We start from the raw sequence: 144,179 nt of genomic DNA, 5'->3' as shown, positions 1-144,179 counted from the left end.
TCTTTCCTTCCCTCGCCTCCTCTTGTTCTTGTCCTTTTTTTTTTTTTTTTTTTTTTTTTTTACCGTCTCGACGCAAACCGACACTTCTTCCGGGAATCCAGTATCCTCGTCGCCAATATGTGATATCGTAGCTTTGCTGATATCTAGAATAACCACTCCAGTATTTCAGGTCACTGTATGTTTATTTGCTTTCAAGTTCTAGTGTACAGGAACCGGCTTGGGTAAACAACATGCTGCCCCGGGAGCAGCCTCACTGCGCATGTCAGAATGCTTTCTAACCAGGGTCACCAGACTTAGTATCTGGTGCCCTCCTCCGGACTGGAGTGATATAACAGGTTACAATTATCACAGGATATCACAGAAACCCTATCATCAGCTTGCCTGGTATCGCTGTGGTGAAAGCAATACTAAAGAACAGGGGAACTGCTGCGCCTTTCTTTGTCCTTTGGTGAAGGTTGACTGCAGGTGCGGTGGTCTCAAAAACATAAATGTAAACTGACAGAAGGAGACTCGCTCACTGCATAGGTTAAGGAAAACTCCTTAGACAAGACTTAAACAAAATATTTGTTCTTTATTTTATGATGCTCATATTGTGCTCGGTGCTCAAAAGTGGATTAAAAAGCAAACGTTTCAGTCCTCCCAGGACCTTCGTCAGTGCTGTGGTGAAAGCAATGCCAGGCATTGTGTGGGTGAAAAGGGCTCTCCCTCCATTTATAACTACTCATACAATCAACTTAAAACTGACTGTACTAGCATGGCTCCTCAGAAATACACCTATACTGACTTTCATTGAATTTAGATAGATTGCTTTATAGCACATGTACTGTACTCCAGGGAACAGTTGATGCTGGACACTAAATAATAAAATGGTAAATGTTGCATTTATAAAGCGCTTTTATCCAAAGCGCTTTACAATGTGCATTACATTCACCCATTCACACACACATTCACACACACATTCACACACACACTCCCCCCCCCTGTTCTTGTACATATAGTTTTTTCCCCCCTTTTTTTTAAATTGTAATTTTTTTGTTGTACATAGTGTTATCTTTTTCTGTATTATTTGTATTGATATTTGAACTGTGGTGCCACTATATATGTCTATGAATTGAATACCAAGGCCCTCATTGGAAACAAGACCACAAGGACTTTCATGAACGGACCTGTTAGACAAAGTATTTTTGCGAACGCGGAAGGAGGCGCCTCCGACCAAGTGGAGCTTACTATGTAACCCTGCTCGGGTTGTGGGTGTGTCTGTGTGTCTGTGTGTCTGTGTGTCTGTCTGTCTGTGTTCATGCAGTACCTATGTAGAGGGCGCCAGAGTGCAGGAATTTAGACAATGCAATGCAAAGCAACACCACACACACACACACACACACACACACACACACACACACACACACACACACACACACACACACACACACACACACACACACACACACACACACACACACACACCATCCCCCATCACAGTGAAATAACACGGATTACAAGTCAATATTTTCGAGCTGCGTTCGCTTCCAGCGTTTGCGCGTCTTACTTGTAAATGTAATTGTGCTGTTTTACATTTTTTGCCTAATAAAATATTCAATCAATCAAAAACAAACACTCTCACACTCACACCGATGGAGGAGGAAACCATGCAAAGCACCAACCTGCTCATCAGGAGCAGTTAGGGGTTCAGTGTCTTGCTCAAGGACACTTCAACACTAACTCTGGGGGAACCCGGGATCGAACTGGGAACCTCACGGCTCCCATCTGGCCGCTCTACCCCTGATCCACTGCCGGGTCATATTCCAGACTTGTTTGACTGTGTTAAATGACAGAATTCCTTCTTGTAATATCCAAACATGCATTATGTTTGTAGATGGTTGGAAAACGGCAGACGACCCCCACAACGCTGCAGCATTCTTCAGGATAGATCTCCTGGAAAAGAAGCAGGACGGGCGGCCACTCAAAGCAAGCTTGGATATCCGTGAGGATCAGCAGTCTCAAACCAGCAGCATCATCATATCCTTTTACAAAGGAATGGCTGTTGACTGGGCCAGTGTAGCCAGTTAGCGCAAGGATAACAGCTTTTAGCAGGGACGCTGGAAGTGGGGTGCTGAGGGTGCTGCAGCAACCCTGGTGGTGGGGAAGAGAAAGAAAAAAATTGTAAATTAAACAAATACATATCATTTTTGAAGTCTATATACACACTTATATATGAAAACAATGATGTATTTAACTTTGGGGAATAAAATATTTGTTGAAAAAGGTGAAACAAATCGTGGGAAAAAAATGTGAAAAAAAATTGCGCACGTGCGGAGTCCACCGCCAAGCCCCACCCCCCTTGGAATAAATGACTTCCAGCTCCTCTGGCTTTTAGTATAGATAGACTAATGGATACATTGACTGCTTTTATACCTAATTTTGACTTAGTTTTAGTCATAGTCTTTTGAATCAAATTCCATGTAGTTTTAGTCATCTGAAATGTTTTAGTTTTTCTCTAGGTTTAGTCGACTAAATATCATAAGATTTTAGTCGACTAAATCTACAGTTGTTTTAGTCGACTAAAACGTATGTTGGCGGTGCCTTGATGGCGTCATAATGGCTGACGGCTTTACACTTGGTTGCATGCTGAAAATAGCAGATCTACAAGCTCACAACGCGTCGCGAGCTTGTAGATCTGCTATTTTCAGAAAGCAACACGCATAATGACTTGTCTTTTAGTTCTACTGGATCTCTTCTCCACTAGATCCCTCACTAACATGTTAGTCTAGTTTTTATTTGTTGACAAAATTGTCAATATATGTAGTCTTAGTTTTAGTCATCATAGCTTAGTTTATATTTAGTGTTTATGTAGTTTTCGTCAGTGAAAGAAGGTAGTCGACCAACATTTTTCGTCATAGTTTTAGTCGATGAAATCAACACAGCTACAGCGTGAGGTAAGAAGTCCTCCTGGCATAATGGCAACAATAGGCTTTGTGCATAACTGTAGTAGGTTTCCAGAAGCAAGCGGACGCTGAACCCCATTAAGACCATTAAGAAAAAAAAAACATAGTTTTATACTTTGGCTATTAAAAAATAGCAGATATACAAGCTCATAGTGCGGCACCGAGTGCCACGCTACGAGCTTGTAGATCTGCTATTTTAGAAAAATCTTGAAAATGTGTGCAAATCTTTGTATATATACCCTTTTCAAGCAAACATTTTTAACTCAAATCTTTGCTTCTGGGGGTCCCGAAAACAACATATTTTGAGATGGGGGTGGGGGGGGGGCCAAATACATATAATTTTGGGGGTCCTTGACAATTATGATTTATTTTTATTTTTAGAGAACTGTTGGGATTTAGAAGACATTTGTAGAATGGGCTTCAGGTCTTGATGGGTACAGTACTACAGTTATCCACTGAATCTCTCACACTAACTATCTATTAAATATTAGTTTTTTTTTTTTATCCCAGATTTTGTAACCCAGCGTCGACAGCATCCCCGGCAGGAATCGAACCCAAGAACCTTCTAGCTGTGAGGTGACGGAGCTACCGACCGCTCCCCCTAATTCATGCATATTAGTAGTATTTCAAAGGCAGATACTAGCCTCTGTAATAGTAATTGTTCCACTAATGACAGATTGTTCTTCAGGTAAGGATAATGTGTCATTTTATGCTGTTTGTGTTGTTCTTAAGGTGATTTGGCGTGGACAGACACGGATCAGACACATCAGGAGAGGCCTTAAAGACACCAAAGTCCTTCAGCTGCTTACAGGGAGACCAGATACAGTTCCACTGCTATTCCCACAGTGCAGATGTTGCACCCAGTGCCCTGGTATGTGCTGAGTTTAGGCAATCATTTGCCTGTTTTGTCTGATTTCCCAGTGATTGAGAGGGTCCACTCTGTTCTTTCGCTGTCTTGCACAAGCAATATGAATGTTAAGTAAATGACTTAAACCCCGGTGTAAACAATGGAATGATCCCACTGACCACTGTTCTGTTTTACTGTATCCATTTATCAAATGTAATTGTGTGATTCTCTGGAACTGTGTTAACCTGTTCCCAATTTACATTTAGATATAAAACCCTGTACTTGGGTCTGCTGTTATGCTAATCCATTTCCCTCAGCAGTGGCATTCTAAGTGACTTTTTGGTTCAGCCAGTAAACATTACAGAGACTTCTAGGCTTTTAAATGACTACTTGATTAACTCTTTGACTGCGGACGACGCGATAACGCGTCAAGTGCTACTTTGTCCAGTTGGCCGTCGACGCGCTCGACGCGCTGGACGCGCGTTCATTGTTTAATCTCTGATTGCGCTATGCTGCTTAATATTCAATGTTATTCTCGAGTTCCACTTACTTCACGGACATCTGCATCCGGTTTCATGACCTGGATTCCGTTTCCGGTTTTTGATTCTTTTCCCCAGTCATTTTCGTCCAAAATAGGTAAATAAACGGTCTTTCACACGGTATGACGGACAAACGGACAGTTTCTCTTCTATAATCTATGGTCTGGGTGACGATCAGTCATCGCCGTCGTATATCACAACGTAATTTTCGCCGATCAAAACAATGGGGGGGACGTCACATCCGTTTTCATGTTTTTCCTTGTCTAATCTATGAAGAAGGGTGAGAGAGACCCAACGACATGATCAAAGCTGTCATGTGCTGCGCCCTAGTGGCGGATTTGTGCTGGGTCTTTACATTATGTGTCCTTAAATTATTTTCATGAGAAAAATTCAAAATATAAAAATAAAAAAACACGAAAATTGCTGGCACTGGGGGAGTACTTTATGAAAATACTCTGGCAGTCAAAGAGTTAACAAAGGCAGCAATTATGACTATTAATACAATGATTATATTGGTAAAATAATCCATCAATACATTTTGCTTGTGTTACTGATTTCTTTGCCAGGAAATCCTCAGCAACATTGTCTGGCCAAGAGGAGCAGGGTTAAGGGCGCGCTCCCACCAAAACATGGTCGGCTGCTGTTAAACGCAGGTTGTGCGCGGCCACAGTTTTTTGCAGCCAGCGGATTCAAAAAAACGGGAGCCTGTCACTCACTTTCAGAACCCTCCCCGTCGCCCGCACCGCCTTCTGCCTTGAGCACCATGGTGCTTCCTGAGTCTTGGGACGGTCCGCCTTCCACTCACCCGATTGGACAGAGGGGGAAAATCAGCTCCTGCCTCCAGCAGTTTTATGCTTCCAATGGACAAGTCGTGTAGAGCAGCTAAACGCACGGTCTGAGCGACAAGCGGAAAGATCCGCTCTTGCGTGAATCCACGCATTTACAATGCATTGGCAGATTCTGCCCCAGAGGTCAAATAAAAGTGCGGTGGGAGCACGCCCTTAAGGGATAGTTCACCCCAAAAAGAAAAAACTTGAATTCATGGATATTCTTTTGTTTTTGTCACATTCCTAAGACAATAACAGCCATGTCACAGAGGTCTGTGTATTGGAGAGGAGGAGGTGGAGAGGGTCTCGAGTTTTAAATTCCTCGGAGTCACCATCACAGAGGACCTGACCTGGAGCCTCAATACCACAAGTTTGGTCAAGAGGGCCCAGAAGCGCCTCTTTTTTCTAAGGATACTAAAACGCAACGGACTTGCACAGAACCTGCTCACTAACTTCTATCGCTCCACTATCGAGAGCATCCTGACCTACGGCTGCACAGTGTGGTATTCGAGCTGCTCCGATGTAGAGAGGAAAGATCTGCAACGTGTGGTTAAGACTGCACAGCGGATTATCGGTGCAGAACTGCCTCATCTGTGTGACGTTCACTCACGCCGTCTCCACAAGCGAGCCTCGAGAATTCTCGAGGACCCCACACACCCCAGCCACCACTTGTTTGAGACCCTGCCCTCGGGCAGACTGAAGGTGGTTAGAACCAGGACAAACAGGCTGTCCAACAGCTTTTTTCCAAGGGCTGTAAAAAGTCTGCTGGATTCTGACTCTCAATCACGCACGCGTACTCGCCGAATATGAACTAATATGAACTAATATGAACTAAAAAAATGAACACACCATGGATCTTGATCATGATGACAGTGCGTTGGTGTGTGCAATATGTGTACACATGATATGTTTTTAATTTATGGGGGCCTCCTTATTCTTTTCTAAATTATTTTATTCCTGTTTTATTTATTTTAAAATGACTGTGGGACTGACTGACCTGACTTGGACTTTGACCAAGTTTTTTTTATTGTTCCTTCAATGTTCAGTGCTCTTCTTTTAATACTGTTGTTGTCTGCAGAGGTACCAAACTATGTTTCGTTGTGTATGCAATGACAATAAAGCTCTTATCTTATCTAATAATTTGATGACCAGCAGTGGTTCCGGTGGGAGACACAAACAAGACTCTTTGTGTCTCCTACTGGAACCGCTGCCGGTCATCAAATTATTGTCTTAGGAATGTGACAAACACAAAATAAGTCTCCATGGGGTGACTAATCTATAGAAAAAAAGTAATTTTGTGGGTGAACTATCCCTTTAAACATTGTTCAGACATTATTCACTTAGAAACATGTGAATATCAACTTAGATGTTTCAAGTTACTACCAGAGGATCAATACCAGAACACAGATGTACATTTTATACCTAAACCTAACCTCCAAACCCTGTCCCCCTGGGCCAAACTCCCCCACCCCACTCTACATGGTTTAAAGTAGTTTAACGTAGTGAAGATGGCAGATCTACAAGCTTACAACGCATCGTGATGATGCGACACCTTGAGCTTGTAGATTGACTAGTTTCACAATGGTAAAACTATGTCTAAATAATATAGGAACGGTTTGAACGTATCCGGCAGCCACCTATTTTTCACTGTTGTTTTATTTCTGACCCTGCATGTGCTAAACTAATTCCCCTCATAGGAATAAAGATTGATCTATTGATTGATCTATCCCTGTGATAACTCATAGGAATAAAGATTGATCTATTGATTGATCTATGCCTGTGATAACTCAGAAAAAGAAGGATAGTATGCTTAACACAGAGTCAGTTGTGAGCTTGTAGATCGGCTATTTTCAAATAGCCTAGGTATAAAATAAGGCTAAAGTGTTTAATGTATGTTTTGTAGGGTGTGGTCGAAATCTTTGAAACTGGTGAAGAAGATGTGTTCTTCCTCCACAAACCTGTTCCTCCACAAACCTGTTCCTCCACATAATAGTATCAACATGGAATGACCTCACTCTGTCACTACCCTCTGACCTGTCTCTCAACCACAGACAGTCGGGGAGGATAGACTACAGTCCCTGGACACAACTCTACAGGAACACAAGTGATTACCATCGTCTGGAGAAAGTAAGTTCTCTCAAAGCTACCATATTTATATTATTTTATATTTATTCTAGATGGAAAGTGGGGTCCATGCACATAGGGTGGATTTATTTTCACCACTTGGTGTTTCTTATTCCTTGAAGTGTGTATTTTAAGATTCTGCCAGGTGACAGGCTGAAATAATGTCCCATGGGGTTCATTTTAACCCTTTATTACACATATGTTGTTATTATTTTATACACATTCGTAGCAGGTCAGTGAAGGGTCCTGGACATCACTATATGCTTCAAAGTGAGGCTCTACTTGCAGCACTGATGGACCAAAGTACTTGAGTCAAAGTATAGATACTCCTGGTGAACATTACTCAATTACAAACGAAAGTCGCTCAGTCAAACTTGTAAAGTTAAAGTATTGGAGTATGGGCTTTTAAAAATGCAAAAAGTATTAAAAAGTACATTTTACTAACTAATAGTGAAGATAGCAGCTCTACAAGCTTAACTGTGATGCGTTGTGAGCTTGTAGATCTTCTATTTTATATATTTTTGTCTCCGCCAGGCCGAAAGGCATGGCGAGAGTATGTTTTCGCCCCTGTCCGTCCGTCCGTCCGTGTGTGTGTCCGTGTGTCCGTCATTCTGTCATTTTGTGTACAGCTAATCTCTGGCACCGTTGGCTTGATCGCAGAGAAACTGTGCACACACACTCCCTGGATGCCAGAGCAGAACCTCTGCCCCAAATTTTTCACATGGGCCTGTTATAGCGCCACCAGGAGGCCGCTTTTTGCAAAACACATTTTTGGACAGTACTCCTACAGATTTTGGCCAAAAATCCCCCAAATCGGTACACAGTATCTCTATAGTCATTAAAAGAAACGGATAATTTCAGATTTTTCATCTTCCATCCTGATTGGCAAAAATTGGCTTTCAAAGTTTGCAGGAGTACTCCGTTTCGAACAAAATGCCTCAAATCATGAACACAGCATGCAATTTCCGTGAAATTTTGCTCACACATTCCCATTAGGCCGAGGAAGAAATGCCATTTGAAAATGTTCAAATCAGCCTCATGGTGGCGCTGTAACAGGCCGATTCGTGTTTTTACCTATAACTGCACCAATCGGTGTAAAACTTTGTATGCACACTCTCTAGAGGTCAAGGAAAAACCTTTGCCCTGCATTTTTCACATTTGCCTTTTATAGCGCCACCAGGAGGCAGACTTATGTAAAACATTTTTTTTAATATTAAGCCTTCAGATTTGATCCAAATTTCACGCAAATAGGTACACATGATCTCTATAGTCATGTGATCAAGACGGATCTGTTTGATTTTTCATATTCCATCCTGATTGGCTAACATTGACATTCATGTTTGCAAGAGTGGCCCGTTTTGAACAAAATGCCGCAAATCATGAACGCAGCGTCCGATTGTGGTGAAACTTTGAATGCACATTTGCACTACGTTGAGGAACAAATGCCACCCTTTTAACATTGGAATGTTATAGCGCCACCAGCAGGTCAAAATTAGCAAAACACATTTTTAGAACAAAATGCCTCAAATCATGCATGCAGTGTCCGATTGCCGTGCACAGCCTAGGAATAAATGGCACCCTTTTCACATTGGTCTATTATAGCGCCACCAGGAGGCCATAATAACCTACCTGACCTGGCGGAGACTTGTGCTCCGAGGAGCACTTTTTCTAGTTTAAATATGGCATAAGTGCCACCAGGAGGCCATAATAACCTACCTGACCTGGCGGAGACTTGTGCTCCGAGGAGCACTTTTTCTAGTTTAAATATGCCAATACTTTCGTACTTTTACTCAGCGCTTTTCGAGTTATGTACCGATAGGCACAGAATCGTAAATATTGTTGTGGGGACTGCTCCGCCTCCAAGTAGGTCAGTAGCTCCTGAATGAATGGTCTGATAAATCGCGGGTAGGTAGTAGGTCGCCTATTTCGCCCATTCAAAGGTCTAATAAACTCGCCTATTTCCCCCTTCAATGCATTGATAGCACTCGAAGCCGGTGGTTTTTTGATGTTTGTGTTTTTGTTGTTTTTAATCATTTGAATGCTTCGTGCTGTGTCTTTATTTGTGTATTTATGTAAAGCACTTTGAGTTCTCTCTGTGAGAAGTGCCGTACAAATACAATGTATATACTTACTTACTTCACCACACTACACGTTCAGACGTTCATAAGAGTTGTTGAACATGTTTCACCGGGCAGGTCATGTCATTTAATGAGGTCAAACGTGTCACTGCACTGGCTTTAACCATATTAGAGACTATGGATGATGATGGTGCTGTTGTGCACGCACGCACGCACGCACGCACGCACGCACGCACGCACGCACGCACGCACGCACGCACGAATGGGGGTGTGATATGAACAATGTATTGTTCTTTTGTGCTGTTTTTGTCCTAATAAAGTCAAGATGAATCTTGAATCTTAATAACCACTTTAATGAATTCCTTGGGTCCAAATTGTAGGGGATTTTTTTGTGTAGATTGTTTCCTTCAAAAGTCATTCCATTTATTTTTTCCATTTTCAGGCTTGGGTTTAGGATGTGTAATAAAGGGTTAAAAATGAACCTCATGGGACATTGTTTCAGCCTGTTACTTGGCAAAATCCTAAAATACACAATTGAAGGATTAAAGGAGTAGTTCAGTAGTAGGGGGGGGGGGGGGGGGTTGGTTTAGCCCAGTCTCCCATTCGCGTGCCCTGCCGTGCAGGCTGGGGACTCCCTCTTTATTTGGTGTTTGGACCAGGTGGGCGTGGTTGCATCCTGAAGCGTGCAACCACCAAAACGGTCGAAGCACCAAGGAAAGAGGGAGTCCCGGGAGGACTCTCTCTTTTTTAGCGTGAACTACTCCTTTAAGAAAAACAAGGTGGCGGGAAAAAATCCACCCTATGCGTGTGGACCCCGCTTTCCATCTAGACTAATTATATCATTGCTGTCAGGCAGAAACTAACTCTGTGCGTGCGCGCGTGCGTGCGTGTGTATGTGTGCGTGTGTGTGCGTGTTCTACAATTATTTGAAAACTTTACTTTCTAGTTACTTTGCAGATTTCAGTAAAGATATAAATTATTATATTATAAAACATACATTAACCACTTCAGCCCTATTTTATACATAGGCTATTTGAAAATAGCAGATCTACAACCTCAGAACGCGTCGCATGGCGAAGCATTGTGAGCTTGTAGATCTGCTGTTTTCAAACATTGTAGTACTTTTACTTTTGGTACTTTAAGTACATTTTGATACCAATACTTTTGTACTTTTACTCAAGTACATTTTGAATTCCGGACTTTTACTTGTACCAGAGTACTTCTACATTGGTTGTGTGTGTGTGTGTGTGTGTGTGTGTGTGTGTGTGTGTGTGTGTGTGTGTGTGTGTGTGCGCATCACGACACGTTGTGAGCTTGTAGATCTGCTATTTTCTAACATTTTAGTACTTCTACTTTTGGTACTTAAAGTGCATTTTGATGCCAATACTTTCGTACTTTTACTCAAGTACATTTTTAATTCCGGACTTTTACTTGTAACAAAGTATTCCTTGAGGGAGTTCCAGGGGGTCCCCAGTCAAATGATTGATAGTTAGGAACCAAATGGACCCTTATGGGTCTTTAACTCTGAGAGTGTACACATGGAACCAAATGGACCCTTATGGGTCTGTAACTCTGAGAGTGTACAAATGGAACCAAATGGACCCTTATGGGTCTGTAACTCTGAGAGTGTACAAATGGAACCAAATGGACCCTTATGGGTCTGTAACTCTGAGAGTGTACAAATGGAACCAAATGGACCTGTTAGGGTCCATTTGGTTCCATTTGTACACTCTCAGAGTTAAATTAACATTGATTTTACAATATAAATTGGGGTCCCAGAGATATACATGTCATTAAAAGGGGGTCCGTAGCCTAATGCATGTCAAACTGGGGGTCCTTTGACATGAAAAATGTTTGAGAACCACTGCTAGAGCCGTAAAAATCTTCTCTCATGGGGGTCCCTGAGGCATATCTTTTCAAATGGGGGTCCGTGGGCTAATAAGTGTCAATTTGGGGGTCCTTTGAGAACCACTGGTTTAGACCATGTTAAACCAATAAAACATCATCTCTGTCATCCTAGGAGGGAGAGAGAAGGAGCGAGGGGCTTGGTGGACATTTGAAACGTCCTTGAATCCACCAGGACAACAGAAACCATCATGAGTCTCCATGAAGAGGAGAGTTCAGTCTGTGTAGAGATGGACCCACTTCTACATGAGAGTGAGGAGGGGCAGCGCCACCATGAGGAGGCAGGAGGCACCAGTGAGGAGGGGCAGCGCCACCATGAGGAGGTAGGAGGCACCAGTGAGGAGGGGCAGCGCCACCATGAGGAGGTAGGAGGCACCAAAACATCTACATCTGAACAGAAGGTGGTTCTTTATGAAGACCTTTAACCAACACACTTTACTGTGTAAATACAAAGTCAATATTTAGAACAAACCAACATTATAAAACCTGCAGTTATATGAATTTCACCATAATTATGCCCAATATGCCCAATACATTTAGATTTGTCAAAACTTGGAGTGTTTGTTTTCTTTGCAAGCTGATGACTTTCACTACATTTCAATTATAAATATTGTACTTTTAACTCCACTACATTTAAATATAAATATTGTACTTTTGACTCCATTACATTTAAATATAAATATTGTACTTTTGACTCCATTACATTTAAATATAAATATTGTACTTTATACTCCACTACATTTAAATATAAATATTGTACTTTATACTCTGGGTGACATAGATTATCATACAGTTCATGGGTGTGAAGCCGGAAGGGCATTGTGTCCTTGTTGCTGTAATAGAGAGTCCTACTAGTCGGGTCACTTGTTTGGCAGACAGGGGAATTTGGTGAGATAGCATGAAACTGGCATGTTAATTAGATGTAGATCGTGTTAATAGCATCCTCAATCTTCATACGCAGATCTACAATTATAAGGATATCCCTTCTCTCTCTTCTTTGTCTTTAAGAAAGCAGACACGGATACAAGATCCCAGACGGGAGGTGAAGGTATGTATCTTAACAGAAGACACTAACTACCATTAGGGCCCGAGCACTGCAGCAGTGTGAAGCCCTATTGAAGTTGCAAAGATTATTAATCAGGGGTAGACATTAAAGGGAAATACCACTCATTTTCAACATTGAACTATGTCTTTAATACACCTTAGAGCTGTTGTGTGGAAATAATAAAAAATCCCCCCCCCCCTCTATGTTGCCTAGAACTGGAGAATTGATTGAGGTCACGCAGGGTGTACTTTTGGCTGAGGGGGCGGAGCCAAAAGTACACCCTGCGTATGTCACTGATCACATGACCTCAATCAATTACCCAATTGAGAGAGAAAGTCCTTGTCCTTCATTGGAGTTACTTAGCCCCACCATGATATGCGTTTAGTAAAATATGGTCCCATATTTTTTAAATTAATGATAAAGTAGGGTATGTATCTAGGGCTTCTACTGGTTCTACCAAGTGAAGAACCGCCCTCTTTGCGGTAAATTACCTACCTGCATGGCCTGGTGGAAACCTGTGCTCCGAGGATCACTTTATCTAGTAATAGACTCAACACTGATACATACTGTACATTTCTCTTGTTTTGTTTGCCAGATGCTTGCATGCAGCACCCTGGAGTGGAGTGTGACGGCTGTAACGGAGATATTTTCGGGATCAGGTATAAGTGTACAGTGTGTCCTGACTATGACCTGTGCTCTGCCTGTCAGTCCACTGGGCTTCATAAGAAACACAGTCTGAGGTCCATCCTGCGCCCCATCCTGAGCTCATATCAGGTCAGAATATAATCATTGTTGTTGGCAGAAACCTCATATCTCTGTATGTAATTGTTATGTTTCCCCTCACCCCTCCTGTAAATTAAAGTCCTACTTCGCCATACTGTCACACAGAGGAAGCACAAATAGCCAACCTGCAAGCTCACAACGCACAGCGTTGCAATGCATTGTGAGCTTGTAGATCTGCTATTTTACGTGTATTTTTATTTTTAATTTACTGAAAAGTAGCGGTTTTGGACATCAAGGTTTACACCCGACAATAAACGTTTTCATCTGAAAACCGTGCAGTTGTAACCTTTAAATACCTCAGGAAATGTAGAAAAGGAACTAATGTTGAAAAGAAAAATGCAGTCACTGCCATTTCATCCTGTAATGTGGATGATGATATATCTGTAGGCTACAGTTGTAACTTGTTTGGTTGCTGATGATATTTATTTATTCACTTTGAAAATGTTTAGATATATATACATAAATATATGTACTGTATGTATTAGAGATGCGCGGATGGGCTTTTTCGTCACCCGAATCCGCGTGTACATGTTCATTATCCATCCGCCATCCAACCACATTGATTTTATCATCCTATTTATAATTCCGCACCAACCGCACCACAGGGATGCACATGGGATTATATTCACCTCTGTAGTGACTGTATACAATACATATCCATGGTAACAGCAAGCCCTCCGTCTCCCATCACTTTCTCACATCACAACTTTTCATAAGACACATCCAGTGATCAACAGGGTTCAGAACTTCACTAAATCACTCCCACACCAAACCTTTATTCCTCCCTTCTTTTTATTATTGTCTCCGTCAGGAGCGAAAGGCATGACCGAGGCTATGTTTTGCACCCTGTCACGCCGTGTGTGTGTGTGCGTGTGTGTGTGTGTGTGTGTGTGTGTGTGTGTGTGTGTGTGTGTGTGTGTGTGTGTGTGTGTGTGTGTGTGTGTGTGTGTGTGTGTGTGTGTGTGTGTCCCCGTCGCCCCCTCCGTCTGTGATCAGCTAATCTCCGGCACTGTTGGCTTGATCGCAACTAAACTGTGCACACACACTCCCTGGATGTCACTTCAGAACCTCTGCCCCAAATGTTTCACATGGGCCTGTTATAGCGCCACCAGGAGGCCGCTTTTTGCAAAACACATTCTTTGACAGTAGCCTACTCCTACAGATTTTATCCAAACATCACACAAATCGGTACACAGTATCTCTACAGTCATTAAACAAAATGAGTCTTTCAGATTTTTCATATTCCATCCTGATTGGCTAAGAATGGCTTCCAAAGTTTGCAGGAGTGCTCCGTTTTGAACAAAATGCCTCAAATCATGAACACAGCGTGCAATTTCTGTGAAATTTTGCACACACATCCTATATATACATATATAGATATGATAACATCCATAATGTGTGTCTATTATGTTTTCAGAGATGGAAACCAGCAGACTTCAAGATAAGAGAGTGTAACACCTTCATAGAAGATTCTTCCAGGTAAACAAAGCTCCATTATTACAACACACTAAACAGAACAGACAAGTTATTGGAAACAAAGTGATCTGATTAGAATAGATAATGTGATGATTGAATGACAGGATGTCTAGTTCAGTTACTCAATCATTTTCATGTCACAGCCCCCATGTGTAGCTGAGGCTGAGGACCCCCATCTGAAAATACATAGCGTCAGGACCTCTGTCATTATGTTACATTATTCAGAAATAGCTGATCTACAAAGTGTTGCGTTGTAGATCAGCTGTTTTTGAATAGCTGAACATTTAATTAGGGTTTAAGGGTTTTTCCTCATTTTGCTGGGGACCCCCTGGACCCCCTCAAGGACCCCTGGGGGTCCCCAGATATTGATGTATTGTCCTGTTGTGTCATCAGTGATGGACGGTGTCAGTGTGGACGTCCCAGAGATCATCCAACACACATCAACACAGCTGTGGACACTGAGTGGACCAGAGAGCAGCACTCCTCTGAACGGCCCACTGATGCTTTTGGAAAGTTGGACATTAAGGGAGTCGGACATTATAACGAAGTAAGTATCTGACTGACAATGTGATGAATGTTCTCTGTGGTTCATGATACTCTGTCTTACATCATCTATTTAACATTATTCACTCAAGAGATGCAACATTAAAGTTTTCCACATACTGTAGTACCGTACATCAGAGTAAAACATATTTAGTTTGATCATAAGGTTGTTGTTGCTTTAAAGGAGTAGTTCACAAAAAATTACTTATTTTTTATCAATCACAAACCCCATGAAGCCTTGAATTCAGGGAGATTATTTAGTTATTGACGCATTCCTGAGACAATAATTTGATGACTGTGTATCCGGTAGGAGACACAAAGAGTCTCCTACCGGGGGTACATTAGCATCTTTCCTCCAGAACTAAAATTATTGTCTCAGGAATGCGTCAAAAACTAAATAATCTCCATGAATTCATGCTTCAAGTCATTTTGGGGGTGAACTACTCCTTTAAGGTCCCTGACACGCACATGCACACACACGTACACACGCACACGCACGCATTCATGCACGCACGCACGCACGCACGCACGCACGCACGCACGCACGCACGCACGCACGCACGCACGCACGCACGCACGCACGCACGCACGCACGCACACACGCACACACGCAAGTACAATTCAAAGCTGTACCCGCAGACACACAACTTAACTAACCCTAACCCTTTAGAATAGACAATAAGGCTATAAATGAGTGTGTAAACCCCGCGTCTCTTGATATGAAAGATGAGAGTGTATTTATGTTGATCATCATCACTGTCATCTTCTGATTTGTCTCTTTGATCACCTAGTTCCTGCATCTGTCATCAGACACTGAACCCTCCCTTATCTACGACCTGATGACAAGGAGGAGAGACCAAGATGATGGGTGGGGTTTGGACCGACCCGACATGGTGGTGTCTGTGGTGGGAGGACAAGGCAGTGCAGAGGTCAACCCCTGGGTTCAGAAGGTCATCAGACAGGGACTGGTCAAAGCCTTGGATAAAGGTGTGTGTGTGTGTGTGTGTGTGTGTGTGTGTGTGTGTGTGTGTGTGTGTGTGTGTGTGTGTGTGTGTGTGTGTGTGTGTGTGTGTGTGTGCGCACATGCGTATGCGTGCGTGTGTGTGCTTGCGCGTATCACAATATAGATCTATTTAACACTGTTACTGAACAAACACTCTATAGCAATGATTACTATCACAATATAGAGCTATTTAACACTGTTACTGAACAAACACTATAGCAATGATTACTATCACAATATAGAGCTATTTAACACTGTTACTGAACAAACACTCTATAGCAATGATTACTATCACAATATAGCGCTATTTAACACTGTTACTGAACAAACACTATAGCAATGATTACTATCACAATATAGAGCTATTTAACACTGTTACTGAACAAACACTCTATAGTAATGATTACTATCACAATATAGAGCTATTTAACACTGTTACTGAACAAACACTCTATAGTAATGATTACTATCACAATATAGAGCTATTTAACACTGTTACTGAACAAACACTCTATAGTAATGATTACTATCACAATATAGAGCTATTTAACACTGTTACTGAACAAACACTCTATAGTAATGATTACTATCACAATATAGAGCTATTTAACACTGTTACTGAACAAACACTATAGTAATGATTACTATCACAATATAGATCTATTTAACACTGTTACTGAACAAACACTATAGTAATGATTACTATCACAATATAGATCTATTTAACACTGTTACTGAACAAACACTCTATAGTAATGATTACTATCACAATATAGATCTATTTAACACTGTTACTGAACAAACACTCTATAGCAATGATTACTATCCCAATATAGAGCTATTTAACTCTTAGTTTAACAAACAATATTGCACCTTTAAATATGTCTGTCAGGATCCATATAGACAGACAGACAGACAGACATGACTAATGACATAAATTGGTATGAAATAGTGAATATTAAATAATGTATTTCACATCATAGTCCAGTTGATGAATGGAGTTATAAGTGTCTGAAGAGGTCAGTAGAATGTTGATGATAATGACTGATACAGAATTCATCCTCATTCCATCTGTCTGTCTGTCTGTCTGTCTGTCTGTCTGTCTGTCTGTCTGTCTGTCTGTCTGTCTGTCTGTCTGTCTGTCTGTCTGTCTGTCTGTCTGTCTGTCTGTCTGTCTGTCTGTCTCTCTCTCTCTCTCTCTCTCTCTCTCTCTCTCTCTCTCTCTCTCTCTCTCTCTCTCTCTCTCTCTCTCTCTCTCTCTCTCTCTCTCTCTCTCTCCCTCTCTCTCTCTGTGTGTCTCCCTCTGCTTCTACCACCAAAACACACTAACGCTCTCCCTCTTTATCTCATTGACTAACATTTTAAATATCACACACACACACACACACACACACACACACACACACACACACACACACACACACACACACACACACACACACACACACACACACACACACACACACACACACACACACACACACACATATCCAGGAGTCTACAGCTGGATACTGACAGAAGGCTTTGATGAAGGCGTGGGGAGATGTGTAGGAGAGGCGGTGAGGGACAGCAGGGTCCATGTCCATGCGGTGGGCATCACTCCTTGGGGATGTGTGAACAACAGAGACCAGTTGGTCTCTCAGGTATTTATACAAACATACAAACACTGTTTACAAAGTGTTTTCCTCCACCTAATTAATCATCTTCATAAAAGTATCATTCTATCAAACTCCACTATCTGTACTGTAACTGTACTGTACCATACTAATACGTACTGATATTAAATGTCCTAAAATGATATATTAGCCTAAGTCAGCTCCTCATGACACTGGCCACCTCTGGTAAATGGTCTCCTTATCTCCTAATTGAAAAGGATCATGCTGTTCCCTCCCCTTATAATGGCCTATCTCCCTAGTGTGACTTAGGCTAAAATAGGCAATATTTTGGGCCTAAGTCACTTGTTTTTGTGTCTTGGGCCAAAATAATTGCAGGTTTAATCCTATTTAAACCTATATAAATCTCTTATGTTACATCATTGACAGACAGTGTGATTTTTATGTTAATAGTCATAATTTGTTATAAACGTTTTGGGTGAAATGATTAAGAAATATCATATAGTATTGTTTTGGATCAGTTTTTAATTTTTCCTGAAAAACAAAAAAAGATGACTTAGGCCATTAGTTTAGCAAGGTGACGACATGGATAACAAGAAAGTGAGATGTAATTCCTGTTTTTTTCCATCTCAGGGCGGAATAGTTAAGTACTCTGTTGAGAACACAACCAGTGACCTCTGTTTCCTGGAGAAGAACCATGATGCCTTCCTGCTGGTGGATGATGGGAGTGAAGGTCACAGAGGAGGAGAGAAGAACTTCAGCGTCAAGTTAGAGGAACACATCTCTACACAACACATCAGAGGTAAGAGATGATGGACGTAAAGGATGTGTTTGTTACTGGAATTAAATTAATCCAGGTATGTTATATTCATGTTATATTCATTCATAATATAACATGGTAAAGTTATATTCATGTTATATTCATTCATATATACATGGTAAAGTTATATTCCATCGATGAAAGTGACAGGAAGCCTTCAGGCTCCAGTGGAAACTAATGTCTCCACAAAGTGAAGATAATATTTAATGTTTCAAGTCAGAACCAGGTTGCACTGTACACTTCCTCTTGATGCCAGATTAACCATTGAGGTCAAATGTACACTTGAGAAATCTAATAAAAATGACAGAAATATAATAATAATAATAAGGGTAATAATAATAATAATAATAATAATAATAATAATAATAATAATAATAATAATATTTTATTTATGATTGATGATATATTGATTTATACAGCACTTTTCTAAGTACCCAAAGTCGCTTTACATAACAAAAAAGAAGGAACCAACTGTCCAAATATCTAATCAATCACACCTTGTATAATCGTAGATTTCCCTTTGGAAAGGTAGTAGCGCCGTGGTCAGTGGATACAACTCAAACAAGTGTCTTTTCTGGTGTTTTATTTCTGTTTCATTCACACACAAACAATCACACTCTTATCTAAACACTATACTGGTTGTTACAACGGTAGTTAGGTTATAAACCTGGAGATAAAAACATAGAACATAACAATTATTACCGACATGAAATACATCTTCACAAGGTATAATATATATGTGAGAAAATACGTTAAGTCGTGTAAAATTAGCTCTCAGATTACATACCAACTGTCCACCGCGGCTCTGCTTTGTTACTGAAGCTTCTATTCTGAAACCCCGGTCCTATAGAAGTTGACGCATGCGCAGTACTTTTGGTCACGCTGGCAGGCATAACAAATAACTAAATACCCCACAGAAAAGTAGATAGTAAATACATAAATTACCCCACTACTAGGACAATACTTTCTACGTGCGGATTAAGCCGCTAATCTACCTAAATCTAATGAAAGTATTATTATTATTCACGTTAGACCGGAAGTGCGTCACTTCTACTACAATTAGCTGAACAAACGGTCATTCACCACTGGATGGAGCTAGAAGGCCACATAAGTAGGTACATGTCATTAACACCCCACCGTCATAATCATAGATTATTCCACACCTCCCACTTGGTCCTCTGGCTTTAAGACCCAAGAGGACCACCACCCACTACCCACTTAAAGTCTTTGCGTTTGAAAGGTCTTTCGGCAAGAAAAAATGGGCACTAGGCCGTCAACATTGTTCGTAAAAAGGCGCAAAACATTGTCTGTAAAAAGCGCAAAAAACGCAAAACATTGTCTGTAAAAGGTGTAAAATACGTTACGAAATGGTAGGTTCCCTCTCGTGGTCCTTGATGCTGCATACAATCCTTTAAGCGCAGCCCTTACAGATGCAACAAAGCACAACTGCCAACTAAACATACGGACAAGGGTCCAAGCCCACTCAGAGGTGGGCTTAGATCCCGGCCATGTCCAGTCACAGCTGTACCAAGTTGCACCGGCATGGAACTGGCTTTACCGAAACACACCGCCAACCTCCAGGGAGGATGGCGGTGGGGAATCTTTTCTTCTTTTACTGCTCTTCCACTGGTAGAAGAACCACCAGCCTCCTAACGTCCCGGTGGAGGATGGTGGATGGGCAACTTGCGACGAGCTGGTCACTCTTGGAAGGGCTGGTGCAGGCAGGAACGCTGTGGCAGGTCCTCACCTTCACGTCTCGGACGACACCTTTCTCATCAGGAAACGCCTCCACGACCCGACCCAGTCTGAAACGGCCCCTGAGTGCGTTCTGGTCAGCGAGCCATACCAGATCTCCGACGGCGACGTCCCTGGCAGGGGTGTGCCACTTCTTCCGGATGAAGAGTCCTGGACCCGCCAGCTGGCTCCACCGCTTCCAGAACTTGTCCACCTCGATCTGGATCGCTCTCAGACGGACGAATGGGTAGACAGTGGATTCGAACCCTCCGGGGTCGCCACTGGGTCCCGCACGCCCCAGCAGGAGGGAGTTGGGGGAGATGACCTCAACGCTCCCGTCTTGCAGCTGGGTCAAAGCGCCGATAGGCCTCTCATTTGCCAGGTTGGCGGCCAGGTACAGAAGGGTTTGGAACTCTAGTGCTGTCATGTTTCCTTCTTCTCCCACGCTGCTCATTGCTCTTTTCATCACATGAACAGCTGCTTCTGCTGCGCCATTCCGGTGTGGCGAGTCAGCTGGGTGGAATACCCAAGTCCAATCTGTCCCACTCTCGGCAGCTCTCTTTTGGACTTTCTCTTTGTCGACACTTGCCAGGAACTTGTAAAGTTCTTCCAGTACTGGCTTAGCTCCAACAAAATTGGTCCCCTGGTCAGACCAGAGCTTCTTAGGATGGCCCCTCAGGGCAGTGAAGCGTTGAAATGCTTTCAGGAAACCTTCTGTTGATAGGTCTTCTACGATGTCGGCATGCACCGCTCTTGATGCCATGCAGCAGTAGACAATGCCCCAGGCTTTCTTGCTAGTCCTCTTCTTCACTGCATCTCTGATGGTGTAAGGGCCGAAGAGATCCAACGTTGTGTATTCAAATGGTGCAGCTGGCGTTGTGCGCTCCGGCGGGAGGTCGCTCATAACTTGCTGACACATCTTTGCCCTGTTCTTCCGGCAGTGAATGCAGGAGTCGATCACTTTCCGAGCAACTCTTGGTCCTTGCACAATCCAAGCCTTCTTCCTCATTCGTAAGAGGGTTCCAGCTACTCCCTCATGGTTGACCCGGTGGGCTTCTTCTGCCAGAAGAATGCTAACCCACTCCCCGTAGGGAATTAAGGGCACGCCGGGCCGTCCTTCCGTCATGGTCTGGACTCGGCCGTGGCACAGTAACAGTTTAGAAGTTTTCTCCTCACGGACTACAAGCCTGTTCAGAGTAGTTTCAGGAAACTTCACTCCTTTTTGAGCTGCCAGGCTTAGTTCTTCGAAAGCGGCTTGACGTTCAATCACTGTCAAGGCCTCCCACTTTACTGGTGTGCAGGTTTTCTTCTTCCGCTGCAACCAGAACTTCACAGCCCTTCTGACGAAGCCGATCACATTGCAGAGTTTGATCAGCGTGCTGTATTTTCTTGGGTCGACTTGGTCCACAAGCGCAGCGCCCCAGAGCTTTTGGGGGACTTTGCTCTCCTCCGAGGGAAAGGCTGTTGTGTCTGAAGATTTTTGTGGCACTCCATCTTCTGTCTTTTTCTTCTCATGACTTACAGGGGGAGCCATCAGCTTGGCCTGTGCTCTTGTAGTTACAGCTGAGAAGGACTTTCTTTGGAGCTTGCTCACGACGTCTCTAGCAGCAGCCACTACTTCGGAGGCGGATTTCATGGGCCATTCTTCTTCAGGATCGGCCAGGAAGTCAGGACCATTTTGCCATACAGAGCTCTCTTTGAGCAGTTCAGGGGTGCAGCCGCTCCTTGTCACTAAGTCAGCGACGTTTAGTGTTCCAGGTATCCACCACCAGTCTTCCACGGGGCCAGCCTTCTGGATCTCCCCGACTCGATTAGCAAAGAACGTCTGGAACCCGTAGCTTTCTCTTTGGATGGCCCCTAGCACCGTCTGGCTATCCACAAAATGGAACCATCTCTCCACTTCCAATCTTCCATGCTTCAGCACGTAGCCCTTTAGACGAGAGGCGAACACAGCTCCACAGATCTCGGCCTTGACCGCGTCGCCCTTCTGGTCAAGAGGGGCTAGTTTTGCCTTTGACTCTACCAGTCGGGTGACTACACCATCAGATGTCCTCCACCTTAGGTACAGGACAGCTCCATAGGACTCACTGCTTCCATCCGAAAACGTGATACCCCATGGCTTTCCCCTCCAGCCGGAGGGCGTGATGCTCCTGTGAAACGTGATGCTGCTCAGTCTTGTATACTCCTTGAATAGCTCCACTGCTTTTCCACGGAGGTCATCAGATAGTGGTTCATCCCAGGTGTCTTTTGTCAGGTTGCCGGCCTCCTGGAAGGCTCTCCTCACAAGAATCACTCCCTTTTGCTTCATTGGGGTTGCGAGACCTAGAGGGTCGTAAAGTCCAGCAACTTGGCTTAGTAGCACCCGACGTGACAATGGGTTTGGCGTCATCTCCACAACTTCCTCTTCGCTCAGGTCTTCTCCAGTCCTCATCTTCCCCTTTCTCCTAGAGAAGTTGATGGATACCATGACAAAGAGCTTGTCGTCACGGACGAGGTAACCAACTCCCAATGCCTTGTTGTCTTCTTCTTTGAGCTGGTTAGGCAGGATCAGTGTCTCAGGCTTGGATTCTGAAGCATCAATCCTCCCACTTTGCCCAGACCGGATCCAGGGCTTTAGGTGGAAGCCACCTGTCGTCAGTATAGTTTTGACCCCCTTCAGGATCTCTTCAAGTCTGCTAGGGTCATTGTGTGATGCAAAGATGTCATCCACGTAGCTGTTCTCCTGAATGACACTTCTTTCATCCGCAAGGTGGGAGAACTGAGGAAGATTAGCAGTCTCCCTCATAGCCACTTGCGCTATGCATCCGGCCGGCTTATCTCCCATGTTCACCCGTACAATGGCATAGTCTTCAATCTTGTCCTGTGGTGAGTCTCTCCACAGGAATCGGTGAAGATGGACTTCTTGCTCTTCCAGCCACACTGAATTGTACATCTTTTTGATGTCGCCGATAGCAGCAAACTCTCCCTCCCGGAATCTGAGTAATACTGCCCGGATGGGGTTTAGCACGTCTGGACCCTTTATCAGGATGTTGTTCAGGCTCACTCCCCTGTATTCTTGGCTGCTGTCCCAGACGATACGCACTGGTGTGGTAACTGAATGGGGATTGGGGGCTGTCAGATGACTCACCCACCACACTGCTCCAGGCCACTCTTCCATCATGGACTTTGTCAACTTCACCGCTGCTCCTCTTTCAATCATTTCGTGGATCTGCCTGGTGTAGGCTTCTTTCCACTTGGGATCTTTTCCGAGGCGCTTCTCTGTTCTTAGGAACGTTGCTTCCACTACTTTGCGGTTGTTGGGGAGTGATGCCGGATCCTCCTTCCAGGGGTACTTTGCATCCCAGTGGGGCTCTCCACTGTGCTCATCCCTCTCTTTGAAGGTCAAGCCTTCTTTGATACGTTCCATCTCCCTTTCTTCAACCAGCGTCATCTCCTTTCCTCCCGGAGAACACTTCCCACAACGACAGCCCCCGCATGCAGGGTCACATGCTGCTCCAATGCTGTCCATCTTCAACCAGCTTATGGCATCGATAGCGCTTGCAGCGGTAGTTGCCTTTCTCACATTGTCCACAGGCTTTGGGACGTTTAAAGGGTGTTCCTTCACATTGTCCACAGGCTTTGGGACGTTTAAAGGGTGTTCCTTCACATTGTCCACAGGCTTTGGGACGTTTAAAAGGCGTTCCTCCACCTTAATGGCTGCCGTCCTCATGGAACGAGCAAAGTGTGTCAATGAATAGCGTGTTGTCACCTCCACCTCTTCAAAGAGGTCCGGATGTACACCACTCACAGTCTTGCCCAGTGGACCATCCCACAGCACTAGATCACCGATTCTATGCAGTCTCTGCGGTGCTAGTCGGCCTTCGCGAGTGCTGATGAGAAGTTCAATCTTCTCGGGACGGGCCAATTCTCCTGGCCTGACCCCTGGGAAGAACTGCTCCAGTTCTTCTGATTCCACCACTCGATCCACTTTGGCGATGTCATCTAAGCCGTAGCAGATCATCTCGTGGGATTTTAAGGTTCCTCTTGGGGTCCATATTTTGATTGCCACGAGATATCTCCTCGTGTCGACCCTTGCCTCCATCTTCCCAACTCCATAAACCACCAGTGTGATTGGTTCTCCAGTCAGTCCGAGTCTCTTAGCGGCTCGGTGCGTGATATAGTTTGTGTCAGAGGCGAGGTCAATCAGGGCTCCGATATAGTCTCCTCCTCTTGTTGTGACATCCACAAGCATCATGAGGACTGGTAGCTCTTTTAAGCCACTTTTTTCCACCAGACTGTTTTTGGAGCATACTTTTGAGGTTGCCTTGTTAGTGAAGGCTTTCTTGAACTTCTCCATCATTTTCGGATCCAACTCGGCTCTGAAAGCTTCCTGTTCCTCTGTCAGGCCACGAGGCCCTCTCTTCTTCTCAAACCTGGTTTCCCTTCTGGGTGATGGCCCTTTCCTTGCTAGGCAGAGGTAGACATGATGGCTTGCAGGAGCGTCGTCCCCTACACACTCTTCCTTTCGGCAGAGGAATTTCTGTGCATCCTGTACACATGCTCCGTCAGCTCCGTGAACGCCCAGGCACCTGAAACACGCATTTACTTTCCTCACATGGGCTTTCCTTGCTGACGGGTTAGCCCTCCGGAAGGCTGGGCAGAAGTAGAGTTGCCCTCCATGTTTCTCATCTCCACACATAGTGCACGCTTCTCGCCGGAACTCCCTCTTAATCTCACTCACTGCTGTCTTGGTGAATGACTGCTTTTCCTGCCGCCTCTCTTTCGGCTTCTCTCGTTGGGATGTCCTCTCATTAGTATAGGTGGTTCCAAGATCCAGCTCTGCTAGCCTTTCGAGGACCGCCTCCTGCTTTTTCAGAAACTCCAAGAGACTATCGAAATGATCCCCTGCGTTGACACCATTCATGGCATCCTGCTCCAGGGTGATCCATCTCTCTTTGATATCCCCGGGAAGCTTCCCTACTATCTTGTTGATCATCAATGGATTCTTCATGTTATCCACCATTCCCAGGTCTTCTAGGTCCACCAGTGCCCTCTCCACTGTCTGGATTAAGGTTATGGCCTTCCTAGGCTGGTGGTTCTTTACCGCAGGCATTTCCTCTAGTTCCCCCAGGATCATCTGAGCAGTTATTCCCTTGTTCCCAAACCGGTTATCCAGGAGTCTAAAGATATCAATTGACGTTCTGCATGTATCTAATCGAAGCTCTGTCTTCAGTGCCCCATCCAGGCTGTCAAGTAGGTGAGCCTTTTTGCACACCTCTAATCCAGAGGGTTCTGCCAACGCCTGGACTTTCTCCCAATTGTCCCGCCAGTACCAATAGCTTCTTCGGTCCCCGGAGAACTTAGGCAGACTCATGGCCCTCAGCTTTACTTTAGGCCTGTACTGGGCGCTGCCATCTCCTCCATATGCCATGCCTGACACGCCGTGGGATTCAGACACTACCTGCGATGCATCAGTGGCGCCACTCTGCTGTGGTGGTATGCCTGTGGTTGGAAATGACAAGCGCGGAGACCCACCCTCTCTTACTGGTGTGGAGGTCGGAGCGGGTGGCCCCATATATCCGCGGCTAGGGAGGGCACTGACACTGGATCTGGCAGGTCGGTCCTTAAAGCTGAGCACTTGCGGGCTGGCTGGGGTTGTGGTATGCCTTAACGGGTCGTCGTGTCCCTCATCTACCACCACTAATAACGATTCCTCTTTCCCAATGACCTCTTGGCCATGGTTCTTTCCTTCATTAACTTCCCTGGCCCAGTCTACCAGTAGCACCTCTATTTGTTCCTTCTGGATCTTGTACCTTCCCTGAATCTCGGCTACGTTGAGCTCAGGGACAATGTACTTCCATTCATTTACTCCTAGAGCATAGTCATCTAGTCTCCTATTTAGTCTATCTCTCTCTCTCTCTCGATCCTCCCTGGATGCTGACTGCAAGCTAAGTAGCTTGACTTTCCCCAAAGCATCCTCGAACTCCCCCCTTAGGTCGTCCATATGCCGTCCTGCAAAGCGGGACCATAGCTTTTCCCGGACCCTCCGATCCGTGTCCAAGGATCTTTCGTTACAGGCTTTCCTCTTCGCCTTGGTGTCGACAATCGCTGTTGCATTTCTAGTCTCATCGTCCTCTTTTAAGGCCCTCACATACTGATTCAGGTACGTAAAGACTCTATCATCCTCACTCAGGAGTGCTCTTCTGTCTCTCTCCAGTTCCCCGGCTGGCTTACGATCAATTGCATCATCTATCCGGTCTGCTATTTCCTCACAGTAGGCCAATGCACCAGTTAGCTTCTTCTTTAACTCCTCAATTGTCTCCATATTGCTTTCCGTCTTATGGCTCCCCTTTACTAGCTTTCAGCGCAGATATAGGGACCCGGAATAGCTTGATTACGGTTTACTAGCTAGCAGCCCGAAGCAAAGAGTTAAATAGCAGCAAAGTCAATAGCATCAGTCAATAGAGAGCTACTGCAGCCTCCTTAGCATACAGCAGTGTGTTGTTGCATCAACACGAGACAATAGAATGATAGCATGTAGCTTTGTAGCATAGCATCCTCAGCATAGCCTTCTAGCAAAGCATCCAATAGACAATCGAGCGCTACTGCAGCCTCCTTAGCATACAGCAGTGTGTTGTTGTATCTCAACAAGAGAAAATAGCACGATAGGGCTCCCTTAGTATGTAGCAGTGTAGCATAGCATCCTCAGCATAGCCTTCTAGCAAAACATCCAAGAGACAATCCTCTCTAGCACGTAGCAGTGTATCGTAGCATCAACAAGAGACAATAGAATGATAGCATGTAGCTTGTAGCATAGCATCCTGTTAGCAACAGTGGCTCAGCAGCTGTTCTTTCAGCAAGCAACAGCTGTTGGTTAGCTTTAGCACGGCTAGCATCAGTGCACAGCGATCCTTCCACAGAAACAGTCACTTTTACTTCTTTTAGCTTACAGCTTTTCTCTTCTTTTGGCCCTCACAGCCTTCTTTACTACTGGTAGTCAATAGGAACACAATTGTACTTCCCTTTAACAGCTTCTCCGCCGTGCAGCGTCGAGTGAAAGTGGTCCGACCGTCGCGTCCTCTTTCCCCTCGTCCGTCTGTTCCACACTTTCGTTCTCCTCCGGAGACGACGAGTGGTTTATAACTGTCCAAATATCTAATCAATCACACCTTGTATAATCGTAGATTTCCCTTTGGAAAGGTAGTAGCGCCGTGGTCAGTGGATACAACTCAAACAAGTGTCTTTTCTGGTGTTTTATTTCTGTTTCATTCACACACAAACAATCACACTCTTATCTAAACACTATACTGGTTGTTACAACGGTAGTTAGGTTATAAACCTGGAGATAAAAACATAGAACATAACAATTATTACCGACATGAAATACATCTTCACAAGGTATAATATATATGTGAGAAAATACGTTAAGTCGTGTAAAATTAGCTCTCAGATTACATACCAACTGTCCACCGCGGCTCTGCTTTGTTACTGAAGCTTCTATTCTGAAACCCCGGTCCTATAGAAGTTGACGCATGCGCAGTACTTTTGGTCACGCTGGCAGGCATAACAAATAACTAAATACCCCACAGAAAAGTAGATAGTAAATACATAAATTACCCCACTACTAGGACAATACTTTCTACGTGCGGATTAAGCCGCTAATCTACCTAAATCTAATGAAAGTATTATTATTATTCACGTTAGACCGGAAGTGCGTCACTTCTACTACAATTAGCTGAACAAACGGTCATTCACCACTGGATGGAGCTAGAAGGCCACATAAGTAGGTACATGTCATTAACACCCCACCGTCATAATCATAGATTATTCCACACCAACTTTATTAAGAGGAAAAACAATAAAAGATAAGTAATAAGCTACATTAAAAAGAAAAAAGGTTAAGCATGGGTTGGAGAGGCATCTTAACCAGACATCAGCTGGGAAAAGCTATCTTGAAGAGGTGGGTTTTGAGTGATGTTTTGGAGGAGATGAGGGAGGGGGCATTTCTGAGGTGGTTGGGGAGTGCATTCCAGAGAGGGGGCGGGGGGGAGCAACAGAGAAAGCCCCGTCCCCCCATGTACGAAACTTGGCCTTGGGAACCTCCAGGAGGTTGCCTTCACTGGACCTGAGGGAACGGGAGGGGACATAAGGTTGGAGGAGATATATGGATATATTCACATATGAGATATGTAGAAATATGATACATCAGTGTGCTATAGCTATAAATGAACTGTACTGTACATAGAGCAATGAGAAAAGAGATCATTTCCCAGTTGAGTTATGATTTAATAAAATTCATATTTTTCTTACAGAGAGCAGCAGCATTAACATTTCTGTCCTCAACATGCTCATATCAGGAGAGCTTTCCATGCTGGAGGTACAATCACTGCTTCTTAATACAATATTCATTCATCCAATATCATTTACATTACAATATAACTTGACGTTTATGAGCCTGGAGCATTATAGGAGTATTGTTTTTTATTATACCTGCTTATTTATTATTATGATCCATCTCTGTCTGTCTGTCTGTCTGTCTGTCTGTCTGTCTGTCTGTCTGTCTGTCTGTCTGTCTGTCTGTCTGTCTGTCTCTCTCTCTCTCTCTCTCTCTCTCTCTCTCTCTCTCTCTCTCTCTCTCTCTCTCTCTCTCTCTCTCTCTCTCTCTCTCTCATATATCTTCATCAGAGGGTGGGCGTGTCTTTCAAGAACTCCACACCCTGGTTGGTGCTGGCAGGTTCAGGAGGTGTGGCTGACCTCTTGAGTGACCTCTTGGAGAACCAATCACCTGCCTCTGATGGTGTTAATGTCACTAGAGTGACAGAATTGATGAGGAAACACTTCCCTTCTGAAGCCCTGACAGATCAACTTGTTGAACAGGTAAGAGCAGTGATTGGTTCACAGTGATGAGGCTGAACCTGTAGCCAATCACAGGGAGATAATTATTTGTAAATCCACTGGGGAGAGTGGAGGCTGGTGGCTTGTCGGGTGAAGCGGGCGTTTTGAAATGGAATCTAGATATTCAGAAGAGAACTATGTTATATAAAACTTGGAAAAGTGAAATTAGTTTGGATTAGTAGAAGGGGGAGGGTCTTAATAGAGTGAAAACAGTGATCAGATGGATAAAGCTCTGGACATTTAGCGGTTTAGAGAATGTCCAGAGAAGGGTCAAAGCAGGAAGGAAGTAATGTGTGTGTGTGTGTGTGTGTGTGTGTGTGTGTGTGTGTGTGTGTGTGTGTGTGTGTGTGTGTGTGTGTGTGTGTGTGTGTGTGTGTGTGTGTGTGTGTGTGTGTGTACTAGGGCTGTCAAACGATAAAAAAATCATCATATTAATCACAGCTTAAACATGAATTAATCATTATTAATCACCATTCTAACTATGTCCAAAATATGCCTTTTTTCCTGTATATTCTGGTTATAACAAATCCACAGTGTGGTATAAATATCAATAATATACACAATAATACAAAGACATTTCATCGTCTCATTGTTATTCCTCTAAACAAGTGGTCCAGGGACCACCAGTGGTCCTTGAGGGGTTCCAGGTGGTCCCCAGCTAAATAATGGAGAGTTGGTAACCAAATGGACCCTTATAGATCTTTAACTCTTGAGTGTAAAATGAAACCAAATGGCAGTGGTGTAAAGTAACTAAGTACATTTACTCAAGTGCTGTACTTAAGTACACTTTTGAGGATGTTTTACTTTACTGGAGTATTTCCCATATTCAGTACTTTTACTTCTTCCCCACTACATCTATTGTACTATTACTCCACTACAATTATTTGACAGCTTTAGTTACTAGTTACTTTGCAGATATAAATTGTGTGTGTGTGTGTGTGTGTGTGTGTGTGTGTGTGTGTGTGTGTGTGTGTGTGTGTGTGTGTGTGTGTGTGTGTGTGTGTTGTATATGTATGTGTGTGTATTATTACACTAAATGCCATCAGAATATCATAAAGTCTTACAAGTTTCTGTTTACAGTTGATGTAATTGCAGACATTTTTAATTTGCCCATGCTGTGACCTTTGACCTTGACCCTCAGGTTCAGAGCATCTACCAGAACAGGAAGCTGATAACATTCTACCATGAAGAGCAGGAGAAACCAGAAGACTTTGATTCAGTCATGATCAAAGCCCTGATGCCAGGTACAATATAGAACAATAATTAACATGATATTTAATAGTCTTTACTTCTGGGAGGTGAAACACTGTGGGTTACAGCACATTTAGTGCAGGAACAAACACTCAAAAAGGGCCTTTGTTTTATAGATACCTCTCCCCACGGTAGGAAAAAAACTAACAATGTTTCCTTTAGTTCTACCCCTGATAGAAGAGTAGTACAAGTAAAACAAGTGCCGCGCTATGAGCTTGTACATCTGCTATTTTTTGAAAAATTTGTGCAACTCTTTCAACATGTATACATTTTAAACTCAAATCTTTGCTTCTGGGGGGTCCCTGGAACAAAATATTTTGAGATGGGGGTCCGTGGTCAAATATATATGAATGAATAGCGAAAGAAATCTAAAATGACACAGATGCGTTCCCGGTTTAAATGGGTTAAAGATATGAAAAAACAATGTCACATTTGTTCTACCCCGGGGAGGGGTAGGGTCAACTAATTATGATGTTCATTTAACAATGTGTGTGTGTGTGTGTGTGTGTGTGTGTGTGTGTGTGTGTGTGTGTGTGTGTGTGTGTGTGTGTGTGTGTGTGTGTGTGTGTGTGTGTGTGTGTGTGTGTGTGTGTGTGTGTGTGTGTGTGTGTGTGTGTGTGTGTGTGCAGCCAGTAAGCTCCGTGCATCAGGTAATACCTTCCCTTACAGTAAGGAGCTGATTCTAACAATGAGATGGAACAGAGTGGACTTTGCCAGCAGTGAGCTCTTCAATGATGACATCAACATCAACTGGAAGGTGAGAAACAACATCACAACATACCTGCAATGGTGTAAAGTAACTAAGTACATTTACTCAAGTACTACTTAAAGGGATACTTCACTTTAGGGCCGGGGACACATTTAAAAAAAATATTAAAAATAAATGAAAAAAGTTATGGAAAATTCATGGCCCCCTCACGCATTAGTAGGACACTCTAATGCGTGAGGGGGCCATGAATTTTCCATAACTATTTTCATTTATTTTTAATATTTTTTTTAAATGTGTCCCCGGCCCGAAAGTGAAGTATCCCTTTAAGTACAATTTTTAGATGCTTTTACTTAACTGGAGTATTTCCAATTGTCAGTACTTTTACTTCTACTCCACTACATCTCAGAGTCAAATATTGTACTTTTACTCCACTACAATTATTTGAAAACTTTAGTTTTGATTATTATTACAAAACATACATTAACCACTTAAGCCCTATATACATTTTGTCCATTTGAAAACAGCAGATGTACAAGCTCACAATGTGTCGCATCGCGACGCATTGTGAGCTTGTAGATCTGCTATTTTTAAAAGATTTTTATACATTTTTATTTTATTTATTCAGCATAATGAGTACTTTCTACTTTTGGTACTTTAAGTACATTTTGATAACAATACTTTTGTACTCTTACTCAAGTACATTTTTTATTCTGGACTTTTACTTGTAACAGAGTATTTCTACATTGCAGTATTGATACTTTTACCTAAGTAAAACAAATTGAGTACTTTTTCCACCACTGAATACCTGAATGTTGAAGTCACACATACAGGTATATTCACTGTATGTGAATACTGCCACCTAGTGGTTCAGACATATTACTACTGTAGATTTGAAATGACTTACTGATAGTCACACACACACACACACACACACACACACACACACACACACACACACACACACACACACACACACACACACACACACACACCCCAGTGGTTCAAAGTAACTAAGTACATTTACTCAAGTACTTTACTTAAGTACACTTTTGAGGATTTTTTACTTTTACTTTTGAGTATTTCCCATTTTCAATACTTTTACTTCCACTACATCTCAGTGGCAAATATTGTACTTTTACTCCACTACAATTATTTGAAAACTTTAGTTACTAGTTACTTTGCAGATATAAATTATTATATTATAAAACATACATTAACCACTTTAGACCTATTGTATACCTAGGCTATTTGAAAATAGCCGATCTACAAGCTCACAACGTGTCGTGAGGCGTTGTGAGTTTGTAGATCTGCTATTTTCAAACATTTTAGTACTTTTACTTTTGGTACTTTAAGTATATTTTGATGCCAATACTTTTGTACTTTTACTCAAGTAACATTTTGAACACAGGCCCTTGCAACAGAGTATTACATTGTGGTATTGATACTTTTACTTAAGTAAAAAATGTCAGTACTTTTTCCACCACTGAGACACATGTCATTATTGTCTACATCTTATTTTCCCTTTTTAGTTTTCTGGTCTACAGCTTAAAAACAGTTAGATAACCTGTCCCTGTTTTACCTCCACTGTGTCCAACAGGATGAAGACATGAAGGAATGCATGACGTTCGCACTGACCAGAGACAGGCCACAGTTTGTACGTCTGTTCATTGAGAAGAAGTTCATCCCGACTTATGGCCTCCTGGAGGAACTCTACAGCAGAGTGAGAAGAGGCACACGGTTGAACCACACACTGGTCTACAAGCTGCTACTGGAACGCCTGAAGGAGCGACTGGGATCCTCAGTTGACTCTCTGGAAGAGATCAGCCTGTTTGAGGTGGGTTTAGGTTTAGACTAATCTATATTATAATCCTTGATCAGTGGTTCTGAGGAGACGACCTTCACTCACTACTTAACCCATTAAGACCGGGAACGCATCTGTGTCACCACTTTAACCATCATTTTATACTTTAACTTTGGCTATTTAAAAATAGCAGATCTACAAGCTCATAGCGCGGCACCGAGTGCCGCGCTATGAGCTTGTAGATCTGCTATTTTTGAAAAATCGTGAAGATTTGTGCAAATCTTTGAATATTTATATATTTTTAAAGCGAATATTTTTAACTTAAATCTTTGCTTCTGGGGGGTCCCTAGAACAACATATTTTGAGATGGAGGTCTGTGGCCAAATACATATAATTTAGGTGGTCTTTGACAACCACTGATATTATGACAACATATGTTATTTCAACAAAAAGAAAAACTGTTAGGATTTAGAAGACATTTGTAGAATTCACAGAAGCAAAGATTTGAGTTAAAAACGTTCACCTTTAAAATCAAAGATTTGCACAATATTTCACGATTAAAAAAAAAAATGCAGATCTGCAAGCTCAAGGCACTCGGTGCCGCGCTTTGAGCTTGTAGATCTGCTATTTTTGACACAGATGCGTTCCTGGTCTTAATGGGTTAATGTTGTAAGTGTGGTGGAGGGGGTATTAAACTATCAACAACAATCTACTTTGAATATAAAGCAAATTTGTAATGTATTGGTGAATAATATAATCTTGATAATTCTGTTGAACATATAATATACTGTATGAATATTTTTTTCTGAAGAAAAAATAAAGAAAGCAATAGTTCAAAGCCACTTTATTTGAGAGAAAATGTGTCCTTTGTGACAGGATTGTCTTATTTCCTCTTCTTTGTCTCTTCTCTGTCTCTCCAGGTGTCAGGTGTCTTGAAGAAGTTAAAGGTTGATGTGAAGCCTTACTACACTGTTCTGGATCTAGAAGACTTCACCTCTGACAAGAAGGCTCTGGAGGTATTCTTCTGAATATATAATACTGTTATGTTCTTTCATCCTCTATTTAAACATGAACACTAGTGTCCCTGTTCTGGGGTTGAACCCTCAGCAGCAGATCTACAAACTCTCAATGTGCAGTGTTGTGACGTGTTGTGAGCTGGTAGATCGGCTATTTTCGGTGAAGATATTTAGTGTAGAGGTAAATAATTAGGGGGCTCTAGTAATGACCCCTGGGGGACTCCGGTAATAGGGTCTGAGGGTTATTAGCAGTTTATTAGTTAGTAACCTCTACTATGCTTTAATATTATAATAATCTGTTACACAGTTTGTTTTATTCAAATAAATGACGTCTTTCTTCAGTTTAAGTCAATGAAGGCCTGATCAGTGATATAAATGTAAACTTTTTTATTTTTTTATTGACTCAGGTCTTGATACAATTTCTAACACTATAGACAACATATAAATGATTTGTAAGCTGTGTGTTCTGTATTCTGTTAATGTTGGTAATGTTTGTAAACATTGGAGTAAAACATACATATATATTGATTCATGATAGGGTTAGATATTTGCAAATAGCATATTTTTCAAATTGCAAATCAAACTGTTTAAGAACATAAGCCTAATATATCTGTTCAAAACAATCCCAGATTGGGCCTTTAACCCATTAAGACTGTGAAGATCTGTGTCACTTTTAGATATGAGCTCAAATTATAAATGATATGCTATTCAAAAAATAGCAGATCTACAAGCTATGAGCTTGTAGATCTGCTATTTTTGAAAAATCGTGAAAATGTGTCAAAATCTTTGAATATATATATTTTTAAAGCGAACATTTGTAACTCAAATCTTTGCTTCTGGGGGTCCCTGGAACAAAATATTTGAGATGGGGGTCCGTGGCCAAATACATATCATTGTGGGGGTCCTTGACATGAAAAGATTGAGCACCACTGATATAGAAAAATGCATTTTTCAGAAAACTGTTGGAATTTAGGAGACATGTAGATTTGGCTTCAGGCCTTAATGGGTTAATGCTCATTTTCCATTTCCTCTTCATAGTTCTGTTCTTCTCTCCTCAGCATGTCAGAAAGCTGCTGAAAGGAGAACCTTCATACAGGAACAAGCCCTGTGAATCCCCCTGGACTCATCTCTTTATCTGGGCTGTCCTACAGAACCACAGTGACTGTGCTGTCTGCTTCTGGGAGCAGGAGGTAAAACACCTGATGCTCACAGAAGGCTGCAAGAGTTTTATACATTATACATATGAGTAAGGAGTCTGTAATCAGCCCTCTGTCTCTGTATCTCTCTGTGTGTCCCTGTCCCCCTGTCTCTCTCTCTCTCTCTCTCTCTCTCTCTCTCTCTCTCTCTCTCTCTCTCTCTCTCTCTCTCTCTGTCTCTCTGTCCCCCTCTCTCTCTCTCTCTCTCTCTCTCTCTCTCTCTCTCTCTCTCTCTCTCTCTCTCTCTTTCTCTCTCTCTCTCTCTCTCTCTCTCTCTCTCTCTGTCTCTGTCCGTCTCTCAGGCAGAGGAGCCAGTGTTGAATGCTCTGAGTGCCTGTAAGATGCTTAGAGAGATGTCAAAGTTGGATATTGAGACGGACACCAAACTTTCCGAGCTGGCAACAAAGTTTGAGGAAAGGGCACGTGGTAAGACATTGAAATCACATTTTTTGACAGAAGTCTTTTTTAGGTTGTTGCTCCTCAACTGATATTCAGTAGTCCGGCACCCCTTGGGGTTGGGTGGGAAATGTGGTATATATTTTTTTATATATTTTTTTGTCCACAATATTGTCTATTTAGACCCCTTATCCCGTCCAGGTCCGCACCAAAAGCACCTGACCGCTCATAAGATGTGATTTAATTCCGGTTTTATCTCGAGTTAACTGGTCTTGCCCTGGTTTTGGCTTAGATATCATGGTTTTTACATGGTATAAAAAACAAACGGAAAGCTCCGGTTATATTTTATTTTCTCTGGAGGACGAACAGTTATCCCCTTTGTGTTTACCAACGGTCTGACACGTGATCATGATATATATAAATGTTCTGTGGCCAGCGGGGGGGGGGGGGGGGGGGGGTTATAGAAATATTATATTCCATTCAGGTGAAGTTGTAGATTTATTAGGAAGATTTCAGCAGAGAGACAACATACAGCAACTTTCAGGCGTCTTTCAAGACTCACTGAAAACGGCTGTAGTCAGGCCGTTACTCAAGAAACACAATCTTGATCCATTGGTGCTGGGTAATTATAGACCAATCTCAAATCTGCCATTTTTGGGCAAGGTCTTAGAAAAAACTATCTTTCATCAACTGTATGTGTTCCTACAGAACAATAAGGTTCATAACAAATTCCAATCTGGCTTCAGGAAAGGTCATAGTACAGAAACAGCACTTGTAAAAGTAATTAATGATCTTAGGGTGTCCGCTGACGACAAAAATGTATCTGTTCTCCTACTCTTTGACTTAACCGCTGCTTTTGATACGATTGATCACACAATTCTACTACAACGTTTGGAGTACTGGATTGGTTTGTCAGGCACAGCCTTGTCTTGGTTTCACTCTTACCTAACAGGCAGAAGCTATTTCGTCAGTCTAACTTTGACTCAGACAAACACAACATCTGTTCTGGTATTCCACAGGGCTCAATTCTGGGTCCCTTATTGTTCTCCCTGTATATACTACCGCTGGGAGAACTCATCGCCGATCACGGAGTGAACTTCCATTTCTATGCTGATGATACCCAGCTGTATCTTTCAGTAGCTCCAGACGACCCCTGCGCTCTAGACCCATTGTTGACCTGTCTGTCCAGTATAAAATGCTGGATGAGTGAGAACTTTCTTAAGCTAAATGAGGATAAAACAGAAGTTCTCATAATTGGCTCCAGTGAGCAGAGAGAATCAATAACAAGTAGACTTGGTAACCTGGCTGTAGAAAGTAACACCACAGTAAAGAACCTGGGGGTTATTATCGATTCTGAATTGAATTTCAATACACACATTAATCATGTCACCAAGATTGCTTTCTTTCATCTTAGAAATATTGCGCGAATTAGAGACTATCTGTCGTTAGACGATGCAAAAACGCTGATCCACGCTTTTGTTTTCTCTCGGCTTGATTACTGCAACGCACTCTACTCTGGCCTGCCAAAGAAAACAACTGACAGATTACAACTTGTTCAAAATGCGGCAGCCAGAATTTTAACTAAAACTAGGATGAGAGAACATATCACTCCAGTTCTAGCTTCACTAGCTCCCGGTTGTTTTTAGGATTGATTTTAAAATTATTTTAATAGTTTATAAAGCTCTAAATGGTCTGGCACCTTCCTACCTCTCTGACTGCCTAGAGAGATATGTTCCAAACCGGGCCCTCAGGTCTTCAAGTGCTGACCTGCTCGAGGTGCCTACAATGACATATAAAAAATACGGTGAAGCAGCATTCTGCTTTTACGGACCGACAGTGTGGAATAAACTCCCATTACACTTAAGACAGGCAGCCTCTGTCAATAGCTTTAAAGCACAGCTCAAGACCTATTACTTCACTCTTGCTTTTAGCTGATTCTTGATTTTTAATTCCTCACTGTATTGCCTATTTTAATGTTGTTTTATGCCTTTGCTTTTATTTTATTTTATTTTTGTTTGCTTTATTGTTAAATTGGTTCTAACTGTAATTGTATTCTTGCTCTGTAAAGCACTTTGATCTGCATTTCATGTCATGAAAGGTGCTATACAAATAAAGTTTATTATTATTATTATTATTAATGAGAAGCAGGGCTCCAGCCCTGCTCCAGCAGCCCATCGGGGCACAAGCCTCCTAAACACCCATCTTACACAGTTCTTTATACTCCACATTGTACCAAAGATGCTCTTCTAAATAGTCATATAAGGTATGTACTAATTATAAGAGAGACCCATTCACAGTTACACAAATACACATAGCTGACACAGTGAGAATAGCACTGGGGGAAACAGGTCAGCTGTTAGATTGACAGCTGTAACTGAGTTGGAATTAGCACATTTATGTGTAACCTTGCTTCAATGAGATAACCACCAATACACAATATATATACAGGTTGGCATTCTAATTTATCCATTACAGGGGGGGGGGATAGGTGCATTATTGCCGTATATGGTGCCTGCAGTCCTGGTTGCGATGGTGAAAACTAACTCAAGACTGCTTGCTTCTGAAAATGTAACCCTCTGTCGGTTGGTCGATGGGTCGTCTTTATTTACACACACGATCCGATCATGGATCAAAATGGATATAACATTTCTGTGACCGGTTGAAAACGTTATAAAACACAAATTGCTGGCACTGGGGTGAGTATATTATGAATATACTCTGGCAGTGAATGTGTTAAAACATCTTAAAGAGGTGGTGCCATGGTTTTTCTCTTTTTCTCTTTTTCATGTGTTGTGTTTCATGAGGTTGATAGAACTTCATTAAGCCCCCTGGTGGTGTTTTTATGGTGTTTTATGTCTTCTCTGACTATTTTGAATTTCTTCCTGGAGGCTGAAACCTTGAGGGTCAAACGTGGCAATAGAAAAACAGCACTTTAATGACACAGTCAAATTATACCCTCCCCCTCATTATCATAACACAACAGGTGTGGGCATGAGGAGGAGGAGGGACTAGAACAGTTGGGTGGTGCTAAGGTGAGAACCAGGTATACTTAATGAACTGGAGGTGTGTCCACATAATAACATAATTTTAACACTTTCTGTACACTTTTTTGAAAGAAATCTTCCTCCTAGTATAACCATAATACCTGATGATTATGTTTTTTTGGGGGGGGGGGGGGGGATCACTGAAAATCACGGCACCCAGTCTTTAAATCTGACTTGCCCAAACTGGACTGCAGATGGACAGGGCCGGCCCTGAACACCATTTATCCAATTCGGAAACATTCTAGCATGTAAATATACTTTATTCTGTATATATATAAATGAATTATTGTCATTTTAATTGTTTCCAATAAAATGTCTTATTTCTTTATAATGATCTCAGGTGTGTTCGGTTCATGTTACCAGAGCGATGAGAAGCTCTCCTTCCAGATCCTCAGCAGAAAGTCTCCAGTATGGAACACAGACTGCTTCCAGATAGTCACAGCTGTCGAATCAGGCCTCTTCCTAAGCCATGATGGAATACAGGTTGGTCCATGTGTGTCTGATGCAGATGGTACCCTCAACCATCTGAGTTGTTTAAAAGTCCTCACATGCAGGGCCGGCTTAAGCCTTCGTCACCGGTGCGTTTCACTGTTTTAGTGCTCCTTCAGCAGCCGCTTTACGGCGATAGTTCTGTCTTCTTTCACTTTCTCCATGCCGTTTGGTGCCCCCCCCCCAAGGCTGGTGCCTTGTGCTTCAGACGACTTATGCATAGCACTGGTCACGGAAAATAGGGCCCAGAAATGGCTAAATACATACTATTCTTCTTCTCAGTCCGTGCTGTCTACGGTTTGGTGGGGTGCTATGAAGAGAGACACAACCGTGTGGAAAGTCCTTCTCACCATGTTCTGCCCCCTGCTGCTCTGCACCAACCTCATCTCCTTCAGGTTAGCACCCAGCCCTACATGTTTAACACAATAACACACTTGTTGTCCCATATGAATATTATACTTTTTACTAAAACTATACATTAATTCACTTTGTTTAAGACTAAGTTGAGTGGGTTTATGATGATGCTCCACCTTGCAGGGAACCAGATGAAATACAACAAGCGGTTAATAGGCATAGCAAGCCCAAGCCTTCCTTTGTCGTATCAAGATGGCGTCAGTTCTGGAGTGCTCCCGTCACTTCCTTTTTGGGCAACGCAGTGATGTACATCCTCTTCCTCTTCCTGTTTGCCTACGTGCTGCTGGTGGACTTTAAGCCACCGCCCCCTAGTGGGCCGTCCATCAGTGAATACGTGCTGTACTTCTGGGTGTTCACCTTCTTCTGTGAGGAGATCTATGAGGTGAGCTATTCTTGTGTTAACAACAAGTGTGTGTGTGTGTGTGTGTGTGTGTGTGTGTGTGTGTGTGTGTGTGTGTGTGTGTGTGTGTGTGTGTGTGTGTGTGTGTGTGTGTGTGTGTGTGTGTGTGTGTGTGTGTGTGTGTATACATACATACACACACACACACACACACACACACACACACACATGTATGTATTTTTTGTATGTATCTAATTGCAGTATTTTGGTGCTTTCCTTTTTATTTTGGTGGGCAGGACCTTTTTACCTTTTGAGAGCCTCTAAATTCCAACCAATATTTAAAAAACAGCTTCTTAGCTAATCAGCTTTTTATGACTATGTTGAATCTTTTATTTTTGTCCACACTGTTTAGGAGGATGTAAGTTCAATAATTTCACGTCCTGCAACGTTGCCACAGCTGTAATGTAAGGCAGCCTACATGTGGTTACATGTGACAGCTATATTACATTTGTCTAGAGGGTGGGTGGACCGACCGCGGCAGACCGTGGACCCAAACGTAACATTCAGACCTGCCACATCCAAACTGGACACAAACACTGTTCAGGGGTCTGTCATGAAAATAGTCACACCAAAACTACAGCAGTGTTTAACACTTCAAATGTCAATAACTCAGTGACCGTCCACATAGCTGACTGAAAATCTAGTTCTTATGAATGTGCTCTGAAAGCTGCTGGTGGGAACAATTCTGCACACAATAATGCAGGTGTTCATACGAACATCTGGGGGGTTCCGGGAGTCAGTGACTGATGGTCAGTTGGGGGCCCCTGAGGGGTGAAACATAAATGATAGTCTGCCTGTGCATGTGACACATTCAGCTGATTCTCAATCAGCTTGATTCAGTTTAATTGATGTGTTTATGAACTTTCAGGCATTCTTCATGCGTGACATGACTTCACGCCAGAGGATGAAGCTCCACATGCAGGATGTCTGGAACATGTATGACCTCACTGCCATCCTTCTGTTCATTATTGGTCTCATCTGCAGGTTGGTACACATTATTCATTATTAGATATAGTACTCCAGATTGTGACATAAGCAAGGACAGAAAACAACAACAAAAACCCCAGTAAATATTGTGTGGGTAATGACTTTGGCATCAGGACCCATAATCGTAATTAGCACCATGTAATCATATTGGTACAACACAATGAAATACAAGGTAAAGCATTTAAACATGAGCCTACAGTATGGCTGCCTCTGCCTGTGCAGATACACATGCATGGTTTGTCTCTGCCTACAGTAGTGATTATTGACTAGTTTATATTTGTGATTTATTTATTTAGGTTATTCAGCCACTCCACATAGTGCCTTCTGGCCTCCTCTTTTGCTAACTGTGTGTCTGGCCGGCCGTCCAGCCTAACTCCCCATATAGACCACGCCCATTCCACCGTTTTCTTCAAAAGAAAGACACTTTTTGCTACAACTCAGATTTTGTCCAACTCTCACACACATCGTACACATGATCTCTGTGATCACTTGATCACGACTTGTCTGTCAGATGTTTCAGATTCCGTTTTGATTGGCTATGATTGGCTTTCAAAGTTAGTGGGAGGGGCCTGTTTTGCACAAAATGCCACAAATCTTGAACACAGCATTCAATTACTGTGAAACTCCCAGGAGGCCAAGGAAGAAACTCCACACACTTCTCAAATTGGCCTCATGTTGGCGCTACCTATAACTCTTGAACCGTAGGTCGTACAGTAAAAAAGGACCCATAGGTCCTTTGTGTCAGACTAGATTGTCCACCATTTTGTGTTTTCTTCAAAACAGACTTTTTTCTCCAACTCCCACATCTTTTGTCCAAAACTAACACAAACCTGTACACATTTATATCTGAAGTCATGTGATTAAGATGTATCAGTCACGTTTCTCATATACCACGCAGCCTACGTTACCCAGAGTCTCTGGGTGTCATAGCTACGTTATCTGGCATCTGGCAGGTTTGATATCTGAAGCTGTCGCTGACTGGAAATCATGCAGAATGAACTGGGTTGTAACCGAGAGCAGAGACGTGCTACAGCCAGTTTGATTGTGTAAACAAGTTATTATAACCTTTATTACAGACTGTCTGTCTGTGTCTCTCTGTCTGTCTGTCTGTCTGTCTGTCTGTCTGTCTGTCTGTCTGTCTGTCTGTCTGTCTGTCTGTCTGTCTGTCTGTCTGTCTGTCTTTCTGGGTATGGATATCTATCCATATAGGTAGAACTTTATTGATCCCTGTGGGAAAATTCATGTTGATATTTCAGTGTTAAATATAGTCTTTGTTCAAATGTATTTATTTTGCTTGTGTGCTTCAGGATGTTTGAGCGGTCCTATGACGTTGGGCGATGTGTCCTGAGTATCGACTACATGGTCTTCACACTCCGTCTCATTCACTTCTTCGCCGTTCACAAAGAGATGGGACCAAAAATCATCATTGTTGGCAAGATGGTAAGATATAAGACAGATATTAATGTTCTTCTGTCACGCTGTGAGGGTAGCGTTGGTCACTGATATCATAATGAACACTAGCCCTGTTTGTGATGTCTCCCTCCCTCCCTTGATCGGTTATAACAAACTTTTAGATGGCTCATTTAGTCACTACGGTATGTGCTTTGATTTTAAGACCTAAAGGAAGTTGCTGCCCCATCGGCAACAGTACTCTCACCCCAGGTCGTTTGTTGAACATCTTTTTTCTCCTAATTAACCTCTCTCTTCACATCCTTGGACATTAACCAAAAAGTAGACGAGTCAAAGTCATTATTAGCACAAGTCAAAACACACAGGGAGAAGTCGACGAGCTGTGTATTATTTTTTGTTATCGTTGTCTGTGTGTGTGTGTGTGTACGGTATGCAAACTGTAAGTAGGATTGGTTATTCGTCAAAGACAGGAGTGATTCTTCCTTCTTCCAACTAGCAGTGTTATGCTAACTTAGTTTTTCAATGTATCGTCCACAGTTCTAATTTAGTTTTTCAATGTGACGTCGACAGTTCTCAGATAGGATTTACTGTAAAACATTACATTACATTACATTACAGTCATTTAGCAGACGCTTTTATCCAAAGCGACTTACAATAAGTGTATTCAACATAGGTAGGGAACGAAAACTACTAATCACCAGAAGTCTTTAGTGCATTTTCTGCATAAACAAGCAACCAAGAGTATACCTAGCGCTAAGGTAAAAGTGCAATATATCAGCTACCTATTTCCTTAAACAGATGAGACAAAATAGCTAAATCAAATGAGCATGAGCTAAAACAAATAAGTATATCGACTAAACAAGATCCAATAAACAATCCAATAATCCAATAAACAATACAGCAATAGAAAACAAGCGTTCGTACAACTAGTTAACAACAGGTCAGGCAGAAAGGAAGGGTAGTGTTTCCTGAAGAGGTGAGTTTTCAGCCTGCGGCGAAATATGGGCAGTGACTCTGCTGTCCTAACATCAGTGGGAAGTTCATTCCACCACTGTGGGGCCAGAACAGAAAAGAGTCGTGACCGTGTGGATCGGCCAGAAGGACCCTTGAGTGACGAGGCAATCAGTCGCCCCGAGGTGGCAGACCGAAGTGGTCGGGCAGGGGTGTAGGCATCGACCATAGCCCGGAGGTAGGAAGGAGCTGTTCCTTTCACTGCCCTATAGGCTAGCACCAGGGTTTTGAACTGGATGCGAGCCGCTACGGGGAGCCAGTGTAGAGAGCGGAGAAGGATGGTTGTGTGGGAGAACTTGGGGCGGTTGAACACCAGACGAGCCGCAGCTTTCTGAACAAGCTCCAGAGGTTTGATGGCAGATGCCGGAGCACCAGCAAGGAGGGAGTTGCAGTAGTCCAGGCGGGAGATGACGAGAGCCTGGATGAGCACCTGGGCTGCCTTCTCCGTGAGGAAGGGGCGAATCCTCCTGATGTTGTAGAGCAGGAATCTGCAGGACCTCGTCACTGATGCGATGTTTGCCGAGAACGTCAGTTGATCGTCCAGGGTCACACCCAGATTCTTTGCAGTCCGAGTTGAGGTCACCACAGCATTATCAATGGTGATGGCCATGTCTCGGTGCGGACAGCCCTTCCCCGGGAGGAACATCAGCTCGGTCTTGTCCAGGTTGAGCTTCAGGTGGTTTGTCGACATCCACTCCGAGATGTCAGCCAGACAAGCAGCAATGCGTGCCTCCACCTGGGTATCAGAGGGGGGGAATGAGAGGATTAGCTGGGTGTCATCGGCATAGCAGTGGTAGGAAAAGCCATGGGAGTGGATGACAGCACCCAGAGATGTAGTGTAGAGAGAGAAAAGAAGAGGACCCAGAACCGAGCCTTGGGGAACCCCAGTTGTGAGCCTGTGTGGTTCTGACACAGACCCTCTCAGCATCACCTGGTAGGAGCGACCCGTCAGGTAGGATGCAAACAGGGAGAGTGCAGAGCCTGAGACACCCATCCCCTCGAGGGTGGAGAGGAGGATCTGATGGTTCACCGTGTCGAACGCTGCAGACAGGTCCAGGAGTATCAGCACGGAGGAGAGAGAGTTCGCTCTAGCGGCATGGAGCGACTCCGTCACTGCCAGGAGGGCAGTCTCTGTCGAGTGACCCACTTTGAACCCAGACTGGTTGGAGTCCAGGAGGTTGTTCTGGTGGAGATAGGAGGACAGTTGTTTAAAGACAGCACGTTCGAGAGTTTTAGATAGGAAGGATAGAAGGGAAACCGGTCTGTAGTTCTTGATCTCAGAGGGGTCAAGTGTCGGTTTCTTCAGGAGGGGGGTGACTCTGGCAGTCTTGAAAGTAGAGGGAAAGTAGCCAGATGTCAGAGAGGTGTTAATAAGGTGGGTTAAGAAGGGAAGAAGTTCAGGTGCAATAGACTGCAACAGAGTGGATGGGACCGGGTCCAGAGAGCATGAGGTGGGGCGACTAGAGGTAACAAGGAGAAGGACCTCGTTAGGGGAGAGGGGAGAGAAGTGAGATAGAGAGGGGATGGGGGGGGGGAGAGGAGTAGATGAAGGTAGAGAGGGGGGGTGGCAGGCAGACGGGTGTGGGTAGTGCGCAGGGCACCAGCCGGGGGAGGAGGGAAGGAGGATCGGATATCGTTCACCTTCTTGTCAAAGAAGTTGGCGAAATCGTCGGGGAGGAGGGACGAGGAGGGAGGAGGGGGTGGTGGTTGCAGGAGAGAGGAGAAAGTTTCAAAGAGTTTTTTAGGGTTGGAAGCAGAAGCCTGAATTTTAGTGCAGAAAAAAGCAGCTTTAGCAGCTGATAGAGAGGAGGAAAAAGTAGAAATGAGAGATTGGAAGTGTTTGTCCATGTGTTTGTCCATGTTACTAATAAGCCTTTAATATGTAGAGGAGGTGTAGCCTGGCTCCACCCCCTGAATCGTTTGCCTCGCATTCAGGGTCTGGTGACGCTGTCGAAGGCAGGTGTTTCTCGGTTGAAAATCTGTACGACGAATCGGGATCGGGATAATCCAGTATGAACCAATCGCCAAAGAGTCTTTGAAAAAAAAACTTTGGCCACGCCCCCATCTCAGAAATGGGCTGCATTGAGAGGGCTTTCAGACTGAATAATGGAGTGAAACAAAATGAAAATTCAGGCTGAGTGTCAGGCTAGAGGAGGTGTGCTCTGTGACAGCTGAACTGCACTCTTTTATCACTCTTAAAAAATAGTGTAAAATAGCGAAAATAGCCAATCTACATGCTGGTAGATCGGCTATATTCAAAATGTTGTAATATTGAAGTAGGGCCTTAATTTATGAAAAAATCATAAAAAGTTTAAATATAAACTTTTCTATAGTTTATATAAAATAATGTAAACTATATTAAAAGTTTGTTTCAACCCATCAATATTTTTTAAGGGATTGGACATTTCCACCGGTCCGTCCTCAGCCAGAGCTGGACACAGTGGGACCTCATCCTGGAGCTAGAGTGGAGGGAAGGTCACAAACAGGATAAATAACACTAAATGTCTTGTTTCTGTTCAGATAAAAGATGTCTTCTCATTCCTCTTCTTCCTGGGGGTGTGGATAGTGGCATACGGAGTAGCCAATCAGGCGCTGCTCTATTCCTACGACCCCAACCCAGAACGTATCATCCGTCGAGTGTTCTACAGACCTTACCTGCACATCTATGGACCTGTTGATGATGAGGATGGTGTGTGTGTGTGTGTGTGTGTGTGTGTGTGTGTGTGTGTGTGTGTGTGTGTGTGTGTGTGTGTGTGTGTGTGTGTGTGTGTGTGTGTGTGTGTTCGGTTACCACAGCTCTATAGCAATGATTACTGTCACAATATAGAGATTTCACTTTTTAACTAAAAACATTTTGTTTTAACTATATATTGTATAAATCACTTACAATACCTTTAAAATGCCATGGACCATAAACTTATCTTATGTGTAAGTTTGAATTTCAGTTTGAGACTGTTGAAATATTTGACCATTTAATGTATTATTATTATTATTATTATTATTATTATTACCCTTATAGGTTTTTGTGTTCACCGGCCATAGCGGCTATGGCCGGTGAACAGTCCAAATTTCCAGGCCCCACTCTGCGGCCTGTGGGGGCGTGAAAATTCAGGGGGCGGACTCTACATGTCCTCTGGGCCCCCCTCTGCGCGTGAACACCACTTGTTCGCCCATCGGTCTTACGGATTACCCACACGGATGTTTTTCCCTTTGTTTACGTTTTAGGGTCCTATCTTGCAGTTCAAGCATAATTCCACAGGGTGGGTGGCAGGGTGGCAGAATATGAGCCAAAACTATTAGAAGTGAACTGTGTACACCTCCCACACTGTACTATGGGAAACGGCCTACTATTAGAACTATGGGCTGTGTACATTGTGTACACCTCCAATACAATGCTATGGTAAATGGCGTTTACCATCATGTGACCTCCCGGGACGCTGTTTCTCGCCAATTCCCGCCTAGTCCCGCCTAGTACAGCCTAGTCCAGCCTAGTACAGCCTAGTCCAGCCTAGTCCAGCCTATTATAACCTAGTCCAGCCTAGTCCAGCCTAGTCCAGCCTATTACAGCCTAGTCCAGCCTATTACAGCCTAGTCCAGCCTATTACAGCCTAGTCCAGCCTAGTCCAGCCTATTATAGCCTAGTCCAGCCTTTTACAGCCTAGTCCAGCATAGCCCAACCTAGTCCAGCCTATTACAATCTAGTACAGCCTAGTCCAGCCTAGTCCGGCCTAGTCCAGCCTAGTCCAACCTATTACAGGCTGTTCCAGCCTAGTACATCCTAGTACAGCCTATTACAGCCTATTACAGCCTAGTCCAGCCTAGTCCCACCTATTATGGCCTAGTCCAGCCTATTAAAGCCTAGTCCAACCTATTCAAGCCTAGTCCAGCTTAGTCCCGCCTATTAAAGCCTAGTCCAGCCTATTACAGCTTAGTCCAGCCTATTACAGCCTAGTCCAGCCTAGTACGGCCTAGTACAACCTAATAGAGCCTAGTAGAGCCCAGTACAACCTAGTCTTAACTAGTCCAGTCTGTTCCATGCTAGTAGAGCCTATATTGCCCTCCCCTAGTCTGTTCCATCAAAAGGCTGGACTAGGCTAGAACTGGGTGTACTAGGCTTTACTGTACTAGACTCTACTGGTCGCTAATAGGCTGTTTTAAGCTCTAGTAGGCTTTGCTAGGCTGTACTGGGCTCTATTAGGCTAAAGAAGGCAGTAATTTACTTTGGCCTACAAAGGTACATGCAAAACTATTGCTCATGCACACACAAGCTATGGCCCGTGTACACAGTGGTTAGTCCCTATGGTCTGAGTATCTACAGGGCTGACAAGGGACTAGTAAAGCCTAATAAAGAGTATTAGAGTCTGGTACAGCCTAGTACAACCTAGTCTAGCCTAGTCCAGCCTGTTCCATGCTAGTATAGCCTATACCACCCTCCCCTAGTCTGTTCTCCCAAAAGGCTGGACTAGTCTTGGATGTACTAGGCTGTACTGTACTGTACTAGACTCTACTGGTCTCTAATAGGCTGTTTTAAGCTCTAGTAGGCTTTGCTAGGCTTTACTGGGCTCTATTAGGCTATAGAAGCCAGTACTTTACTTTGGCCTACAAAGGCTCTTGCAAAACTATTGCTCGTGATGAACACACAAGCTATGGCCCGTGTACACAGTGTTTAGTCCCTATGGTCTGAGTATCTAAAGGGCTGACAAGGGACTAGTAAAGCCTAATAAAGAGTATTAGAGTCTGGTACAGCCTAGTACACTCTAGTCTAGCCTAGTCCAGTCTGTTCCATGCTAGTATAGCCTATACCAACCTCCACTACTCTGTTCTCCCAACAGGCTGGACTATACTAGTCTTGGGTGCACTAGGCTGTACTGTACTGTACTGTACTGTACTAGACTCTACTGGTCTCTAATAGGCTGTTTTAAGCTCTAGTAGGCTTTGCTAGGCTTTACTGGGCTCTATTAGGCTATAGAAGCCAGTACTTTACTTTGGCCTACAAAGGCTCTTGCAAAACTATTGCTCGTGAACACACAAGCTATGGCCCGTGTACACAGTGTTTAGTCCCTATGGTCTGAGTATCTAAAGGGCTGACAAGGGACTAGTAAAGCCTAATAGAGAGTATTAGAGTCTGGTACAGCCTAGTACACTCTAGTCTAGCCTAGTCCAGCCTGTTCCATGCTAGTATAGCCTATACCAACCTCCACTACTCTGTTCTCCCAACAGGCTGGACTATACTAGTCTTGGGTGCACTAGGCTGTACTGTACTGTACTGTACTGTACTAGACTCTACTGGTCTCTAATAGGCTGTTTTAAGCTCTAGTAGGCTTTGCTAGGCTTTACTGGGCTCTATTAGGCTATAGAAGCCAGTACTTTACTTTGGCCTACAAAGGCTCTTGCAAAACTATTGCTCGTGAACACACAAGCTATGGCCCGTGTACACAGTGTTTAGTCCCTATGGTCTGAGTATCTAAAGGGCTGACAAGGGACTAGTAAAGCCTAATAGAGAGTATTAGAGTCTGGTACAGCCTAGTACACTCTAGTCTAGCCTAGTCCAGCCTGTTCCATGCTAGTATAGCCTATACCCACCTCCCCTACTCTGTTCTCCCAACAGGCTGGACTATACTAGTCTTGGGTGCACTAGGCTGTACTGTACTGTACTGTACTGTACTAGACTCTACTGGTCTCTAATAGGCTGTTTTAAGCTCTAGTAGGCTTTGCTAGGCTTTACTGGGCTCTATTAGGCTATAGAAGCCAGTACTTTACTTTGGCCTACAAAGGCTCTTGCAAAACTATTGCTCGTGAACACACAAGCTATGGCCCGTGTACACAGTGTTTAGTCCCTATGGTCTGAGCATCTAAAGGGCTGACAAGGGACTAGTAAAGCCTAATAGAGAGTATTAGAGTCTGGTACAGCCTAGTACACTCTAGTCTAGCCTAGTCCAGCCTGTTCCATGCTAGTATAGCCTATACCAACCTCCACTACTCTGTTCTCCCAACAGGCTGGACTATACTAGTCTTGGGTGCACTAGGCTGTACTGTACTGTACTGTACTAGACTCTACTGGTCTCTAATAGGCTGTTTTAAGCTCTAGTAGGCTTTGCTAGGCTTTACTGGGCTCTATTAGGCTATAGAAGCCAGTACTTTACTTTGGCCTACAAAGGCTCTTGCAAAACTATTGCTCGTGAACACACAAGCTATGGCCCGTGTACGCAGTGTTTAGTCCCTATGGTCTGAGTATCTAAAGGGCCGACAAGGGACTAGTAAAGCCTAATAGAGAGTATTAGAGTCTGGTACAGCCTAGTACACTCTAGTCTAGCCTAGTCCAGCCTGTTCCATGCTAGTATAGCCTATACCAACCTCCACTACTCTGTTCTCCCAACAGGCTGGACTATACTAGTCTTGGGTGCACTAGGCTGTACTGTACTGTACTGTACTAGACTCTACTGGTCTCTAATAGGCTGTTTTAAGCTCTAGTAGGCTTTGCTAGGCTTTACTGGGCTCTATTAGGCTATAGAAGCCAGTACTTTACTTTGGCCTACAAAGGCTCTTGCAAAACTATTGCTCGTGAACACACAAGCTATGGCCCGTGTACACAGTGTTTAGTCCCTATGGTCTGAGTATCTAAAGGGCTGACAAGGGACTAGTAAAGCCTAATAGAGAGTATTAGAGTCTGGTACAGCCTAGTACACTCTAGTCTAGCCTAGTCCAGCCTGTTCCATGCTAGTATAGCCTATACCAACCTCCACTACTCTGTTCTCCCAACAGGCTGGACTATACTAGTCTTGGGTGCACTAGGCTGTACTGTACTGTACTGTACTAGACTCTACTGGTCTCTAATAGGCTGTTTTAAGCTCTAGTAGGCTTTGCTAGGCTTTACTGGGCTCTATTAGGCTATAGAAGCCAGTACTTTACTTTGGCCTACAAAGGCTCTTGCAAAACTATTGCTCGTGAACACACAAGCTATGGCCCGTGTACACAGTGTTTAGTCCCTATGGTCTGAGTATCTAAAGGGCTGACAAGGGACTAGTAAAGCCTAATAGAGAGTATTAGAGTCTGGTACAGCCTAGTACACTCTAGTCTAGCCTAGTCCAGCCTGTTCCATGCTAGTATAGCCTATACCAACCTCCCCTACTCTGTTCTCCCAACAGGCTGGACTATACTAGTCTTGGGTGCACTAGGCTGTACTGTACTGTACTGTACTGTACTAGACTCTACTGGTCTCTAATAGGCTGTTTTAAGCTCTAGTAGGCTTTGCTAGGCTTTACTGGGCTCTATTAGGCTATAGAAGCCAGTACTTTACTTTGGCCTACAAAGGCTCTTGCAAAACTATTGCTCGTGAACACACAAGCTATGGCCCGTGTACACAGTGTTTAGTCCCTATGGTCTGAGTATCTAAAGGGCTGACAAGGGACTAGTAAAGCCTAATAGAGAGTATTAGAGTCTGGTACAGCCTAGTACACTCTAGTCTAGCCTAGTCCAGCCTGTTCCATGCTAGTATAGCCTATACCAACCTCCACTACTCTGTTCTCCCAACAGGCTGGACTATACTAGTCTTGGGTGCACTAGGCTGTACTGTACTGTACTGTACTGTACTAGACTCTACTGGTCTCTAATAGGCTGTTTTAAGCTCTAGTAGGCTTTGCTAGGCTTTACTGGGCTCTATTAGGCTATAGAAGCCAGTACTTTACTTTGGCCTACAAAGGCTCTTGCAAAACTATTGCTCGTGAACACACAAGCTATGGCCCGTGTACACAGTGTTTAGTCCCTATGGTCTGAGTATCTAAAGGGCTGACAAGGGACTAGTAAAGCCTAATAGAGAGTATTAGAGTCTGGTACAGCCTAGTACACTCTAGTCTACCCTAGTCCAGCCTGTTCCATGCTAGTATAGCCTATACCAACCTCCACTACTCTGTTCTCCCAACAGGCTGGACTATACTAGTCTTGGGTGCACTAGGCTGTACTGTACTGTACTGTACTAGACTCTACTGGTCTCTAATAGGCTGTTTTAAGCTCTAGTAGGCTTTGCTAGGCTTTACTGGGCTCTATTAGGCTATAGAAGCCAGTACTTTACTTTGGCCTACAAAGGCTCTTGCAAAACTATTGCTCGTGAACACACAAGCTATGGCCCGTGTACACAGTGTTTAGTCCCTATGGTCTGAGTATCTAAAGGGCTGACAAGGGACTAGTAAAGCCTAATAGAGAGTATTAGAGTCTGGTACAGCCTAGTACACTCTAGTCTAGCCTAGTCCAGCCTGTTCCATGCTAGTATAGCCTATACCAACCTCCACTACTCTGTTCTCCCAACAGGCTGGACCATACTAGTCTTGGGTGCACTAGGCTGTACTGTACTGTACTGTACTAGACTCTACTGGTCTCTAATAGGCTGTTTTAAGCTCTAGTAGGCTTTGCTAGGCTTTACTGGGCTCTATTAGGCTATAGAAGCCAGTACTTTACTTTGGCCTACAAAGGCTCTTGCAAAACTATTGCTCGTGAACACACAAGCTATGGCCCGTGTACACAGTGTTTAGTCCCTATGGTCTGAGTATCTAAAGGGCTGACAAGGGACTAGTAAAGCCTAATAGAGAGTATTAGAGTCTGGTACAGCCTAGTACACTCTAGTCTAGCCTAGTCCAACCTGTTCCATGCTAGTATAGCCTATACCAACCTCCACTACTCTGTTCTCCCAACAGGCTGGACTATACTAGTCTTGGGTGCACTAGGCTGTACTGTACTGTACTGTACTAGACTCTACTGGTCTCTAATAGGCTGTTTTAAGCTCTAGTAGGCTTTGCTAGGCTTTACTGGGCTCTATTAGGCTATAGAAGCCAGTACTTTACTTTGGCCTACAAAGGCTCTTGCAAAACTATTGCTCGTGAACACACAAGCTATGGCCCGTATACACAGTGTTTAGTCCCTATGGTCTGAGTATCTAAAGGGCTGACAAGGGACTAGTAAAGCCTAATAGAGAGTATTAGAGTCTGGTACAGCCTAGTACACTCTAGTCTAGCCTAGTCCAGCCTGTTCCATGCTAGTATAGCCTATACCAACCTCCACTACTCTGTTCTCCCAACAGGCTGGACTATACTAGTCTTGGGTGCACTAGGCTGTACTGTACTGTACTGTACTAGACTCTACTGGTCTCTAATAGGCTGTTTTAAGCTCTAGTAGGCTTTGCTAGGCTTTACTGGGCTCTATTAGGCTATAGAAGGCAGTACTTTACTTTGGCCTACAAAGGTTCATGCAAAACTATTGCTCGTGAACACACAAGCTATGGCCCGTGTACACAGTGGTTAGTCCCTATGGTCTGAGTATCTACAGGGCTGACAAGGGACTAGTACAGCCTAATAGAGAGTATTAGAGTCTGGTACAGCCTAGTACAATCTAGTCTATCCTAGTCCAGCCTTATCAGTCCTAGCATAGCCTGGTACCCCCTCCCCTATTCTGTTCTCCCAACAGGCTGGAGTAGGCTAGACCTGGGTGTACTAGGCTTTACTGTACTAGTCTCTGCTGGGCTCTAATAGTCTGCTTTCAGCTCTAGTAGGCTTTGCTAGGCTGTACTGGGCTCTATTAGGCTATAGAAGGCAGTACTTTACTTTGGCCTACAAAGGCTCTTGCAAAACTATTGCTCGTGAACACACAAGCTATGGCCCGTGTACACAGTGTTTAGTCCCTATGGTCTGAGTATCTAAAGGGCTGACAAGGGACTAGTAAAGCCTAATAGAGAGTATTAGAGTCTGGTACAGCCTAGTACACTCTAGTCTAGCCTAGTCCAGCCTGTTCCATGCTAGTATAGCCTATACCAACCTCCACTACTCTGTTCTCCCAACAGGCTGGACCATACTAGTCTTGGGTGCACTAGGCTGTACTGTACTGTACTGTACTAGACTCTACTGGTCTCTAATAGGCTGTTTTAAGCTCTAGTAGGCTTTGCTAGGCTTTACTGGGCTCTATTAGGCTATAGAAGCCAGTACTTTACTTTGGCCTACAAAGGCTCTTGCAAAACTATTGCTCGTGAACACACAAGCTATGGCCCGTGTACACAGTGTTTAGTCCCTATGGTCTGAGTATCTAAAGGGCTGACAAGGGACTAGTAAAGCCTAATAGAGAGTATTAGAGTCTGGTACAGCCTAGTACACTCTAGTCTAGCCTAGTCCAACCTGTTCCATGCTAGTATAGCCTATACCAACCTCCACTACTCTGTTCTCCCAACAGGCTGGACTATACTAGTCTTGGGTGCACTAGGCTGTACTGTACTGTACTGTACTAGACTCTACTGGTCTCTAATAGGCTGTTTTAAGCTCTAGTAGGCTTTGCTAGGCTTTACTGGGCTCTATTAGGCTATAGAAGCCAGTACTTTACTTTGGCCTACAAAGGCTCTTGCAAAACTATTGCTCGTGAACACACAAGCTATGGCCTGTATACACAGTGTTTAGTCCCTATGGTCTGAGTATCTAAAGGGCTGACAAGGGACTAGTAAAGCCTAATAGAGAGTATTAGAGTCTGGTACAGCCTAGTACACTCTAGTCTAGCCTAGTCCAGCCTGTTCCATGCTAGTATAGCCTATACCAACCTCCACTACTCTGTTCTCCCAACAGGCTGGACTATACTAGTCTTGGGTGCACTAGGCTGTACTGTACTGTACTGTACTAGACTCTACTGGTCTCTAATAGGCTGTTTTAAGCTCTAGTAGGCTTTGCTAGGCTTTACTGGGCTCTATTAGGCTATAGAAGGCAGTACTTTACTTTGGCCTACAAAGGTTCATGCAAAACTATTGCTCGTGAACACACAAGCTATGGCCCGTGTACACAGTGGTTAGTCCCTATGGTCTGAGTATCTACAGGGCTGACAAGGGACTAGTACAGCCTAATAGAGAGTATTAGAGTCTGGTACAGCCTAGTACAATCTAGTCTATCCTAGTCCAGCCTTATCAGTCCTAGCATAGCCTGGTACCCCCTCCCCTATTCTGTTCTCCCAACAGGCTGGAGTAGGCTAGACCTGGGTGTACTAGGCTTTACTGTACTAGTCTCTGCTGGGCTCTAATAGTCTGCTTTCAGCTCTAGTAGGCTTTGCTAGGCTGTACTGGGCTCTATTAGGCTATAGAAGGCAGTACTTTACTTTGGCCTACAAAGGCTCTTGCAAAACTATTGCTCGTGAACACACAAGCTATGGCCCGTGTACACAGTGTTTAGTCCCTATGGTCTGAGTATCTAAAGGGCTGACAAGGGACTAGTAAAGCCTAATAGAGAGTATTAGAGTCTGGTACAGCCTAGTACACTCTAGTCTAGCCTAGTCCAGCCTGTTCCATGCTAGTATAGCCTATACCAACCTCCACTACTCTGTTCTCCCAACAGGCTGGACCATACTAGTCTTGGGTGCACTAGGCTGTACTGTACTGTACTGTACTAGACTCTACTGGTCTCTAATAGGCTGTTTTAAGCTCTAGTAGGCTTTGCTAGGCTTTACTGGGCTCTATTAGGCTATAGAAGCCAGTACTTTACTTTGGCCTACAAAGGCTCTTGCAAAACTATTGCTCGTGAACACACAAGCTATGGCCCGTGTACACAGTGTTTAGTCCCTATGGTCTGAGTATCTAAAGGGCTGACAAGGGACTAGTAAAGCCTAATAGAGAGTATTAGAGTCTGGTACAGCCTAGTACACTCTAGTCTAGCCTAGTCCAACCTGTTCCATGCTAGTATAGCCTATACCAACCTCCACTACTCTGTTCTCCCAACAGGCTGGACTATACTAGTCTTGGGTGCACTAGGCTGTACTGTACTGTACTGTACTAGACTCTACTGGTCTCTAATAGGCTGTTTTAAGCTCTAGTAGGCTTTGCTAGGATTTACTGGGCTCTATTAGGCTATAGAAGCCAGTACTTTACTTTGGCCTACAAAGGCTCTTGCAAAACTATTGCTCGTGAACACACAAGCTATGGCCTGTATACACAGTGTTTAGTCCCTATGGTCTGAGTATCTAAAGGGCTGACAAGGGACTAGTAAAGCCTAATAGAGAGTATTAGAGTCTGGTACAGCCTAGTACACTCTAGTCTAGCCTAGTCCAGCCTGTTCCATGCTAGTATAGCCTATACCAACCTCCACTACTCTGTTCTCCCAACAGGCTGGACTATACTAGTCTTGGGTGCACTAGGCTGTACTGTACTGTACTGTACTAGACTCTACTGGTCTCTAATAGGCTGTTTTAAGCTCTAGTAGGCTTTGCTAGGCTTTACTGGGCTCTATTAGGCTATAGAAGGCAGTACTTTACTTTGGCCTACAAAGGTTCATGCAAAACTATTGCTCGTGAACACACAAGCTATGGCCCGTGTACACAGTGGTTAGTCCCTATGGTCTGAGTATCTACAGGGCTGACAAGGGACTAGTACAGCCTAATAGAGAGTATTAGAGTCTGGTACAGCCTAGTACAATCTAGTCTATCCTAGTCCAGCCTTATCAGTCCTAGCATAGCCTGGTACCCCCTCCCCTATTCTGTTCTCCCAACAGGCTGGAGTAGGCTAGACCTGGGTGTACTAGGCTTTACTGTACTAGTCTCTGCTGGGCTCTAATAGTCTGCTTTCAGCTCTAGTAGGCTTTGCTAGGCTGTACTGGGCTCTATTAGGCTATAGAAGGCAGTACTTTACTTTGGCCTACAAATGTTCATGCGAAACTATTGGTCGTGCACACACAAACTATTGCCTGTTTACACAGTGGTTAATCCAAATGGTCTGAGTATCTACAGGGCTGATGTAACCCAGGTTTCAAAAGGTTTTCAAAAGGTTTGTGTCACTGCTGTCTGTGTGTCACTGACAGAGTCACAAACACAGTCACACACACACACTCAGTCTCACTCACTCAATCAATCAGTCACACCAGTGCTTGCAATTGCCAATAATTGCATGAAGCAGAGACAGTCTGCAGTAGCAGAGTGAGGTGCACACTACTCTGAGATTTCCACCCAAACTGACTGCTGGCACAACATGCTGGCTGTGCCTGCATGAATCTGATTGAATTGGCCAGGTTACTTTTCTTGATAAGAAAAAGAATCATGATGGCGAGCCAACTAACCCGAACCCAACTTTAATGAAGTTTGTCCTACCAGGAGGGTGAGCAGCAGCCACACATTCATATCCCCCCAAGTAACATTACACACTACACTGCCTCACACTGCCACTTCCCTCTGACTATTGACAATACCTACCTGCTTAAAGGGCAAGACCACTTTGGTAGAGGTTTGGGTTGTGTAGTTACCTTGCCATGATGTAACTCCAAAGGTGGATAAGAAATAAAAAATAATTGCTCCATTGATTAGAAATTGATCATTCTAAATTTGCTCCTCATTGACTTACATTGTACGGTAAAACAGCTCTCAAAGTCACTCTTTAAGCACTATACTAAGTCTAGACTAGCATGGAACAGGCTGGACTAGGCTAGACTAGGTTGTACTAGGCTGTACCAGACTCTAATACTCTCTATTAGGCTGTACTAGTCCCTTGTCAGCCCTGTAGATACTCAGACCATAGGGACTAACCACTATGTACACAGGCCATAGCTTGTGTGTTCACGAGCAATAGTTTTGCATGAGCCTTTGTAGGCCAAAGTAAAGTACTGGCTTCTATAGCCTAATAGAGCCCAGTAAAGCCTAGCAAAGCCTACTAGAGCTTAAAACAGCCTATTAGAGACCAGTAGAGTCTAGTACAGTACAGTACAGTACAGCCTAGTGCACCCAAGACTAGTATAGTCCAGCCTGTTTGGAGAACAGACTAGGGGAGGGTGGTATAGGCTATACTAGCATGGAACAGGCTGGACTAGGCTAGACTAGATTGTACTAGGCTGTACTGTACTGTACTATACTAGACTCTACTGGTCTCTAATAGGCTGTTTTAAGCTCTAATAGGCTTTGCTAGGCTTTACTGGGCTCTATTAGTATAGAAGGCAGTACTTTACTTTGGCCTACAAAGGTTCATGCAAAACTATTGCTCGTGAACACACAAGCTATGGCCCCTGTACACAGTGGTTAGTCCCTATGGTCTGAGTATCTACAGGGCTGACAAGGGACTAGTACAGCCTAATAGAGAGCATTAGAGTCTGGTACAGCCTAGTACAATCTAGTCTATCCTAGTCCAGCCTTATCAGTCCTAGCATAGCCTGGTACCCCCTCCCCTATTCTGTTCTCCCAACAGGCTGGACTAGGCTAGACCTGGGTGTACTAGGCTTTACTGTACTAGTCTCTGCTGGGCTCTAATAGTCTGCTTTCAGCTCTAGTAGGCTTTGCTAGGCTGTACTGGGCTCTATTAAGCTATAGAAGGCAGTACTTTACTTTGGCCTACAAATGTTCATGCGAAACTATTGTTCGTGCACACACAAACTATTGCCCATTTACACAGTGGTTAATCCAAATGGTCTGAGTATCTACAGGGCTGATGTAACCCAGGTTTCAAAAGGTTTTCAAAAGGTTTGTGTCACTGCTGTCTGTGTGTCACTGACAGAGTCACAAACACAGTCACACACACACACTCAGTCTCACTCACTCAATCAATCAGTCACACCAGTGCTTGCAATTGCCAATAATTGCATGAAGCAGAGACAGTCTGCAGTAGCAGAGTGAGGTGCACACTACTCTGAGATTTCCACCCAAACTGACTGCTGGCAAAACATGCTGGCTGTGCCTGCATGAATCTGATTGAATTGGCCAGGTTACTTTTCTTGATAAGAAAAAGGATCATGATGGCGAGCCAACTAACCCGAACCCAACTTTAATGAAGTTTTTCCTACCAGGAGGGTGAGCAGCAGCCACAAATTCATATCCCCCCAAGTAACATTACACACTACACTGCCTCACTCTGCCACTTCCCTCTGACTATTGACAATACCTACCTGCTTAAAGGGCAAGACCACTTTGGTAGAGGTTTGGGATAGTTACCTTGCCATGATGTAACTCCAAAGGTGGACAAGAAATAAAAAATAATTGCTCCATTGATTAGAAATTGATCATTCTAAATTTGCTCCTCATTGACTTACATTGTACGGTAAAACAGCTCTCAAAGTCACTCTTTAAGCACTATACTAAGTCTAGACTAGCATGGAACAGGCTGGACTAGGCTATACTAGGTTGTACTAGGCTGTACCAGACTCTAATACTCTCTATTAGGCTGTACTAGTCCCTTGTCAGCCCTGTAGATACTCAGACCATAGGGACTAACCACTGTGTACACGGGCCATAGCTTGTGTGTTCACGAGCAATAGTTTTGCATGAGCCTTTGTAGGCCAAAGTAAAGTGCTGGCTTCTATAGCCTAATAGAGCCCAGTAAAGCCTAGCAAAGCCTACTAGAGCTTAAAACAGCCTATTAGAGACCAGTAGAGTCTAGTAAAGTACAGTACAGTAAGGGCTAGTGCACCCAAGACTAGTATAGTCCAGCCTATTTGGAGAACAGACTAGGGGAGGGTGGTATAGGCTATACTAGCATGGAACAGGCTGGACTAGGCTAGACTAGATTGTACTAGGCTGTACTGTACTGTACTGTACTAGACTCTACTGGTCTCTAATAGGCTGTTTTAAGCTCTAGTAGGCTTTGCTAGGCTTTACTGGGCTCTATTAGGCTATAGAAGGCAGTACTTTACTTTGGCCTACAAAGGTTCATGCAAAACTATTGCTCGTGAACACACAAGCTATGGCCCGTGTACACAGTGTTTAGTCCCTATGGTCTGAGTATCTAAAGGGCTGACAAGGGACTAGTACAGCCTAATAGAGAGTATTAGAGTCTGGTACAGCCTAGTACAATCTAGTCTATCCTAGTCCAGCCTTATCAGTCCTAGCATAGCCTGGTACCCCCTCCCCTATTCTGTTCTCCCAACAGGCTGGAGTAGGCTAGACCTGGGTGTACTAGGCTTTACTGTACTAGTCTCTGCTGGGCTCTAATAGTCTGCTTTCAGCTCTAGTAGGCTTTGCTAGGCTGTACTGGGCTCTATTAGGCTATAGAAGGCAGTACTTTACTTTGGCCTACAAATGTTCATGCGAAACTATTGGTCGTGCACACACAAACTATTGCCTGTTTACACAGTGGTTAATCCAAATGGTCTGAGTATCTACAGGGCTGATGTAACCCAGGTTTCAAAAGGTTTTCAAAAGGTTTGTGTCACTGCTGTCTGTGTGTCACTGACAGAGTCACAAACACAGTCACACACACACTCAGTCTCACTCACTCAATCAATCAATCAGTCACACCAGTGCTTGCAATTGCCAATAATTGCATGAAGCAGAGACAGTCTGCAGTAGCAGAGTGAGGTGCACACTACTCTGAGATTTCCACCCAAACTGACTGCTGGCACAACATGCTGGCTGTGCCTGCATGAATCTGATTGAATTGGCCAGGTTACTTTTCTTGATAAGAAAAAGGATCATGATGGCGAGCCAACTAACCCGAACCCAACTTTAATGAAGTTTGTCCTACCAGGAGGGTGAGCAGCAGCCACACATTCATATCCCCCCAAGTAAGATTACACACTACACTGCCTCACACTGCCACTTCCCTCTGACTATTGACAATAGCTACCTGCTTAAAGGGCAAGACCACTTTGGTAGAGGTTTGGGTTGTGTAGTTACCTTGCCATGATGTAACTCCAAAGGTGGACAAGAAATCAAAAATAATTGCTCCATTGATTAGAAATTGATCATTCTAAATTTGCTCCTCATTGACTTACATTGTACGGTAAAACAGCTCTCAAAGTCACTCTTTAAGCACTATACTAAGTCTAGACTAGCATGGAACAGGCTGGACTAGGCTAGACTAGGTTGTACTAGGCTGTACCAGACTCTAATACTCTCTATTAGGCTGTACTAGTCCCTTGTCAGCCCTGTAGATACTCAGACCATAGGGACTAAACACTGTGTACACGGGCCATAGCTTGTGTGTTCACGAGCAATAGTTTTGCAAGAGCCTTTGTAGGCCAAAGTAAAGTACTGGCTTCTATAGCCTAATAGAGCCCAGTAAAGCCTAGCAAAGCCTACTAGAGCTTAAAACAGCCTATTAGAGACCAGTAGAGTCTAGTACAGTACAGTACAGTACAGCCTAGTGCACCCAAGACTAGTATAGTCCAGCCTGTTGGGAGAACAGAGTAGTGGAGGTTGGTATAGGCTATACTAGCATGGAACAGGCTGGACTAGGCTAGACTAGAGTGTACTAGGCTGTACCAGACTCTAATACTCTCTATTAGGCTTTACTAGTCCCTTGTCAGCCCTTTAGATACTCAGACCATAGGGACTAAACACTGTGTACACGGGCCATAGCTTGTGTGTTCACGAGCAATAGTTTTGCAAGAGCCTTTGTAGGCCAAAGTAAAGTACTGGCTTCTATAGCCTAATAGAGCCCAGTAAAGCCTAGCAAAGCCTACTAGAGCTTAAAACAGCCTATTAGAGACCAGTAGAGTCTAGTACAGTACAGTACAGTACAGCCTAGTGCACCCAAGACTAGTATAGTCCAGCCTGTTGGGAGAACAGAGTAGTGGAGGTTGGTATAGGCTATACTAGCATGGAACAGGCTGGACTAGGCTAGACTAGAGTGTACTAGGCTGTACCAGACTCTAATACTCTCTATTAGGCTTTACTAGTCCCTTGTCGGCCCTTTAGATACTCAGACCATAGGGACTAAACACTGCGTACACGGGCCATAGCTTGTGTGTTCACGAGCAATAGTTTTGCAAGAGCCTTTGTAGGCCAAAGTAAAGTACTGGCTTCTATAGCCTAATAGAGCCCAGTAAAGCCTAGCAAAGCCTACTAGAGCTTAAAACAGCCTATTAGAGACCAGTAGAGTCTAGTACAGTACAGTACAGTACAGCCTAGTGCACCCAAGACTAGTATAGTCCAGCCTGTTGGTAGAACAGAGTAGTGGAGGTTGGTATAGGCTATACTAGCATGGAACAGGCTGGACTAGGCTAGACTAGAGTGTACTAGGCTGTACCAGACTCTAATACTCTCTATTAGGCTTTACTAGTCCCTTGTCAGCCCTTTAGATACTCAGACCATAGGGACTAAACACTGTGTACACGGGCCATAGCTTGTGTGTTCACGAGCAATAGTTTTGCAAGAGCCTTTGTAGGCCAAAGTAAAGTACTGGCTTCTATAGCCTAATAGAGCCCAGTAAAGCCTAGCAAAGCCTACTAGAGCTTAAAACAGCCTATTAGAGACCAGTAGAGTCTAGTACAGTACAGTACAGTACAGCCTAGTGCACCCAAGACTAGTATAGTCCAGCCTGTTGGGAGAACAGAGTAGTGGAGGTTGGTATAGGCTATACTAGCATGGAACAGGCTGGACTAGGCTAGACTAGAGTGTACTAGGCTGTACCAGACTCTAATACTCTCTATTAGGCTTTACTAGTCCCTTGTCGGCCCTTTAGATACTCAGACCATAGGGACTAAACACTGCGTACACGGGCCATAGCTTGTGTGTTCACGAGCAATAGTTTTGCAAGAGCCTTTGTAGGCCAAAGTAAAGTACTGGCTTCTATAGCCTAATAGAGCCCAGTAAAGCCTAGCAAAGCCTACTAGAGCTTAAAACAGCCTATTAGAGACCAGTAGAGTCTAGTACAGTACAGTACAGTACAGCCTAGTGCACCCAAGACTAGTATAGTCCAGCCTGTTGGTAGAACAGAGTAGTGGAGGTTGGTATAGGCTATACTAGCATGGAACAGGCTGGACTAGGCTAGACTAGAGTGTACTAGGCTGTACCAGACTCTAATACTCTCTATTAGGCTTTACTAGTCCCTTGTCAGCCCTTTAGATACTCAGACCATAGGGACTAAACACTGTGTACACGGGCCATAGCTTGTGTGTTCACGAGCAATAGTTTTGCAAGAGCCTTTGTAGGCCAAAGTAAAGTACTGGCTTCTATAGCCTAATAGAGCCCAGTAAAGCCTAGCAAAGCCTACTAGAGCTTAAAACAGCCTATTAGAGACCAGTAGAGTCTAGTAAAGTACAGTACAGTACAGTACAGTACAGTACAGTACAGTACAGTACAGTACAGTACAGTACAGTACAGTACAGCCTAGTGCACCCAAGACTAGTATAGTCCAGCCTGTTGGGAGAACAGAGTAGTGGAGGTTGATATAGGCTATACTAGCATGGAACAGGCTGGACTAGGCTAGACTAGAGTGTACTAGGCTGTACCAGACTCTAATACTCTCTATTAGGCTTTACTAGTCCCTTGTCAGCCCTTTAGATACTCAGACCATAGGGACTAAACACTGTGTACACGGGCCATAGCTTGTGTGTTCACGAGCAATAGTTTTGCAAGAGCCTTTGTAGGCCAAAGTAAAGTACTGGCTTCTATAGCCTAATAGAGCCCAGTAAAGCCTAGCAAAGCCTACTAGAGCTTAAAACAGCCTATTAGAGACCAGTAGAGTCTAGTACAGTACAGTACAGTACAGCCTAGTGCACCCAAGACTAGTATAGTCCAGCCTGTTGGGAGAACAGAGTAGTGGAGGTTGGTATAGGCTATACTAGCATGGAACAGGCTGGACTAGGCTAGACTAGAGTGTACTAGGCTGTACCAGACTCTAATACTCTCTATTAGGCTTTACTAGTCCCTTGTCAGCCCTTTAGATACTCAGACCATAGGGACTAAACACTGTGTACACGGGCCATAGCTTGTGTGTTCACGAGCAATAGTTTTGCAAGAGCCTTTGTAGGCCAAAGTAAAGTACTGGCTTCTATAGCCTAATAGAGCCCAGTAAAGCCTAGCAAAGCCTACTAGAGCTTAAAACAGCCTATTAGAGACCAGTAGAGTCTAGTACAGTACAGTACAGTACAGCCTAGTGCACCCAAGACTAGTATAGTCCAGCCTGTTGGGAGAACAGAGTAGTGGAGGTTGGTATAGGCTATACTAGCATGGAACAGGCTGGACTAGGCTAGACTAGAGTGTACTAGGCTGTACCAGACTCTAATACTCTCTATTAGGCTTTACTAGTCCCTTGTCGGCCCTTTAGATACTCAGACCATAGGGACTAAACTCTGCGTACACGGGCCATAGCTTGTGTGTTCACGAGCAATAGTTTTGCAAGAGCCTTTGTAGGCCAAAGTAAAGTACTGGCTTCTATAGCCTAATAGAGCCCAGTAAAGCCTAGCAAAGCCTACTAGAGCTTAAAACAGCCTATTAGAGACCAGTAGAGTCTAGTACAGTACAGTACAGTACAGCCTAGTGCACCCAAGACTAGTATAGTCCAGCCTGTTGGTAGAACAGAGTAGTGGAGGTTGGTATAGGCTATACTAGCATGGAACAGGCTGGACTAGGCTAGACTAGAGTGTACTAGGCTGTACCAGACTCTAATACTCTCTATTAGGCTTTACTAGTCCCTTGTCAGCCCTTTAGATACTCAGACCATAGGGACTAAACACTGTGTACACGGGCCATAGCTTGTGTGTTCACGAGCAATAGTTTTGCAAGAGCCTTTGTAGGCCAAAGTAAAGTACTGGCTTCTATAGCCTAATAGAGCCCAGTAAAGCCTAGCAAAGCCTACTAGAGCTTAAAACAGCCTATTAGAGACCAGTAGAGTCTAGTAAAGTACAGTACAGTACAGTACAGTACAGTACAGTACAGTACAGTACAGTACAGTACAGTACAGTACAGTACAGTACAGTACAGTACAGCCTAGTGCACCCAAGACTAGTATAGTCCAGCCTGTTGGGAGAACAGAGTAGTGGAGGTTGATATAGGCTATACTAGCATGGAACAGGCTGGACTAGGCTAGACTAGAGTGTACTAGGCTGTACCAGACTCTAATACTCTCTATTAGGCTTTACTAGTCCCTTGTCAGCCCTTTAGATACTCAGACCATAGGGACTAAACACTGTGTACACGGGCCATAGCTTGTGTGTTCACGAGCAATAGTTTTGCAAGAGCCTTTGTAGGCCAAAGTAAAGTACTGGCTTCTATAGCCTAATAGAGCCCAGTAAAGCCTAGCAAAGCCTACTAGAGCTTAAAACAGCCTATTAGAGACCAGTAGAGTCTAGTACAGTACAGTACAGTACAGCCTAGTGCACCCAAGACTAGTATAGTCCAGCCTGTTGGGAGAACAGAGTAGTGGAGGTTGGTATAGGCTATACTAGCATGGAACAGGCTGGACTAGGCTAGACTAGAGTGTACTAGGCTGTACCAGACTCTAATACTCTCTATTAGGCTTTACTAGTCCCTTGTCGGCCCTTTAGATACTCAGACCATAGGGACTAAACACTGCGTACACGGGCCATAGCTTGTGTGTTCACGAGCAATAGTTTTGCAAGAGCCTTTGTAGGCCAAAGTAAAGTACTGGTTTCTATAGCCTAATAGAGCCCAGTAAAGCCTAGCAAAGCCTACTAGAGCTTAAAACAGCCTATTAGAGACCAGTAGAGTCTAGTACAGTACAGTACAGTACAGCCTAGTGCACCCAAGACTAGTATAGTCCAGCCTGTTGGGAGAACAGAGTAGTGGAGGTTGGTATAGGCTATACTAGCATGGAACAGGCTGGACTAGGCTAGACTAGAGTGTACTAGGCTGTACCAGACTCTAATACTCTCTATTAGGCTTTACTAGTCCCTTGTCAGCCCTTTAGATACTCAGACCATAGGGACTAAACACTGCGTACACGGGCCATAGCTTGTGTGTTCACGAGCAATAGTTTTGCAAGAGCCTTTGTAGGCCAAAGTAAAGTACTGGCTTCTATAGCCTAATAGAGCCCAGTAAAGCCTAGCAAAGCCTACTAGAGCTTAAAACAGCCTATTAGAGACCAGTAGAGTCTAACACAGTACAGTACAGTACAGCCTAGTGCACCCAAGACTAGTATAGTCCAGCCTGTTGGGAGAACAGAGTAGTGGAGGTTGGTATAGGCTATACTAGCATGGAACAGGCTGGACAAGGCTAGACTAGAGTGTACTAGGCTGTACCAGACTCTAATACTCTCTATTAGGCTTTACTAATCCCTTGTCAGCCCTTTAGATACTCAGACCATAGGGACTAAACACTGCGTACACGGGCCATAGCTTGTGTGTTCACGAGCAATAGTTTTGCAAGAGCCTTTGTAGGCCAAAGTAAAGTACTGGCTTCTATAGCCTAATAGAGCCCAGTAAAGCCTAGCAAAGCCTACTAGAGCTTAAAACAGCCTATTAGAGACCAGTAGAGTCTAGTACAGTACAGTACAGTACAGTACAGTACAGTACAGTACAGTACAGTACAGCCTAGTGCACCCAAGACTAGTATAGTCCAGCCTGTTGGGAGAACAGAGTAGTGGAGGTTGGTATAGGCTATAGTAGCATGGAACAGGCTGGACTAGGCTAGACTAGAGTGTACTAGGCTGTACCAGACTCTAATACTCTCTATTAGGCTTTACTAGTCCCTTGTCAGCCCTTTAGATACTCAGACCATAGGGACTAAACACTGTGTACACGGGCCATAGCTTGTGTGTTCACGAGCAATAGTTTTGCAAGAGCCTTTGTAGGCCAAAGTAAAGTACTGGCTTCTATAGCCTAATAGAGCCCAGTAAAGCCTAGCAAAGCCTACTAGAGCTTAAAACAGCCTATTAGAGACCAGTAGAGTCTAGTACAGTACAGTACAGTACAGTACAGTACAGCCTAGTGCACCCAAGACTAGTATAGTCCAGCCTGTTGGGAGAACAGAGTAGTGGAGGTTGGTATAGGCTATACTAGCATGGAACAGGCTGGACTAGGCTAGACTAGAGTGTACTAGGCTGTACCAGACTCTAATACTCTCTATTAGGCTTTACTAGTCCCTTGTCAGCCCTTTAGATACTCAGACCATAGGGACTAAACACTGTGTACACGGGCCATAGCTTGTGTGTTCACGAGCAATAGTTTTGCAAGAGCCTTTGTAGGCCAAAGTAAAGTACTGGCTTCTATAGCCTAATAGAGCCCAGTAAAGCCTAGCAAAGCCTACTAGAGCTTAAAACAGCCTATTAGAGACCAGTAGAGTCTAGTACAGTACAGTACAGTACAGCCTAGTGCACCCAAGACTAGTATAGTCCAGCCTGTTGGGAGAACAGAGTAGTGGAGGTTGGTATAGGCTATACTAGCATGGAACAGGCTGGACTAGGCTAGACTAGAGTGTACTAGGCTGTACCAGACTCTAATACTCTCTATTAGGCTTTACTAGTCCCTTGTCAGCCCTTTAGATACTCAGACCATAGGGACTAAACACTGTGTACACGGGCCATAGCTTGTGTGTTCACGAGCAATAGTTTTGCAAGAGCCTTTGTAGGCCAAAGTAAAGTACTGGCTTCTATAGCCTAATAGAGCCCAGTGAAGCCTAGCAAAGCCTACTAGAGCTTAAAACAGCCTATTAGAGACCAGTAGAGTCTAGTACAGTACAGTACAGTACAGCCTAGTGCACCCAAGACTAGTATAGTCCAGCCTGTTGGGAGAACAGAGTAGGGGAGGTGGGTATAGGCTATACTAGCATGGAACAGGCTGGACTAGGCTAGACTAGAGTGTACTAGGATGTACCAGACTCTAATACTCTCTATTAGGCTTTACTAGTCCCTTGTCAGCCCTTTAGATACTCAGACCATAGGGACTAAACACTGTGTACACGGGCCATAGCTTGTGTGTTCACGAGCAATAGTTTTGCAAGAGCCTTTGTAGGCCAAAGTAAAGTACTGGCTTCTATAGCCTAATAGAGCCCAGTAAAGCCTAGCAAAGCCTACTAGAGCTTAAAACAGCCTATTAGAGACCAGTAGAGTCTAGTACAGTACAGTACAGTACAGTACAGTACAGCCTAGTGCACCCAAGACTAGTATAGTCCAGCCTGTTGGGAGAACAGAGTAGGGGAGGTGGGTATAGGCTATACTAGCATGGAACAGGCTGGACTAGGCTAGACTAGAGTGTACTAGGCTGTACCAGACTCTAATACTCTCTATTAGGCTTTACTAGTCCCTTGTCAGCCCTTTAGATACTCAGACCATAGGGACTAAACACTGTGTACACGGGCCATAGCTTGTGTGTTCACAAGCAATAGTTTTGCAAGAGCCTTTGTAGGCCAAAGTAAAGTACTGGCTTCTATAGCCTAATAGAGCCCAGTAAAGCCTAGCAAAGCCTACTAGAGCTTAAAACAGCCTATTAGAGACCAGTAGAGTCTAGTACAGTACAGTACAGTACAGTACAGTACAGTACAGCCTAGTGCACCCAAGACTAGTATAGTCCAGCCTGTTGGGAGAACAGAGTAGTGGAGGTTGGTATAGGCTATACTAGCATGGAACAGGCTGGACTAGGCTAGACTAGAGTGTACTAGGCTGTACCAGACTCTAATACTCTCTATTAGGCTTTACTAGTCCCTTGTCAGCCCTTTAGATACTCAGACCATAGGGACTAAACACTGTGTACACGGGCCATAGCTTGTGTGTTCACGAGCAATAGTTTTGCAAGAGCCTTTGTAGGCCAAAGTAAAGTACTGGCTTCTATAGCCTAATAGAGCCCAGTAAAGCCTAGCAAAGCCTACTAGAGCTTAAAACAGCCTATTAGAGACCAGTAGAGTCTAGTACAGTACAGTACAGTACAGCCTAGTGCACCCAAGACTAGTATAGTCCAGCCTGTTGGGAGAACAGAGTAGGGGAGGTGGGTATAGGCTATACTAGCATGGAACAGGCTGGACTAGGCTAGACTAGAGTGTACTAGGCTGTACCAGACTCTAATACTCTCTATTAGGCTTTACTAGTCCCTTGTCAGCCCTTTAGATACTCAGACCATAGGGACTAAACACTGTGTACACGGGCCATAGCTTGTGTGTTCACGAGCAATAGTTTTGCAAGAGCCTTTGTAGGCCAAAGTAAAGTACTGGCTTTTATAGCCTAATAGAGCCCAGTAAAGCCTAGCAAAGCCTACTAGAGCTTAAAACAGCCTATTAGAGACCAGTAGAGTCTAGTACAGTACAGTACAGTACAGCCTAGTGCACCCAAGACTAGTATAGTCCAGCCTGTTGGGAGAACAGAGTAGTGGAGGTTGGTATAGGCTATACTAGCATGGAACAGGCTGGACTAGGCTAGACTAGAGTGTACTAGGCTGTACCAGACTCTAATACTCTCTATTAGGCTTTACTAGTCCCTTGTCAGCCCTTTAGATACTCAGACCATAGGGACTAAACACTGTGTACACGGGCCATAGCTTGTGTGTTCACGAGCAATAGTTTTGCAAGAGCCTTTGTAGGCCAAAGTAAAGTACTGGCTTCTATAGCCTAATAGAGCCCAGTGAAGCCTAGCAAAGCCTACTAGAGCTTAAAACAGCCTATTAGAGACCAGTAGAGTCTAGTACAGTACAGTACAGTACAGCCTAGTGCACCCAAGACTAGTATAGTCCAGCCTGTTGGGAGAACAGAGTAGGGGAGGTGGGTATAGGCTATACTAGCATGGAACAGGCTGGACTAGGCTAGACTAGAGTGTACTAGGCTGTACCAGACTCTAATACTCTCTATTAGGCTTTACTAGTCCCTTGTCAGCCCTTTAGATACTCAGACCATAGGGACTAAACACTGTGTACACGGGCCATAGCTTGTGTGTTCACGAGCAATAGTTTTGCAAGAGCCTTTGTAGGCCAAAGTAAAGTACTGGCTTCTATAGCCTAATAGAGCCCAGTAAAGCCTAGCAAAGCCTACTAGAGCTTAAAACAGCCTATTAGAGACCAGTAGAGTCTAGTACAGTACAGTACAGTACAGTACAGTACAGCCTAGTGCACCCAAGACTAGTATAGTCCAGCCTGTTGGGAGAACAGAGTAGGGGAGGTGGGTATAGGCTATACTAGCATGGAACAGGCTGGACTAGGCTAGACTAGAGTGTACTAGGCTGTACCAGACTCTAATACTCTCTATTAGGCTTTACTAGTCCCTTGTCAGCCCTTTAGATACTCAGACCATAGGGACTAAACACTGTGTACACGGGCCATAGCTTGTGTGTTCACAAGCAATAGTTTTGCAAGAGCCTTTGTAGGCCAAAGTAAAGTACTGGCTTCTATAGCCTAATAGAGCCCAGTAAAGCCTAGCAAAGCCTACTAGAGCTTAAAACAGCCTATTAGAGACCAGTAGAGTCTAGTACAGTACAGTACAGTACAGTACAGTACAGTACAGTACAGTACAGCCTAGTGCACCCAAGACTAGTATAGTCCAGCCTGTTGGGAGAACAGAGTAGTGGAGGTTGGTATAGGCTATACTAGCATGGAACAGGCTGGACTAGGCTAGACTAGAGTGTACTAGGCTGTACCAGACTCTAATACTCTCTATTAGGCTTTACTAGTCCCTTGTCAGCCCTTTAGATACTCAGACCATAGGGACTAAACACTGTGTACACGGGCCATAGCTTGTGTGTTCACGAGCAATAGTTTTGCAAGAGCCTTTGTAGGCCAAAGTAAAGTACTGGCTTCTATAGCCTAATAGAGCCCAGTAAAGCCTAGCAAAGCCTACTAGAGCTTAAAACAGCCTATTAGAGACCAGTAGAGTCTAGTACAGTACAGTACAGTACAGCCTAGTGCACCCAAGACTAGTATAGTCCAGCCTGTTGGGAGAACAGAGTAGGGGAGGTGGGTATAGGCTATACTAGCATGGAACAGGCTGGACTAGGCTAGACTAGAGTGTACTAGGCTGTACCAGACTCTAATACTCTCTATTAGGCTTTACTAGTCCCTTGTCAGCCCTTTAGATACTCAGACCATAGGGACTAAACACTGTGTACACGGGCCATAGCTTGTGTGTTCACGAGCAATAGTTTTGCAAGAGCCTTTGTAGGCCAAAGTAAAGTACTGGCTTCTATAGCCTAATAGAGCCCAGTAAAGCCTAGCAAAGCCTACTAGAGCTTAAAACAGCCTATTAGAGACCAGTAGAGTCTAGTACAGTACAGTACAGTACAGTACAGTACAGTACAGTACAGTACAGTACAGTACAGTACAGTACAGTACAGTACAGTACAGTACAGCCTAGTGCACCCAAGACTAGTATAGTCCAGCCTGTTGGGAGAACAGAGTAGTGGAGGTTGATATAGGCTATACTAGCATGGAACAGGCTGGACTAGGCTAGACTAGAGTGTACTAGGCTGTACCAGACTCTAATACTCTCTATTAGGCTTTACTAGTCCCTTGTCAGCCCTTTAGATACTCAGACCATAGGGACTAAACACTGTGTACACGGGCCATAGCTTGTGTGTTCACGAGCAATAGTTTTGCAAGAGCCTTTGTAGGCCAAAGTAAAGTACTGGCTTCTATAGCCTAATAGAGCCCAGTAAAGCCTAGCAAAGCCTACTAGAGCTTAAAACAGCCTATTAGAGACCAGTAGAGTCTAGTACAGTACAGTACAGTACAGCCTAGTGCACCCAAGACTAGTATAGTCCAGCCTGTTGGGAGAACAGAGTAGTGGAGGTTGGTATAGGCTATACTAGCATGGAACAGGCTGGACTAGGCTAGACTAGAGTGTACTAGGCTGTACCAGACTCTAATACTCTCTATTAGGCTTTACTAGTCCCTTGTCGGCCCTTTAGATACTCAGACCATAGGGACTAAACACTGCGTACACGGGCCATAGCTTGTGTGTTCACGAGCAATAGTTTTGCAAGAGCCTTTGTAGGCCAAAGTAAAGTACTGGCTTCTATAGCCTAATAGAGCCCAGTAAAGCCTAGCAAAGCCTACTAGAGCTTAAAACAGCCTATTAGAGACCAGTAGAGTCTAGTACAGTACAGTACAGTACAGTACAGTACAGCCTAGTGCACCCAAGACTAGTATAGTCCAGCCTGTTGGGAGAACAGAGTAGTGGAGGTTGGTATAGGCTATACTAGCATGGAACAGGCTGGACTAGGCTAGACTAGAGTGTACTAGGCTGTACCAGACTCTAATACTCTCTATTAGGCTTTACTAGTCCCTTGTCAGCCCTGTAGATACTCAGACCATAGGGACTAAACACTGCGTACACGGGCCATAGCTTGTGTGTTCACGAGCAATAGTTTCGCATGAGCCTTTGTAGGCCACAGTAAAGTACTGGCTTCTATAGCCTAATAGAGCCCAGTAAAGCCTAGCAAAGCCTACTAGAGCTTAAAACAGCCTATTAGAGACCAGTAGAGTCTAGTACAGTACAGTACAGTACAGTACAGTACAGTACAGTACAGTACAGTACAGTACAGTACAGTACAGTACAGCCTAGTGCACCCAAGACTAGTATAGTCCAGCCTGTTGGGAGAACAGAGTAGTGGAGGTTGGTATAGGCTATACTAGCATGGAACAGGCTGGACTAGGCTAGACTAGAGTGTACTAGGCTGTACCAGACTCTAATACTCTCTATTAGGCTTTACTAGTCCCTTGTCAGCCCTGTAGATACTCAGACCATAGGGACTAAACACTGCGTACACGGGCCATAGCTTGTGTGTTCACGAGCAATAGTTTCGCATGAGCCTTTGTAGGCCACAGTAAAGTACTGGCTTCTATAGCCTAATAGAGCCCAGTAAAGCCTAGCAAAGCCTACTAGAGCTTAAAACAGCCTATTAGAGACCAGTAGAGTCTAGTACAGTACAGTACAGTACAGCCTAGTGCACCCAAGACTAGTATAGTCCAGCCTGTTGGGAGAACAGAGTAGTGGAGGTTGGTATAGGCTATACTAGCATGGAACAGGCTGGACTAGGCTAGACTAGAGTGTACTAGGCTGTACCAGACTCTAATACTCTCTATTAGGCTTTACTAGTCCCTTGTCAGCCCTGTAGATACTCAGACCATAGGGACTAAACACTGCGTACACGGGCCATAGCTTGTGTGTTCACGAGCAATAGTTTCGCATGAGCCTTTGTAGGCCACAGTAAAGTACTGGCTTCTATAGCCTAATAGAGCCCAGTAAAGCCTAGCAAAGCCTACTAGAGCTTAAAACAGCCTATTAGAGACCAGTAGAGTCTAGTACAGTACAGTACAGTACAGTACAGTACAGTACAGTACAGTACAGTACAGCCTAGTGCACCCAAGACTAGTATAGTCCAGCCTGTTGGGAGAACAGAGTAGTGGAGGTTGGTATAGGCTATACTAGCATGGAACAGGCTGGACTAGGCTAGACTAGAGTGTACTAGGCTGTACCAGACTCTAATACTCTCTATTAGGCTTTACTAATCCCTTGTCAGCCCTTTAGATACTCAGACCATAGGACTAAACACTGCGTACACGGGCCATAGCTTGTGTGTTCACGAGCAATAGTTTTGCAAGAGCCTTTGTAGGCCAAAGTAAAGTACTGGCTTCTATAGCCTAATAGAGCCCAGTAAAGCCTAGCAAAGCCTACTAGAGCTTAAAACAGCCTATTAGAGACCAGTAGAGTCTAGTACAGTACAGTACAGTACAGTACAGTACAGCCTAGTGCACCCAAGACTAGTATAGTCCAGCCTGTTGGGAGAACAGAGTAGTGGAGGTTGGTATAGGCTATACTAGCATGGAACAGGCTGGACTAGGCTAGACTAGAGTGTACTAGGCTGTACCAGACTCTAATACTCTCTATTAGGCTTTACTAGTCCCTTGTCAGCCCTTTAGATACTCAGACCATAGGGACTAAACACTGTGTACACGGGCCATAGCTTGTGTGTTCACGAGCAATAGTTTTGCAAGAGCCTTTGTAGGCCAAAGTAAAGTACTGGCTTCTATAGCCTAATAGAGCCCAGTAAAGCCTAGCAAAGCCTACTAGAGCTTAAAACAGCCTATTAGAGACCAGTAGAGTCTAGTACAGTACAGTACAGTACAGCCTAGTGCACCCAAGACTAGTATAGTCCAGCCTGTTGGGAGAACAGAGTAGTGGAGGTTGGTATAGGCTATACTAGCATGGAACAGGCTGGACTAGGCTAGACTAGAGTGTACTAGGCTGTACCAGACTCTAATACTCTCTATTAGGCTTTACTAGTCCCTTGTCAGCCCTTTAGATACTCAGACCATAGGGACTAAACACTGCGTACACGGGCCATAGCTTGTGTGTTCACGAGCAATAGTTTTGCAAGAGCCTTTGTAGGCCAAAGTAAAGTACTGGCTTCTATAGCCTAATAAAGCCCAGTAAAGCCTAGCAAAGCCTACTAGAGCTTAAAACAGCCTATTAGAGACCAGTAGAGTCTAGTACAGTACAGTACAGTACAGTACAGTACAGCCTAGTGCACCCAAGACTAGTATAGTCCAGCCTGTTGGGAGAACAGAGTAGTGGAGGTTGGTATAGGCTATACTAGCATGGAACAGGCTGGACTAGGCTAGACTAGAGTGTACTAGGCTGTACCAGACTCTAATACTCTCTATTAGGCTTTACTAATCCCTTGTCAGCCCTTTAGATACTCAGACCATAGGGACTAAACACTGCGTACACGGGCCATAGCTTGTGTGTTCACGAGCAATAGTTTTGCAAGAGCCTTTGTAGGCCAAAGTAAAGTACTGGCTTCTATAGCCTGATAGAGCCCAGTAAAGCCTAGCAAAGCCTACTAGAGCTTAAAACAGCCTATTAGAGACCAGTAGAGTCTAGTACAGTACAGTACAGTACAGTACAGTACAGCCTAGTGCACCCAAGACTAGTATAGTCCAGCCTGTTGGGAGAACAGAGTAGTGGAGGTTGGTATAGGCTATACTAGCATGGAACAGGCTGGACTAGGCTAGACTAGAGTGTACTAGGCTGTACCAGACTCTAATACTCTCTATTAGGCTTTACTAGTCCCTTGTCAGCCCTTTAGATACTCAGACCATAGGGACTAAACACTGTGTACACGGGCCATAGCTTGTGTGTTCACGAGCAATAGTTTTGCAAGAGCCTTTGTAGGCCAAAGTAAAGTACTGGCTTCTATAGCCTAATAGAGCCCAGTAAAGCCTAGCAAAGCCTACTAGAGCTTAAAACAGCCTATTAGAGACCAGTAGAGTCTAGTACAGTACAGTACAGTACAGCCTAGTGCACCCAAGACTAGTATAGTCCAGCCTGTTGGGAGAACAGAGTAGTGGAGGTTGGTATAGGCTATACTAGCATGGAACAGGCTGGACTAGGCTAGACTAGAGTGTACTAGGCTGTACCAGACTCTAATACTCTCTATTAGGCTTTACTAGTCCCTTGTCAGCCCTGTAGATACTCAGACCATAGGGACTAAACACTGCGTACACGGGCCATAGCTTGTGTGTTCACGAGCAATAGTTTCGCATGAGCCTTTGTAGGCCACAGTAAAGTACTGGCTTCTATAGCCTAATAGAGCCCAGTAAAGCCTAGCAAAGCCTACTAGAGCTTAAAACAGCCTATTAGAGACCAGTAGAGTCTAGTACAGTACAGTACAGTACAGCCTAGTGCACCCAAGACTAGTATAGTCCAGCCTGTTGGGAGAACAGAGTAGTGGAGGTTGGTATAGGCTATACTAGCATGGAACAGGCTGGACTAGGCTAGACTAGAGTGTACTAGGCTGTACCAGACTCTAATACTCTCTATTAGGCTTTACTAGTCCCTTGTCAGCCCTGTAGATACTCAGACCATAGGGACTAAACACTGCGTACACGGGCCATAGCTTGTGTGTTCACGAGCAATAGTTTCGCATGAGCCTTTGTAGGCCACAGTAAAGTACTGGCTTCTATAGCCTAATAGAGCCCAGTAAAGCCTAGCAAAGCCTACTAGAGCTTAAAACAGCCTATTAGAGACCAGTAGAGTCTAGTACAGTACAGTACAGTACAGTACAGTACAGTACAGTACAGTACAGTACAGCCTAGTGCACCCAAGACTAGTATAGTCCAGCCTGTTGGGAGAACAGAGTAGTGGAGGTTGGTATAGGCTATACTAGCATGGAACAGGCTGGACTAGGCTAGACTAGAGTGTACTAGGCTGTACCAGACTCTAATACTCTCTATTAGGCTTTACTAATCCCTTGTCAGCCCTTTAGATACTCAGACCATAGGGACTAAACACTGCGTACACGGGCCATAGCTTGTGTGTTCACGAGCAATAGTTTTGCAAGAGCCTTTGTAGGCCAAAGTAAAGTACTGGCTTCTATAGCCTAATAGAGCCCAGTAAAGCCTAGCAAAGCCTACTAGAGCTTAAAACAGCCTATTAGAGACCAGTAGAGTCTAGTACAGTACAGTACAGTACAGTACAGTACAGTACAGTACAGCCTAGTGCACCCAAGACTAGTATAGTCCAGCCTGTTGGGAGAACAGAGTAGTGGAGGTTGGTATAGGCTATACTAGCATGGAACAGGCTGGACTAGGCTAGACTAGAGTGTACTAGGCTGTACCAGACTCTAATACTCTCTATTAGGCTTTACTAGTCCCTTGTCAGCCCTTTAGATACTCAGACCATAGGGACTAAACACTGTGTACACGGGCCATAGCTTGTGTGTTCACGAGCAATAGTTTTGCAAGAGCCTTTGTAGGCCAAAGTAAAGTACTGGCTTCTATAGCCTAATAGAGCCCAGTAAAGCCTAGCAAAGCCTACTAGAGCTTAAAACAGCCTATTAGAGACCAGTAGAGTCTAGTACAGTACAGTACAGTACAGCCTAGTGCACCCAAGACTAGTATAGTCCAGCCTGTTGGGAGAACAGAGTAGTGGAGGTTGGTATAGGCTATACTAGCATGGAACAGGCTGGACTAGGCTAGACTAGAGTGTACTAGGCTGTACCAGACTCTAATACTCTCTATTAGGCTTTACTAGTCCCTTGTCAGCCCTTTAGATACTCAGACCATAGGGACTAAACACTGCGTACACGGGCCATAGCTTGTGTGTTCACGAGCAATAGTTTTGCAAGAGCCTTTGTAGGCCAAAGTAAAGTACTGGCTTCTATAGCCTAATAAAGCCCAGTAAAGCCTAGCAAAGCCTACTAGAGCTTAAAACAGCCTATTAGAGACCAGTAGAGTCTAGTACAGTACAGTACAGTACAGTACAGTACAGTACAGCCTAGTGCACCCAAGACTAGTATAGTCCAGCCTGTTGGGAGAACAGAGTAGTGGAGGTTGGTATAGGCTATACTAGCATGGAACAGGCTGGACTAGGCTAGACTAGAGTGTACTAGGCTGTACCAGACTCTAATACTCTCTATTAGGCTTTACTAATCCCTTGTCAGCCCTTTAGATACTCAGACCATAGGGACTAAACACTGCGTACACGGGCCATAGCTTGTGTGTTCACGAGCAATAGTTTTGCAAGAGCCTTTGTAGGCCAAAGTAAAGTACTGGCTTCTATAGCCTGATAGAGCCCAGTAAAGCCTAGCAAAGCCTACTAGAGCTTAAAACAGCCTATTAGAGACCAGTAGAGTCTAGTACAGTACAGTACAGTACAGTACAGTACAGCCTAGTGCACCCAAGACTAGTATAGTCCAGCCTGTTGGGAGAACAGAGTAGTGGAGGTTGGTATAGGCTATACTAGCATGGAACAGGCTGGACTAGGCTAGACTAGAGTGTACTAGGCTGTACCAGACTCTAATACTCTCTATTAGGCTTTACTAGTCCCTTGTCAGCCCTTTAGATACTCAGACCATAGGGACTAAACACTGTGTACACGGGCCATAGCTTGTGTGTTCACGAGCAATAGTTTTGCAAGAGCCTTTGTAGGCCAAAGTAAAGTACTGGCTTCTATAGCCTAATAGAGCCCAGTAAAGCCTAGCAAAGCCTACTAGAGCTTAAAACAGCCTATTAGAGACCAGTAGAGTCTAGTACAGTACAGTACAGTACAGCCTAGTGCACCCAAGACTAGTATAGTCCAGCCTGTTGGGAGAACAGAGTAGTGGAGGTTGGTATAGGCTATACTAGCATGGAACAGGCTGGACTAGGCTAGACTAGAGTGTACTAGGCTGTACCAGACTCTAATACTCTCTATTAGGCTTTACTAGTCCCTTGTCAGCCCTTTAGATGCTCAGACCATAGGGACTAAACACTGTGTACACGGGCCATAGCTTGTGTGTTCACGAGCAATAGTTTTGCAAGAGCCTTTGTAGGCCAAAGTAAAGTACTGGCTTCTATAGCCTAATAGAGCCCAGTAAAGCCTAGCAAAGCCTACTAGAGCTTAAAACAGCCTATTAGAGACCAGTAGAGTCTAGTACAGTACAGTACAGTACAGTACAGCCTAGTGCACCCAAGACTAGTATAGTCCAGCCTGTTGGGAGAACAGAGTAGGGGAGGTGGGTATAGGCTATACTAGCATGGAACAGGCTGGACTAGGCTAGACTAGAGTGTACTAGGCTGTACCAGACTCTAATACTCTCTATTAGGCTTTACTAGTCCCTTGTCAGCCCTTTAGATACTCAGACCATAGGGACTAAACACTGTGTACACGGGCCATAGCTTGTGTGTTCACGAGCAATAGTTTTGCAAGAGCCTTTGTAGGCCAAAGTAAAGTACTGGCTTCTATAGCCTAATAGAGCCCAGTAAAGCCTAGCAAAGCCTACTAGAGCTTAAAACAGCCTATTAGAGACCAGTAGAGTCTAGTACAGTACAGTACAGTACAGCCTAGTGCACCCAAGACTAGTATAGTCCAGCCTGTTGGGAGAACAGAGTAGTGGAGGTTGGTATAGGCTATACTAGCATGGAACAGGCTGGACTAGGCTAGACTAGAGTGTACTAGGCTGTACCAGACTCTAATACTCTCTATTAGGCTTTACTAGTCCCTTGTCAGCCCTTTAGATACTCAGACCATAGGGACTAAACACTGTGTACACGGGCCATAGCTTGTGTGTTCACGAGCAATAGTTTTGCAAGAGCCTTTGTAGGCCAAAGTAAAGTACTGGCTTCTATAGCCTAATAGAGCCCAGTAAAGCCTAGCAAAGCCTACTAGAGCTTAAAACAGCCTATTAGAGACCAGTAGAGTCTAGTACAGTACAGTACAGTACAGTACAGTACAGTACAGCCTAGTGCACCCAAGACTAGTATAGTCCAGCCTGTTGGGAGAACAGAGTAGTGGAGGTTGATATAGGCTATACTAGCATGGAACAGGCTGGACTAGGCTAGACTAGAGTGTACTAGGCTGTACCAGACTCTAATACTCTCTATTAGGCTTTACTAGTCCCTTGTCAGCCCTTTAGATACTCAGACCATAGGGACTAAACACTGTGTACACGGGCCATAGCTTGTGTGTTCACGAGCAATAGTTTTGCAAGAGCCTTTGTAGGCCAAAGTAAAGTACTGGCTTCTATAGCCTAATAGAGCCCAGTAAAGCCTAGCAAAGCCTACTAGAGCTTAAAACAGCCTATTAGAGACCAGTAGAGTCTAGTACAGTACAGTACAGTACAGTACAGCCTAGTGCACCCAAGACTAGTATAGTCCAGCCTGTTGGGAGAACAGAGTAGTGGAGGTTGGTATAGGCTATACTAGCATGGAACAGGCTGGACTAGGCTAGACTAGAGTGTACTAGGCTGTACCAGACTCTAATACTCTCTATTAGGCTTTACTAGTCCCTTGTCAGCCCTCTAGATACTCAGACCATAGGGACTAAACACTGCGTACACGGGCCATAGCTTGTGTGTTCACGAGCAATAGTTTTGCAAGAGCCTTTGTAGGCCAAAGTAAAGTACTGGCTTCTATAGCCTAATAGAGCCCAGTAAAGCCTAGCAAAGCCTACTAGAGCTTAAAACAGCCTATTAGAGACCAGTAGAGTCTAGTACAGTACAGTACAGTACAGTACAGTACAGTACAGCCTAGTGCACCCAAGACTAGTATAGTCCAGCCTGTTGGGAGAACAGAGTAGTGGAGGTTGGTATAGGCTATACTAGCATGGAACAGGCTGGACTAGGCTAGACTAGAGTGTACTAGGCTGTACCAGACTCTAATACTCTCTATTAGGCTTTACTAGTCCCTTGTCAGCCCTGTAGATACTCAGACCATAGGGACTAAACACTGTGTACACGGGCCATAGCTTGTGTGTTCACGAGCAATAGTTTCGCATGAGCCTTTGTAGGCCACAGTAAAGTACTGGCTTCTATAGCCTAATAGAGCCCAGTAAAGCCTAGCAAAGCCTACTAGAGCTTAAAACAGCCTATTAGAGACCAGTAGAGTCTAGTACAGTACAGTACAGTACAGTACAGTACAGCCTAGTGCACCCAAGACTAGTATAGTCCAGCCTGTTGGGAGAACAGAGTAGTGGAGGTTGGTATAGGCTATACTAGCATGAAACAGGCTGGACTAGGCTAGACTAGAGTGTACTAGGCTCTACCAGACTCTAATACTCTCTATTAGGCTTTACTAGTCCCTTGTCAGCCCTGTAGATACTCAGACCATAGGGACTAAACACTGTGTACACGGGCCATAGCTTGTGTGTTCACGAGCAATAGTTTTGCATGAGCCTTTGTAGGCCACAGTAAAGTACTGGCTTTTATAGCCTAATAGAGCCCAGTAAAGCCTAGCAAAGCCTACTAGAGCTTAAAACAGCCTATTAGAGACCAGTAGAGTCTAGTACAGTACAGTACAGTACAGTACAGTACAGTACAGTACAGTACAGTACAGTACAGCCTAGTGCACCCAAGACTAGTATAGTCCAGCCTGTTGGGAGAACAGAGTAGTGGAGGTTGGTATAGGCTATACTAGCATGGAACAGGCTGGACTAGGCTAGACTAGAGTGTACTAGGCTGTACCAGACTCTAATACTCTCTATTAGGCTTTACTAGTCCCTTGTCAGCCCTGTAGATACTCAGACCATAGGGACTAAACACTGCGTACACGGGCCATAGCTTGTGTGTTCACGAGCAATAGTTTCGCATGAGCCTTTGTAGGCCACAGTAAAGTACTGGCTTCTATAGCCTAATAGAGCCCAGTAAAGCCTAGCAAAGCCTACTAGAGCTTAAAACAGCCTATTAGAGACCAGTAGAGTCTAGTACAGTACAGTACAGTACAGTACAGTACAGTACAGCCTAGTGCACCCAAGACTAGTATAGTCCAGCCTGTTGGGAGAACAGAGTAGTGGAGGTTGGTATAGGCTATACTAGCATGAAACAGGCTGGACTAGGCTAGACTAGAGTGTACTAGGCTCTACCAGACTCTAATACTCTCTATTAGGCTTTACTAGTCCCTTGTCAGCCCTGTAGATACTCAGACCATAGGGACTAAACACTGTGTACACGGGCCATAGCTTGTGTGTTCACGAGCAATAGTTTTGCATGAGCCTTTGTAGGCCACAGTAAAGTACTGGCTTTTATAGCCTAATAGAGCCCAGTAAAGCCTAGCAAAGCCTACTAGAGCTTAAAACAGCCTATTAGAGACCAGTAGAGTCTAGTACAGTACAGTACAGTACAGTACAGTACAGTACAGTACAGTACAGTACAGTACAGCCTAGTGCACCCAAGACTAGTATAGTCCAGCCTGTTGGGAGAACAGAGTAGTGGAGGTTGGTATAGGCTATACTAGCATGGAACAGGCTGGACTAGGCTAGACTAGAGTGTACTAGGCTGTACCAGACTCTAATACTCTCTATTAGGCTTTACTAGTCCCTTGTCAGCCCTGTAGATACTCAGACCATAGGGACTAAACACTGCGTACACGGGCCATAGCTTGTGTGTTCACGAGCAATAGTTTCGCATGAGCCTTTGTAGGCCACAGTAAAGTACTGGCTTCTATAGCCTAATAGAGCCCAGTAAAGCCTAGCAAAGCCTACTAGAGCTTAAAACAGCCTATTAGAGACCAGTAGAGTCTAGTACAGTACAGTACAGTACAGTACAGCCTAGTGCACCCAAGACTAGTATAGTCCAGCCTGTTGGGAGAACAGAGTAGTGGAGGTTGGTATAGGCTATACTAGCATGGAACAGGCTGGACTAGGCTAGACTAGAGTGTACTAGGCTGTACCAGACTCTAATACTCTCTATTAGGCTTTACTAGTCCCTTGTCAGCCCTGTAGATACTCAGACCATAGGGACTAAACACTGTGTACACGGGCCATAGCTTGTGTGTTCACGAGCAATAGTTTCGCATGAGCCTTTGTAGGCCACAGTAAAGTACTGGCTTCTATAGCCTAATAGTAAAGCCTAGCAAAGCCTACTAGAGCTTAAAACAGCCTATTAGAGACCAGTAGAGTCTAGTACAGTACAGTACAGTACAGTACAGTACAGTACAGTACAGTACAGTACAGTACAGTACAGTACAGTACAGCCTAGTGCACCCAAGACTAGTATAGTCCAGCCTGTTGGGAGAACAGAGTAGTGGAGGTTGGTATAGGCTATGCTAGCATGAAACAGGCTGGACTAGGCTAGACTAGAGTGTACTAGGCTGTACCAGACTCTAATACTCTCTATTAGGCTTTACTAGTCCCTTTTCAGCCCTCTAGATACTCAGACCATAGGGACTATACACTGCGTACACGGGCCATAGCTTGTGTGTTCACGAGCAATAGTTTCGCATGAGCCTTTGTAGGCCACAGTAAAGTACTGGCTTCTATAGCCTAATAGAGCCCAGTAAAGCCTAGCAAAGCCTACTAGAGCTTAAAACAGCCTATTAGAGACCAGTAGAGTCTAGTACAGTACAGTACAGTACAGTACAGTACAGTACAGTACAGTACAGTACAGTACAGTACAGCCTAGTGCACCCAAGACTAGTATAGTCCAGCCTGTTGGGAGAACAGAGTAGTGGAGGTTGGTATAGGCTATACTAGCATGGAACAGGCTGGACTAGGCTAGACTAGAGTGTACTAGGCTGTACCAGACTCTAATACTCTCTATTAGGCTTTACTAGTCCCTTGTCAGCCCTCTAGATACTCAGACCATAGGGACTAAACACTGCGTACACGGGCCATAGCTTGTGTGTTCACGAGCAATAGTTTCGCATGAGCCTTTGTAGGCCACAGTAAAGTACTGGCTTCTATAGCCTAATAGAGCCCACTAAAGCCTAGCAAAGCCTACTAGAGCTTAAAACAGCCTATTAGAGACCAGTAGAGTCTAGTACAGTACAGTACAGTACAGTACAGTACAGTACAGTACAGTACAGTACAGTACAGTACAGTACAGTACAGTACAGTACAGTACAGTACAGTACAGTACAGTACAGTACAGCCTAGTGCACCCAAGACTAGTATAGTCCAGCCTGTTGGGAGAACAGAGTAGTGGAGGTTGGTATAGGCTATACTAGCATGGAACAGGCTGGACTAGGCTAGACTAGAGTGTACTAGGCTGTACCAGACTCTAATACTCTCTATTAGGCTTTACTAGTCCCTTGTCAGCCCTCTAGATACTCAGACCATAGGGACTAAACACTGCGTACACGGGCCATAGCTTGTGTGTTCACGAGCAATAGTTTCGCATGAGCCTTTGTAGGCCACAGTAAAGTACTGGCTTCTATAGCCTAATAGAGCCCAGTAAAGCCTAGCAAAGCCTACTAGAGCTTAAAACAGCCTATTAGAGACCAGTAGAGTCTAGTACAGTACAGTACAGTACAGCCTAGTGCACCCAAGACTAGTATAGTCCAGCCTGTTGGGAGAACAGAGTAGTGGAGGTTGGTATAGGCTATACTAGCATGGAACAGGCTGGACTAGGCTAGACTAGAGTGTACTAGGCTGTACCAGACTCTAATACTCTCTATTAGGCTTTACTAGTCCCTTGTCAGCCCTCTAGATACTCAGACCATAGGGACTAAACACTGCGTACACGGGCCATAGCTTGTGTGTTCACGAGCAATAGTTTCGCATGAGCCTTTGTAGGCCACAGTAAAGTACTGGCTTCTATAGCCTAATAGAGCCCAGTAAAGCCTAGCAAAGCCTACTAGAGCTTAAAACAGCCTATTAGAGACCAGTAGAGTCTAGTACAGTACAGTACAGTACAGTACAGTACAGCCTAGTGCACCCAAGACTAGTATAGTCCAGCCTGTTGGGAGAACAGAGTAGTGGAGGTTGGTATAGGCTATACTAGCATGGAACAGGCTGGACTAGGCTAGACTAGAGTGTACTAGGCTGTACCAGACTCTAATACTCTCTATTAGGCTTTACTAGTCCCTTGTCAGCCCTCTAGATACTCAGACCATAGGGACTAAACACTGCGTACACGGGCCATAGCTTGTGTGTTCACAAGCAATAGTTTTGCATGAGCCTTTGTAGGCCACAGTAAAGTACTGGCTTCTATAGCCTAATAGAGCCCAGTAAAGCCTAGCAAAGCCTACTAGAGCTTAAAACAGCCTATTAGAGACCAGTAGAGTCTAGTACAGTACAGTACAGTACAGTACAGTACAGTACAGCCTAGTGCACCCAAGACTAGTATAGTCCAGCCTGTTGGGAGAACAGAGTAGTGGAGGTTGGTATAGGCTATACTAGCATGGAACAGGCTGGACTAGGCTAGACTAGAGTGTACTAGGCTGTACCAGACTCTAATACTCTCTATTAGGCTTTACTAGTCCCTTGTCAGCCCTCTAGATACTCAGACCATAGGGACTAAACACTGCGTACACGGGCCATAGCTTGTGTGTTCACGAGCAATAGTTTCGCATGAGCCTTTGTAGGCCACAGTAAAGTACTGGCTTCTATAGCCTAATAGAGCCCAGTAAAGCCTAGCAAAGCCTACTAGAGCTTAAAACAGCCTATTAGAGACCAGTACAGTACAGTACAGTACAGTACAGTACAGTACAGTACAGTACAGTACAGTACAGTACAGTACAGCCTAGTGCACCCAAGACTAGTATAGTCCAGCCTGTTGGGAGAACAGAGTAGTGGAGGTTGGTATAGGCTATACTAGCATGGAACAGGCTGGACTAGGCTAGACTAGAGTGTACTAGGCTGTACCAGACTCTAATACTCTCTATTAGGCTTTACTAGTCCCTTGTCAGCCCTCTAGATACTCAGACCATAGGGACTAAACACTGCGTACACGGGCCATAGCTTGTGTGTTCACGAGCAATAGTTTCGCATGAGCCTTTGTAGGCCACAGTAAAGTACTGGCTTCTATAGCCTAATAGAGCCCAGTAAAGCCTAGCAAAGCCTACTAGAGCTTAAAACAGCCTATTAGAGACCAGTAGAGTCTAGTACAGTACAGTACAGTACAGTACAGTACAGTACAGTACAGTACAGTACAGTACAGTACAGCCTAGTGCACCCAAGACTAGTATAGTCCAGCCTGTTGGGAGAACAGAGTAGTGGAGGTTGGTATAGGCTATACTAGCATGGAACAGGCTGGACTAGGCTAGACTAGAGTGTACTAGGCTGTACCAGACTCTAATACTCTCTATTAGGCTTTACTAGTCCCTTGTCAGCCCTCTAGATACTCAGACCATAGGGACTAAACACTGCGTACACGGGCCATAGCTTGTGTGTTCACGAGCAATAGTTTCGCATGAGCCTTTGTAGGCCACAGTAAAGTACTGGCTTCTATAGCCTAATAGAGCCCAGTAAAGCCTAGCAAAGCCTACTAGAGCTTAAAACAGCCTATTAGAGACCAGTAGAGTCTAGTACAGTACAGTACAGTACAGTACAGCCTAGTGCACCCAAGACTAGTATAGTCCAGCCTGTTGGGAGAACAGAGTAGTGGAGGTTGGTATAGGCTATACTAGCATGGAACAGGCTGGACTAGGCTAGACTAGAGTGTACTAGGCTGTACCAGACTCTAATACTCTCTATTAGGCTTTACTAGTCCCTTGTCAGCCCTCTAGATACTCAGACCATAGGGACTAAACACTGCGTACACGGGCCATAGCTTGTGTGTTCACGAGCAATAGTTTCGCATGAGCCTTTGTAGGCCACAGTAAAGTACTGGCTTCTATAGCCTAATAGAGCCCAGTAAAGCCTAGCAAAGCCTACTAGAGCTTAAAACAGCCTATTAGAGACCAGTAGAGTCTAGTACAGTACAGTACAGTACAGTACAGTACAGTACAGTACAGTACAGTACAGTACAGTACAGTACAGTACAGTACAGTACAGCCTAGTGCACCCAAGACTAGTATAGTCCAGCCTGTTGGGAGAACAGAGTAGTGGAGGTTGGTATAGGCTATACTAGCATGGAACAGGCTGGACTAGGCTAGACTAGAGTGTACTAGGCTGTACCAGACTCTAATACTCTCTATTAGGCTTTACTAGTCCCTTGTCAGCCCTCTAGATACTCAGACCATAGGGACTAAACACTGCGTACACGGGCCATAGCTTGTGTGTTCACGAGCAATAGTTTCGCATGAGCCTTTGTAGGCCAGAGTAAAGTACTGGCTTCTATAGCCTAATAGAGCCCAGTAAAGCCTAGCAAAGCCTACTAGTATTTAAAACAGCCTATTAGAGACCAGTCGAGTCTAGTACAGTACAGTACAGTACAGTACAGTACAGTACAGTACAGTACAGTACAGTACAGTACAGTACAGCCTAGTGCACCCAAGACTAGTATAGTCCAGCCTGTTGGGAGAACAGAGTAGTGGAGGTTGGTATAGGCTATACTAGCATGGAACAGGCTGGACTAGGCTAGACTAGAGTGTACTAGGCTGTACCAGACTCTAATACTCTCTATTAGGCTTTACTAGTCCCTTGTCAGCCCTCTAGATACTCAGACCATAGGGACTAAACACTGCGTACACGGGCCATAGCTTGTGTGTTCACGAGCAATAGTTTCGCATGAGCCTTTGTAGGCCACAGTAAAGTACTGGCTTCTATAGCCTAATAGAGCCCAGTAAAGCCTAGCAAAGCCTACTAGAGCTTAAAACAGCCTATTAGAGACCAGTAGAGTCTAGTACAGTACAGTACAGTACAGTACAGCCTAGTGCACCCAAGACTAGTATAGTCCAGCCTGTTGGGAGAACAGAGTAGTGGAGGTTGGTATAGGCTATACTAGCATGGAACAGGCTGGACTAGGCTAGACTAGAGTGTACTAGGCTGTACCAGACTCTAATACTCTCTATTAGGCTTTACTAGTCCCTTGTCAGCCCTGTAGATACTCAGACCATAGGGACTAAACACTGTGTACACGGGCCATAGCTTGTGTGTTCACGAGCAATAGTTTCGCATGAGCCTTTGTAGGCCACAGTAAAGTACTGGCTTCTATAGCCTAATAGTAAAGCCTAGCAAAGCCTACTAGAGCTTAAAACAGCCTATTAGAGACCAGTAGAGTCTAGTACAGTACAGTACAGTACAGTACAGTACAGTACAGTACAGTACAGTACAGTACAGTACAGTACAGTACAGTACAGTACAGTACAGCCTAGTGCACCCAAGACTAGTATAGTCCAGCCTGTTGGGAGAACAGAGTAGTGGAGGTTGGTATAGGCTATGCTAGCATGAAACAGGCTGGACTAGGCTAGACTAGAGTGTACTAGGCTGTACCAGACTCTAATACTCTCTATTAGGCTTTACTAGTCCCTTTTCAGCCCTCTAGATACTCAGACCATAGGGACTATACACTGCGTACACGGGCCATAGCTTGTGTGTTCACGAGCAATAGTTTCGCATGAGCCTTTGTAGGCCACAGTAAAGTACTGGCTTCTATAGCCTAATAGAGCCCAGTAAAGCCTAGCAAAGCCTACTAGAGCTTAAAACAGCCTATTAGAGACCAGTAGAGTCTAGTACAGTACAGTACAGTACAGTACAGTACAGTACAGTACAGTACAGTACAGTACAGTACAGTACAGTACAGTACAGTACAGTACAGCCTAGTGCACCCAAGACTAGTATAGTCCAGCCTGTTGGGAGAACAGAGTAGTGGAGGTTGGTATAGGCTATACTAGCATGGAACAGGCTGGACTAGGCTAGACTAGAGTGTACTAGGCTGTACCAGACTCTAATACTCTCTATTAGGCTTTACTAGTCCCTTGTCAGCCCTCTAGATACTCAGACCATAGGGACTAAACACTGCGTACACGGGCCATAGCTTGTGTGTTCACGAGCAATAGTTTCGCATGAGCCTTTGTAGGCCACAGTAAAGTACTGGCTTCTATAGCCTAATAGAGCCCACTAAAGCCTAGCAAAGCCTACTAGAGCTTAAAACAGCCTATTAGAGACCAGTAGAGTCTAGTACAGTACAGTACAGTACAGTACAGTACAGTACAGTACAGTACAGTACAGTACAGTACAGTACAGTACAGTACAGTACAGTACAGTACAGCCTAGTGCACCCAAGACTAGTATAGTCCAGCCTGTTGGGAGAACAGAGTAGTGGAGGTTGGTATAGGCTATACTAGCATGGAACAGGCTGGACTAGGCTAGACTAGAGTGTACTAGGCTGTACCAGACTCTAATACTCTCTATTAGGCTTTACTAGTCCCTTGTCAGCCCTCTAGATACTCAGACCATAGGGACTAAACACTGCGTACACGGGCCATAGCTTGTGTGTTCACGAGCAATAGTTTCGCATGAGCCTTTGTAGGCCACAGTAAAGTACTGGCTTCTATAGCCTAATAGAGCCCAGTAAAGCCTAGCAAAGCCTACTAGAGCTTAAAACAGCCTATTAGAGACCAGTAGAGTCTAGTACAGTACAGTACAGTACAGCCTAGTGCACCCAAGACTAGTATAGTCCAGCCTGTTGGGAGAACAGAGTAGTGGAGGTTGGTATAGGCTATACTAGCATGGAACAGGCTGGACTAGGCTAGACTAGAGTGTACTAGGCTGTACCAGACTCTAATACTCTCTATTAGGCTTTACTAGTCCCTTGTCAGCCCTCTAGATACTCAGACCATAGGGACTAAACACTGCGTACACGGGCCATAGCTTGTGTGTTCACGAGCAATAGTTTCGCATGAGCCTTTGTAGGCCACAGTAAAGTACTGGCTTCTATAGCCTAATAGAGCCCAGTAAAGCCTAGCAAAGCCTACTAGAGCTTAAAACAGCCTATTAGAGACCAGTAGAGTCTAGTACAGTACAGTACAGTACAGTACAGTACAGTACAGCCTAGTGCACCCAAGACTAGTATAGTCCAGCCTGTTGGGAGAACAGAGTAGTGGAGGTTGGTATAGGCTATACTAGCATGGAACAGGCTGGACTAGGCTAGACTAGAGTGTACTAGGCTGTACCAGACTCTAATACTCTCTATTAGGCTTTACTAGTCCCTTGTCAGCCCTCTAGATACTCAGACCATAGGGACTAAACACTGCGTACACGGGCCATAGCTTGTGTGTTCACAAGCAATAGTTTCGCATGAGCCTTTGTAGGCCACAGTAAAGTACTGGCTTCTATAGCCTAATAGAGCCCAGTAAAGCCTAGCAAAGCCTACTAGAGCTTAAAACAGCCTATTAGAGACCAGTAGAGTCTAGTACAGTACAGTACAGTACAGTACAGTACAGTACAGCCTAGTGCACCCAAGACTAGTATAGTCCAGCCTGTTGGGAGAACAGAGTAGTGGAGGTTGGTATAGGCTATACTAGCATGGAACAGGCTGGACTAGGCTAGACTAGAGTGTACTAGGCTGTACCAGACTCTAATACTCTCTATTAGGCTTTACTAGTCCCTTGTCAGCCCTCTAGATACTCAGACCATAGGGACTAAACACTGCGTACACGGGCCATAGCTTGTGTGTTCACGAGCAATAGTTTCGCATGAGCCTTTGTAGGCCACAGTAAAGTACTGGCTTCTATAGCCTAATAGAGCCCAGTAAAGCCTAGCAAAGCCTACTAGAGCTTAAAACAGCCTATTAGAGACCAGTACAGTACAGTACAGTACAGTACAGTACAGTACAGTACAGTACAGTACAGTACAGTACAGTACAGTACAGTACAGCCTAGTGCACCCAAGACTAGTATAGTCCAGCCTGTTGGGAGAACAGAGTAGTGGAGGTTGGTATAGGCTATACTAGCATGGAACAGGCTGGACTAGGCTAGACTAGAGTGTACTAGGCTGTACCAGACTCTAATACTCTCTATTAGGCTTTACTAGTCCCTTGTCAGCCCTCTAGATACTCAGACCATAGGGACTAAACACTGCGTACACGGGCCATAGCTTGTGTGTTCACGAGCAATAGTTTCGCATGAGCCTTTGTAGGCCACAGTAAAGTACTGGCTTCTATAGCCTAATAGAGCCCAGTAAAGCCTAGCAAAGCCTACTAGAGCTTAAAACAGCCTATTAGAGACCAGTAGAGTCTAGTACAGTACAGTACAGTACAGTACAGTACAGTACAGTACAGTACAGTACAGTACAGTACAGTACAGCCTAGTGCACCCAAGACTAGTATAGTCCAGCCTGTTGGGAGAACAGAGTAGTGGAGGTTGGTATAGGCTATACTAGCATGGAACAGGCTGGACTAGGCTAGACTAGAGTGTACTAGGCTGTACCAGACTCTAATACTCTCTATTAGGCTTTACTAGTCCCTTGTCAGCCCTCTAGATACTCAGACCATAGGGACTAAACACTGCGTACACGGGCCATAGCTTGTGTGTTCACGAGCAATAGTTTCGCATGAGCCTTTGTAGGCCACAGTAAAGTACTGGCTTCTATAGCCTAATAGAGCCCAGTAAAGCCTAGCAAAGCCTACTAGAGCTTAAAACAGCCTATTAGAGACCAGTAGAGTCTAGTACAGTACAGTACAGTACAGTACAGCCTAGTGCACCCAAGACTAGTATAGTCCAGCCTGTTGGGAGAACAGAGTAGTGGAGGTTGGTATAGGCTATACTAGCATGGAACAGGCTGGACTAGGCTAGACTAGAGTGTACTAGGCTGTACCAGACTCTAATACTCTCTATTAGGCTTTACTAGTCCCTTGTCAGCCCTCTAGATACTCAGACCATAGGGACTAAACACTGCGTACACGGGCCATAGCTTGTGTGTTCACGAGCAATAGTTTCGCATGAGCCTTTGTAGGCCACAGTAAAGTACTGGCTTCTATAGCCTAATAGAGCCCAGTAAAGCCTAGCAAAGCCTACTAGAGCTTAAAACAGCCTATTAGAGACCAGTAGAGTCTAGTACAGTACAGTACAGTACAGTACAGTACAGTACAGTACAGTACAGTACAGTACAGTACAGTACAGCCTAGTGCACCCAAGACTAGTATAGTCCAGCCTGTTGGGAGAACAGAGTAGTGGAGGTTGGTATAGGCTATACTAGCATGGAACAGGCTGGACTAGGCTAGACTAGAGTGTACTAGGCTGTACCAGACTCTAATACTCTCTATTAGGCTTTACTAGTCCCTTGTCAGCCCTCTAGATACTCAGACCATAGGGACTAAACACTGCGTACACGGGCCATAGCTTGTGTGTTCACGAGCAATAGTTTCGCATGAGCCTTTGTAGGCCAGAGTAAAGTACTGGCTTCTATAGCCTAATAGAGCCCAGTAAAGCCTAGCAAAGCCTACTAGTATTTAAAACAGCCTATTAGAGACCAGTCGAGTCTAGTACAGTACAGTACAGTACAGTACAGTACAGTACAGTACAGTACAGTACAGTACAGCCTAGTGCACCCAAGACTAGTATAGTCCAGCCTGTTGGGAGAACAGAGTAGTGGAGGTTGGTATAGGCTATACTAGCATGGAACAGGCTGGACTAGGCTAGACTAGAGTGTACTAGGCTGTACCAGACTCTAATACTCTCTATTAGGCTTTACTAGTCCCTTGTCAGCCCTCTAGATACTCAGACCATAGGGACTAAACACTGCGTACACGGGCCATAGCTTGTGTGTTCACGAGCAATAGTTTCGCATGAGCCTTTGTAGGCCACAGTAAAGTACTGGCTTCTATAGCCTAATAGAGCCCAGTAAAGCCTAGCAAAGCCTACTAGAGCTTAAAACAGCCTATTAGAGACCAGTAGAGTCTAGTACAGTACAGTACAGTACAGTACAGTACAGCCTAGTGCACCCAAGACTAGTACAGTCCAGCCTGTTGGGAGAACAGAGTAGTGGAGGTTGGTATAGGCTATACTAGCATGGAACAGGCTGGACTAGGCTAGACTAGAGTGTACTAGGCTGTACCAGACTCTAATACTCTCTATTAGGCTTTACTAGTCCCTTGTCAGCCCTCTAGATACTCAGACCATAGGGACTAAACACTGCGTACACGGGCCATAGCTTGTGTGTTCACGAGCAATAGTTTCGCATGAGCCTTTGTAGGCCACAGTAAAGTACTGGCTTCTATAGCCTAATAGAGCCCAGTAAAGCCTAGCAAAGCCTACTAGAGCTTAAAACAGCCTATTAGAGACCAGTAGAGTCTAGTACAGTACAGTACAGTACAGTACAGTACAGTACAGTACAGTACAGTACAGTACAGTACAGCCTAGTGCACCCAAGACTAGTATAGTCCAGCCTGTTGGGAGAACAGAGTAGTGGAGGTTGGTATAGGCTATACTAGCATGGAACAGGCTGGACTAGGCTAGACTAGAGTGTACTAGGCTGTACCAGACTCTAATACTCTCTATTAGGCTTTACTAGTCCCTTGTCAGCCCTCTAGATACTCAGACCATAGGGACTAAACACTGCGTACACGGGCCATAGCTTGTGTGTTCACGAGCAATAGTTTCGCATGAGCCTTTGTAGGCCACAGTAAAGTACTGGCTTCTATAGCCTAATAGAGCCCAGTAAAGCCTAGCAAAGCCTACTAGAGCTTAAAACAGCCTATTAGAGACCAGTAGAGTCTAGTACAGTACAGTACAGTACAGTACAGTACAGTACAGTACAGTACAGCCTAGTGCACCCAAGACTAGTATAGTCCAGCCTGTTGGGAGAACAGAGTAGTGGAGGTTGGTATAGGCTATACTAGCATGGAACAGGCTGGACTAGGCTAGACTAGAGTGTACTAGGCTGTACCAGACTCTAATACTCTCTATTAGGCTTTACTAGTCCCTTGTCAGCCCTCTAGATACTCAGACCATAGGGACTAAACACTGCATACACGGGCCATAGCTTGTGTGTTCACGAGCAATAGTTTCGCATGAGCCTTTGTAGGCCACAGTAAAGTACTGGCTTCTATAGCCTAATAGAGCCCAGTAAAGCCTAGCAAAGCCTACTAGAGCTTAAAACAGCCTATTAGAGACCAGTAGAGTCTAGTACAGTACAGTACAGTACAGTACAGTACAGTACAGTACAGTACAGCCTAGTGCACCCAAGACTAGTATAGTCCAGCCTGTTGGGAGAACAGAGTAGTGGAGGTTGGTATAGGCTATACTAGCATGGAACAGGCTGGACTAGGCTAGACTAGAGTGTACTAGGCTGTACCAGACTCTAATACTCTCTATTAGGCTTTACTAGTCCCTTGTCAGCCCTCTAGATACTCAGACCATAGGGACTAAACACTGCGTACACGGGCCATAGCTTGTGTGTTCACGAGCAATAGTTTCGCATGAGCCTTTGTAGGCCACAGTAAAGTACTGGCTTCTATAGCCTAATAGAGCCCAGTAAAGCCTAGCAAAGCCTACTAGAGCTTAAAACAGCCTATTAGAGACCAGTAGAGTCTAGTACAGTACAGTACAGTACAGTACAGCCTAGTGCACCCAAGACTAGTATAGTCCAGCCTGTTGGGAGAACAGAGTAGTGGAGGTTGGTATAGGCTATACTAGCATGGAACAGGCTGGACTAGGCTAGACTAGAGTGTACTAGGCTGTACCAGACTCTAATACTCTCTATTAGGCTTTACTAGTCCCTTGTCAGCCCTCTAGATACTCAGACCATAGGGACTAAACACTGCGTACACGGGCCATAGCTTGTGTGTTCACGAGCAATAGTTTCGCATGAGCCTTTGTAGGCCACAGTAAAGTACTGGCTTCTATAGCCTAATAGAGCCCAGTAAAGCCTAGCAAAGCCTACTAGAGCTTAAAACAGCCTATCAGAGACCAGTATAGTCTAGTACAGTACAGTACAGTACAGCCTAGTGCACCCAAGACTAGTATAGTCCAGCCTGTTGGGAGAACAGAGTAGGGGAGGGTGGTATAGGCTATACTAGCATGGAACAGGCTGGACTAGGCTAGACTAGATTTTACTAGGCTGTACCAGACTCTAATACTCTCTATTAGGCTTTACTAGTCCCTTGTCAGCCCTGTAGATACTCAGACCATAGGGACTAACCACTGAGTACACGGGCCATAGCTTGTGTGTTCACGAGCAATTGTTTTGCATGAGCCTTTGTAGGCCAAAGTAAAGTACTGGCTTCTATAGCCTAATAGAGCCCAGTAAAGCCTAGAAAAGCCTACTAGAGCTTAAAACAGCCTATTAGAGACTAAGCAATAGTCCAGCCTTTTGATGGAACAGACTAGGGGAGGGCGATATAGGCTCTACTAGCATGGAACAGACTGGACTAGTTAAGACTAGGTTAAACTAGGCTCTACTAGGCTCTATTAGGTTGTACTAGGCTGTAATAGTCTGGACTAGGCTGTAATAGGCTGGACTAAGCTGTAATAGGCTGGACTAGGCTTTAATAGGCGGGACTAAGCTGGACTAGGCTTGAATAGGTTGGACTAGCCTGGACTAAGCTGTAATAGGCTGGACTAGGCTATAATAGGTGGGACTAGGCTGGACTAGGCTTTAATAGGCTGGACTAGGCTATAATAGGCTGGACTAGGCTGGACTAGGTTATAATAGGCTGGACTAGGCTGGACTAGGCTGGACTAGGCTGTAATAGGCTGGACTAGGCTGTACTAGGCGGGAATTGGCGAGAAACAGCGTCCCGGGAGGTCACATGATGGTAAACGCCATTTACCATAGCATAGTATGGGAGGTGTACACAATGTACACAGCCCATAGTTCTAATATTAGGCTGACTATGGCTCTCCACTGCCCCCCATTGAGAAAATATAGTCGGCATAGAAGTGTTCACGAAAGGTAGTCGCAAGTGTTCACTTCCCATAGCAACTATGGGAAGTGAACGACTACGTGTACACCGAGCCTAGTCTGTTCACGGGCCATAGCATTTAACATTGAGCACTACCTGCCGTGAACACCCTTATTATTGTTATTATTATTATTATTATTATTATTATTATTATTATTATTGTTAATATTGTTAATATTGTTATTTTAATTAAAGTGGGATTAGACTGCACTGACAACATGACACAGATAGAGGGCGGTGCTGAGCCATGCAGGAGCGAGTACAACAACTGGCTGGTGATCATTCTGCTGGTGGTTTTCCTGCTGGTCACCAACATACTGCTCATCAACCTGCTCATCGCCATGCTCACGTAGGAACCCTGTTGTACCTGTTAGCCACCTTCCTTCTGTCTGTCTGTGACTCCATTAATGTTACTCTGTCTCTCTTTACTGAACTCAGCTCTTCTCTCCTCTCATCATCTCATTAGTGTGGTCCACAGTAACCTTGTAGGCATGTATATGTCCTTATATGACTCATCATTGCACCATAAATGAAAACCTTAACTTGCCATCTCCCACAGTAAGATGACAGCAGCACTGGTTGCAGTTCATTTTTAAATGTATCTACTTTAATTACAAACAGTATCTCAAACAGTATACGGATCATTTTACTTCTAGACACCAACGGAGACATTGTGCACAAGTTTACTTTGATGTTCCAAAAGTATATAATTCAGTTTCCAAAAAATCCTTTAGATTTAAAGCTCCTTCTGACTGGAACAACCTACCTGTTCATATTCGGTCAATATCATCTCCTCAATTGTTTAAAACGGCGCTGTTCTCTGACCTTGAGACTACGTGTTCATGTTTTCACTAATTATCAGTACTAGACCATACCCATAGGGGGATATGAGCACCCAAAGTGTGCAGTTTGGCTTATCCGCTGTGAACAGACAGTTTATCAGGGATGGAAAGTGACTTTGTACTCTGTAGTGTGTACACACACACACACGCACATCCCGTCGCCGCGTTGTGGAGGCACAGAACACACACAAACACCCACGCATATACAGATGTAAGAACTGGAGCCGTCCCCCGTCGCCAACACACACAAGCGCGAGCCGTCACGAGCACGTACACACACACACACACACACACCACGGTACATCCTCATGCGGCCAGAGCCGTCCCCCGTTGCGAACACACATAATGTACATTCTGACAAGTGCCTCCCGAACATGCATGCGCACGTACGTGTCCACGCATACACGACCCCCCCCACACACGCACACACACAGCCCAGCACCAGTCTGTGATGGAAACCTAATAATAATAATGAAACGCATTTATATGGCGCTTTTCTAAGTACTCAAACTTACTCAAAGCGCTTTACAATGGTTCATTCATTCATACAGGGGGGGGGGGCATTGGGAGGTGGAGCGGGGAACAGTCGACGCCAGCGTCCCCACTTTTCCCACATTCACACACCAATGGTGGCAAGCTAGCACCGACCGAATCATTGGAGGCAATGTAGGGTTCAGTGTCTTGCCCAAGGACACTTCGACATATGGACAGGAGGAGTTGGGATTCGAACCGCCGACCCACGGATCAATGGACGACCTGCTCTACCTCCTGAGCCACAGCCGCCCTGTGGTGTAGCTCTTAAAAACAAAACACCATATGAACGCAAGATCCAATCAACCCCAAATATGATTTAACAGTTTGTTGTTTTGTCCAGTGTTGGGCAGTAACGAATTAATAATAATATATTACTGTAATATTATTACTTTTCCCAGTAACGAGTAAAGTAAGGTATTAGTCTGCCAATAGAGTAATATTTTACCATATTACTCCGACAAAAAAGGCCTTGTTACTCGTTACTGATGACGAGCGTCATTTATTTTAGCTCATTCATTCATTTAATATGTACTCTCTCCGTCTCTCGTAGAGGCAAGTTGTCGCACCATGCAAAAATAGAGCAGATCTACAAGCTATCAACCTACGTCAGAGATGCTTTTTAGCTTGCAGATCAGTTATTTTTAGCACGCAGCCTGCGCACAGTTATGACGTAGCGCATGACCCGTATGCGACCACTGCGTCGTGTATTTCTCCTTTTTAACTTCAAAAAGCTCTCAAACTTCTATTTTGAGGCACGGAATTTACTTATAAGATATCGTTCGGATAGAATTTAGTTGTTCAACTTCATATATGTGGTCAATTAATCATGACAGAGCCTATTTAAAAATTTAAAAAATAATTAATGGAACCAAATGGACCCGTTATTTGTACACTCTCAACAAATTGACATAGATTTTACAATATAAATTGCGGTCCAACTGATAGAAATGCCATTAAATGGGGGTCTGTAGCCCTAATGCATGTCAAACTGGTGATCCTTGAAATTAAAATGGTTGAAAATCACTGCTAGAGCCGTAAAAAATCTTCTCTTATGGGGGTCCCTGGCATATCTTTTGAAATGGGGGTCCGCGGGCTAATAAGTGTCAATTTGGGGGTCCTTGACACGAAAAAGTTTGAGAACCACTGCTCTATATCTCCTCTCCTCTCTCCTCCCCCCCTTGCACTTTGGCTGATTAATATTGACTGCAGTGTAAGATATGTTGAAAAGGTTAAGAAATTTTACTTAATTGTTTCAGTTTTTGAGAGGCTGCAGCCAGTGTGTGCAGTTCAGATTGATGTTGTTCCTGTAAGGATAATTATTGATCCAATTCCAAATATGGAATTTGTAGCAGCAAAATACTTAAAAGGATAAAGACTGTTGACTGTTTTCTATTGTTCCATTAAATTGGATTCAGTTCTAAAAGGCTAAAAACTGTACACGTCTTTTCTTTTGCGGGGGGCGGGCGCGGGGAAAGTAATATAAAGTAATACGTAATATATTACTCTTGATTCCAAGTAATAAGTAATATAATATTATTACTTTTCAAATGAGTAATAAGTAATAAGTAACATATTACTCTCCTAAGTAATATTATTGCCCAACACTGGTTTTGTTCCTTCAACCTTCCATGCAGCAAGACCTTTGAGACGGTGCAGGAGAAGAGCGACCACTACTGGAAGTTCCAGCATTACAACCTCATCATGGAGTACCAGTCCCGTCCTGTTTTGGCTCCTCCGTTCATCTTCCTCTCCCACCTTCTTCTCTTCTTCTCTTTTTTAAAGAAGAAAATCCACAAGGAGTCTTCCAGCACATCCAACAGGGGTCAGATGTATGGTCAGTATTTGATTTAGATCAAATAAAACAGAATAAAACATATTCTAACTTTAGTAAAAGGTTATAGTGTTATTTGACCACTGGGTGAAGTCTAGATCAAAAGATAATCATTGACAACTGTCTATTTTATTGTGAGCGCCTGAATGAATGAATGAATGAATGAATGAATGAATGAATGGAGGCACAGGTTACAATGATGCATAAATAATGAGTCGATTTTTTGTGACAACTGGTCTTTTGTACATCATTATTTGTGTAACTGTGCTTTTAGTACATCATCTACCAAATATTACATTGATTATTAATCAATTGATTAATTGATTGATTAATCAATAGATTGTTTGAATTGTTGACATTGTCTAGGCCCAACCTCAGCTCACAGCTGCTGAGATACTGTGTAAATTATGTTGATGTGCATGATAATAATTTAACCATTTTCCCCAATGGTTAGAGGAGAGGAGGAGGGTGATCAGAGTTAAGCACTGGGAGACCGAGCAGAAGCAGAAGTTCCTCAAAGCCCAGAGTGAGACAGAGAGAAGCAGTGACTCTGAGAGGATCAAGCAGATTTCTGACAGATTTCACTCGCCTCTGCTTGATAGGTAATTTCAAACATGGTGACAGTTACCAAAGAAAATTGAGCAACCTGGCATTCATCGCTGCCAAAAAATGTATTGCTGTAAATTGGAAAGCCCCTTCCCCCCCAACACTAGCCCAATGGAAGACAGAAATATCAAGTTATATACCTCTAGATTACTTACATTACAAAATTAAAGGAAAGTTGGACATCTATGATAAAATATGGACTCCATTCATATTCTCAGATGGGCTGATGTAAGAACTAGACCCTGGAGGGTGTTTGGAAAGACAGCTGCATCAGCAAACCTAGCAATGTGTTTTTGTTTGTCTTTTTTCGGTTATTGTAATATTTTATTTTGTTGTTATTTTTTGTGGTGTTTTGTCTAACACTGTATTGTCTTTAAAAATGAAATAAAAAAAAGATTTCTGACATGTAAGATAATAACTTTGTGATTTAACTTCATGTCAATAATTAATTTCACCATAAACCTGCACCTTGTACACAATACATGTACTGAACCGTGTGTGTGTGTGTGTGTGTGTGTGTGTGTGTGTGTGTGTGTGTGTGTGTGTGTGTGTGTGTGTGTGTGTAACAGAGTGGACAGTAAGCTGCAACAGCAGACAGGAACCATTGACCAGAGGATTGAGAAGATGACTGACAGGTGAGATGACAATGACTTCATGTCAATCACTACATTCACCTCAGACTACAGATGTGCTCTAACTGAATGGATCTGTGTGTGATAGAGGGGGCGGCAGTGGCTCAGGGGTACAGTGGCCGGGTAGAGTGAACTGGCAAACCGCAAGGTTCCCAGTTCGATCCCGGACTGGGGCGCTCCCCTAGAGTTAGTGTCGAAGTGTCCTTGAGCAAGACGCTGAACCCCTAATTGCTCCCGATGAACAGGTTGGTGCCTTGCATGGTTTCCTCCGCCATCGGTGTATGAATGTGTGTGTTAATGGCACAATCAATGTAAAGCGCTTCGGATAGAAGCGCTATATAAATGCACCATTTACCATTTACCATTTAATACATGTACTGAACTGTGTGTGTGTGTGTGCACGTGCATGTTGACAGAGTGGACAGTAAGCTGACAGAAACCATTGACCAGAGGATTCAGGTGATGACTGACAGGTAAGATGGTGTGTGTGTGTGTGTGTGTGTGTGTGTGTGTGTGTGTGTGTGTGTGTGTGTGTGTGTACAGTGGCCGGGTAGAGTGAACTGGCAAACCGCAAGGTTCCCAGTTCGATCCCGGACTGGGGCGCTCCCCTAGAGTTAGTGTCGAAGTGTCCTTGAGCAAGACGCTGAACCCCTAATTGCTCCCGATGAGTGTGTGTGTGTGTCAATGTCAATAATTAATTTCACCATAAACCTGCACCTTGTACACAATACATGTACTGAACCGTGTGTGTGTGTAACAGAGTGGACAGTAAGCTGCAACAGCAGACAGGAACCATTGACCAGAGGATTGAGAAGATGACTTACAGGTGAGATGACAATGACTTCATGTCAATCACTACATTCACCTCAGACTACAGATGTGCTCTAACTGAATGGATCTGTGTGTGATAGAGGGGGCGGCAGTGGCTCAGGGGTACAGTGGCCGGGTAGAGTGAACTGGCAAACCGCAAGGTTCCCAGTTCGATCCCGGACTGGGGCGCTCCCCTAGAGTTAGTGTCGAAGTGTCCTTGAGCAAGACGCTGAACCCCTAATTGCTCCCGATGAGCAGGTTGGTGCCTTGCATGGTTTCCTCCGCCATCGGTGTATGAATGTGTGTGTGAATGGGTTAATGGCACAATCAATGTAAAGCGCTTCGGATAGAAGCGCTATATAAATGCATTTACCATTTAATACATGTACTGAACTGTGTGTGTGTGTGTGTGTGTGTGTGTGTGTGTGTGTGTGTGTGTGCACGTGCATGTTGACAGAGTGCACAGTAAGCTGACAGAAACCATTGACCAGAGGAATCAGGTGATGACTGACAGGTAAGATTGTGTGTGTGTGTGTGTGTGTGTGTGTGTGTACAGTGGCCGGGTAGAGTGAACTGGCAAACCGCAAGGTTCCCAGTTCGATCCCGGACTGGGGCGCTCCCCTAGAGTTAGTGTCGAAGTGTCCTTGAGCAAGACGCTGAACCCCTAATTGCTCCCCATGAGTGAGTGTGTGTGTGTGTGTGTGTGTGTGTGTGTGTGTGTGTGTGTCAATGTCAATAATTAATTTCACCATAAACCTGCACCTTGTACACAATACATGTACTGAACCGTGTGTGTGTGTGTGTGTGTGTGTAACAGAGTGGACAGTAAGCTGCAACAGCAGACAGGAACCATTGACCAGAGGATTGAGAAGATGACTTACAGGTGAGATGACAATGACTTCATGTCAATCACTACATTCACCTCAGACTACAGATGTGCTCTAACTGAATGGATCTGTGTGTGATAGAGGGGGCGGCAGTGGCTCAGGGGTACAGTGGCCGGGTAGAGTGAACTGGCAAACCGCAAGGTTCCCAGTTCGATCCCGGACTGGGGCGCTCCCCTAGAGTTAGTGTCGAAGTGTCCTTGAGCAAGACGCTGAACCCCTAATTGCTCCCGATGAGCAGGTTGGTGCCTTGCATGGTTTCCTCCGCCATCGGTGTATGAATGTGTGTGTGAATGGGTTAATGGCACAATCAATGTAAAGCGCTTCGGATAGAAGCGCTATATAAATGCACCATTTACCATTTAATACATGTACTGAACTGTGTGTGTGTGTGTGTGTGTGTGCACGTGCATGTTGACAGAGTGGACAGTAAGCTGACAGAAACCATTGACCAGAGGATTCAGGTGATGACTGACAGGTAAGATGGTGTGTGTGTGTGTGTGTGTGTGTGTGGGTACAGTGGCCGGGTAGAGTGAACTGGCAAACCGCAAGGTTCCCAGTTCAGTTTACCATTTACCATTTAATACATGTACTGAACTGTGTGTGTGTGTGTGTGTGTGTGTGTGTGCACACGTGCATGTTGACAGAGTGGACAGTAAGCTGACAGAAACCATTGACCAGAGGATTCAGGTGATGACTGACAGGTAAGATGGTGTGTGTGTGTGTGTGTGTGTGTGTGTGTGAGAAACTATACACAGTGCCCCTCATTTATCAACATGGTGTAGACCAAATGGACGTACGGCGAAATCACAGCAGTTTTCAACATTTATCAATTTATCCTGACTTTGTCTTCAGCCTACGGCCCGCTCAGATCTCACGTCAGGTCTGAGGACACATAGACTTTGGCTGAACCCGTCTGTTCCATCCTAGACCTGCTGAGCAGCATGTCTGACCGTCTGACAGGCATCTGGACACATGTATCCACTCCAACATGTATATCTAACACACTAATAAATAATCCCTGTGAAAATATAACATTTTATAAACTCATTTAAACAAACTGCTTTAACAGTCATTCAGATAAGATTGCAGATCTGCCTGCATTGGCTGTTTGAAACTAGCAGATCTACAAGCTCACAACCCGTCGCATCGCGACACGTTGTGAGCTTGTAGGTCTGCTATTTTCAAAATATACGAGCGCTTATGTGAGAGCGTTTTCGGGAGTCGGGACTGGTGCTGCTGTAATGTTTTCATGGACAGTGAGGTCTCAAACGTATATACAATAACGAGTCCTATCATGGAGTTATGTAAAACCTGGGTTAAGGATAACCTGACGTTTCTTCACACTGTGGATCTATTTGGCCCACCGGGAGGAGATCTGAGACATGACCCACACACCAGCCTTCATCCATTCATCCTCCTATAATCCTCCTATCATTTGACAAACCTCTGTAGTGGTCTAGTGGTCTAGTGGTCTAGTGGTGTAGTGGTGTAGTGGTGTAGTGGTCTAGTGGTCTAGTGGTGTAGTGGTCTAGTGGTGTAGTGGTCTAGTGGTCTAGTGGTGTAGTGGTCTAGTGGTGTATTGGTGGTGAGGCCAACATTGTTCTGCCCGGTTCTCCTCAGTGGCTGGAGCAATTTCTCAACAGCCATTGACCAATATAATACCATCTGAACTCAACACCTAACAGCGAAGCCCATTTTTAGATTTCACAAAATCTCAGCTGTTTATTAGCGTTTTTGTGTTCGCTAGCTCACGGGTTGCCAAATAATGTGTGCATATCCCCCCACGGGTATGGTCTAGTCTAGTGTTTACTAGATTAGTATCACTATTGTCATACATTGTGTCACTATTCTGTACATTCTTTAGATATATGTGTGTTACTTCAACATCAATCAATCAATCAATCAATCCATCAATCAATCTGTGTGTGTTCTGGCAGAGTGGACAGAATGGAAAAACAACTGACTGAACAGTTCACTGAGCAGCGGAGATACTTTGACCAGAGACAGAGAGCTTTGGAGACCAAGGTAACGTCCAGATGTTTATTCAAACCTCTTCTCTCCTCAGTGTCTGTTCCTACGGATAAGCATTGTTCTGTCTGATCTGTAATGAATCCTCATAGAACACTTTACTACACATGTTGTCCACCGTTCTGTGACAGAGTTTTATCATTTAAACGTTGACATTCATGCCTTTATGCTGTTCTTACTGTGTGTGTCCACTAGGTGGAGGATGCTCTCAGTCAGATCTTGGAGGCTTTGACCAAAACATCTCAGCTCAACCTAAACATCCTGGAGGTTGTGGGTTTGAATCCAGCGCCGTGCGTCTGCCTTTGTGGAGCGTCTATGACATGACTGACCCGTGTTCTGGAGAGGAGGAGGAGGAGGAGGAGGAGGAGGAGGAGGGGGACGGGGGGAGGAGGGGAGGAGGGGAGGAGGAGGGGGACGGGGGGAGGAGGGGAGGAGGAGGAGGAGGAGGAGGAGGAGGAGGAGGATAAATGTCACTGTATGTATTCCTACGGGCTGGGGGGGGCGGAGCCTGTCAGCAGGGAGTGTTGGGTGGGAGGAGTAGGATGAAGGCTCTAGGTCCTCTCGGTAGGGGCTCCTCACTGGTAGGTGAGTCAGTAGGAAACAACACAGTGACAACACACAGTAAATTGGGGAGAAAAGGGTTAAAAAGAAAAAAGGAAAAAAAAAGAACATGACACACAGACCTGCTTCTCTATAGCACCGGTTCTCAACCTGTGGGACGGCGCCCCCTGGTGGGCCGTGGGGATATTGCAGGTTAACTTTAATGAGAATATAAGGTTAATATGTCAAACTAAATGTCATGGTATCTTTTTCCTTTAAAACTAAAAAAAAAACCTGTGTGGAGTTTTGTTGAGAGCGAGGCCCAAGCCACCAATGTTCAGTTCAGTTCAGGTTTATTTGTCATATGTATAAATACAAGTATAAATACAATGAAATTTGTTTTTCTCAGAGCATTCTCAGTCATTATATACACATAAACAACATCTATAGTGCAAAGAAAAGACAAAATACAAAATAAAGTGCAAGTGAATGACCATACAGTGCAAAACAAGGTCAGCTGTTCAACAGCCTGACTGCCTGAGGGAAGAAACTGTTACTGAGACGGGTGGTGCGAGAATTGATGCTCTGGTAGCGTTTTTTGGAAGGGAGTAGTCTGAACAGGGTATTTGCGGGGTGGCTGGTGTCTTTAATGATGTTGTGGGCTTTTTTCATACAGCGAGTGGTGTAGATGTTGTGGAGACTGGGTAGTTCTGTGCTGCCGATGATTTTAGCTTTTGTGACCCCTAGACCCCGAGCTCCTGTGAGGCCCCCGCCCCAAGCACCAGCCGTGTCGGCCGGCAAGAAGAAGAGAGAGAAACTGAAGCAGAACCGTGCTGCGAGGGCGCCAGCCACTGGGTGGCCCGCAGGCGGCGAGCAATGGAACAATTGGAATCAACCATACAACGCTGTCCCTACAACAGGGGGGGGGTCCACCGACGTACCCCCACCCATATGCACCGAGGGGACCTCACCAAGGACCCTACCCCAGCCCTCATCCTAACACAGGATTCTACGGGGCGCCCCCCGCCCAATATCAACCCGATCCAAGAGGCCAGCAGGGTCCCTACTATTAGAGCTCATTAAAACATGTAAAACAAATGCTTAGCTAGTATTAGCCATAGCTTTAAAATGTTTTTGCTTAGACAACTTCCCACACACAATTTCTCACCAGCTGCATGTGTAAACTGATAACAGGCCAGACAAGCCAAGGTCACGCACTGTCTGCTTGGAACCAGTGAGACGTGACAGGAAGTATCTACGTGCCTCGAGGGTGAGAGTTGGGCGGGAAGGGAGGGGCGAAAGATGCCGTGTAATGACAGTGTGCTGCCACAGGGGTTGATGTATTTAACCCCCGATCGCCCAAAGTTGGGCAGACTCTTCCTGGACTTTTGCATCTAGAGACATCTGTTTTCATATACAGCTAATAGCCACCTCGGTGGCCTCTTCTCTTTTCAATACTTTACTACTCTATATTTGTATCTCACTTCTTAATAAATACTTTTTATTGAACTTCATTTTGTGTGACGACTGCCTCCCCACTGCTTCATTAGCCGAGAAAGATATCCAGTTTTTTTTGTCCTTTTCCTGTATTTCTGTGGTAAGATTGGTAACACAAATTACTACATTAAGAATAGGAGCCAGCCTGTGTTTGAGAGTTTCTCTCTAACTGACACAGGTTGGGACAGGCCCTGCCACGGCTTTAGGTTTCATTCTCACGATATTTCCCCAGTGGAGATATCTATCTGATGCTTATTACTAAGTAAGGTGATTGGTGTTAAGTTTCTCAACGAGTGGCTCTCACTTATATCCTCATAAAAGCAGGATAAAGAGCGCTGCTCACGAGAGATAACTTGGCACTGACTGCTTGGTGATAACGTCAGAGCCAAGAGTGAAATTAGGTCTGTTACAGTTGATGCCAAAGCACACGCAGATACAACAGCAGTTGTGTCCCGTAGCTGCTGGTGAAAGACGCCAAAGCAATAGTATTGGTCTCCGATCACTGAGTGTTTTTAAATCTAATTCTAGATTTGTGCCTGAGTTCTGAGCAATGCAGTCTAGTCATTGTCGGAAGCCACTTGTAATCTACCGAGAATAGATCCTCTAGGTTGAACTCAAGAGACAGAGTTTATCCATTCTAGATAAAGCGATAAGTAGGAGTAAGGTTAAAATTCCGGTAACCGGAGAGACTATAGCAAATCTCGAAGGGGTTCCGGTGGGGAGTCTGGGTCTAGTTGACCCAGGGTCTGATTCCCTCGACAAGTTTATATTTAGAAAAACTGTATTTATAACTTTTACTTTTTAAAAACAACATCTATCTCTATATTACAGTTGGGAGTGGTACGCATGCGTGGCTGTTTGTTCTGCCTGTTTGCCGTGTGTCTCTGTCGTTCATACGGGTCGTACCGAGCCGAGTGCAGCCGACCAGAGCCGAGACAAAACCAAGCGGCGGCCATTGAAATATGTCCGTCTCTCTGGTCCGTCTCCACTGTAGCCCTTTAGCTTTGCTTTCGCTTTACTTTGTTCTCTCTTGCACATAGTCAGTCGCCATAATGTCTGTGTACTCCATTAATCTCAGAGCTAGACCACACTAGGTCTCCACGGACCCCCAAGGGGTCTGCGATGTTACGAGTGCGCGGCTAGCGTGCCTGTGCCTGTCTGCAACGGAGCAGCCACAGGGTTACCAGGTTTCCAGGTATTGCGCGACTAACAAGCAATGCACACACACAATTCGTGGCCAGGCTAGTAGGGGGCAGGGCGCGCGCCCGGGCCTCTAGTGGCTTTTATTTTGAACAAAAAACTAAACAAATACTAGATCTTGGGGCAACTATGTAGATGCTTTTATTTTGAAAAACAATGTTTGGGGATTGTTTTTATTGATGTATGGGACTTTTATTTTTTAACTGGTTTTGGGGATTTAATTTTGAAGAGAAAACAATGTGAGGGGGTTTATTTTGAAAAGAAAAAAAGAGGCTTTCATTTTGAAAAACTATTTGGGGATTGTTAAAAATGTATGAAACTTTTCTTTTTCTTCTTTTAACTGGTTTTGGGAATTTTATTTTGAAAAAACTATAGCTTTATTGTGAAACATGATGTCTGGAGCTTTCATTTAGAAAAACAATATCTGGAGCTTTTACTTTGAAAAACGATGTGTTTATTAAAACTGGGCTTTTGATATAAATATCAACCAAATGAGTGAAGTGCTCCTTTAAGCACAATAAAGTGGGCAAAGTGACCTTAAACCAGATGGGGGTCCCTGCCACGACATATCTTCAGATGGGGGTCCCTGCCACGACATATCTTCAGATGGGGGTCCCTGCCACGACATATCTTCAGATGGGGGTCCGCGACTCCGCGGCCAAAATGGTATCAATCTAGTGTCTCTGAAAAGAAAGCGTGTGAGAACCCCTGCTTTATAGAAACCATTTGTGCTACAGTATATAATCTGTCTTCTCCTCACAATCATGTTATCATCAGTGGTGGAAAGTAACTAAGTACATTTACTTAAAGGGTTGTTTCACTTTCAAAAAAACTTTTGGTCATTTTATCATCTACTCAGGCCTTTGTGAACCCCCCAGACAGTTTTTAAGTTGCTCGATTCAATATTTAGATATTTGATATTCATTTTTGATATTTGACACGCCCCCTTCCTATACAAACCCATTGTAACTTCAAACTCCATTTTAACCATTTAAATTAATTGAAAACACCCGTCCTTAGTTCTGGTGACTCACCCTGCCCTCCTAATGCGTGAGGGGGCCGTGTTTTTCCGATTCGTTTTTTCATTTATTTATTTTTTTATTTTTTTCATATTTTATTTTTTTCATTTTCAATAAATGAAAAAAGTAATTGAAAAAACATGGCCCCCTCACGTATTAGGGGGGCGGTATGAGTCACCAGAACCAAGGACGGGTGTTTTTGATGAATCTAACATTAAAATGGAGTTTGAAGTTACAATGGGTTTGTATAGGAAGGGGGCGTGTCTGATAAAATGAATATCAAATATCTAAATACTAAATCAAGCAACTTAAAAACTGTCTGGGGGTCTCACAAAAGCCTGAGTAGACGATAAAATGACCAAAAGTTTTTTTGAAAGTGAAATATCCCTTTAAGTACAATTTTGAGGTATTTGTACTTTACTTGATTATTTCCAATTTCCAATGCGACGCGTTGTGAGCTTGTAGATCTGCTACAATTATTTGAAAACGTTAGTTACTTGTTACTTCTCAGATATAAAGTATTACATCATAAAACATACATTAACCACTTTAGCCTTATTCTATACCTATAGGCTATTTGAAAATAGCAGATCTACAAGCTCAGAACGCGTTGCATCGCGACGCGTTGTGAGCTTGTAGATCTGCTATTTTCAAACCTTTTAGTACTTTTACTTTTTATACTTTAAGTATATTTTGATGCCAATACCTTTGTACTTTTACTCAAGTAACATTTTGAACACAGGCCTTTTACTTGTAACAGAGTATTTTTGTATTGTGGTATTGCTACTTTTACTTAAGTAAAATATCTGAGTATTTTCTCCACCACTGTTTATATAAACCATTTGTGCCTACGGTATATAATCTGCCTTCTCCTCACAATCATGTCATCATTGTGTTTGATTATCTATATTATTGTATTCAATAAGATTACTTTAATAAAAACCATAACAGCAGTGTTTTTATAACTGTTGTTTTATCATGAGGGGAATGTTGTAATCTTTAAAAGAAGAAGACAAGAAAATGATCTGAAAAAGCAGATCTACAAGCTCACAACTTGTTGGGGTGCGACGTGTTGTGGGCTTGTAGATCTGCTATTTTCACCATATTTGAAATAGGACTGAAGCGGATGAAAAGTGTGAGTCCAAGAGTATCTTCTCAGAAATGTAGTGGAGTTAAAATATCTGAAATGTAGTGGAGTTAAAATATCTGAAATATAGTGGATGGAAAGAAAGAAAGAAAGAAATACTCAAGTATGTGTTCTTTACTGTCCAACATTTGCCACCAGAAGCAGGACGTGATAGATTGATTGATGTACTTTATTTAGTAAGACATGAGAACAACAGTACATGGAAGTACAAATTCACAATACAAGGTCAACTAAACTGGAAGACTCATTAAGCACGTAGCTTTTTTAAGATGAGAACCCCATGCACACAAATCATGATGACATATAAGAGACAGACAGATATAGAACACTACTATACAGAATGTCATACAATCAGCTTACAGGTTACTGGTATGAAGAGTGAAAAAAAAATGTACAAAAAAAAGTTTAAAGTTACAATGGGTTTGTAGGAAGAGGAGCATATGTCTGATAAAATGAATATCAAAGAAGGAGAGATGCCCGCACACTGCTACTTGCACATTTCAAGAGAACATTTATTTAAAAAAACGTTTCGGTCATGTAGAGCTTCCCACCCGATCGGGGTGACCTTCCTCAGGTTTGATTCATGCTTTAAAAGCTGATGAACAACCTTTTCGGGTGTCTAGTAATCTGTCTCAGGGGGGAAAAAAGCCCTTGTGGAGTTGCTTGGTGATAAAGACTTAGTTTTTAAACCCAAAGACTAGGGGGCACGGTGGCGCATGTCGCCAATAAAAATCCACCCGATCCACTTGTTGCCAGTGAAATCTCTTCCCCCCTGTCAATTTGTTTCCAATCAAAACGCTCCCGTCAGCTGTCCATTTGCTGCCAATAAAATCGGCTCGCTTCTGTCCATTTCTCCCCGCCCCTCCCTCCCCCATTCAAAACAAACCGTCCCATGTGGGATTTCTGACCAATCACAACACTCCGTCTTTGCTGCTGATCCGGTCTGGGTCTAAAGCGGATACGGAAACGGTATTTGCATTAATGTGTGGGTAGTCTCGCGTCACCAGACAACTATTCCACAATCTCTGAATGCTAAATAGAGTCTGGAACTCCACTCCCCGAAAGCTGTTTAACGGAAGTTGTTCAGACCGGAAGGACATTCGACCAATCACGACGCGGTGCCCGCGGACCTGTAGTCCCAGTGGAAACAGAACCGAGGCGGAAGCATAGAGTCATAGGAGTAGATTCATGTTATTTGTGCGAGGATTGTTTATCACAGAAAACTGAGAAAAGTATCATGGAATTAACGCCGAAAAAACTGTGAAAGAAGACACTAGTAGACATAAACGATGTTTATGAGATTCGTTGATTCCAGTCGGACTCCTTTGCGCCACTGCACAATGCTGAAACGGAAGTGGGTAGGGGAGGGGCATCCGCTTTCCCCTTACACATGATCAGAGCTTCCGAGTCCCAGACTGTATGCCGGAAACATTTGTAAATTGTGGGAGGCAACAGTCTGGTAACGCGAGACTAATGTGTGGGTACACATAACCGGATACGGTAGGCGGGCTCTAGACAGGATCTGAGCACAGAGCAGCAAATAGGGGTTTCTGGGGGTGTAAAACAAACACTGCGTTGTAGCCTGATTATCAGACTGATGCTGCGTGGAGCTTCAAGAGGCAGTCCACTCAGAGAGTGGGCGGGGTCTATGGTATGGAACCAGGCTAACCTTTTAACTCTATGGGCTAACCGCGTTGACCTGAGAGTGAACCACCTCTGGTGGATGCAACTTTCCGACGTGGAAAACAAACCATCGCCACTTATTTGAAAGATTTGATGAATGGACACTGGCTGACACGGGTGTTGTCATCATCCTCTAACTCAAGGTAAATATCATGACTTCTTCAAAGTAGCCTACTTTTGTAATTCAATTGGTAGTCCTTAGTCATGGTTCACATGACGCTCGTCCGTCACAAACGTCATGGAACCACTTGTTCCTGGTTTTCGATTTTTTTACATTCACAACTGCTACATCTACATAAACGTTCAGATTTCAAATATAAAGTGCTGACCCCCATGCCACGGATGTAATAAGTTTAGCCACAAAAGGTCTAAGTATCTGTATATTCCGTATTGTTCAATAAAAAGCTTTTTAATCCGATCGCCGGCCATTTTCACTGATGCTTTCAACAACCTGACATTATCGGTTGGGAGATGTATTGCACTCTGATACATCACAAAAAAAAAAATAGAAAATAGCTGCCGATCGGATTAAAATGCTTTTTATTGAACAATACGGGAGATATGGGTACTTACCGTGGTCCGGCTCAACTTGTTACATCCGTGGCTCGGGGATAAGCACTTTATATTTGAAATCTGAACGTTTATTTACATGTGAGAGTTGTAAATGTAAAACAATCTAAAACCAGGAACTAGTGGGTCCATGACTGTCATGGTATGACGCGCTAGGTAGTCTTCTGCATGCAATTCATTACCATACAGTTTGTTTTGTTTATTTGTTATGATCCCCATTAGCTGTGATGTGCCTTAGTGCACCGCCAGTCTTCCTGGGGTCCACATATAAAAACAATATACATTTAAAAACATTACAAAAAATTACATTCAACTTTATAGTCCACACTTTGTAAATACATTTTAATATATCCTGTCCTGTGGATTAAATAGGGAATTTATAGTCCACACTTTGTAAATACATTTTAATAGATCCTGTCCTGTGGATTAAATGGCGAAGTTACTGTCCTATTATTGCAACATTAAGATAAGCTTTTAAGGATGACACAAATATAAACATAATTGACCATATAAAACATGAATATAGTATGTTAATGCACACAAGCAAGTGAGGTGGGAAAAACACTTTGGCTCATCAACAAAGCATAACAAACAAATGGCTGACCAGCATTACATAACTGCATTAGGTATATACTGGCTAGCATTTAACAACCTGTTGTCATGATGTTGCAGATGACTTCTAAAAAAACATAAGGCCATAGGAGCTGATGTGTGGATGTCAAGGCTGAGGACCTTTGCTGCCACAGGGGTTTGGCCCACTGATGCTGGTAACAGGCCATCCTCAAAGCAGCCCAAATGACACAGTCTTTATACAAAGGTAAAGCTGTTTGTTTTCTTTTTGTTCATATTTTATCCACTCATCACTTTTTCATAGATTGCTTTAGCTCCATAGACCAACGGGTCTCTGTCACAGTACATTAACCTTACATTTTAAATGTAAATGTAGGTCCATCTTACAGATTGAGAAGTGTCCGGTTCTGAAGAGGGGACAGACCACTCTGTTTGGCGGGCCGCAGAAATGTATTTGTGGGTTCCACTTGGCAAAGGTAATCTTAACCACATTTTCTGAAAATTATCTACAGTAAAACATGGTTAGATATTGCACATGATAAATAAGTATGAATAAGTAATTGATTATAATGATCATCTTTATTGAAAGTCTTATTTGGCATGTAGGTGTGTTCCAGATGTCGGGGGAGGGAGAGAAGTGGCAACACCACCTGTGAAAGATAAACAGCAGAGTTTAGAATGGTTATGCTATAGGTTTGTTTTGTCATTTTACTGACAGTCAGTGAAGTGACATAAAATAGACGCATGCAAATGGTAGTCATAGTTATGATAATGGTAACCTGAGTTCTAAGAATGTAAATGTCATGGCTATGTTTCTCAACACTTGCCTGTCCTCTCCTGTCGCTCACTCACAGGGTGCATGACAAAAAAAAGTCCCCTGGGCAAAAACAGCTGCTTTTATGGTTCCGGGAGGGTTCCATCAGATAGGATTGTGCAGGGGGTGGGGCAAATGTTGTAGATTGATGTTTGTTGGTTTTATTGTGGTGTTTGGGGATGTAGTTAATATAGATCAGTTAAGGGATGTCATTTTGGGGGTTTGATGGTATATTATTGGGTTTTGAATTGGGGGGGGGGGTATGTGAAATAGGGGATGATAGAGTACCCCTGTGGTTGGTAGCACCCGAGGGTGGGGAGTATAAAAGGCCGCTCTCTGAGCCAGACTGTAATTAGGTCTGGTCAGGGTAACATGTGCCCGGAATACATGGTTTTATTGTTACGACGTATATCATGGTCATCATGGTCAACCTGTCATCAACTCCCGACCGTGCATTACTGTTACACCCTTTACTGGCCATAGCTTTTTCTTTTTCCCCAGCACAATCACCACCATGCCTCCACTTACCGGATCATCCAACTGCGTTGACTGCCATCGCCTATCCCAACGAATAGCTGAACTGGAGGGCAGGATCACAATTCTACACAAAATCAAAGATGTCGAGCTTTTCTTCGACTCCCTGGGTCCCGAGGCCGTCTCCCCAGCCCTTGAAATGGACTCGACTGACCCCGATGTGATCGTTGGCCCCGCCGTGCCATCACAAACAACGGCTGACCTGGACGTTACTGTCCCCGCTCCACGAGACCACTGGGCCCGCACAGGAGCTAAGCCCAAAGCCCGACCCCAGTCTTGCTCCACTCCTGGTCCATGGTCAGTTGTCCAAACAAAAAAAGGGAAACAATCATACTCCTGTCGCAACAAATCGGGTCTTGTTCCCCCGATCACCATCAGCAACAGCTATGTTTTGCTGGGCGAGCAGGACTTCCCCACGCTCCCTGAGCAAATCTCTCCCCCTGTCCCTGAAGAAATAGCCTCTCCACTCGCTCCGGTCATCGTTCACCGCCCTGAGGGGCTCCCTCCATCCCCGCACCTCGGCTCCTTGCTGGCTCCTGCGCCGACACGGACCACCAGCGGGACGGGGGTTAAGCCTACTTCTGCTCGGCGTAAAATGCTGATGTCTGCCGTAAATAGACAGTCCGGGGGTCTCCCCCCGCTCCATCCACCAAACGCCCCCCCCCCGGCCCCACCAATCAATCCTCACGCCGAGCCGTCTGTCCCCCCCTGCTCCAGCATAGAGGCTCTGGCGTCACCTGTATCCTCTCAGCCCCCCCGGCCACTTTTCAACCCAACCACTCTGCTCATCGGTGACAGTGTGATTAAACGGGTCCGATACTTTAATGCATCCACGGTTTGCCTTCCTGGTGCCACGGTAAATTCACTATCCAAAGCTCTCCAAGATCTGTTTCCGTCCCTTCCTCCTTCCATCAAATGCATCATAGTACACGTTGGGACTAACGACACTGCACGTCGCCAATCGGAGATGCTAAAAGAAAGTTTTTTACACCTCATCGATCTCCTACGAAGCTGTGGAGTCTCGTTCCTCCTCTCTGGGCCCATCGCGACCTTTGGTCGCAGCGATGAACAATTCAGCCGCCTCGTCAGTATGAATGCTTGGCTCCAACACGCCTGCCGTGCTTTCGATATTGGCTACATCGACAACTTTAATTTATTTTGGGAACGTCCCTCTTTCTTTCACAGAGACGGTCTACACCAGAGTAGACGAGGAAGCCACGCTCTGGCGAATAATATTGCTGTTAGCCGCCTCCTCCTCGCACCCTATCTAACCACAACAACAACACTGCCCACTCCGGATGGGTCCCCCACTGATTGACGTCCCCCCGGTCCCGGCTTCAATAGTTCCGCCCTCTCACACAGCCTATTTTCCAACGGGCTCGGACCTATACTTTCACTCAAGTTAATGTCCATTCCAACCCAGCCTGTCCCTATTTCTGACCCCATATCCCCCCCCCTCCATATCACCCCCCCGCCCCCTTAATAATATGCCATTCCCTATTTCAATAATAATCAGTAATAGACACTTCAACTCGCCATCTGCACCCAGCCATCACACTAGACGCGGTGTTGAACACGCCCACCTGCGCTATTTGCGCCGTGCCGTGCCTGTGTCCTCTCCAAGCATTGTTGTTTAAAACTGTACCTTAGTTGTGTGTTAAACGTTATGTTGGGTGTGAATTGCTTCGCATTGTACTGTTTGTCCCTGTATGTAAGAAAAAGAAAAAAGACATGAGTCTTACTATATCTGTATTTGTTAAAACTACCATAACTATGCTGAATAAAAATCATAAACAAAAATAAATACAAATATAGCTGCAAGCAGCGATAAGCGGGGCCAGGGAATAGAGAGAGAGAGAGAGAGAGAGAGAGAGAGAGAGAGATAGAGAGAGAGAGAGAGACGGAATAGATTGAAGAGAGAGAGAGAGAGACGGAATAGATTGAAGAGAGAGAGAGATAAACGGAATAGATTGAAGAGAAAGAGAGAGAGAGAAACGGAATAGATTGAAGAGAAAGAGAGAGAGATAGAGAGAGAGAATCGGAATAGATTGAAGAGAGAGAGAGAGAGAGAGAGAGAGAGAGAGAGAGAGAGAAACGGAATAGATTGAAGAGAAAGAGAGAGAGAGAGAAACTGAATAGATTGAAGAGAAAGAGAGAGAGAGACTTGGAAAAGGAATAGATTGAAGAGAGAGAGAGAGACATGGAAACGGAATAGATTGAAGAGAGAGAGAGAGACATGGAAACATAATAGACTGAAGAGAGAGAGAGATGGAAGCAGAACGGATTGAATGGACATCTCAACCTATTGCCATTAACAGGGATCGAACCCTCAACCTTTGGATTAACAGGCTGCAACACTACCTATAGTGCTATAGCTTTGTACAGATTGAGGTTGTCTGTTGAAGATAAAAGTGAACCAGTGAAAGCAGCCGACCTACAAGCTCAGAAACACGTTGCTATCTGAAAAGTTGTGAGATTGTAGATCGGAGAGAGAGAGAGAGAGAGACATGGAAACGGAATAGATAAGGATAATTCCTTTAACAGGTCCGTTCATGAAAGTCCTTGCGGTCTTGTTTCCAATGAGGGCCTGTGAGCAATTAGGGGTTGTCTTGCTCAGGGACAAATTTCATTTGCTGGCCTGGCCTGGAATCGTACCTGGGGCAACTAGGGCCTCTGGCTCCCTAGGCTGGCTCACTAACCACTCAGCTATGGCCGCCCCTCAAAAGAGAGAGAGAGAGAGAGAGAGAGAGAGAGAGAGACATGGAAACGGAATAGATTGAAGAGGGAGAGAGACATGGAAACATAATAGATTGAAGAGAGAGAGAGAGAGAGATGGAAGCAGAATGGATTGATTGGACATCTCAACCTATTGCCATTAACAGGAATCGAACCCTCAACCTTCGGATTGACAGGCTGCAACACTACCTATAGTGCTATAGTTTTGTCCAGGCTAAGGTTGTCTGTTGAATATAAAAGTGAACCAGTGAAAGCAGTCGATCTACAAGCTCAGAAACACGTTGCTATCTGAAAAGTTTTGAGATTGTAGATCGGCTATTTTCAGTATGAAGTATGTCATACATTGCAAAAACATAACTTCTCAGATAAGCATTTCATGTTATCTTTATCAATTGCATATGTATTCATTAATACAGTCTTGTTGTTTGCAATGCACTTTAAATGAAGTCTCCACCAAGAGAGGCTTGAACCGGCAACCTTGCTGTTGTGAAACATTCACTTAAGCGGGAAGCCATTGGACCAACAGACCTGATCTAGTGAAAATGGAGGTCAAACAGATGATACCATTTCACGCAAATAACTGAAAAATCCTGGGTTTAAGTGTTTTTCAAACTGCTCAAAATTGCGGACAATCTAAGGGCGGAGAGAGAGACATGGAAAAGGAATAGATTGAAGAGAGAGAGACATGGAAACATAATAGATTGAAGAGAGAGAAAGATGGAAGCAGAATGGATTGATTGGACGTCTCAACCTTTTGCCATTAACAGGAATCGATCCCTCAACCTTCGGATTGACAGGCTGCAACACTACCTATAGTGCTATAGCTTTGTCTAGGCTGAGGTTGACTGTTGAAGATAAAATTGAACCAGTGAAAGCAGCCGATCTACAAGCTCAGAAACACGTTGCTATCTGAAAAGTTTTGAGATTGTAGATCAGCTATTTTCAGAATGAAGTATGTCATACATTGAAAAGACATACTCTCAAATAAGCATTTCAGGTTATCTTTAACAATTGCACTTGCATTAATTGACACAAGTAAGACGCGCGAACGCTGGAAGCGAACGCAGATTGACTGAGGCTGCTATATTTCAACCACACTGTAGTAGTGCACTCTGCCGCACTCTGCCGGCTGTATACAGGCAGTGCAGCTGCTGGCATTTCAGCACGGAGTTTCGAGTCACATGGGGGCGCGAGCCAATGAGAGCGTGAACACACACGGAAAGACCATAAATAAGGGACAGACAAACACACACACAACCCAAGCACGGTGATATAGTAAGCTCCACTTGGTCGGAGGCCTCCTTCCGCGTTCGCAACAATCATGTTGTGTGCAATGCAACTTAAATGAAGTCTGCATCAAGTGAGGCTTGAACTGGCAACCTTGAGGTTTTAAGGCACACACTTAAAGGGGAATTTTGGACTAAAGTTTTCTTACCTTTTCTATGACGTTATGATATCTTAGGATGAATGGTACAGTAGAAAAATTTCATAACTCCACCCCTGAGCCGCCACAGTTAAAAGGTGCGCGGATAGGCCTTAGGTTAGATCACATATTTTAATAGCTTTTTTTTTTTTTTTTTTTTTTGAGATCTGACGTTCATAGTGACAGAACACTGTCCCCAAAAAAAAAAAAAAAAAAAAAAAAAACGAGTCTCGCTAGACGAGATTGAAATCTCGAGATTTCAATCTCGTCTAGCGAGACTTCTGTATTTTTTTTTTTTTTTTTTTTTTGGTTGCATAGTGTTCTGTCACTATGAACGTCAGATCTCACCAAAAAAAACAAAAAAAAAAACTATTAAAATATGTGATCTAACCTAAGGCCTATCCGCGCACCTTTTAAGCTGTGGCGGCTCAGGGGTGGAGTTATGAAATTTTTCTACTGTACCATTCATCCTAAGATATCATAACGTCATAGAAAAGGTAAGAAAACTTTAGTCCAAAATTCCCCTTTAAGCGAGAAGCCATTGGAACAACAGACCTGACCTGGTGAATGAGAGAGAGAGAGAGAGAGAGAGAGAGAGAGAGAGAGAGAGAGAGAGAGAGAGAGAGAGCGCCATGGAAACGGAATAGATTGAAGAGAGAGAGAGACATGGAAACGGAATAGATTGAAGAGAGAGAGACACGGAAACATAATAGATTGAAGAGAGAGAGAGAGATGGAAGCAGAATGGACATCTCAACCTTCTGCCATTAACAGGAATCGAACCATCAACCTTCGAATTGACAGGCTGCAACACTACCTATAGTGCTATAGCTTTGTCCAGGCTGAGGTTGTCTGTTGAAGATAAAACTGAACCAGTGAAAGCAGCCGATCTACAAGCTCAGAAAGAACGTTGCTATCTGAAAGGTTTTGAGATTCTAGATCGGCTATTTTCAGAATGAAGTATGTCATACATACTTCATACCCTCTCAAATAAGCATTTCAGGTTATCTTTATCAATTGCATATGTATTAATTGACACAATTACTGGTAGTGTCTGTTGATATTTATAAGTATTTCCGTCCATTATGAACCAAGCCTCTGTGTCCCGAACTACTCTAGATCACTGGTTCACAAACCATTTACCAATAAAGGCATTTTTGTGTCTCCTCGGAACGAAAACTAGTGAAAGTAGCCGATCTACAAGCTCACAAAACGTTGCTATCTGAAAAGTTGTGAGATTGTAGATCGGCTATTTTCACAATGAAGTTTGTCATACATTGCAAAAACATACTCTCTCCAAGAAGCATTTCATGTTACCTTTAACAGTTGCACATGCATTAATTGAGAGAGAGAGACATGGAAACATAATAGATTGAAGAGAGAGAGAGATGGAAGCAGAATGGATTGATTGGACATCTCAACCTATTGCCATTAACAGGAATCGAACCCTCAACTTTCGGATTGACAGGCTGCAACACTACCTATAGTGCTATAGCTTTGACCAGGCTGAGGTTGTCTGTTGAATATAAAAGTGAACCAGTGAAAGCAGCCGATCTACAAGCTCAGAAACACGTTGCTATCTGAAAAGTTTTGAGATTGTAGATCGGCTATTTTCAGAATGAAGTATGTCATACATTGCAAAAACATACCTTCTCAGATAAGCATTTAATGTTATCTTTATCAATTGCATATGTATTCATTAATACAGTCTTGTTGTTTGCAATGCACTTTAAATGAAGTCTCCACCAAGTGAGGCTTGAACCGGCAACCTTGATGTTATGAAACATTCACTTAAGCGGGAAGCCATTGGACCAACAGACCTGATCCAGTGAAAACGGAGGTCAGACAGATGATACCATTTCACGCAAATAACTGAAAAATCCTGGGTTTAAGTGTTTTTCAAACTGCTCAAAATTGCGGACAATCTTAGGGCGGAGAGAGAGACATGGAAACGGAATAGATTGAAGAGAGAGAGACATGGAAACAATAGATTGAAGAGAGAGAAAGATGGAAGCAGAATGGATTGATTGGACGTGTCAACCTATTGCCATTAACAGGAATCGAACCCTCAACCTTAGGATTGACAGGCTGCAACACTACCTATAGTGCTATAGCTTTGACCAGGCTGAGGTTGTCTGTTGAAGATAAAACTGAACCAGTGAAAGCAGCCGATCTACAAGCTCAGAAACACGTTGCTATCTGAAAAGTTTTGAGATTGTAGATCGGCTATTTTCAGAATGAAGTATGTCATACATTGCAAAAACAGACCTTCTCAGATAAGCATTTCATGTTATCTTTATCAATTGCATATGTATTCATTAATACAGTCTTGTAGTTTGCAATGCACTTTAAATGAAGTCTCCACCAAGTGAGGCTTGAACCGGCAACCTTGATGTTGTGAAACATTCACTTAAGCGGGAAGCCATTGGACCAACAGACCTGATACAGTGAAAACGGAGGTCACACAGATTATACCATTTCACGCAAATAACTGAAAAATCCTGGGTTTAAGTGTTTTTCAAACTGCTCAAAATTGCGAACAATCTAAGGGCGGAGAGAGAGACATGGAAACGGAATAGATTGAAGAGAGAGAGACATGGAAACAATAGATTGAAGAGAGAGAAGGATGGAAGCAGAATGGATTGATTGGACGTGTCAACCTATTGCCATTAACAGGAATAGAACCCTCAACCTTCGGATTGACGGGCTGCAACATTACCTATAGTGCTATAGCTTTGACCAGGCTGAGGTTGTCTGTTGAAGATAAAAGTGAACCAGTGAAAGCAGCCGATCTACAAACTGAGAAACACGTTGCTATCTGAAAAGTTTTGAGATTGTAGATCGGCTATTTTCAGAATGAAGTATGTCATACATTGCAAAAACATACCCTCTCAAATAAGTATTTCAGGTTATGTTTAACAATTGCACATGTATTAATTGACACAATCATGTTGTGTGCAATGCAACTTTAAAGTCCGCATCAAGTGAGGCTTGAACTGGCAACCTTCAGGTTGTGAGGCACACTTTTAAGGGAGAAGCCATTGGACCAACAGACAAGAACCTGTGAAAAAGGAGATCACACAGATGATACAGTTTCACGCAAATAGCTGAAAAATCCTGGGTTTAAGTGTTTTTCAAACTGCTCAAAATTGCGGACAATCTAAGGGGGGAGCTTACTGGTCAACGTGATACATGTGTTCCTCATGAGTCACGGCACATGTGTAAGCAGGTTTAATGGCTGTCGGCCAAACGAGGCATGACTTTTGCCTGTTTAAAGTTTGCACTTTCAAAAAATCGCTATAGCGCCCCCCTTTGACCAATTGGAGTAAGATTGGTTTCAGTAATATTTGGAATGACCCTCAACATTAACGCAAAGTTTCAAAGAAATGTGAGTCTGCATGTATGTGTTAGGGGCAGATGAATAATTGTCATAAAACTGCAATATTCATTGGCTCATTAAAGCTTAATTTTTTCACTTATGGAAAATCTTTTGCACAGGTTTGTCGGCATAGGTCCAAAGTTGATGTGTAAAACGTTTCGTGCAGATTACTCAAAAATCCCAGGAGGAGATAGGTTTGAACTGTTTTTCATATAATTCAAAATGGTGGGAGATCTAAAGGTCAGAGGTCAAAAGTCAGAGGGTTAAAGTTGTTCATCATGAGTAGACGCATGTGTGTATTGAAGTTTTATGGCTGTAGGTCAAACAGGGCATGAGTTGTACCTGTTCAAAGTTGGCATTTTCAATTGAGTGCTATAGAGCCACCTTTTGACGAAAGATTGTGAGATTTATTTCTTGATAGTTTTTCATGACCATCTACCATATGGCCGAGTTTCCTAAAAAGCGACAGCACGGTTCAGCCAGAACTGCGAAAAGTGGCAGAAACAGAATACGTACAATAATAAGACAGATCCAGAGCTGAGCTCTGGCCCCGTAATTAAAATGTATTCATACAAAAAAAGTTATATAGTGAGGCAATTAGCTCTTGTGTTTAAACTGTATTGCTGTGTATGTTTCTTTTAACTATGCAGTATTTTAGGAGGTCTATGTGGTGTTATTTTGGATGTAAAGCATGCACTTTAGGTCAACTTCAGTTGTTGTATAAATGTGCTATACAAATAAAGGTGACTTGACTTGTATCCCGGTCTCAGTTCAGTGAGGTCCAGACACAGAAAGCAAGAGCACCTCTGAACCAGTCACACCACTGGACAGCTGGTCAAGTCAACCAACCAACCACACATCATCTGTTGAAACACAGAATAATATACTTAGGGATGACTGTAGGATTTAGGACTCGTCACTGTCATGTTAGAGTACACTGAATCATAATACTCCACACTGTTGGACTGAAACCTTGCATGTGCATATTTCATCTGATGCTTTTTCTTTTTAAATAAATGAATGTTCTATTTTATACTTGGTCGAATGACAGTTTCATGTAGGAGTAGCCAAAATAGCAAATCAGATCTACAAGCTTGGTTCTTGACTCTTGCCAGTAACTCTGCTGTTTCATCCCCACTGCTGTTGCTGCCATGACACTTTAACTTAATCAAAGGTTTATCTAATCTGGATGTGAACACATTATTACAGTATTACAGTAGATATGTGCTGTGGAATAGTGCCTGTGGATCTCACCTCATGTTGTTCAGACCTTTTATGAAAGATCAACATGATCACTCATATATTATACTGTATATCGTCTCTGTCGGGTGCAAAACTGTTACTTTTGAGTATAAAAAAACTAAAACCTTACCATATCTACAAGCTCAAAGCGCGTCGCTTTGCCTCGCATTTCGAGCTTGTAGATCTGCTACTTTTGATGCCTTTGTGTGACGCTTTAGTATGATCAAGTAGGGCGTTCATTTAAGAAAAAATTAAAACAAGAATATGGATATAAGAGGTTTCTACCCGACAGCAACTATAAGGCCTTTATTAATGTAAATACTAGTACAAACAGTTTCCTTCAACTCAATTTGACCAACACATTTCCCCCCCAAAAAACTATTAAGTGTACCTCACAATATTTAATAATAATAATAATAATAAACTTTATTTGTATAGCACCTTTCATGACATGAAATGCAGCTCAAAGTGCTTTACAGAGCAAGAATACAATTACAGTTAGAACCAATTTAACAATAAAGCAAACAAAAATAGAATAAAATAAAATAAAAGCAAAGGCATAAAACAACATTACAATAGGCAATACAGTGAGGAATTAAAAATCAACCAAAGAATCAGCTAAAAGCAAGAGTGAAGTAATAGGTCTTGAGCTGTGCTTTAAAGCTATCGACAGAGGCTGCCTGTCTTAAGTGTAATGGGAGTTTATTCCACACTGTCGGTCCGTAAAAGCAGAATGCTGCTTCACCGTATTTTTTATATGTCATTGTAGGCACCTCGAGCAGGTCAGCACTTGAAGACCTGAGGGCCCGGTTTGGAACATATCTCTCTAGGCAGTCAGAGAGGTAGGAAGGTGCCAGACCATTTAGAGCTTTATAAACTATTAAAAGAATTTTAAAATCAATCCTAAAAACAACCGGGAGCCAGTGTAGTGAAGCTAGAACTGGAGTGATATGTTCTCTCATCCTAGTTTTAGTTAAAATTCTGGCTGCCGCATTTTGAACAAGTTGTAATCTGTCAGTTGTTTTCTTTGGCAGGCCAGAGTAGAGTGCGTTGCAGTAATCAAGCCGAGAGAAAACAAAAGCGTGGATCAGCGTTTTTGCATCGTCTAACGACAGATAGTCTCTAATTCGCGCAATATTTCTAAGATGAAAGAAAGCAATCTTGGTGACATGATTAATGTGTGTATTGAAATTCAATTCAGAATCGATAATAACCCCCAGGTTCTTTACTGTGGTGTTACTTTCTACAGCCAGGTTACCAAGTCTACTTGTTATTGATTCTCTCTGCTCACTGGAGCCAATTATGAGAACTTCTGTTTTATCCTCATTTAGCTTAAGAAAGTTCTCACTCATCCAGCATTTTATACTGGACAGACAGGTCAACAATGGGTCTAGAGCGCAGGGGTCGTCTGGAGCTACTGAAAGATACAGCTGGGTATCATCAGCATAGAAATGGAAGTTCACTCCGTGATCGGCGATGAGTTCTCCCAGCGGTAGTATATACAGGGAGAACAATAAGGGACCCAGAATTGAGCCCTGTGGAATACCAGAACAGATGTTGTGTTTGTCTGAGTCAAAGTTAGCTAGACTGACAAAATAGCTTCTGCCTTTTAGGCTAATATCCCTCTAATCAGAGGCTGGATACTGGTCATTATAATCAGGACTTCATCTAGGTTTCCTTGCATGCACCCCTGGCCTGTATTGTACCAGAGCATGAACAGACACACTTTGCTTAAGAACTATGCAGCACAGAAAGGTCAAGAAATGAACAGTAAGGGTTATATGTGAACAAACAGTCAAGGTACTTGACAAAAGTGGAACTTTATCACACAGTATATTATTAATTCACACTTTCCCATTTGAAAGAGATTCTGTCAGTGTATAGTGATATATGACTGGAGGCACTGGAGGTCTTCATGTGGGTCTGAATGAGAGAGAGAGAGAGAGAGAGAGAGAGAGAGAGAGAGAGAGAGAGAGAGAGAGAGAGAGAGAGGATAAATACCAATATCAGGATTTTGGATACATGCTTTTAATCATTAAATCACTTAAACCATTTATACAGTACTTCTATAATCTATATACAGTCATTGCCTATTGACTTTCTCGTTTTTTTTTCTTGCTTCTCATGCGTGTCACGCAGGGCATGTGTTATTTCCACGTATTTCCACTCTGTGCCACTAGGGGCAGCAGCGGTCTACTGCCTACAGCTGCCTACTTTACACTTTTGTATTATGTTTTGACACTTGCTTTGGAAAATGAAAACTTATTTTTTCTCATGCCATAGCTCATTTGAATTGACAAATTGTTTGTTTGTTTATTTCTGTGGTGGTGTTTCAAATAGTGAAAATAGCCGATCTACAAGCTCACAGCGCTTCGCATTGTGACGCGATGTGAGCTTAGAAGCTATTTCCATCTATTTCACTATTTTGGACATTTCAAAACGTGAAAACTTTTGAAACAATTGTGTCTATAATGTCACGCCTAAAATAGGAATTCCAGGTTGAAATTGGACAAGAGAATGATTAAAAAAAACAAATTTTCCATCTAGCAATTATGAATATTACATTAATGATCAACATAATGAGGATTATCATTTTGTGGCTCTAGGAAGCAGTGGCTGATTGCACTGTCTGTCTGTCTGTCTGTCTGTCTGTCTGTCTGTCTGTCTGTCTGTCTGTCTGTCTGTCTGTCTGTCTGTCTGTCTGTCTGTCTGTCTGTCTGTCTGTCTGTCTGTCTGTCTGTCTGTCTGTCTGTCTCTCTCTCTCTCTCTCTCTCTCTCTCTCTCTCTCTCTCTCTCTCTCTCTCTCTCTCTCTCTCTCTCTCTCTCTCTCTCTCTCTCTCTCTCATAGCCAATGAAAAAATCAACCTTCTCTCCTGATTTGATGGCAGATTGGCCAGCCCAGTTCTGATCTATTGATTGATAATAAAAAAAAGATCTAGCTATTTGTTGAGTTCTCATACTGACTTGCCATTTCCATACAAGTGGTATTAGGCATTCTAAATAGATTGTGTGTGAAATGAAAGCCTGCTAGATACTTATGAAGGATTAAGGCGTTAATAAAGTGACCACCATGGCTGCTCTCTCTCTCTCTCTCTCTCTCTCTCTCTCTCTCTCTCTCTCTCTTTCTCTCTCATAGCCAATGAAAAAATTGCCAATTTAACACAGAGGTCCCCCCAAATTGTCAAATATTACCTAAGAAAGAGGCGCTTTGCGAGGCGTTGTGAGCATGTAGATCCACTATTTCCCCCCTCCCTATGACACAATCTTGCCCCCCTCCTGACAGAGGCTAAAATCGCCTATGCTCTGTACCTTTGTTCTGGTCTGTCTGTCTGTCTGTCTGTCTGTCTGTCTGTCTGTCTGTCTGTCTGTCTGTCTGTCTGTCTGTCTGTCTGTCTGTCTGTCTGTCTGTCTCTCTCTCTCTCTCTCTCTCTCTCTCTCTCTCTCTCTCTCTCTCTCTCTCTCTCTCTCTCTCTCTCTCTCTCATAGCCAATGAAAAAATCAACCTTCTCTCCTGATTTGATGGCAGATTGGCCAGCCCAGTTCTGATCTATTGATTGATAATAAAAAAAAGATCTAGCTATTTGTTGAGTTCTCATACTGACTTGCCATTTCCATACAAGTGGTATTAGGCATTCTAAATAGATTGTGTGTGAAATGAAAGCCTGCTAGATACTTATGAAGGATTAAGGCGTTAATAAAGTGACCACCATGGCTGCTCTCTCTCTCTCTCTCTCTCTCTCTCTCTCTCTCTCTCTCTCTCTCTCTTTCTCTCTCATAGCCAATGAAAAAATTGCCAATTTAACACAGAGGTCCCCCCAAATTGTCAAATATTACCTAAGAAAGAGGCGCTTTGCGAGGCGTTGTGAGCATGTAGATCCACTATTTCCCCCCTCCCTATGACACAATCTTGCCCCCCTCCTGACAGAGGCTAAAATCGCCTATGCTCTGTACCTTTGTTCTGGTCTGTCTGTCTGTCTGTCTGTCTGTCTGTCTGTGTCTCTGTCTGTCTCGCACGCACACACACGCACGCACGCACGCACGCACGCACGCACACACGCACACACGCGCACACACACACACACACACACACACACACACACACACACACACACACACACACACACACACACACACACACACACACTCTCACACACACACACACACACACAAACACACTACGCTCCTGGTAGACTCTGTGGTCAGATCAGTTCATAGTGATGTTGAGTTCTAATATGTTATAACTATAATAATGTGTGTTTATCTTTAGTTTTCTTCATTTTATACTTTTACTAGTACAAGTATAAAGTAAAAGTTAATTTTTAATTTCTGACTTTTACTTGTAAGGGCGCGCTCCCACCAAAACATGGTCGGCTAGCGTTAAAAGCAGGTTGTGCGCGGCCACAGTTTTTTGCAGCCAGCAGATTAAAAAAAAAGGACTTTCAAGACCCTCCCCGTAGCCCGCACCGCCTTCTGCCTTGAGCACCATGGTGCTTCCTGAGTCTTGGGACGGTCCGCCTTCGACTCACCCGATTGGACAGAGGGGGAAAATCAGCTCCTGCCTCCAGCAGTTTTATGCCTCAAATGGACAAGTCGTGTAGAGCGGATAAACGCAAGGTCTGCGCGACAGGCGGAAAGATCCACCCTTGCGTGAATCCACGCATTTACATTGACAAAGCATTGGCAGATTCTGCTCCAGAGGTAAAATAAAAGTGCGGTGGGAGCGCGCCCTAACAGAGTATTTCTACATTGCAGTATTGATACTTTTACTTCAGTAAAAGAGTACTGATTTTTGACACTTATATGACTCAATCTAAGATTTGCCTATGAGGTTTCCAATACAAAAAAAGAACTGTGTGTCCCAGGGGTAGTGGGATTGAAGTCAAGACTTCAATACTTGTATCTACATTATCACACACACAGAGAAGGGGGGTGCGTGGCGCTGTTCCGACGCCTCGCAGCTCCGACAGCCCGCGAGTCCGACAGCCGTCCCTGGGCGCGGAGGTGGACCGGGGGTCCCTGGCTCCAGAGGCTCGAGCCTGGCCACTCGGCCGGTCGGCTCGGGCCTCTCCGGCCAGGGACCCCCAGGGACCCCCGGGGAGGCCTCGACCCGGCCCAGGGAGCCTCGAAGCTGGGTACTCGCTCCAGTCCGGGGGACCCACGCCTCCGGGGGACACCCGGCTCTCCAGGCGGTCCCGTGGACCCACTCCTAAGCACCCCTCGGCGGGCGTTAAGTGAAGTGGCAGGCCGCGGCCAAAGCACCGCGTGGACCTGGTGGTACAAACGGCGACGAGCGCCCATGGGACTATTATGGACTTAGCGCGTTGGACCCGGCTCACCGGCCGGCCGGTCTGCACGGATATAAGGTACTGTCCCGGCGTGGGCACTTGGCAGTGCCTGCACGCCCAACTCACACAAGTCTGCTGTGCCCTTTAAGACAAGCATATGCTACTGGCAGGATCAACCAGGCAGGCCTCCTGTTCCACCGCGGACGTCGCGCCCAGCTGAGGCGCGTGCCGTGGTGTTGCCGGTCCGCGGAGGCCGCCGAGGCCCCCCGTGAGGAGGGCGGCGGTGTCTCCCGGAGGCGCGCACTGCGTCGGTCACCACTTCTTCCTTTGCCCCTTAGCCGGTCGAAAGCATGTTACAGGGGATCGGCGCCCGTGGCCCGATACGCAGCTGTTTGGTCGGTCGCCGGAGTACGCGACGCAAGCAGGGTTTGAGAAACGAAGTTTCCGGAGCGCGCCTTTGCGTACGGATCTCCTCGCCGAGCCCCGTGATGGGGCTCGGCGCTCAGCGTCTCGGTCTCGCTAGGCCGGGGTCGGCCTCGGAGGAGTGCGGAGGACAGGCCACCGAGGCCTCCCCGCACGTGGTCCCTCCGCGCCTGGTCGGGCCCGCAGGCTGCAAGCAGCGTCCACCGAAGCATGCGAGGTGCCGGCGGGGCCCTTGCAAGAGGCGGGCTACGAGTGCCTATCGGTCAGGAAAAGGTAGCGGATTCCACGGCCCTTGAGGGCGGCGTGGTTCCCGTGGATCACAGTGCAAGACTAGAGTGGCCACCGTGGCCGACGGCGGGCCCTGCATTCGGGCAGGCCTGCCGTCCGTGGCCTTGAGTTTATTGGTTCCGACCGGAGACGCTCCGCCCCGGGGCCAGAGCCCGAGGGGGGAAACCCGAGAGACGTTGAACGCCGTACGCCCGCCGGGCCCAGGATAACACGTAAAGTTTACAAGGCCCACAGGCCCGCCGCCCCCCAAAGGGAGCGACGGGGCAGGACCTGAGTGACGATTGCGGGATTTTGCGATGGCTGCGAACGGCCACCACAACCATGCCTGGGCTTCGGCTAGGCGCACGGACGCCCGTACGATTTGACGGCCTTTGGGCCCGAAGCCGGAGGGGAAGGCGGCTCACGACAGGGGCGATACCTAGCCCCCCGCGAGGAGGAGCCAGGCGAAGAGGAGCCAGGCGCACCACGCCACTGCCGACACCCGCCCGGCCGCAGACCGTGGCGAGGGCTTTCGTGCCTCCAGACCCCCGCGCGAGGGTGCCAGACAGAACGGTAATGATCCTTCCGGTTCCACGGCCCTTGCGGGCGGCGTGGTTCCCGTGGAACACAGTGCAAGACTAGAGTGGCCACCGTGGCCGACGGCGGGCCCTGCATTCGGGGGGCAGGCCTGCCGTCCGTGTCCCCAGCGTCGGTGTGTGTGTGTGTGTGTGTGTGTGTGTGTGTGTGTGTGTGTGTGTGTGTGTGTGTGTGTGTGTGTGTGTGTGTGTGTGTCAGTGTGTGTGTGTGTGTGTGTGTGTGTGTGTGTGTGTGTGTGTGTGTGTCAGTGTGTGTGTGTGTGTGTGTGTGTGTGTGTGTGTGTGTGTGTGTGTGTGTGTGTGTGTGTGTGTGTGTGTGTGCGCGTGTGTGTGTGTGCGTGCGCGTGTGGGTGGGTGCATGTGTAGCATGTTTCTCTCTCTCTTCCTTTCTCTCTACTGTTTAAATAAATGAGTTTAGAACATGCATTCTTCACTTCCTCATTCACTGCGTTCTCTCATCAGCCATGGTCCTGTACACATATTTTGGGGGGCAGGGGCTCAAACACAAAAATCGGGAGGGGGAACTCACCCCACCGACACACACTGTTCCCACCCTGATATGTTCACACCGCTGCCATTCATTTCAATACAAATTATGTTCAGAACATCAGACCTGTTTAACCACATGAACCTTATTCTGCGACCAACATCCAATGAGAATCACGTTGATAAAACTCAGGGAGAGAGGTGCAGAGAAGTCAAACTGAGACTGTGTGTAAAGAAGCTGCATGTCAAGGTCAAAGAGGTCAGGGTCCACATCCTGTCAGCAGAGAGGCTCAGGGAAGACATGGAAAAAATCGGGGTGATCCTGGAAACGCCCCTCCTCCCCCCCAGACACCACAGCAGTGCAGCGGTTCCTAGGGTTTCTACCTACTTCGCAAAGTTCAAATCACTATATTCTCCGAAGTACAGTATATTGACCATATACGGAGACTGGTAGACGAGGATGTCACGTGACATGACACTGGCTACCGGGAGCGGCAGTGGCTCAGGATGTGGAGTCTTGCAATCGGAAGGTTCCAGGTTTAATTCCCGGCTCCTCTTGGCTGCGTGCCGAAGAGTCCTTGAGCAAGACACTGAACTTAACTGCTTCCCTGCTGCTCTGTGAATGTAATGCACACTGTAAAGCACTTTGAGTAAGGCTGGCCTTACAATACAAGACTTTTTCAGTCTTAAACGATTTTGAAATCGGGTATCATCACACACTACACTTGAACTACACTTAGAACACTATTATTACACTTAGAACACTATTAGAACTTAGTACTACTAAGTAATCAAGGATTTTTGTTTTTGCCTTTTTTTAGCTTAAAACAAATATATTATTGCGAGATTAATTGTTATAACACTTCAAAACAAAACAACACACACCCGGCTCACCGGCCGGCCCCGCACACCCACTCTTAAAGGGATTGTAGGCGATTCAGAGATAAACAAAGAAAAAAACTCCAGCAGTTCGTTTCCCCGACCACCAGGGGGCGACGCAGGGAGGACTTCCATAGAGTTAAGGGGACTTCTAAACGGGCCATGCCGTATATAGGTTGCTTTATTCGGATACAATTCGCGGAACTGCACGCCCCTGCCGGTTCTCTGAAATTATATTCTTAAATAGGCTCTTTCATGACAAATTGACCACATATATGAAGTTAAACAACTAAATTCTATCCAAACGCTATCTGAAAAGTAAATTATGTGCCTCAAAAACGAAGTTTGAGAGCGTTTTAAAACCGAAAGTAAAAAGTTCACACGGACACGGACGGATGCGCACATGCGTGCGTTAATTTACGGCCCGAGACAAACCTAAACAGTAGGGAAAATACGGATTTCAGAAAGAGGACTGTGTTTCAATGCAGGAAAACACCCCAGCATCATTATATAGTGGCTGATAGAGGGGAAACTCTGCAAGTGTGAGTGGATGAGTACGTGGAGCTGACGCGGTCCAATGGTAGGCCACCAACAACTGAACTGAGTTCCCAGACAGATCTTGCTCTGCGCATGTTTGTGACAGGCGCGACGCTCAAGTTCAAAATGTATGAAAAAGAATCTTTTGAAAATAGACGATCTACAAGCTCACAATGCGTCACAATGCGTCGCATCGCAACGCTTTGTGACGCATTGTAGATCTGCTATTTTGAAAGGGCAAAAATATATATATACGGCTGAAATGGTTAATGTGTTTTGTAATAATATTCCAAATCTACAAAGTAACCAGTAACTAAAGATTTCATACAATTGTAGTGGAGTAAAAAATAAATGTAATAAATAAAAGATGTAGTGGGGTAGAAGTAAAAGTATTGACAATTGTAAATACTGAAGAAAGTAAAAATACCTCAACATTTTGCTTGAGTACATGCACTTTACACCGCTGCTGTGTCACAAGAGAAGGAAAGGCTCTTTATTGATGGAGAGAGAGGGAGGTGAGATCAGTGGCGTCAGTTCAGCAAAAGCTAAGTTATGGGTTATTAGGGTTAGCCTGGTAAACCCTCCCTCCGGAAATCTCATTTCCATTTGATTCCAGGAGTGAGTCTGGCATGAAGGCTTGTATGGGCGTTTCTAGTGCATTACCAAATAACCGAGCCAATCAGCGTCCTCGCTCATTGTTTTGTGATTGACAGCGGGGGTAGGCCAATCAGGTGGAACCCGAGTGGTTCACACATCATTAATCAATACACCTTTCATACAAGCTGCTCATTAACATCAAAGACAAACCAACAATTACTCCTGGTGATAATCACTGCAGCCTAAAGTGGCTTAATTGGACATCAGAGGGCCACTTGGACATCAAAGCTACATTACTCCCGCCCAGCTCCAGCCCACAGCCAAATTGCCCATATAGGTCTGCAGGCCAGACTCACTCCTGAAATAAAATACAAATGAGATTTCTGGAGGGAGGGTTTACCAGGCTATATTAGGGTTGCCAACTCCCAGAGATTAAAAGAAGGGACACCTATCCTGGGTGCGCGGCAAAGCCATACCCAATTGACGCCCCTGGGTGAGATTGTGTCAGAGAGGGAGAGTGAGACTCGTTTTTCTCGTTCCTCCCTGCATATCTCAAGAAGGTGGGACGTAGTGGGGTCAACGGCTAAGCTCAATGCACATACAAGTCAATGAGCGGATTGTTTTCTATTTGTGCTGTGGACTCAAACGCTCCAACAACGCTGAAAGGTACAGTGATTTAGTGCATGATTTAACATTGTTTATTTGTTAACTGTCAGATATTGCTGAGTGAGGACAAACCACATTGTTGTTAACTCCTCTAGTCATCTAGTGTTACACCTCTCTTGCTTTGCTGCCTTAACTCTTTGACTGCGGACGACGCGATAACGCGTCAAGTGCTACTTTGTCCAGTTGGCCGTCGACGCGCTCGACGCGCTGGACGCGCGTTCATTGTTTAATCTCTGATTGCGCTATGCTGCTTAATATTCAATGTTATTCTCGAGTTCCACTTACTTCACGGACATCTGCATCCGGTTTCATGACCTGGATTCCGTTTCCGGTTTTTGATTATTTTCCCTAGTCATTTTCGTCCAAAATAGGTAAATAAACGGTCTTTCACACGGTATGACGGACAAACGGACAGTTTCTCTTCTATAATCTATGGTCTGGGTGACGATCAGTCATCGCCGTCGTGTATCACGACGGCATTTTGGCGATCAAAACAATCTGGGACGACGTCACTTCCGTTTTCATGTTTTTCCCTGTCTAATCTATCAAGAAGGCTGAGAGAGACCCAACGACCTGATCAAGCAGTCATGTGCTGCACTCTAGTGGCGGATTTGTGCTGGGTCTTTACATTATGTCCCCTTAAATTATTTTCATGAGAAAAATTCAAAATATAAAAAAAACACGAAAATTGCTGGCACTGGGGGAGTACTTTATGAAAATACTCTGGCAGTCAAAGAGTTAACAATAAGATTGTCTGAAGGTTTTTTTTTTTTTTTACCTCACCCTGTGTAATATTTACGTTTGGTAGTTAGTGAAGGATTACGTTTGTGAAGTTACTAAAATCCTCTGTGTTCACTTAACTCTGAAAGTGTAAAAATGACCCAAATGGACCAGGCACATTTGGGTCATTTACCACTAGAACCTTATCGTCTCTATTTTGGCCATGTCATAGTAGGTGAATATTTGCCAAAAATAGCCGATCTACAAGCTCTCGGCTCATAGATTGGCTACTTTCAGCAAACAGATTAGGTGTAGAGGTCAAAAAGGAGGAGTAGAAGTATAGAGCCCTGGGGGACCCCGGTCAATGAAATATATAGGGTTTAAGAGGGAAAGAAGGGCGTGCCATACATGGATATAAAAACAAAAACGCGTTGGAGGCCCTCAAAAATCTGAACCTAGCTACTGTACATACAGTGGTGTTGTGGAATTATGCAATTAATGAAATGTATTATACTGTACTTGCATGGGATACCTGCATACCAAGCATCTCTGTGACAGTGTTTTTCCTGTACTGTATATGTATACATATATGTCACACACGCACGCACGCACACACGCACAGGATGTCAAGCCACATTCTTACCACCCACTGGGGGAATATGTCAGTATCGGCCTGTGATTTGTCAATGTTCTGGTCATTTAAAGACGATTAAGTTGATATACTGGTGCTAAGGTTTTGTTTTGTCTGCAGAGCAGGTTTTACCAGACAGACATATCTTCATATTGCATGAATACATATAAATACTAAATATTGTAGGAAATGTTCTGTTCCTGTGTAGCAGTATATACTGTACCATTGCCTCCAGTGCATACAAATTACTACACATATTAGGTGAGCAAATATATTTTAATTGGCTGTACATGAGAACAGCAACGTTCTGGGGTTGGTTCATCATCAATATATGGTTTAATTTATCACATGTCCCAAAGAAGATATCTACAGACCTTAAAGTTAACACAGTCATTATGACATGAAGTATTGTGATATTTACATCACTGTTTTCCCTCACATTCCTCTGATTGTGCTAAACCGTACATACTTTCTCTATTTTTATTTTCATCTGTCCACCCCCCTTCCCCACACACACACACACACACACGCACACGCACACGCACACACACACACACACACACACACACACACACACACACACACACACAATAGATGTCTGTAAGCTCTCCTCCACCGGCTGCCAGGAAGCCTTCAGGTGTCCGGGTCATGACAGGTAATCCGGGTGAGGCGCTTCCTACTGGGACCCTGTCTGTCTGTCTGTCTGTCTGTCTGTCTGTCTGTCTGTCTGTCTGTCTGTCTGTCTGTCTGTCTGTGTGTGTGTGTGTGTGTGAGAACTAGGACTGAAAAGAGTAGTTGATGCAATGAATGATGTTAATTATGTAAATTGATTCATTTGAATATTCTTGGTTATTTTATTTTCTACCTTTCAGTGAATGGTGACAGTGGTGAGCTGAAACACACATCCACATTGAAGGCAGAAAGAGAGGTGGTATGTATTTTTTATGACACATTTAACACATTTTTTACACATATTAATATTGCTTGAAAAGGGTAGACTAGACGGGCCCATTTTAGAATTAAATGAACACTAGGATTTTAAAGAGGAGCTGTGATAACTAGGACCTCTTTTCTGAATTTAGTTATTCCATTCACTATAAATACAGGAAATGCACGGGTGCGACAGTCTTAATGTGTATATAGGCCAATAGTACTGTATCACATGATTGATGCAGAATTATACTGTGTATCCCCAATCCCCGTAATAAACTAATCTGCTGAAATATGTTTAAAACAAGACCAGGAGACCTGGTTCTGCCAGACCCAGAAGGAACAAATTCCTAGTAGGCAACACACCTACAGACTTTGTAAGTTAAAAGTATAAATCATTTTAGGCATTTTGTGTGTGTGTAGCATTTTGAGTATAGGGGTATCTGGTTGTAGATTTGTGTATAGGCTAGACCAGCAAACCTTCCAGTCTGATTACATTCACCTGTCCCTCATTGATTTTACTTGGTCACCTGACCTGCCGAACGCAGCTTCCCAATGCAATTTGAGTGGCTAAAACATTTTCAACTCATGAATGTTACAAGTGTGTTCTGGGTTTATGACAGTGGCGGAGCGTCCGGGGAGGCCAGGGAGGCGGCCGCCTCCGGGCCCGCGACCCAGGAGGGCCCGGGCCGTCAGATAATAAATCGGTAAAATCAGGCAAAAATAAGAATTAAACAACATAACCCTAACCTAACCCTACCCTAACCCTAAAACCGAAATAAAGTGACAAAAAGCCCTCCAAAAAGTGACCGAATCCGCGGAAAACCGCAAAATTTCGCGCGCGCGCGGGATGTGCACCCACGCACGCACGCGCATGGGCAGGTGGGGCCTGATCACTGCGCTGTGCCTCCCAGCCCGGCTTTCAGTTGTTCCGCCACTGGTTTATGGTTGTGTAAATATGATCAATTGCTGTCATACTATTGATTGCCATCTCTGATCTTCTCAGTATCTTCCTTGCAAACGCCCGCTCTTTGGTCAACAAATTGGACGACATTAGACTACGGATGACAGACGGACACAAGGACAGCCGGCTTGAAAGACCTGGATAAAGGAAAGCACACCCGAAGTAGCGGTGGAGCTAGCAGGCCACACTATCTACCGAGCGGACCGCACAACAGACTCCGGTAAGGGGAGAGCAGGAGGCGTATGCATATATATAAATAACAGTTGGTGCACGGATACTTCTGTTATAGGAAAACATTGTTGCCCGGAAAACATTGTCTGCCAAGGGAGATGTCGGCAGCCTTTGTTATGGCTGTCTACGTCCACCCCCGTGCTAATGGAAAAATAGCTATGGCTAAACTGCATGCTGCTATTAGCGCACAACAAAATAAACACCCGGACAGCTTTTTTATCGTGGCCGGTGATTTTAATCACACAAACCTTAAGACTGTCCTCCCTAAGTTTTATAAAAATGTTCACATTGGGACAAGAGGACGCAAAATACTGGACCAAGTATACACGAATATACCTGGAGCCTATACATCAGCTGAACTGGGAAACTTGGGAACAGATAAAAAATCTGACCATTTATCTGTTGTACTCATTCCAACTTACAGGCCTCGCGTCTGCAGAGCCAAGCCCCAAATCAAAATGGTGCAGACCTGGACAGAGGAAGCTTCATCAGCCCTGCAGGACTGCTTTGAGGACACAACATGGGAGCTCTTTGAACATGAGGACATCGAGCAGTACACCTCCACTGTACTGTCCTACATTAACTTCTGCACTGACAATGTATGCCCAAAAAAGCAGATTACAATACTCCCCAACCAGAAACCATGGTTCAACAATGGGGTGAGAATACTGCTCAGAGCCCGGGACACAGCCTTTAGATCTGGGGACAGGGAGGCTTACAGTAGAGCCATATCAGCCCTAAATAGAGGCATTAAAAAAGCTAAAAATCAATAAAAAAAACGTATTGAGGCCAATTTCACTGACAACAACTCCCGTGATATGTGGCAGGGCATCAGGAATCTCTCAGACTATAAACCGATCCCCAGTACCCCCCCCTTGACTGACCCCACCCTCCCAGACCAGCTTAGTGCATTCTTCGCTAGATTTGAGAATAGCAGTAATGCAGGCCCGGACATTAACATCATAACAGAGGGGGGCCATCAGTGTCGACTCACTCTGCAGCCTTATCAGGTTAAACAGGTCCTAAAAAACATCAATGGCAACAAAGCAGCTGGGCCTGACGGTGTTCCAGGCCGAGCACTGAAGGCATGTGCTGACCAACTTGCCGCAGTCTTTGCTGACATTTTTAACTTGTCACTAGGCAAGCGACAGTGCCGACCTGTCTCAAGGAAACCACCATCATCCCCGTACCCAAATCCTCTGCTATCAACTGTATGAACGACTACAGGCCGGTTGCTCTCACGCCGGTTATCATGAAGTGTTTTGAGAGACTGGTGCTGGCCAACATCAAGACCTGCATCCCCCCCACCCACGATCAACATCAGTTTGCCTACAAGGCCAACAGATCAACTGATGACGCTGTGGCACTAGTGCTACACACAGCTCTCTCTCATCTGGAGAATCTCGAGAGAAAGCCTAATATCTACGTGAGAATGTTGTTTGTTGATTTTAGCTCTGCATTTAACTGCATCAGCCCCAGTAAATTGATCATTAAACTACAGATGCTAGGTATAGAACCACATCTCTGTCTGTGGATAAAGGATTTCCTGACTAACAGGCCCCAAAAGGTCAGGCTAGGCCAGCACACATCCTCCACTATCACAATGAACACAGGCGTCCCTCAAGGATGTGTTCTCAGCCCAATCCTTTACTCTCTTTTTACCAGTGACTGTACTGCCCACCATCATTCGAACACTCTGGTCAAGTTCGCAGATGACACGACTATAGTGGGTCTGATAACAAATAATGACGAGGTGGCATACAGGGAGGAGGTCAGTGCACTGACTGTCTGGTGCAAGGACAATGATCTGTGCTTGAATACAAAAAAAAATAAGGAGATAATCATGGACTGTAGGAGGGAAAATCCCAGTCACAGCTTTCTTAGCATCGGGGGAGAGGAGGTTGAGAGGGTCTCCAGTTTTAAATTCCTCGGCGTGCACATCTCGGAGGACTTGACCTGGAGCCTCAATACCTCAAATCTGGTCAAAAAGGCCCAGAAACGCCTCTTCTTTCTGAGGAAACTGAAGCGCAGCGGACTTCCACAAAACCTGCTTATCAACTTTTACCGTTCTACCATCGAGAGTATCCTGACTTATGCCTGCACAGTCTGGTATTCCAGCTGCACTGATGCAGAGAGGAAGGATTTGCAGCGAGTGACTAAAACGGCGCAGTGGATCATTGGTTCTCCGCTTCCACGCCTGAGTGACATTCACTCAAACCGTCTCCAAAACAGGGCCTTAAAGATTTTTGGGGACCCCTCACATCCTGGACACCACCTGTTTCAGACCCTCCCCTCGGGCAGGCTGAAGGTCTTTAAGGCCAAAACCAACAGGCTGTCAAACAGTTTTTTCCCAAAGGCTGTGAAAGTGCTGCTGGACTCGCATGCGCGCGCGCAACCACGTGCACGCACACACACATGAACAATTTGTGTGAGTTTTTATTGTCCATTTTATATATTATATATTTTATCTTATCTTAATTTATTTTCCTACTATATGCATTATGGATGTCCTTCTTATGATTTTTTGACAGGTGACTATGGACTGAACTGACTGACCTATTGAACAGACTAAGGGTTTTATTGCTCGAACAGTGTTTTATATTTTATATTTATCCTTTTTCTCTTTGTTGCTGATGCTGTTGTTATGGATGTACTAAACAACATTTCGCTGTATGTTGATCATGCAATGACAAATAAACATCTTATCTTATCTTATCTTTATTAATTTAGTTTATATTTATTTTCAGCAAACTACATACTACATGCATAAAGGACTACACACAACCGGTTAAAGGACATACTGTTTATTGCAAGTTTGATGATAAAGTTACTGGCTGGAGGGTACATCCATTAAGTTATTTTGTTTGGGTCAAGTTGTTTTATCAGGAGTCATTTAATTGGTATTCAAGTTTATTTTGTTTTGAGTTATCAGTTCTGAGGAGTGTTGAAGTTTAGATGGCTGGCCATGGAAAGGCCCAGCTGCTTCACATGTCCTTATAAGGAGCTGATTACGTAATTGGACTGCACCATGTCCCCTGTGCATAAGGGGAGGGGCAGGGATTTATTATAAGTTTGAATGTATTACTACACGTGTGAAGAAATGCATTTTGTAATTTCAGTTGTATGTAATTTCTTTATTTAATATGAGTTAGTGCTGTAGTGGATTATGTTGTAGCTATTTGTAGTCTGTTTAAATGTTATTCTTTGTCTTCCCCTTTGCGTCAAGAGTGGTCTGATCACCCACTATATGTTCCCCTCATGTCTCATTTGGTTAGTTCAGTCTTGATGTCAAGTTCAGTCCTGTGTATTGTTTTCATTTGTTTTGGGCCAGAATGAATGTCTTGTCTTATATTTATTGGAAAAAGAAAATATAAAAAAAGACATTTTAAAGAAACTACACACTTCTCCTGGTGTCTCTCTTGCCGACTAATCTCTCAAGAACAGATTCTGCACTGCGTTGGAATCTGTCTGGGAGGTTCGTCATAACGTGTGCGCATACAGATCAGGAAGCAGGCAGCGCTTTACCCAATCAAATGTAGTGGGCGGGATTCACATGTCCGTCGATCTTTCCCCCTCGAAACAAACCCAAACTAATTTAACAATAGCGTCCGCGGAGCAGACAAAACCACGGAAAGATATTCACATTTTAACTTGCTCTTTCATCATAGAAACAAGTGGGCTTATAACCAAAACGATCCATGTTCTCTGGGAGAAGTGGTGTTAGTGTTCCGTGTAGAAATATTGTTAGTGGGAATGAAAACATAGTGGCACCGACCAGAAGTGAAAGCTGAAGGCAGACCTAAACCCCGGTTTCCTTGCGCACTGGTGTCACGTTTTCTTCCGCCCAGAGCCAACAGACATAGAACAAACAGCAGAGGTCGCTGTTTTTCATTTTCAGTTGGATTTGGGTTCCCAGATTGCTTGCCGACCAACTCTGGTCCCTTACAATATCCATGAAATTCGCAATGTCGAATTCAGGGTTACTGGTATTGAGTAGGTTTATTGAACCTCAGTGTAATAGACTGCATTTGATACAAACCATTTATTTGGCTACCTTTCTAGTCTTACATGCTCTTGAAATGTGTTCTTTATTGGTCAAGAGAATGTAACTGGTTATGAATGAACTATTAGTAGCCTATGGTATAGCTGTTGCAAGTTCGTTATGAAAATCTATATTTTACACTCATTTTAGATTTTTTTGGACCAGAAGTTTCGGTTTTGCAGAATGTTTTCTTCCTGGTTGCCATGGAGATTCTTAGTAGCCCTGCATATTTGCCTGTTTAAAATTGCATTTTTTAAATTGGTCTCTTTCATTCTGGTGCACGAATCGAAGCTGGAAACATTCGTTACAGTACTTAACAGTAAGAATTTTATATGACTACCCTGAAAAAAGAATGCAGTTCCTGAGTGGGGATCAATGAAAGTCAGAGTTGGAGCACTCTGCCCACGGCCTACCAGCAGCAAGTCAAGGCAAGCAGAGCGGGAGGCTGGCCCATCTCGTTAGACGACAAATATGGGTGAGTGATGAACTGTTTAGTCTTGCTTATACACAAATCCACAGAGCGCTGCCCTGCGAGCAGCCATTGCTGGGGTGTTAGACTCAGTCAGCTGCAGTCACTGACTGTTCACGTTAGTCTTTTACCTGCTTTTTACTAACTTTTACTGACACTAACTTTGCAAAAATGTACAGAAAATGGGGACGAACCACCTAACGCCAGGTGCCAGTAGGCTAGCTAGTCTATGGCTGCTCTGCTAACGTCAACAGACGGGCAGAACCGCAGCAGCAGCTGACTGACGCCGCAGCAATGATTGCGCCCCCTACAGGGCAGCGCTCCGTGGATTTGTGTATAGCGAAAGCAGAAACCATGGCGCTATGTGCCCTATCATCAGCTTGCCTGGTATTGCTGTGGTGAAAGCAATACTAAAGAACAGGGGAACTGCTGCGCCTTTCTTTGTCCTTTGGTGAAGGTTGACTGCAGGTGCGGTGGTCTCAAAAACATAAATGTAAACTGACAGAAGGAGACTCGCTCACTGCATAGGTTAAGGAAAACTCCTTAGACAAGACTTAAATAAAATATTTGTTCTTTATTTTATGATGCTCATATTGTGCTCGGTGCTCAAAAGTGGATTAAAAAGCAAACATTTCAGTCCTCCCAGGACCTTCGTCAGTGCTGTGGTGAAAGCAATGCCAGGCATTGTGTGGGTGAAAAGGCGTCGCAGTGCGACGCGTTGTGAGCTTGTAGATCTGCTATTTTCAGAAAGCAACACGCATAATGACTTGTCTTTTAGTTCTACTGGATCTCTTCTCCACTAGATCCCTCACTAACATGTTAGTCTAGTTTTTATTTGTTGACAAAATTGTCAATATATGTAGTCTTAGTTTTAGTCATCGTAGCTTAGTTTATATTTAGTGTTTATGTAGTTTTCGTCAGTGAAAGAAGGTAGTCGACCAACATTTTTCGTCATAGTTTTAGTCGATGAAATCAACACAGCTACAGCGTGAGGTAAGAAGCCCTCCTGGTATAATGGCAACAATAGGCTTTGTGCATAACTGTAGTAGGTTTCCAGAAGCAAGTGGACGCTGAACCCTATTAAGACCATTAAGAAAAAAAAAACATAGTTTTTTACTTTGGCTATTAAAAAATAGCAGATATACAGAGCTTGTAGATCTGCTATTTTAGAAAAATCGTGAAAATGTGTGCAAATCTTTGTATATATATACCCTTTTCAAGCAAACATTTTTAACTCAAATCTTTGCTTCTGGGGGTCCCGAAAACAACATATTTTGAGATGGGGGTGGGGGGGGGGGGGGGCAAATACATATAATTTTGGGGGTCCCTGACAATTATGAAAAAGTTTGAGAACCACTGATATAGAAACATACGCTTTTTAGAGAACTGTTGGGATTTAGAAGACATTTGTAGAATGGGCTTCAGGTCTTAATGGGTATAGTACTACAGTTATCCACTGAATCTCTCACACTAACTATCTATTAAATATTAGTTGTTTTTTTTTATCCCACGATTTTGTAACCCAGTTTTTTCCCCCAGTGCCAATTGTCTAAGTAATCCTGGGAACTATACCCCCTCTGCCAGCCTAGGGAGAGCTCAGAGCCGAGCTCATGCCTCCTTCAATGCATGAGAGCTAACAAGCCTTCTTATCACCTGACAGGGAGGAGTGTCCCCGGTAGGGTGTAGCTTCTTATCACCTGACAAGGAGGAGTGTCCCCGGTAGGACGTAGCTTCTTATCACCTGACAGGGAGGAATGTCCCTGGTAGGGTGTAGCTTCTTATCACCTGACAGGGAGGAGTGTCCCCGGTAGGACGTAGCTTCTTATCACCTGACAGGGAGGAGTTTCCCCGGTAGGACGTAGCTTCTTATCACCTGACGGGGGGGAGTTTCGCCGGTAGGACGTAGCGCGTGGAAGGAACACGTTATTCCAACCAGTTCCTTTCCCCTCCATCAGGCGCCCCGGTTGACCAGGGGGAGGCAGTATATTATATGATATATGATTCTTCCATGTTTTTGTGAGGGTACCTACCCTAGGAGACACGGGGAGAACATGCAGACTCCACACAGAAAGGCCCTTTTACCAACCCCACCTAGGGTATGGGCACTGATGACGCGGAGGAGAGGACACGCCCCCAGCGTCGACAGCATCCCCGGCAGGAATCGAACCCAAGAACCTTCTAGCTGTGAGGTGACGGAGCTACCGACCGCGCCCCCTAATTCATGCATATTAGTAGTATTTCAAAGGCAGAGACTAGCCTCTGTAGTAGTAATTGTTCCACTAATGACAGATTGTTCTTCAGGTAAGGATAATGTGTCATTTTATGCTGTTTGTGTTGTTCTTAAGGTGATTTGGCGTGGACAGACACAGATCAAACACATCAGGAGAGGCCTTAAAGACACCAAAGTCCTTCAGCTGCTTACAGGGAGACCAGATACAGTTCCACTGCTATTCCCACAGAGTGCAGATGTTGCACCCAGTGCCCTGGTATGTGCTGAGTTTAGGCAATCATTTGCCTGTTTTGTCTGATTTCCCAGTGATTGAGAGGGTCCACTCTGTTATTTCACTGTCTTGCACAAGCAATATGAATGTTAAGTAAATGACTTAAACCCCGGTGTAAACAATGGAATGATCCCACTGACCACTGTTCTGTTTTACTGTATCCATTTATCAAATGTAATTGTGTGATTCTCTGGAACTGTGTTAACCTGTTCCCAATTTACATTTAGATATAAAACCCTGTACTTGGGTCTGCTGTTATGCTAATCCATTTCCCTCAGCAGTGGCATTCTAAATGACATTTTGGTTCAGCCAGCAAACATTACAGAGACTTCTAGGCTTTTAAATGACTACTTGATTAACAAAGGCAGCAATTATGACTACTAATACAATGATTATATTGGTAAAATAATCCATCAATACATTTTGCTTGTGTTACTGATTTCTTTGCCAGGAAATCCTCAGCAACATTGTCTGGCCAAGAGGAGCAGGGTTAAGGGCGTCGCTCCCACCAAAACATGGTCGGCTGCTGTTAAACGCAGGTTGTGCGCGGCCACAGTTTTTTGCAGCCAGCGGATTCAAAAAAACGGGAGCCTGTCACTCACTTTCAGAACCCTCCCCGTCGCCCGCACCGCCTTCTGCCTTGAGCACCATGGTGCTTCCTGAGTCTTGGGACGGTCCGCCTTCCACTCACCCGATTGGACAGAGGGGGAAAATCAGCTCCTGCCTCCAGCAGTTTTATGCTTCCAATGGACAAGTCGTGTAGAGCAGCTAAACGCACGGTCTGAGCGACAAGCGGAAAGATCCGCTCTTGCGTGAATCCACGCATTTACAATGCATTGGCAGATTCTGCCCCAGAGGTCAAATAAAAGTGCGGTGGGAGCACGCCCTTAAGGGATAGTTCACCCCAAAAAGAAAAAACTTGAATTCATGGATATTCTTTTGTTTTTGTCACATTCCTAAGACAATAACAGCCATGTCACAGAGGTCTGTGTATTGGAGAGGAGGAGGTGGAGAGGGTCTCGAGTTTTAAATTCCTCGGAGTCACCATCACAGAGGACCTGACCTGGAGCCTCAATACCACAAGTTTGGTCAAGAGGGCCCAGAAGCGCCTCTTTTTTCTAAGGATACTAAAACGCAACGGACTTGCACAGAACCTGCTCACTAACTTCTATCGCTCCACTATCGAGAGCATCCTGACCTACGGCTGCACAGTGTGGTATTCGAGCTGCTCCGATGTAGAGAGGAAAGATCTGCAACGTGTGGTTAAGACTGCACAGCGGATTATCGGTGCAGAACTGCCTCATCTGTGTGACGTTCACTCACGCCGTCTCCACAAGCGAGCCTCGAGAATTCTCGAGGACCCCACACACCCCAGCCACCACTTGTTTGAGACCCTGCCCTCGGGCAGACTGAAGGTGGTTAGAACCAGGACAAACAGGCTGTCCAACAGCTTTTTTCCAAGGGCTGTAAAAAGTCTGCTGGATTCTGACTCTCAATCACGCACGCGTACTCGCCGAATATGAACTAATATGAACTAATATGAACTAAAAAAATGAACACACCATGGATTTTGTTTCCTTGATCATGATGACAGTGCGTTGGTGTGTGCAATATGTGTACACATGATATGTTTTTAATTTATGGGGGCCTCCTTATTCTTTTCTAAATTATTTTATTCCTGTTTTATTTATTTTAAAATGACTGTGGGACTGACTGACCTGACTTGGACTTTGACCAAGGGTTTTTTATTGTTCCTTCAATGTTCAGTGCTCTTCTTTTAATACTGTTGTTGTCTGCAGAGGTACCAAACTATGTTTCGTTGTGTATGCAATGACAATAAAGCTCTTATCTTATCTAATAATTTGATGACCAGCAGTGGTTCCGGTGGGAGACACAAACAAGACTCTTTGTGTCTCCTACTGGAACCGCTGCCGGTCATCAAATTATTGTCTTAGGAATGTGACAAACACAAAATAAGTCTCCATGGGGTGACTAATCTATAGAAAAAAAGTAATTTTGTGGGTGAACTATCCCTTTAAACATTGTTCAGACATTATTCACTTAGAAACATGTGAATATCAACTTAGATGTTTCAAGTTACTACCAGAGGATCAATACCAGAACACAGATGTACATTTTATACCTAAACCTAACCTCCAAACCCTGTCCCCCTGGGCCAAACTCCCCCACCCCACTCTACATGGTTTAAAGTAGTTTAACGTAGTGAAGATGGCAGATCTACAAGCTTACAACGCATCGTGATGATGCGACACCTTGAGCTTGTAGATTGACTAGTTTCACAATGGTAAAACTATGTCTAAATAATATAGGAACGGTTTGAACGTATCCGGCAGCCACCTATTTTTCACTGTTGTTTTATTTCTGACCCTGCATGTGCTAAACTAATTCCCCTCATAGGAATAAAGATTGATCTATTGATTGATCTATCCCTGTGATAACTCATAGGAATAAAGATTGATCTATTGATTGATCTATGCCTGTGATAACTCAGAAAAAGAAGGATAGTATGCTTAACACAGAGTCAGTTGTGAGCTTGTAGATCGGCTATTTTCAAATAGCCTAGGTATAAAATAAGGCTAAAGTGTTTAATGTATGTTTTGTAGGGTGCGGCCGAAATCTTTGAAACTGGTGAAGAAGATGTGTTCTTCCTCCACAAACCTGTTCCTCCACAAACCTGTTCCTCCACATACCAGTATCAACATGGAATGACCTCACTCTGTCACTACCCTCTGACCTGTCTCTCAACCACAGACAGTCGGGGAGGATAGACTACAGTCCCTGGACACAACTCTACAGGAACACAAGTGATTACCATCGTCTGGAGAAAGTAAGTTCTCTCAAAGCTACCATATTTATATTATTTTATATTTATTCCAGATGGAAAGTGGGGTCCATGCACATAGGGTGGATTTATTTTCACCACTTGGTGTTTCTTATTCCTTGAAGTGTGTATTTTAAGATTCTGCCAGGTGACAGGCTGAAATAATGTCCCATGGGGTTCATTTTAACCCTTTATTACACATATGTTGTTATTATTTTATACACATTCGTAGCAGGTCAGTGAAGGGTACTGGACATCACTATATGCTTCAAAGTGAGGCTCTACTTGCAGCACTGATGGACCAAAGTACTTGAGTCAAAGTATAGATACTCCTGGTGAACATTACTCAATTACAAACGAAAGTCGCTCAGTCAAACTTGTAAAGTTAAAGTATTGGAGTATGTGCTTTTAAAAATGCAAAAAGTATTAAAAAGTACATTTTACTAACTAATAGTGAAGATAGCAGCTCTACAAGCTTAACTGTGATGCGTTGTGAGCTTGTAGATCTTCTATTTTATATATTTTTTTAAATATGGCATAAGTGTCGAAATGTCCCTGAGCAAGCCATTTAAAGGGGAATACCACTCATTTTTAACATTGAACTATGTCTTTAATACACCTTAGAGCTGTTGTGTGGAAATAAGAAAAAAGCCCCCCCGCCCCCTTCTGTGTTGCCTAGAAAAGGATAATTGTTTTAGGTCATGTGATCAGTGACATATGCAGGGTGTACATTTGGCTCCGCCCCCTCAGCCAAAA

General features: G+C 44.2%; 1 protein-coding gene across 1 annotated transcript; it reads left to right on the top strand.

Moving 5' to 3' along the window:
- Positions 1-31,092: 31,092 nt before the first annotated feature.
- Positions 31,093-102,328, top strand: LOC308086821 (transient receptor potential cation channel subfamily M member 5-like; the record flags this gene model as incomplete). The annotated part of the gene is made up of 20 exons (XM_080430466.1): positions 31,093-31,161; positions 32,711-32,947; positions 33,835-33,930; positions 34,989-35,120; positions 35,429-35,552; positions 38,907-39,049; positions 39,338-39,450; positions 39,593-39,851; positions 40,738-40,853; positions 42,164-42,296; positions 45,798-45,966; positions 94,030-94,183; positions 96,845-97,039; positions 97,503-97,643; positions 98,696-98,752; positions 99,040-99,105; positions 99,907-99,972; positions 100,395-100,451; positions 101,914-102,001; positions 102,200-102,328. The coding sequence occupies 20 exons, from the start codon at positions 31,093-31,095 to the stop codon at positions 102,326-102,328; spliced, it is 2,544 nt and encodes an 847-aa protein (XP_080286592.1).
- Between the last annotated feature and the right edge of the window lie 41,851 nt (positions 102,329-144,179).

Source organism: Gymnoscopelus braueri (genome assembly GCF_963280865.1).
Source record: "Gymnoscopelus braueri genome assembly, chromosome: 6".
NCBI classification, from domain to species: Eukaryota; Metazoa; Chordata; class Actinopteri; order Myctophiformes; family Myctophidae; genus Gymnoscopelus; species Gymnoscopelus braueri.
The sequence above is the reverse complement of the archived record's forward strand: the minus strand, read 5'-3'. Positions and strand labels throughout refer to the sequence as shown.